The 144,179-nt window shown below is 37.1% G+C and overlaps 8 protein-coding genes and 1 long non-coding RNA gene across 15 annotated transcripts; 2 read left to right on the top strand and 7 right to left on the bottom strand.

Moving 5' to 3' along the window:
• The first annotated feature begins 2,397 nt into the window (after positions 1 to 2,397).
• Positions 2,398 to 5,890, top strand: LOC131320854 (uncharacterized). The gene is made up of 3 exons (XM_058351746.1): positions 2,398 to 2,714; positions 5,342 to 5,503; positions 5,579 to 5,890. The coding sequence occupies exons 1-3, from the start codon at positions 2,481 to 2,483 to the stop codon at positions 5,669 to 5,671; spliced, it is 489 nt and encodes a 162-aa protein (XP_058207729.1). The 5' UTR covers positions 2,398 to 2,480; the 3' UTR covers positions 5,672 to 5,890.
• A 4,471-nt stretch (positions 5,891 to 10,361) lies between these two features.
• On the top strand, positions 10,362 to 12,276 carry LOC131320852 (uncharacterized). 2 transcript variants are annotated; one of them, XM_058351745.1, is made up of 3 exons: positions 10,362 to 10,973; positions 11,078 to 11,143; positions 11,245 to 12,276. In XM_058351745.1, the coding sequence occupies exon 3, from the start codon at positions 11,245 to 11,247 to the stop codon at positions 11,818 to 11,820; it is 576 nt and encodes a 191-aa protein (XP_058207728.1). In that variant the 5' UTR covers positions 10,362 to 10,973; positions 11,078 to 11,143; the 3' UTR covers positions 11,821 to 12,276. The 2 variants fall into 2 exon arrangements, with proteins under 2 accessions (XP_058207728.1, XP_058207727.1); XM_058351744.1 differs by lacking the exon at positions 10,362 to 10,973 and having other exon boundaries at positions 10,997 to 11,143.
• Positions 12,277 to 19,927: 7,651 nt separating this feature from the next.
• On the bottom strand, positions 19,928 to 21,949 carry LOC131320849 (cytochrome P450 94C1-like). The gene has a single exon (XM_058351741.1). It carries the CDS (start codon positions 21,835 to 21,837, stop codon positions 20,281 to 20,283), a length of 1,557 nt encoding a protein of 518 aa, XP_058207724.1. The 5' UTR covers positions 21,838 to 21,949; the 3' UTR covers positions 19,928 to 20,280.
• Positions 21,950 to 38,557: 16,608 nt separating this feature from the next.
• On the bottom strand, positions 38,558 to 56,784 carry LOC131319175 (uncharacterized). Of its 6 annotated transcripts, none has more exons than XR_009197916.1 (4): positions 56,684 to 56,784; positions 45,720 to 46,033; positions 44,418 to 44,845; positions 38,558 to 38,933 (listed from the first exon to the last, which is right to left on the bottom strand). It is a non-coding gene; the product is annotated as an uncharacterized LOC131319175 (long non-coding RNA). The 6 variants fall into 6 exon arrangements; XR_009197919.1 differs by lacking the exon at positions 38,558 to 38,933 and adding an exon at positions 46,431 to 46,461 and having other exon boundaries at positions 44,245 to 44,845; positions 56,684 to 56,768; XR_009197915.1 differs by lacking the exon at positions 38,558 to 38,933 and having other exon boundaries at positions 44,245 to 44,845; positions 56,684 to 56,783.
• Positions 56,785 to 57,672: 888 nt separating this feature from the next.
• LOC131319174 (GDSL esterase/lipase At5g03610-like) lies at positions 57,673 to 66,226 on the bottom strand. The gene is made up of 5 exons (XM_058349325.1): positions 66,006 to 66,226; positions 65,456 to 65,686; positions 62,580 to 62,851; positions 58,369 to 58,681; positions 57,673 to 58,063 (listed from the first exon to the last, which is right to left on the bottom strand). Exons 1-5 carry the CDS (start codon positions 66,073 to 66,075, stop codon positions 57,852 to 57,854), a joined length of 1,098 nt encoding a protein of 365 aa, XP_058205308.1. The 5' UTR covers positions 66,076 to 66,226; the 3' UTR covers positions 57,673 to 57,851.
• Positions 66,227 to 73,732: 7,506 nt separating this feature from the next.
• Positions 73,733 to 75,090, bottom strand: LOC131319424 (GDSL esterase/lipase At5g03610-like). The gene is made up of 2 exons (XM_058349655.1): positions 74,754 to 75,090; positions 73,733 to 73,985 (listed from the first exon to the last, which is right to left on the bottom strand). Exons 1-2 carry the CDS (start codon positions 75,006 to 75,008, stop codon positions 73,758 to 73,760), a joined length of 483 nt encoding a protein of 160 aa, XP_058205638.1. The 5' UTR covers positions 75,009 to 75,090; the 3' UTR covers positions 73,733 to 73,757.
• Positions 75,091 to 80,814: 5,724 nt separating this feature from the next.
• LOC131319160 (GDSL esterase/lipase At5g03610-like) lies at positions 80,815 to 86,232 on the bottom strand. The gene is made up of 5 exons (XM_058349302.1): positions 86,128 to 86,232; positions 85,490 to 85,708; positions 84,555 to 84,826; positions 81,514 to 81,811; positions 80,815 to 81,150 (listed from the first exon to the last, which is right to left on the bottom strand). The coding sequence occupies exons 1-5, from the start codon at positions 86,186 to 86,188 to the stop codon at positions 80,939 to 80,941; spliced, it is 1,062 nt and encodes a 353-aa protein (XP_058205285.1). The 5' UTR covers positions 86,189 to 86,232; the 3' UTR covers positions 80,815 to 80,938.
• A 15,472-nt stretch (positions 86,233 to 101,704) lies between these two features.
• On the bottom strand, positions 101,705 to 107,759 carry LOC131319006 (GDSL esterase/lipase At5g03610-like). Its single transcript, XM_058349096.1, has 5 exons — positions 107,663 to 107,759; positions 107,124 to 107,345; positions 104,801 to 105,078; positions 102,946 to 103,243; positions 101,705 to 102,066 (listed from the first exon to the last, which is right to left on the bottom strand). Exons 1-5 carry the CDS (start codon positions 107,727 to 107,729, stop codon positions 101,846 to 101,848), a joined length of 1,086 nt encoding a protein of 361 aa, XP_058205079.1. The 5' UTR covers positions 107,730 to 107,759; the 3' UTR covers positions 101,705 to 101,845.
• A 5,154-nt stretch (positions 107,760 to 112,913) lies between these two features.
• LOC131319007 (GDSL esterase/lipase At5g03610-like) lies at positions 112,914 to 121,583 on the bottom strand. Its single transcript, XM_058349097.1, has 5 exons — positions 121,455 to 121,583; positions 120,878 to 121,102; positions 119,336 to 119,613; positions 114,301 to 114,598; positions 112,914 to 113,346 (listed from the first exon to the last, which is right to left on the bottom strand). Exons 1-5 carry the CDS (start codon positions 121,516 to 121,518, stop codon positions 113,132 to 113,134), a joined length of 1,080 nt encoding a protein of 359 aa, XP_058205080.1. The 5' UTR covers positions 121,519 to 121,583; the 3' UTR covers positions 112,914 to 113,131.
• Between the last annotated feature and the right edge of the window lie 22,596 nt (positions 121,584 to 144,179).

Here is a 144,179-nt window from a genome sequence, read left to right as displayed (position 1 = left end):
TCGCAGTAATTTTCTCCCGGGTGGTTCTGAAATCCGCCCTGGTGGTCGGCGGCGGGCAAAAACGCGAGTTTTATCGTTTTTAAGATTTTTTGTGTATTGGCTTGCTTGGAACTATAAAAACAAAGCTAAGGCAGCCTCCTATTGTAACTCCTATATACATACTTTCATCATAGTGAAACACCCCAAAATCCCGTGGAGTACGATCAAACAATCAGCTTACCACATAAATTTCTGTGTCTTACTCTTTTCTTGCTTTAGATTATTTTCTATTTTTGGTTTGTTCTTCGATTGTATGTGTTTGCTTATGGGTTTGGAAACAATTTTCATGGTCCTCTTGACTTCCATGTGTCCAACAGCCACCCCCAACCCCCGGCAGTTCCAGTCTCATTGGATGGTGCACTTCTAAACAGATAAGACCGGCAGAGCCGGCCTTGGGGTAAGCCCCACAAGACCTCGGGCTTGGACAACTCTCCACTATGGGCAACCAAAAAAAATGTAACCCCAACATCACCTTGATTTTATTTATTTTCCATTTTATGTTCTTTTATTTTCTACCGACTTAATAGTAAGTGAACAACCAAGCTTGGAATCGGCCTTAAGCAGTACTCCAAACATCGGAGCCGACACTAGATAAGAGGGAAATTATTTTAATTACGTTCATGCAGCAATCCACATTTTTCACAGGTCCCACCAACCCAAACCCAAACCCAAACTTGAAGTACTCTCACGGCATTCGGCCCATGAGTAGTAGTAGAGGAAAGTAGTAGTACGTGGCCGTTCGACTAAATAAGCTACTTGGTTTATTTTTTTATTCTCATTTAATTTTTTTTGTATTTGTTAATTTTTTATCAATTTTTTTTGGAGATTATTGCTTCTTCATAACAAGAGAAATCTAAAAAGTAACAAATTACGATCGAAATCCATTTTTTTTGAATAAAGACAAAAAAATTGACATATTGGCTTATTTTTGTCTTTATTCAAAAAAATTAGGTTTCGATCCTAATTTTTTACTTTTTAAATTCCTTTCGTCATGATGAAGCAATAATCCCCAAAAAATTGTTAAAAAACTAACAAATGCGAAAAAAATTTGAATAAAAACAAAAAAATGAACCACTTGACTTATTTAGCCCAACCGCAAATCATGATGCTTCTCTGCCTCTACGGCCTCTGAATCGCTGGACCGGCAGGACCGCTAGTTTGTCTCTCAGATTTCCTACCTTTTTGTTTTGCCCTTTTGCCTTTTCAATGGATTGAATTGAAGAAGAATATAGCCCACCATTTGCAGCGGCATGCAGTCTTACTATCGAATGTATACAGGCCCAAGTAATAGATAAAAACAGTAAGTCTCAAATGAAGGAGTCCTTATTTTAGTTAAAATGTGGACCTTTTCAATTCTCCCATTTTCCGATCGAATTTCGATGATCCGAGCCGCTTAATATGTTCAGAACGTGATTTTAAAGGTACCCGCGAGAAATCGGCAAAACAAATGACCGGGAAGGGTTTCATCCGAGCAGTTTTTGTTTGAACCGTTCGATAAAAAACAAACAAAAACTTCTCGGATGAAGTCCTTCCCGGTCATTTTTTTTGCTGATTTCAAGCGAGTACCCTTAAAATCACGTTCTGAACACATTGAGCGGCTCGGATCATCGAAATTCAATAGGAAAAGGGAGGTTCACATTTTATTAAAATAAAGTGGTTCTTACGGGAGACGGACAGTAAATAAAAAAATTTATATATATAATTATGTTTTACAAGAGGCGGCCGTAGAAATTTGTATATATAGTTGTATCTGTACTTCTTTGTTCCAATTTTGGAAATCTTACTTTTTAGAAAAAAACATAATAATAGATCCGTTCCTGTGCTTACATAATTTCGAGTGGGGAACGCGTTCGAGCGGGACACGTGTCCCACGTAGGTCCGTACCTGTGCTTACATAATTCAACACTCAAGAAAAAAAACTACTGAAGGACACACTCTATAATTATTGAACCCGAAAGATAAATAGTAGTTTCAAGTTATTATGTCGGGTTCGGGTTAACGTGCAGCACCGATCGAGAAACAAATTAGTCGTGCCATTTTTCAGGTTATGCAAGTTGAATCCGAACCCGATCTATTTAGTAATTGTGTTCTCAGGTCATGTCATGTACATGTTTCATGTTAAAAATAATTAATTCTAACCGGTCAATCACGTGTCGAGTTCGAATCGCGTTACTGTGTCGTGCCATAAAATTTCCACCCCTAGACATTACGATCGAGAACAGATGGTCTATTTTCCCGTAAAATCAATTTAGGGCGCGTGCACGCACGAAGCTGCCTCGGCGGAAAATGGAGAGACGTGTTGACGCATGGGCTCAAGCGTCCTCGGGAACATGTCTGGCATGACACGTGGCACTCCCCTGCATCCTCCCTCTTTTGACTGATGTCTCTACGTATGAATTTGATACGTTTGAATCACCACCACAAGAGCGGTGTAAGTAATAATGGTGTCCAGTATGACGTTGGCGTCGGAGGGAGTGTATTGTGGCTCGAGCTGGGAATGCGGTGGTGGTGACTCGGTGGTCGGGAGCGAGTTGGAAGCGGCCGAGGCTCTGGCTGGCCTGGCCCATTCCGGGTTGCCGACTCACCGAGTCAAGACCGAGTCGCCGCCTCCACACTCGGGAGGAACTAACCCTCAAGAAGACGCAGCACTACTTCGTCCTCCGTGTCCCTCCGAGGTTCGTTACGATTCCTTTCCTCTATTTAACCCCCTTTGAGCTAAATTTTTTACCAGGTTTTGGTTCGGTCTTTTGGTTGTTTTCTTTTAATTTTTACGTAATAGATTTGGGTCAAATTGTTACATCAAATCGTAAGAATTAAGAGAATAATACAACAAAAAGACCACGACAAAAAGTTGGCAAAAAGTTGGTCCAAAGGTGTCTAAGTAACTGTTGATACATTTTTTAGTAGCACGTATTGTGTATTTTCACTCTGTGTATGCAGATGTTTTTGAACTGCGGAAAAGAAAGATGTGTTTATTGATTTCCGTCTGTCTCTGCTTTTGGTTATGCAATGATAAGTGATTGAATTGGGGAGGTCGGTTGTTGACTTGTTGGTGGCCTTAAATCTAGGTGATCAACTTTTCTAGTATGAAATTTTTGAAGGTGTTTTCTATGGATAAATAAATACTGTAGTAGTAGTTATCTTGACTGTCTGGATAAATAAAAGTGTTTGAGTTAGTTAAATCTTGAGTGAGAAAGGATGACAAATAGAACTCTCTTATGTATCCGGCTATGTTTCTCACAGGACAACCGTGAGATCGATTTAGTAAGCATTGGGGGAAAACAATATTTATTGGTGGTTTATTGTCAATAATACATTAATTGTCGTCAAACTGCAAAAAGAATGACTTCCATTAGGGTGGCGGCTCCAGATTTAGTAGCTCTATTAACCGGAAATATGTACACAAAATTTCATACTATATTAGTTTGAATAGTCAGTTGAAAAAAATATGAAAACATATAGGATTTTACAGATGTCGTTGATGAGTCGTATTTTGAGACAAACAAGATTAAACTGGCACATATATTGGCTCAGGGCTCTCGTAGTAGAGTATTTAAAGATAAATTACCTTAACTCTGGTAGCTCTATTAATCAACAATATGTACACAAAATTTAATATATTAGTATGGGTTGAGGCATCCACTCAAACCAATTGGTAATGAGTGGAGAGGCCGCCCAAACTCATATACTAGTTTAGGAGGTTATAATAAACCAATGCGGGACAAGCTCAAACACTTCATCGCACGTGCGATTCCTGACCCACACAGGTAAAGTTGAACAATGGATCCATAACATAAGGATTACAACGAACAACAAAGGTGCATTGAAGGCACAAACAACGGGGCAATTAATCAAGAGAGTCTTGTCCAAAAGCCTCTAAAAGCCTAGCTCTGAGACCATGTTAAAACATCCAACTCAAAATCAATTGGCAATGAGTGGAGTGGTTACCTAAGTTCATATACTAATGAACCTATGTGGGACAAGCTCTAACAACATGAATAGTGAGAGTTAAATCCTCTAGATTATGAACACCTGATCGGAATACGAGAATTTCCACCTTGCTGAAGATCTAGTGGTGCTATCTGAAGACTCAAATGAATAGCCATCGCTGGTCAAAAAATATGGAAACATATAGGGTTTTCAATTATCCTTGACGAGTCATATTTTGAGTCAATCAAGATTAAACCAGCATATTAATTTGCTAATACCCTTTCTAGGGTAAGTGTGGTGATTAGGCTGGCATGGAACTTTTTGGAGACATGCTCTTCTTCTTCGTCCTAATTACTGAGATGATATGACATGTTTTTTACGTGACGTCATAGATCCCAAGGAAGATTATCGAATTCAACCGAGATTCGCTTAGAAGAATCTGAACTCTGAAGCGTTTCTGTCAACAAAAATTTCCGTATTACATCTTATGACATAGTTCAATTTCTTTTAAGAAGCTTGTACACGATTTCATACACTAACGAGCAAAACAAAATTTGGAACTAGTTAATGTTATGAAAACTAAGTTTAGTACATAGAGACCAGAGGTAGAGGCAGTAGACATGGAGTCGACAATAGTTAAGATAGAGCATAGAGTACGGTACTGATCCTAGACATGAAGTCGACTCTCGTTGAGATAGAACGTAGAGCGTGATACTGATCCTATATGTCCTTTTTTATCTTTCTTTTTGCCATCGTGAGTGTGGGCTTCGCTTGGACTTATGTGTTCTGTGATCAACTATGGGCTACCTAGGCCGATGGGTGTTCATGATATATTGGGCCGAGTGTTCAAATAATGCCTGAAACAAAATCAAAACTAGTAAAATCTGCAAAATAAATTTTGGGTGTAAAGTTACACATCCATCATCGGGTGTGCAGCCGGCACTACATCCATATCCATGCTTCTCATGCTTTGTTTGCTTTCAAGCATGATTGGGGAGAACCACCATCAATTTTCTTTTCGGTATAGGAGAAGAAATAGCTTCATCAAAGAAGGCATAAGTGCCGCATATATTAGAGCAGGAAAACTCACTAAAACAAAGCAAGCAAGTTAAAAGCTGATGTTGCTTAAAAACCAAAAATGGACTATTCCAGTCCCTACAAATGGAAGAATTGGGTGAGAAGGCTGTAGTTATTGAAACTGAAAGGATTTAACCTGAACACTGTGTTGATTTTTATTCGGCTGTAGTTATTGAGCTGAGGTTTTATGGGGAGCTCTGAAAGTGCTATGGTTCCTCTCTTTCTGCAAAGTAAGGAAGTTAATTGCACTATGATTTGCTGGTCTTGAATTTTTCCTTTTTGATTTGTGTATCAGGATCAAGCAGGAGTTGTTAAGCAGCAAGGTGCAGTTATATGCACCCTAAAGATGGAGGGGATGGACTTTGAGCAGGAAGCTGAATTTCATAAACCAAGTCATATCAGCAACTCAAGTTATGTATCTTGTAGTGGTAGCAAGTCAAGACCACAGTTAACTGAGGTACATAAGTTTCAATTTCCTTGTATTCTATTTTCTGTTATGCCCCCTGTAAGTAGTATATGTTATTCTTTTCAGGCTGAGAAGGAAGCGCGAAGATTACGCAGGGTTTTAGCCAATAGAGAGTCTGCTAGACAGACAATTCGCCGTAGGCAGGCGAGTTTTGTTTAGGCAACCCAATGCTTATGTGGTTCCTTAAACATCAGCCAGAAATTATTGGCTTAGATTTGTTAGGCTTTCCATTTGCTCTAGTTGAAGGATGTGTGTTTTTCCTCTCGTTTGCTTTGTTTTCTCATTACATGCAATCTGGGCTTGCATGTTTTTCTTTTTACCTTCTTTATTTATCACTAAACTTTTCTTATACCCATGTTTCAGTTTCAATTCAATTTTAATGATCTCGTTCTGTCTCGAGTCTACTACTAGCCCCTCCTTTGTCGAGCTCCATCACTTTTATATTCTTTGCACATATTTGTCACCATCATTTAGATAGTCTTTTCAAAATTAGCTCCCTGCTTGTGTGTGATTTGTAGGTTGTTGGAGTTTGTCCCACATCAATTAATTATCTCTTTCAAAACAAGTATATGAGCCTAGGCGGCCTCTCCACTCGTTGTCAATTGGTTTTGGGTTGGATGCTTTAACGTGGTATGAGAGTTAGGGTTTTTGGAGAATTTGTCCCCCATTGTTTGTGCCATAAGTGCACTGTTGTTTGTTGTGATCCAAGTGTCATGGATCGTTTGTTTACCGTTTCACTTGCGAGTCCAGGGTCGCACGTGTGGGAGATTGTTGGAGTTTGTTCCACATCGGGTAATTATCTCCTTCAAACTAGTATATGAGCCTGGGTGGCCTTTCCACTTATTGCCAATTGATTTTGGGTTGGATGATTTAAAATAGGTTATCACTTTCTCTTCATTGTTTCATTTTATTAGTTGGAGCAATGAAGCAATGACACCCCTAGCAATCGCCGTATCCATGTCGGACACTCCTGGAACACATGGGGACGTCACGTGAGTTGTCTATTAAATTTAAATATTTTTTTTGGTGGGACACGCCGGGCATGCACATGGGGTACAATAGGTTGATATTTATAAATTTGAAAAGCTTTTCCGGGGTAACATATGCCATGTTCGTTTTGGGACTTTAGACTCAAACTTTTCTTTCTGCACACGGTCTCCAATAAATTTATACTCTCATTACTCTATGTATGTCTCTCCACTCATTATCCCAAAAAACTACCTCAAAACCCAAAATGAACATGGTCATATATACTACTCTAAAAGTATTGGGCCAAAAGTGTGATGTAAAATATATGTATGTGTATAGGCATATACCATTGGCTGCTCATGCATTTAATAGGAGTCCTAACCTAAATATGCTCTTAATAGGAGTCCTGACCTAAATATTTTTGCTGTTACAATGTAGGTTTGCATAGCGATAAAAAATGTTTATTTAAAGAAATTGTCATTTGTATCTATGTCTACATCTTTTGTGAATTGTTGTGTCATTTATTCGTGTCTGTGCCCATCACCGTGTTAGTGTCCGTATCCGATCCATCCTATGTAGGTTGGAGGATGTGTGGGGGGGCTTCATTTACTGTAAGACAGCTGATGTAGAACTAGTAGTAGGACCCTAAGCATCCATAAGGCGAGGTGAAGTTAAAATCCGTCCCCGTTTAAGAGAAATAATTGTTCATTCATTTGTTGCATCTTCCCTAACACAATCTCAGAGGCCTCTAAATGGACTCTTTCATTTGATTGCAGATATATGAAGGTGAGAGGAAAGAATGATAGCATAATCATCGGCTCATAGTATAATGACCCGCGCTAGCTGACCTACTAACCCTTAGCCTAAGCACGTGGCTCAAAAGGTTAACTTCATGTTATATAGTAACTGGTCGGAATCACTTATATATCATTCAACATTTTCCAAATTTCCTGATGTGGGACTTTTGGTTTTGGGGTCTCACAATCTCCCCATCTTATGATGCAACATCCTCGTTGCATTGGCCCAACAACCTTCCCCTGGTGGCTATGGTGTGACACTTAGCTCTGTACAACACAATCAGTGTGCTCGTACCAGATTCTAGATGTGGCCCCCACCATGTAGACCAGAGCTGTGCTTTGATACCAACTATAACAATCTGTGCCATCTGACTTGCTAACCCTTAGCCTAAGCATGTGGCTCAAAAGGTTAATCTCAGGTTATATAGTAGCTGGTCGAAATCACTTATATATCATTCAACATTTCCCAATATGGGACTTTTGGTTTTGGGGTCTCACACATAGGTATGATGGATGAGCCATCTTGCGGGCCACCGTTGGTATACTCGCAAGAATAGGATCTGGGCAAACTCTCCAGGGGTTAGAAAAATTGATTTCATCGACTGTGGTTTGTTTTAGGCAAGGTTTTGAATACCATACCAACTAGAATACCCGTTTTCCTACCGGTATGGTACGTACCGGTAACAGTGAGATATCGAGTACCATTTCGGATTTATCGCTATTAGTGTTATTTTCCCACATAAAAGTATTTATCATATAATATATACATTTATTAAAAAAAAAAAAAAATACTCTGGTATTTGTTCGGTACCGATCGGTATTGTCCGGTACTTGAAGAAAAATAATAAATTTTAAAGTAGTTCGGTATCGTCCGGTATCACTGGTACCGTCTGGTATTGGCCTGTACCAACCGGTATTTGAGGCAGAACGGAATTAGAGGTATAGGGTACCGGATTTGGATAATACCGGTACGTACCGGCTGGTACGGTACGGGATTCATAACCTTGGTTTTAGGTTTTGTAGAACTCGGGCAAATCAAGGCAAATTGATATAGCTCATAGCTAGTGATTCACGAAGAAGCTGAAGTAGGTCGCCTGCACTAATGAACTAGGAAACACTCCTCCTTCCCTAGTGGGAACAATCTTATTATTTGAAATAGCATGTGTACCTTTTTCTCAATGCTGACTCGAGCTTCTTATAGTCAAGGTAATTGTGCTTTTTGGATGGCGTTTTTTTACTCGAAAGATCAACCTTTCCAATGACCATATAGAAGGATATCCAAAGTCATACAGTGATGGCCAACCCAAGATGATATGGCCCACCTCCATGGGAACGACATGGCACCAAATGTTACCCTTTGTTGAAGAGGAACTAGTCGTCTTCATTGACATCGATATATGATGTGACCCAGAGAAACTTTGTACGAAGTGGGATGGTGAATACAAATGAACTTTGTATGACGCAACATTAACATAGCAGCTGTACAGGTGATGAATTTGCAAAATTTGTCTTCGTCTTTGATATAAGAGTGGAAGATCTTGCTCCAGCCCCCATCATTTATGCAAGTTAGCATAAGCACGCATCTAAGCATGCACAATGTATGCAAGAACCGACGGTGGCACAAGGGAAGGGTTGTAAAAGGGTGAGAACGAATATGGGCATCCTCCTCGCACCTTATCTCCGGATCTAGGTTATCATCAAATTTTGGGTTGTAGACTTGTTTAGGTAAGTCAGTGGAGTGAGTTTTGGGAAAGCCTCATCCATGAGAAACTTTATACATTTACTGTTGGGATTTGGTCAGATTTGTAGGAAAGTCTTCGTAGTTACCCATTTTCCTTTCTCATCCATATGGTTTAGAGGCTAGTTACTGCTTTGCTTGGTCAAGTTGGATGCAGAAGGAAACTTTGTTCGGAAGGGTTTCACAGGCTCTGCAGTGGCTCTTCATTGAACTTGAGGTCTGGTGACCGATTCATAATCGGGATACTGTATGCTTTGTTAAGGTAGTATTTTGTGGAAAACTAGCTCGTGTTGGAGGGCATCATTACGTCCCCTTCAAAATCTCCTCAAGGTTATGCGCTCATCTTCCTTAATGTTACAGCACCTAAGTACTCTTCACTCTTCAGTGACAGTTTTCACCCCTTGTGTATGCATTGATCTAGAAGGATCACCTTGATAGGATGGGCGGAATATTTCTCTTTTAGAATTTCCTTCATCTCAACGTAGTCAGTGATGGCGGGTTGGTTTTGCCTCACCTGATATATTCATGTTGCAGAATGAGTTTTAAGTTGTCTGGCACAAATACATTAGGCGTGTCCGAAGCAGATTCCTGGAACAGATAAGAGTCATAAGTGTCTTTCTATTTACTTAAAGAAATGAACATGGAGAAAATAGGTCACCTGTGAAATCTTGGATTCATAAGATGTCATGGTGAGTACATTGGGAAAGTCTTGTCGAAAACCTACTTGGGCTTGGACTATTTTTGGAGAAGGAATTACTTGGGCTTGGTTGGATGGTAATTGTATGATTATTCTGTGGGGTAAGATGGTGGGAGGTATGCGAACTCAATTTCGTTCAGTCAGTAAGGCGTAGATCAGGTAAATTATACTTGGAACATGTTATTCTGTTGAGGGAGAAGTTAATCGAAACTTTCTTCTTTGGTTGCAGGAACCTCCTACTGGTGTGACAAATCCACTATGGAAACTTGATTCTGTGATTCGGAGTAAGATGCTTGTAAGAAGCTCTCACCAATTGTGATAGAACCTCACGCCCAGTAAGGAAGGAACTTTGAGACATTTGAATCTCAAAGTAACCTATGAAAAGCTACAAAGTAAGAGAGATCTATAGTACCCCAGATCATAGGGAACGATCCCCGCAAACTTTTTATGGTACATGATATTTACGTAGTATTCATAGATAGTTGCACACTAAAACGAAGTTGCAACTAAAAATCAATATCCAGTTTTTGTGCTTCTGTTAAGTTATACATTGGCACTTAACCCACGTTAAGTTATACATTGGCACTTAACCCATGAAACATTTCATCGGTTTTGTACCGCAGACTCTTCAATGTGTCATTGCTTCTCTGTCCCCCTTCCATTTCCATTACATGCAACTATGTCTTTCAATGGTTTCGGTATCACAGTCAAACTTTTTTCTGAAAGAATAAGAGACCCACAGCCGTGGATTAGACTTTTCCTTGATCTGTTACATTCCACAATCTACATTTTGCTCTGAGTCTCCGGCATACTTATGCGGATGTCTGTTTTCAAGTCCAACAGCAACTTACCTTTGCATTCTTGTATTACTAGTCTCTGAATTGAAATACAAGTATGGTTTTAAGGTATGAACAAAAAAGAAGTGTTCAAGAGTGTTGCTGATATGAAACAACATTTGCTTGTTCCCTTGAGCATCAAATAATTAGGTAACAAGAATGCTAGAAGTGTATGCAACTTGGAAGTGCGTAATTTGTTAAACTTGAAAGTACTAGCATCCTTTAATTTGGAGAAGTACAGTACATACTCTGATGTTCTTTTTTGTTTGCTAGTTATTCTATCATTTTTGACTTACAAATGGCACAGGCATTCTTTGCTTATGGTTGTTCAGCTTATTGCCTCTTACTTTGTTTTTAGGCTCTGTTTGTGGAGTTGACCAGAAAAGCTGCTAGTCTAGCAAGTGAGAATGAGAATCTGAAGAGGGTAATGATTTATTTTGGACAGTCTATGTCAATGCTAGTATGGCTTTTACTGAGCTCATACTTATAAATTTATTTCTAATAAGCACATACTTATGTTTATTCAAGGAGAAGGTGGCGGCTTTGGAAGAATATGATTCTTTGAAGAGAACAAATAAATGCTTAAAAGCACGGGTAAGACATGATTAGCATTGAAGAAATGTGTATTGCTTTTTGCTAATTCAAGAACTTTAAAGTTTTCAGATTTTCCACTTCCATTCTTTTGTACTTTGCAGATGGCGGAGACAGTTAAGGCAGGAGTAGAGGAAACTCGGGTTGATTCAAAGCCAGCCAATGTCAAGATACCTACTTCCTCATATGCCAATTGCCCATATCTCGTCTTCAGTCAACCCCCATTCTCACCATTTCCCTGGCCTCATATCATTCCATCTTCAAATCCAGTTCAATTGAACAGTCTCTCTCAAAATGCCATTTTTGTGCCATCGGAAGTCCCCATGCCATCCATAGCCAAACCTGACGTATGTCATGAACCAGAAAATCCGATGAAGGTTAACGGTCAAGGAACTCCCTTCTGTGTTGTGCCATACCCTTGGTTCTTCCCTATTCCTGATCATGGGGATGGACTCAACCTTCGGCCTTCCATTGACCTGAATAATGAACAAACTGGAAATTCCAACGATAACCTGTGTAGTGCTAGTCCATCTTCCAACATTATTGTACATGAAGAGAAGAATCCCGTACAAGCTAAACCAGAAGCTTCTAGTAAAAAGAATGATGGTGCTGCTGAAGCAGCAGAAGCCAGGAGGAAAAGGAAGGAACTCATAAAGCTAAAGCGTTTGCATTGCCTCTAGAACTTTCACAAGTTATTGAGCTTTTCAGGCCAGGATTTGGATGGTGAACTAGGTTCTTCCCGAGGTGTTGCCTGTGATTGGCATTTGCAAAGGCAGAGGACTGAGAACTCCATTGTTAAGTTCTTAACCATGGAGGGTTTGACAGAATGAGGGACCGGTTTTGTAATTAAGGTTTGTTTATCTACTGTAACGTTCTCTTGCTGTTCCACCCCTTTTCACTTTCTCGTAGGACGCTTTAGGTATAGCTGGTTAGTAGAAGTCTTGCTAGAGTGTATAATATTGCTTGCTTGGCAAAATCAGAGTTTTGAGAGTCATAGGAACTATACTTCGATTGTGAGTGTTCTTTTTTTCTCTGAGTTGTTCACAACTTTGTAACAAAGGGTGTCAGTATTTTTTTTTACCCAAGTATTGTGACATTTCAAGTTTTGTAATGCTTTGATTTTGGGGAAGGGTGGCAGAATTAGGAAAATCTGCTGAATTGTTATCAGAGTTGTCATCAATCATAGATGTAACTCATCAATCATAGATTTTGCTATGCGATTCTGATGATTTGAAGCTCAGGCTGATGCGAAGCAGATGATGTACCATATGGAAGGGCTCGTTTTACCACAGTCCAATGTCTCGACAGTTAGCTCTTGCTCTGTCGGTCGTTTAAACGACGTCAATGAAGGTGTGTAGTTGCACTATTCCGCTGGACCCTAGACACTAGTTCCGTAGACATGGATAAGAACACGTGATCATATCTCAAATTAATTGGAGGGGAAGTTCGTGACAGTGGAAAACATAAAGCTTGTTGCTTTTGTGGGGTTCACCTAAAAGTCTCTTTTCTTTTCTTTCCATTTCATGCTTTTGTTTGCATTCTTGTTGATTTGATTAATTTTGCAGCTCCAATATGGGTTCCACTGGTTTTGAACCCACTGTCTTTTGCAAGCTGAAGAGATACAGACAGATGCCTGGGATTTGTATTTTGAAGGTTTTCCTAATTCAGAATCTCAGATTAAACTTTTTGACTCAACAATCTCACCAAAGTCCTTAAAAACAAAAACACCTTAGGATTCATATATAACGCTTCCTGGGATTGGTCTACCACTCAACTCATTCAAAATAATCGAGCCTACGATCACGTAATTCAAGGGCAAGCTTTCTTTTTTTGTAGTAGGTCGCGCCACAGAATAGCTGCGAAAGCTTTCTCGACTCTCCTGTAGGATTAAACTGCTTGACCCATTCCCTCCTGGCGCGAGAGTGAAGCGGGAGGAGAACCGAATGCTCTCCTCTCTGCACGGAGGCAATCAGAATTACCAGCTTCGACTTGACTAAGAGTGGACGTCTGAATTATAGAATTGCCAGCTACCAATATAAGTCAGTTTATTTCACCAAATATGAGTATGGGGATTGGATTATATATTCGAGATGTTCACATATCTAGGGTTTATCTGGTATTTAATGTAATTTTTACGATTAGAATAAGATAGTCCTTCAATAAATAATCATAAAATATAGGTGATTCTACAAAGTGTGAGATATGTATAATCAAGATTATCTGATGAGACGGTTGAGAGTCGAATAACAGGGCCTATAGAGTGTAGATAATAGATAAACCCTCGTAGTGCATGGCTGACTGGCCCAACATTGTGTGTATTTTTGGAGCTAAAGCATATTAAAGAGATGCCGTTAAAAAAAAAAGCATGTTTGTTTGAAATTTGTTCAGATTAGGGCGGTAAACGAACCGAACAGCTCGTTAATGACTCAGCTTGACTCAATAAGGGCTCGGCTCGTTAAGACTCGAGCCGAGCTCGAGTTCGAATTTTGGACTCTTTTAGTAAACGAGCTGAGCTCAAGCTCGACAAAGCTTGGTTCGGCTTGTTTACGGCCCTAGTTTTGATACAACAGTTTGAAACGGGGCAAGATGCATTGCATGTTCTTTTTTGGATTTTCCCTTTGGTTTTTTTTAAAAAAAAAAAAAATAGTTTTAAGGGATGACATCGAGAAGACTTTTTCGCAAACAAACAACGCCCTTTGCCCCGGAAAGCTTAATCTATTTTTCTTTTCCAGTTTATATATAGATATATTCTTGTTGCTTTTGGCAAAGGAAAATAAAGGATTTGCAGCAATTGTTGAATGTAAGAATTGTATGGATGTTAATCGCTGGGGTTTGGCGGGTATGACAAAACAATTAAAGGATTTGTCCCTAAAAGTCGCAAGTTTGAATCCTACGAAACCCAAGCCACTGAAAGTTTCTCCGGCCGTTAACTTCAGTGTCATGAAATTAGTTGACGTGCTCGCAAGCTGGCTCACACATCCGGTTATGAGCTACTTTTTTTTTTGAACGGTTGTTGTATCGTTTCTTATACCTAACGCATTATATTATTCACAGATTACCTTTTCGGTTAATTAAGAAAGAAGGAAAAGAAGGTAACTTCATTGGTATTGGATCATACGGCTGGTATACCTCCCAATTAATGTCTTAATGTCATTATACCGGCTGTATGATCCAATACATATGGGTCGTCACCCATAGTAGGTAGGGGTGTGCACGGGTCGGACGGGTCGGGTTTGCCCCCCGAACCTGACCCGACCATGTCGGGTAACAATATTTTAGGCCCTGAAATGGACCCAAACAGGTGGTAAGAACCGTCTGTGAGCCCGATTCTTTACATCGTGTTGGGTCGAGTCGGGTTTATCCTTCGGGTTGGGTCGGGTCTGACTCCGCGGGTAAGGAATGCACCAACCCGAACCTCGAACCGAAAATTAATTTTTAACAGAAAGTGAACCCGCACCCGTCAAAACCACATGTTCGACCCCGCTCGAGATCCTTCGGGTTGGGTCGGGTTGCGGATTTTTTGCACACCCTTGATAGTAGGGACGAATCCAGAAGTATAGTCTAGTGGGGGTACCTTAATAATGATTAGAAAACCTATAGGTACCGACGGCCTCCCCACCGAAATCGTATCGACGGCCGCGCCGGGCCGTCTCATATACACGAAAATAAAGTGTTTAGATCAAACACTCTACACACATCGGATGCCGTTGATTCTTTCGTGGGTCCCTTGTTTTTTTTTTTTTTAGAATTTCTGGACGGCTCAGATCGGCCGTCTGGTGGATGGAGACGGCCCGGCGCGGCCGTCGGTACGATTTCAGTGGGAGGCCGTCGGTATTGATAGCAGAACATTAATGATAATGGCAAAAGTTTATTTTTTTTTTAGTCAATTATAGTAAGATGGTACAAAATTAAGATATGCATTACTAACTACAAAAATAACCCGTACTTTAAGTTAAATTAGGTTTAAAATGAGCACAAAATCTCAGATAAAAATTTTAAAGTATGTTTTAAATGAACATTGACAAGTTTTAGAATGATTGAACTAGTTTTGTTAATGACTTTATTGTGAAATATTTCTCCCAGACGGTTCAAAATAAAGAGTCAAAATAAAGAGAAATCAAGAAAGAATAACTCTAAATAAACAAACTGCTCATAACGCAACAAGTATAAACGCACCATATGATAAAATTCAAGTATAAAACTATTTCTATATGTGTTTTTTCGAGATATAGGCAAATGTGTATGTTTATATATTAGCAAAGTTTCATAATTATGCTAAATTTATAACAAAAACTAGCGGATGTCCATGCCTAAAGGCACGTCCAAACGAAATACAGTCCCAACTTAAATAAGTTGTCTGCTCTATCCATCCAATATAACATACTCACCCTCTGCCTCACTTTAAAAAGTTCATGCCAAGGTAGAGAGAAGAAATAAAAAAATGAAATAATTTACAGGTTAATTATCAACCCTCTTGAAATAATATCAACTTAAAATGGAAAAAACCAAAAGGTATTAAATTGAAAAGGAAAGTATATATGTTACCATAACTGCAGGTCAAAGTATAACTTAAGAAAACATTCTCTTAATCGGACGGCAAGGATCTTAGCTTGAAAGCGATCAATAGATATAGAGATACTCATGTTTGTATGAGTAAATCGACAAAAATCGCTCTATTTTATAATATAAATATTTTAATTTTGAAGTTAATACAAATGCTATGGGTCAGGGACAGAATCACGTGGGGCACACGGGAACACGTGTCTCCACTCAGATGCGTAGCTCCATTCTGTCCCTATATACCTGAGTGGAGACATCGAAGGTATATAGGGGGGAGGCAAGTTTGGTTATGAATAGGCCAACAGAGGACGCTTTAGGCCTTGTGGAGACATGAGGGGGCTCACGTGAACAAACTCAATTGTCAAGTTATTTTCTTGGACTTTTAATCAATCAATCAATATTACGCCATTTAATTAATTGAGACTTACCAACTAAATTAAAGTGGTTATTATACCAAGTTTAGGGTATTAATAAATCTTTGCAAAAATTAAGAAGAGAGGGTTTGTACTAATTGAGTGTATGGTACATGATACCAACGCAACGACGGGACAAGTAACACACCATAAGAAATGACAACTCGAAGTGTCTGTTCCAGAATCACGTAATGTTGGTTAGCGAAAACAATGGAATCTCCTCCAGATTCAGCAACTCCTAATTTCTCTGCTAAAAATATAACCGATTTTTAAAATTTCACGCATGCGATGCCTAAAAATAAGTTAAAAATGATTTCCCACATTTTAGTTCTTTTCAGCAGATGAATATTCCTTTCCAAACCACGAAAAAAACAATAAATATTAAGTAGAGAATGTATTGCATAGCTGTAACATATATACCTTATCCACTCATCAATCATATATTTGTAGGTCAGTTGATATGTTATGACATACCGCTTATAGCTCAAAATTCTCAAAGTTTGGAGCTTAGTCACATAATTGTTGAAAATATCATATGCTCATGTTTTCAATCACGGCTCTCGCGAATGTTACTAATTTGAGACGTGATTCAAAGACTCTTTTACGCTCACGCTCGCATAGGTGATATGTGACTTAGGTTTGGAGGGAGTGGGATAATAAGAAATAAAATGCTCTGTTATTATTTTAATTAGCAATATATATCGGACGAAAATTCCTTCAAATTGTAGTTCCTTTCATCTCTACGAAGGTAATGATCGTAAAGTTTCTTTCTCAAAAGTCTCATGTTTGAGCGTGTCTAGTTCTAAATAAATTTAGAAAAAGAAAAAGGAAACCGTATGTTTGGACAAATACTTGAAATGTTTCAAGCTATATATGGGCGTTGTTTGTGCTAAATTAGCCAAACCTTTGGCAAAATGATTGTGTGCGGGCGTGCCAGAAAAGAATAGAAATTATCCTTTTCAGATTAACTTAGAAATAGCTAACTTAATCAGACAATTGTGATTATCCGTTCGATTACCTTAACGAAGAAGATTTTTCTATAAGATATCAACCAAAATGAATTGACACTCTTCAAACAGAGAAATCAAAAAAGATAATTGAATATAAGCAAGCTTGAATTTAATCAAAAGCAAGCTTATATGCAATTACTTTTAAGATTTTAGCAAGAACAAAACAGAAATATAAACCCCCTTGAATCTAAACAAAAGCAAGGTTATACGTGATCACTCTTTAGCAAGAACAAGACAAAATTATGTAAGGTAGTAATTTGAATTTAATCAAAAGCAGGTTTACATTCAAATAAGTTTTCAAACTTGCAAAATATTAAACTACAATTACATTAACTACTTCGAACTAATTCCTAAGTTTTAAACTACTTTAGATCTCTAAACAACCATTTTTTTGTATGGGATGTCAGATAATGGTTTGTTGGGGCCCTTGGGGGTTCTTCTTCATTTTCCTCTTCTATTTATAGACAAAGGGTCTGTCTATAGTTCTCTTTCTCCACATTTCCCTTGAATGTCTAAGTCTTCATTCAAATTTGATTTGAAACCTCACAATTCCCTCCAAGAACGGTTGCAACTGCCTTCAAACTGTTGTTGACTTGGTCTCTTCAAAAAACTCTTCTACTTCCCACGTTTGTTGCTATAGATAGTGGCTGAACATGTTGATAATGGGCTCTTGTTTATGCGCAACGTGAATTAGTAATTCGAAATGGGTTACCTAGATGATTACAAATAAACATAACTGATTTTCCTTATAAAACGAGTCCCTAATGGCACCGTTCGATGGTTTAAGGAGTTAATCAACGGTTATACTTCATAATCTTCTTAATATTTGTCATTTCATAACCAAACTTGATCGTTTCCAATCTAAACGATACTGTATAGTATTAAAATAATATTATAATTAAACCTATCGATTCTTTGTATCTTAGGCTTAATCACAATGTGTTTCGATTGGTTCACACACTGTTTAATGCCACGTGCAATTTTCTCATTAGGTGGTGTATTTTTGGATGTAAATAGACATGTTTGCGATAGTTATGAATACAAATTTTAGATTCTAACTTCAGATTCTGCTGCAGATTTGAAGTTTTAAATTTTAGTAGAAGCAGATAAACATGTTTACCATAACTGTGAAATTATGGTTAAGCTATAGTAAAAGCTGGTATTAATATTTCTCTACTTGAAAAAGCTGGGAAATTAGCTTTTATAAAACTTAAAATTTAAAATCTTATCCGAAAAGCTCCAGAAGGTACCCAAATCAAGTTTTGGAATTTTTAAAATTTCATTTATTTTTAGTTTTTCAAAATCTGTTGAATTTGAGAATCCGTTAACTATAATTTTTGAGGAACACTCCAAACTGATTTTAAAAAGCTCGAATATCAAAATCTGCAAAAACAATTTTTCTTGAACACCCACACAATCAACAGGTATTTATGACAATTACTGGTTAAAGTTTTGCTCGACATGTGTCAGGATAAGTTAATAGTTATCATATCAAAGTGCGGGTTTGCGAGAATTTTTTCCTTCACATTTTGAGATTAAGCTTTTCAAAATCAATTTGTTGTGTTTGTCAAAAATTCTCTGGATAACGTATTCTCGGATTCTACATAATCTGAAAAGCTAAAAAGGGAATGAAATTCTCAAAATTCTTTTTTTTTGAACAGCAAAAAGAAAATGGGTTTGAGTAGCTTTTGAGATTCTGCAACACAAATTCTCAAAAATGAAATGAAATTCTTATAATCTCGCAACCACAACAAACAGGTTGCTGTGACAGTACTTGTAGAGACTCCTAGAACACCACGCGGCGGTGCCGTAGGAGCCCTAAATAATCACTTTTGTATGTCGGCCAGTTCGTTTTAAGAGCCAGGGTTAAAAACCGTAATCTTCGTGTTGGAGAAAATATTCAATCTGGTGGAATTCTTTAGGTTGAGAAATTTGTCAAATGAACAAACACATAAACCGCAAATAAGGATCAAGTAAAGAACAAAAGACTAAACACATAATACAAGATATTTTTTGTGTGGTTCTCTAGTTGTGTAGCTGAGTATATACATATGCACGACTCACACTTGCTAGTTCCGCTATGTATCAAAAGAAGAAAGTGCATGCACGTGTTGATTACTTCGGCTGTGTATATTATGTACTTATATCCTACGGTTTACGTAATCAATTATGCCACTATATAAGATGTAGCTGAGTATATATGTGCACGACTCACACTAGCTAGTTCTACTATGTATCAAACGAAGAAAGTGCAAGCACGTTCTGATTACTTCGGCGGTATATATTTTTGCATTTATATTGTACAGTTTACTTAACCAATAATGCCACTATATAAGTCGTACCCCGACACAATCAATAGGTAAGTAGAAATTCAAAATTGAATCAAACGTCACAAACCCAACACATTAATTAGGCTTTAAACCCTAAACAACTCTTCTATATATAGTCTCAGTCTCTCAGGAAAATGTCTTAGAAACACTTTCAGAATTTAGAATAAAATGCTGAGATTCATTTCAGAACAATATGTATGGTAAGAAAAGAAGAGAACTGTCCTAAAAGCAGCAAGCAAAAATCATAGACCATGTTCGTTTTAGGTTTTAAGGGAGGTTTTTATGAGTAATGAGTGAAGATAGATAGAAAAATAAAATTTATTGGAGATCGTGCTTATGAGTCCCCCAAACGAACAAAGTCAAGAATATGCCAGAAATTTGATATAAACAGGAAGAAATTGAAGCTATAGATTTGTATATCTTGTTCTTTAATTCCCAAGTTTTGAAAGACAAAACATAAAAGAGACATTGATGTACAATCATAATGACAGATGAATTCATTAATGTGACACACACACTACTCACACTAGTCTGCACACAGTAGCCCAAGAACAACAGCAGCTACCAAACAAATTTTGAACTAAGCACAATTTACATAAAAACCCTTACCAGAAAACCAACCAGACATGATGCCCATGTAGGACCCTCCAGGTCATATTGGTACACTTTAGTAGTACTTGCGAATCTTAGGTCATAAAGTAGTATCAACAGATTGTATGCAAGCATTCTGCACACTTCTCTGAAAAATAGAATTTATTCCTTAGGGTTAGTACTTAGTTGTTGTTAATGAGTTTATGTAGCTAGCCATGGTGGTTTATATATATGCACTAGGATGGGGCTCCTCTCCTTTGTCGGACCAGCACCGGGAGACCGCCGCCGACAGTGGCGGTGAGGCCGGGGGAGAACCGGAGACCGTGTGGGTGGTCCGGCGGCGAAGCGAGCCTGATCTCAAACCGGCGCAGCAACGAGAGCGCCACGGTCTTGAGCTCCACCAGAGCCATTTCTTTCCCCAAACACACCCTAAGCCCGGCTTGGAAAACCGGGTACTTGAAAGGATTCTCTTGAAAGAACACCCCATCTCGCAACCACCTCTCTGGCTTGAACTCCAAGCAATCTTGACCCCAAATCTCCTCCATTCTTCCCATGGCGTAAGGGTGGTAAGTAACCCTCGTTCCCTTCTTCACAAACGTCCCGTCGGGCAGGACGTCGTCGTCCAAGCAGAACTTTGAATCGAATTGGATGGGTGGGTATAGCCTCATGTTCTCGTAAACGGTTGCCTGCAGATAGTGGAGTTCCCTCATTTGTTCGAAACTCGCGAGCTCCTGGTTAGGCCCAATGACGCTGTCTGACTCGGCCAGGATGGAGTCAACCACGTCAGGGTGTCTGGCCAGGAGCCAGAACAGGCTAGTCAAGGCGGAGGCCACCGTGTCGCGCCCTGCCAACAAAAAACTAACCACGATATCTCTTAGATACGTCTCGTCGTTTATCGTTCCCATGAAGCGGGAGAGAAGATCTTTGTGGGCCGAAAAGCCCAGTTTTCGCCGTTGGGTTATCACCTCTTGAGCGAGGGTGTTGATCATTTTGATGGACTTTTTGAGGCGTCGCTCGGACCCTAAATTCAGTATTCTCTTGGCTTTCCATATCCAAGGGGAGGCGGTCATGGCTCTCTCCGCGGATAACTTGGAAGCCAGGTCAAAGGAAACCGCGAATTCGGACAAGGGCAGGGACACTTCCAGGCATTTTGGATCAAGCCCGAACGAGAATCTGCAAATACTATCGAACGAGAATCTCCGGAAAACGTCCTGTAAATCCAGAACCGCGGCGGAGTCTTCTCTATCCGCAATCGAGGACAGGAGAGGGATAAGCCGGTTCTTGATCTCCTGACTGACGACTTCGAACGCATACGACCGGATGGAGGCCCGGCCGAGCTCGAGGCTCGCCATTTTCCTCTGGAATTTCCAGTGCTCCCCGTCCACGTTGAAGATACCCTTCCCCAGGAGATCGCCCAGGATCGCAGAAAACGGTTTCCCTTTCGGGTAGTTCTCGAACCTGGTCTTGAGCATGTACTCGACGTTTTCCGGGTTCGCGGTGATCGTGTTTCCCAGCACATGGATGTGAATGGTTTTGGATGGGGATTTGGTGAGGACGTGAGTGTACCAGTCGCATAGATTGAAGAACTGGTCCGACCAAGTTGAGGTGATGTAAGTGTGGCAAATTTCGCAGTTGCACCAAAGCCTTGGTCTCAGTAAATAGAGTGAGAGTGAGAGGAGGAGAGAGAGGATTAATATGAGGAGAGAGATGAAGAAGATAAGGAAACAATCACTAAAGGATGTTTGAAGAGAGTACTCATGAACCCACCTGGAAATTGCTTCAGAGTACTCCATGGATGATAGCTAGAAATGATGAGAGATATAAAAAAAAAGATAATAAGAGGAGAGAGAGAGAGAGAGAGAGAGAGAGAGAGAGAGAGAGAGAGAGAGAGAGAGAGAGAGAGAGACCAATGAGAGGAAAAAGAAAGAAAGCTGCTGTTGGTGTTTTATATTGTCACAAAGTGATTACTCTAATATGTTTTCCACTTGCTAAACTAGCTAGGCCCTTATTATAATTATAGAAGAGCAATTATCGTACGTTTAATGGAATAGTTAATTAAAAACGACTTTTCTAGAATGACATGATTGCGTTATGTACAATCTTTTTTTAAATTTATTTGTCGCTCGAGCGAAGTTGTATATTCCGTAAACGTCAGCGTCGCGTATAATTTTTCGAGTTAATTATTCCGCCGAAGTTCAAGACTGATGTTTTGAATTACTGTAGGGATGGTGATAGAATAGGTCCCACCTATCTTCACTACTGCATCAGTTATTTTTTGGACTGATTACACAAGTAGATAATATATATATGTGCATATATGTGTATATGTATATAATGACAAAACACACACACACACATATATAGGAATATGTAATAAATTTGGAGACAGGAATAAAATATAGAGCATGGATAACGCGTGGGCAAAAGACCAAAGATTTTTTTTGAACCAACAGCATAATTTATATTAAGTCAAAAGGAATACAAGAGTGATAATTCTTTACAAGACGAGGAACTGCTGTTCCTCTTTGATCCTTATGCAATGCATATAACAAAAACTTGGGTGCGAAAGACCAAAGTTGAGTTATAGGTAGTAGAGCCATTTTTGTTTTCTTTATGTGTCACCTAATGGAGAATTGGACACATTCGATCGGCTCAATCCCACGTGCATTTATTCTTCAAACCCTGGCCACATTTTGGTGTTACAAAAATGGCGGTGCTGACTGATCAGCTTAGTGGCAATTTATTTCCCCATGGACCACTTGAGGATCATGTCACGTTCATTTTCTAGAGGGTTTTTGCGCAATAAATGTATATATAATAAAACACAAGGGTGTTTAGGAATATTTTTTATGAATATTCTTTTTCAACGGTTCAGATTTCTTCTTGATACAAATTTTATCTATTCATACAAATAAATCCAACAATTCAGATTTCTTCACCCTTCACATACAAACCAATGGTATCTTGGTACATAACTTACATTGCCTGGCCAAATTTTTTATGGCATGTTTCGGAAATAGTGTGCATTCAATGCTTGGATCCCAAAAAGTTTTATATATTAAAAAAATAGTTAAAAGAATAAGTATTTCAATTTTCAATCAATTTGAACCGGTGCGAAGATCTTATTTTCCTGATTATTTTATCCTAAAGAGTCATAATTAATTTTTTATTATAAGGCTTTTATTTTATCTTAATCTTATACCTATATTTAGTTCTACAGTTATTTTAGGGCTCTAACAGAAAGGTTTTAGAATAAAAAATTAATTACGACCCTTTGGGGTAAAATAATAAGTAAATTAGGATTTTCGCGCCGGTTCAAACGGATTGAAAATTAGAACACTTAATCTTTTAACTATTTTTAAGACTTTTATATATTAAAAAAATAGTTAAAAGATTAAGTGTTCCAATTTTCAATCCGTTTGAACCGGTGCAAAGATCTTATTTTTCTAATCATTTTATCCTAAAGGGTTGTAATTAATTTTTGATTATGAGGCTTTCATTTTAGTATCTAAATCTTTTAAATTTGTTTTGTTCTACAGTTATCTTTTGGTTCTAACATGAAAGCTTTATAGTCAAAAAATAATTACGACTCTTTAGAATAAAATGATGTGGAAAATAAGATCTTCTCACTTATTCAAAATAGATTGAAAATTGGAACACTTAATCTTTTAACTATATTTTTAATATATAAAACTCTCCTCAAAATGTTACGGCGCCGTTTCGATACAAAACTGACGAGATTATAGTATTAAAAAAATAGTTAAAAGATTAAGTGTTACAATTTTCAATTCGTTTGAACTAGTGCGAAAATCTTATTTTCCTAATTATTTTATCCTAAAGATTAACTGTTTCAATTTTCAATCCGTTTGAACCGGTGCGAGCATTTTATTTTCCTGATCATTTTATCATAAAGGTTCATTATTAATTTTTGATTATAAGGTTTTCATTTTATCTTAATCTTTTAACTATATTTGATTCTACAGTTATCTTAGGGCTCTAACAAAAAAGCTTTACAACCCTTTATGGTAAAATAATCAGTTAATTAAGATATTTGCATCAGTTCAAACGAATTAAAAATTGTAACATTTAGTCTTTTAACTATATTTTTAATATATAAAAGTCTCTTCGAACAGTCCAGATTAATTTCAGATCAATGACTAAGATCACTTCAATCCTACCTTTAACAAAGTACCCATACTTTCTTAGTTTATTACACAAACACTATTAGTCTTACTCAAACCCAGGTTGTATCAAAAAAAAAAAATTGAAGTCCAGGTTATTTAGCAGAGAGGCAAGAGGCGAACCCCCCAAGCCCAGGTTATCACTTCACCCCCCATCCCTACTGCAACCTCCTGATCGCGGCCCATTCACGTTCACCCACCACAGATTGTTGCTGATTCAAAGCCTAGATCTATCTCCACCCACCCCTATAAGTTGGGAGAGTGCCGTAAGCACGAGTAATTCTCTTTCGTGAATTGATTTAGTATTTGAACCACTAGCTAGCAAGTGCAGTAGGCACGAACAATTTCAACAAAAGTGTGCAGTGCCGTAGGCATGGGCAAGCATTAGTGTGTGTGCGTGACACACACACTTAGGATCCAATGAGGGATTTCGCACGGCCTTACCGTACGGGACTCCCCTCTCCCGATCGAATTGTGACGATCCGAGCCGCTCAATGTGTTCAGAACGTGATTTTAAAGGTACACACGAGAAATCAGCAAAAAAATTGATTGGAAAGGGTATCCGAGCAGTTTTTTACTGAACCGTTCAATAAAAAACTATTCAGATCAAGCCCTTCCCAATCATTTGTTTTGCTGATTTTTCGCTGGTACCCTTAAAATCACGTTCTGATCACTTTGAGCGGCTCGGATCGTCGTAATTCGATCAGGAAAGAGGAGTCCCGCACGGTAAGACCGTGTGGGATCCCTTAAGAGATCCGGACTGATAATATATATATTGGGGCGGTTCTGGGGACAACTAATTAGACGTCTAAAAAAATACCTCATAGTTCTCGATCAAATTTTAATGATCCGAGCCGCTCAATGTGATTAGAACGTGATTTTAAGGGTACTTGCGATAAATCAACAAAAAAAAAAGACCAGAAAGGGTTTGATCTGAGCAATTTTAAGCTTAGATTTAATGAACGGTTCATTTAAAAACTTCTCAAAACAAGTACTTTCCGGTCATATTTTTTGCTAATTTCTCGCAAGCACTCTTAAAATCACATTTTGCATATATTGAACGGTTCAAATCATAAAAATTTGACCGAAAACTATGAGATTGAGATTTGAGATATTTTTTTAGGTGTTTAATTGATTATCCGCAGAACCGCACTGTATATATATCGAGGCGGTTCTGGGATATTTATGAAACCATCTAAAAAAATATCCCAAATCTCAATCTCATAGTTCCTGATCAATTTTTTATGATCCGAACCGTTCAATGTGTGCATAATGTGATTTTAAGAGTGCTTGTTTGAGCAATTTTTATGTGAACCATTCAATAAAAGACTGTTCGGATGAAACTCTTCCCATATATATATATACTCCCTCCGTCCCACTTTGTTCCGCATGTTTCCTTTTTGGAACATTCCAAAAATTTGTCTATATCTCACAATCTATAATGTTTTTTATGATTTCTAAAATTTTGTTTAATAAAATAAATTGAGATCTATCAAACAAGATCCATATTGAATATATAAAATATTATAGATTATGAGATATAAACAATTTTTTAGAACGTCCAAAAAAGGAAACATGCGGAACAAAGTGGGACGGAGGGAGTATATATATAGGCGGTTCAAGGGACACTCCAAAAAACACCTAAAAAAATATCCCAAATCTCAATCTCATAGTTTCCGATCAAATTTTTATGATCCGAACCTCCAATGTGTGCAGAATGTGGTTTTAAATATATTTTCGAGAAATTAGCAAAAAATATGATCAAAAAGTTCTTATTTTGAACAATTTTTAATTGAACGGTTCATCAAATCTAAACTCTCTCTGCCCGAAAAATATTGTTTGATCCGCAAAACAAACACTTTAAAAAAATTCTTCATCATAAGAATTCGTTCGATTTTATGATAAATTAGATCTAATTGATATTTAGTAGGGGCAAAAAGTGTGTTTTTTTTCCCCCCCGAAAAGTATGCATTATTTTTAACTTTTAGTTTTACGAACCGGAACAATTTTTTGGCACGGAAGCAATACTTTTTTTTTTCTTCTGACAATAAAGTAAAAATGCATCTAGGGTTAGATACATTTGTGGTTCAGTGGTCCTGAGCTACTCCCCACCGATTTAGGCGTGCTTTTAGAAGAATCAATGCACTTTGCTCATGTGATGGACGCATTCCAGCAAATTCATAGGAAAAAACTTCGGGTTGGTAAGGGGCATAACATCGTACTGCGCACTTTTAAGTCATCGGATCGTACATTCGACAGTTCAGATCTCATCTCGGCAATCAACAATCGAGAGCCGTTTATTACCGAGATAAGATCTCAAACCGTCGGATGCACGATCTGACTGCTCAAAGGTGCGCAGCACACCAGTGCATAACACCATAAAGATGAGAAATTGTTATGGTCGGTGATCAATGTGTTAAATATATGTTGCATCGAAATTTGTTAGTGGATCATCTTGTCAACCCGTGCAATCCCACTAACGGGGGTTGAAACTTCAAGCTAGGTCAGAACATGCATAATCCATTGGCAATAAGTGAAATAATACCATCTAAACTATAGTACTCCTTCCGTCCCTAAATAAGTATTCGGCGTGCAAAATTAGGTTTTACGAAACATCTTAATTTTTTTTCACAATCTAATAGAACTCATTGCTATCTATTGATTCGTGAAAAAAATTAATTTTTTTAATGAAACAAATGCTTCTTTTTTAAGGCCTAATTTTGCGCGCCAGACATTTATTTAGGGACGAAGGGAGTACTAAATAACTAAGCATGAGTAGCTAAGTGAGCGATGTGGGATGAAGTATAACACTTTTCCTCACGTGCAGTCCGGTGGCAAGTGGAGATACCTAGGGGCAGACCCAGGAATTATATATAGTGGGGCACATAATTATTCATAACTTTAAAAAATTTCACTGTTAACTACAATTATACACCATTCCAATTTTAAACTTATCCACACATATGTATTCTCTGGTAGATTTTTTCATTTGAGTAGTGAAGTGGCGAAATACGTTTTCTAAAATTTTATTTTCATGTTTTGTTCTTCTTAAGCACTCTGTTTTTCATACTTCCTAACTTAATAAAAGGACCCAGATTTCGTGTAAGTGCAATTCGTCCACAAGTACATCTCCCCTCGTCAATCCAAACTGTTCATATGATAGGGCTTGTCATATAAATTGTCCATGAAAAAATTTATATTGATTAAACTTTAAACTGAAACAACTCCATCAAAATACTTTTATTCATATATAAAAAATACACGGTCTAACCATTTTTCGCACAAATAAAATGTTGTTATCAGTGTCCGGTCAACTTGAATTTTTGTGTGGACAATTTATTTGACAATCTCTACGTTTTATACGTCTTGGATCATCGGAAAAAGATCTATAATTGTGCGAACTACATTTTGCACCCCTAAATCAAACACGAGAAAACCTTAGTCAAAAAAAATAGTATGAGAGGGTGTGGGGGCACGTGACCCCACGTGACCCTTAATAAGTCCGCCACTGGAGATACCGATTGAAGAGGTGAGGAACTTGACTCAAGTAGACATTCGATTGACTACTTAAGGGGGAGACCAGCTAAGATCTAACTTTGATACCATATTGGATTCTCTGGAGGGTTTCAATCTAAAATCGATTGACAATTATAAGGGACTTTGATTCCATTTGGGTATTTGGATGTTTTATGTTGATTTTTTGTGGGTTTTTTTTTTTGTGTTCAGTTGGCGTCTTGCCTTCTTTTAAGTTTCGGATGGTTTTTTGCCGATATGCCATTGATCCTTTTAATCTTTGTAATCCTTTATAAAGGTTAATAAATTATTTTTCCTAAGAAAAAGATAAAAGTGAGGTAGCCTCTAGATTGTACGTATTAAAGGAACTAAACTATACTCTTCGCAAGGATGATGAAACGAGGGCATGTGCATATATATTTAATAAATTAAAGGTGTTTTCAACTTTAACACCATCATGTTTTGCTAAGTTTTTTTTATTTTTTATTTTTTTCAAGCAGTATACATTAGAGGGGTCAGAGAAAAGTTAGTAAATTAGTCCACAGAGAGTCCAAATTGAATGTTGTCCATAGTTCTGAAGCCCATTGGCCATGTTTTACTAAGTTCAGAGATCCATATTCGTATATTTAAACAGAAAATTTTGTTTTTTAGGAAGGTTAATTCATGATGAATATCAAGGTCAGCAATAACTCTCGAAAATGATAGCTAGCCTTCTTACCTTAATTTTCTTTGGAAGCACCTTCCTTAATTACCCACCTAACTCCTTTTTTTAGGGTGTAATCCGTTTTTAGAAATCAGGATTTTTTTTTTTTTTGGGTATGTAACAATGTGATACTCTAGTCTCTTAACAGCATGTTCGGGATGGATAATTTGCATACCGATCCCTGCTAAATATATCAACAGACTGGTACTAATTTGGGACATTTGGGGGGGGGGGGGGGCGGGGGGCGGTTTGGTCCAGGGTCTTAAATCACAGTTACGGAAAACGTAATTGTATTGGCGATATATACGATCGTATATCAAATTCTATGGGCTAATATGTGAGTAGATCTTAAGATATAGTTTAAACAAATAAAATGCCAAAGATATATAACTAGACCATGACATTGAAGGTCCAAAATCTCGTTACGTAAAAGCTGACACGATACATAATGGCCTTTATTTAAAACCCTTATATGGTTCAAGATTTTGATTATATGCTATAGAAAAGAGTCCGTATTTTGATTCCTTCTATTATGGAGTAGGGGCTTGTTGTGCTCCTGAGTCCTTAAACGTTACTCCCTCCGTCCCTTTATTATAGTCTAGTATTCCATTTTGGGCTGTCCCTTAATAAGTGTCCATTTGGTAAAGTTAGTGGGTAAAAGTTGGTATATTGTCTATTTTGTCCCTAAAAGTATATTCTATTTTAAAAAGTTAGTGAGTAAAAAGTGTAATGATGATGGGTAAGTAGGGAAAGTGGAGGAAAAAGTTGATGTGAAAGGTATAATGATGATGTTTTTTTAATAAGTTGGAGTTACGAAGTAGGACATTTAAAAAGGGACGGAGGGAGTATTTAAATCATTCACTTTTTAGATATTGATGCGTATAACACCTACACAAATGATCAAGTTAATACTAGGACATTAATAATCCAACTATGGAACGAAACTATCTTGACAGTGTATTTATAATATCGTACTTGTCGTTAAAAAATAATCGTGCTCTGTCGTTCATATATTGAAGACAAATGTGATTCTTCGCTACCAATCTAGTTTAGCAATGTACGTCTGATTTCTTTCATGGGTCACGTTTTCAAATGTTGGGCCAAAATTTCAATGCAACGGTTATTTGTAACGCCCTCTCATATGACGTGGACCTTATGGATGTATGAATTCTACCCCATAGAAAAGAGCGCTACAAATAACCGTCGCATTGAAACTTTGGACGAGTTTGACTATTTCCATCCATTATAATCATCATGGTAACGTAGATCCCATGACAATCTAGGTTGCAAGGTGTCAATTGATTATTTTCACCGACCAAAATAAAAAAAAAAGAAATTATGCAGACATGGTACAGATCCAAAAATTGATCCAGAAACATGTGGAACCTGTAGATTTTGGTACGCCACACCCTAGATAACCTAGTTCGTACACCTGTGTTCCAGGTAAATCTATGGACCATTTTTGGGTCTTGATGTTTAAAAAAAATGCTCTTTACCTATTTTTGAATTAAGAATTTATGTAGGTTATCGACAAATTTCTGGATCTCTAACTTCGATGTTTAAAAATTGTTCTTAAATATTTCTAAATTTAGAATCAAGATACTCCAGGTGGCTCTTTCACAGTAATTGACGAAGAATATTGCGAGTCACACCCAAGTGAATCCAGCTAACTCTGAGCCCGTTCAGTTGCACGGAAAGGATGAAAAATGATGACAAAATCAATTTTCTTGTAACTTTTTGCGTGTTCAATCTATAACCAGGAAAGTTGTAGGACACATAGCTTCAATTTTTTTTACTGGGAAACACTTTCTTGTAAAACAAGTCTTGCCAAAAGGAAGAAATTCTTGTTTCCTGCAAGATTTCGGTTCCGTTCAGTTGTCGGGAATGCTGTGTGGAAAATTGGTTTCCAGAAGAAGTGACATAAAGGAAAAATTATTTTCTTTTTGTGTGTTTTCTTGACAAGAAATAAACAATAATTCTTTCCTTTTGGTAAAATCTATTTTGCAGAAAATTAAGTTTTCTCAATGAAAAAGTTGAAGTTGTAAGTGCTAGAACTTTTTTAGTAAGTGAACACGCAAAAAGTTGCATGAAAGTTGATTTTTATATTCTTTCTGCGCAGCTGAACGGGCGGGCCTTCTTGTTAGAGAACACATAGATGAAAATAAATTTCATTTTCTTTTACGTCATCTTACTTCACTTTTCTTGAGAATCAATTTTTCACACAATATTCCCGAGAGCTGAATAGGGCCTGAGAGCGGGGGTGCCAAATTGTTGGGTCTCAGATATTGGTGTTAAAAAATTACTCTTACCATTTTTTGAATTCTTTATGTTGCAATTGACATATTTAGGTAACTCTTTCACTGTCATTAATGTAGAAGATTTTTTTTCCTTTTTATCTCCTAAATTATGTACATTTTTTCTACTTAGTCCATAAACTACTAAGAGCATCCGCAATGGTAATAATCAAAACCAATAATCAAAATGTGCCACGTCAGCATTTTATTATCCATTTAGTTCATAATCAAACTTAACAACCTCTACATCCATATTGGTTATTTTTGCATCTCTAATCAAAAAACCCCCCACAATGCAAAATGCACATTTGTCTAATCACAAACGAATTTCAATTATGCACCTGACCACACCAAATTATTCGTCTTGATGAGACGATTCCAATGTGGAGTGTTTTTGAGTTTTTGAGTTTTGAGTTTGGTTATTGATAAAAGTTGTTAAGTTTGGTTATAGAATTAGTGAAATTTGATTATTTACTAAAAGACTTGTAACTTTGTTTATTACAATGTGGGGTATTTTTTTGAACATTGTTGTTAAGTTTGATTATCCAAACTCATTTGCTTATTACAACGTGGATGCTCTAATTTGATGATTTTTTTATCTCCTCAACTATCATATTGTTACCTACTCACTTCAATAGATAACGAAAATTAAGAATTTGGACGGAAAATACCATGTAAAGCCCTATTTGAGACTTTGTAGAGCAGATATTTTATTATGAGAGCCCTATAGAGATAAAAATTAGCTATGACTTTTTAGAATAAAATAATCAGAAAAATAAAATATTCGCACCAATTCAAATGAATTAAAAATTGGATTCGTTTTTGAACGGATAAATGATAAAATGACTCGTTCTTGTTGTTGGCTTCTTGCCTTCATTCTGGTTCTTGGGTAATGTTTGTTGGTGTGCCCGTAATCCATTGAATCTATATAATCTTTTTCAAAGATTTATAAAAAAAAAAATTTCTGTTATAAAACACGAGTTTCAAGGACATCTCTGTTGAGATTTTTTAGCTCTATAGTACTTGGTGTTGAAAAACCTCTCTTACCTATTTTTGAATTTAAAAAAAAAAATAAAGACATATAGAATTGGCTCTTTTGAAGTCATTGATGTGGATGATCGTGAGCCACCCAAAATATACTTAGTTTTTAGATTTGTAAACAAACAATATAATTTAATAAATGAGAGGATCATTAACGTGATTGTATGAATGATCCCCTTGGACCTTTTTTAATTGTTTAATTGCTCACATGCACAGTTATATATATAAAATCTGAATCTTGAATTTGCAATAGTGGAACATATTAGTTAGTTAGTTTGAGACAATTAGAGGGTGTACATTGGTTCCCCTTAATGTTGGTGTATAGATTTATTTACATAGAAAATTAATATCAGCATACATATGGGGAGAGAGGGAAAGAGAAGTAATAATTAAATACTCCATGTTAATAATTAAATACTCCATGTGGCCCGATCTTCTTCATAATCATATATTCATGTAGAGCTCACCACAAAGTTAATGTGTGATGACGAAAGGTGTTGTGACACCAAGTCGTAATACCCAAGATTTTTGAATAATTACTCGGAAGGGGTGTGGGCTCCATCTTGGGTCCATAATATAATTTGGATGATTCATTTTGTCTGGCTTGCAAGTATGTAATTTTTGCTAAAAGGCTCACTAATCGAATAGACATATGATTAACACTTTTTGTTATAGTTTATTATCAACACGATAATAGCCATTGATTTTTTTTCTTCAAAACAAACGTATTTCATTTGTGCAGTTACCGTTATGGCGTTATCCGAACAACCTAAATTTCCGCTTACATGAAAAAATAAACAAGCTGAAGAAAATGAATATCTAGAATAACATTTTTTTTGGCCTGCGATGAGAAAGATCACAACATGCCTCCTCGGGGAGATTCTTCTTTCTTTTCTTTTTTTTGGTTAATTTCCACTTGTAAAATGCTAGTCAAAACGGTGGCTTGTCACTTGCACAATATTTGAACATATTTCGTTGTCATTGGATCCCAGAGTACCATTGTGATATTGCCATGTATGTGGTACTGACTAAATACAATATCGTCACCACATAATGTGAGTCATTCTTTATCTCTCAACCACTCAACAAAAGCGAATTCGTAAACAGTAGGGAGAACCACATAGGCAATACCACGTGATGCTCCGAAAACGTTGAAAAATTACTCTCAAGTTACTGAGGGTGCCAACCAACTAAGTGAGGAATAAGACTTACCATGAACTGATGATGGCGTACGTATTGTAAAGCGAGGACATTAGAAGGGCTTTTGAGTCTTTTCCAGTCGTCTGTAATTAGTTGGTTGTAACCGAGATTAGTTTGTTAATTAGTTAGGAGTTAGTTTCAGTTTTGCTGAGCTGGCCTTGGCGCTCAGCTGTGTGTCAGTAAAAGTGGGTTTTCCCTCCACATTTTGTAATCAGAGAACAGAATCCAAGAATCAAGAGATGGATAGTGGATACATTTTCTCTCCCTAAACTCTCCTCTCATCTACCATCTAGGTGGTAGTCACCACCTCTCTTCAACACCTGTGCCGGTTTGAGCCTCAGGAGGCACATTTGTACTGATACTCGGTGGTGTCATTAATAGGCTTTTTTTCGAACCCGTATGTGGACTGAAGAGGGGGATTTCTCGCCGCTGTGCACCAGGTGGTGCCGTGGTGACGGCCCGTTCTCCCAGACTATAGCTATGGCTCGAACCGGACATTCTATTGGCGGGTAGGGAGCCCTTATGGTCACGCCCAATGGGAAGTTACTACGCTGGTTGCCCCCTCCCGCCCTTTTTGATGATAAAAAAAAAAACTCGATCTCCTCTCATCTCCTTCTCTAGTTTGGTTTCTAGTTTCTTATATATATATATATATGGAGTTATTAAAAAAAAAGGATTAAGTTGTTGGGTATTATTAAAATGAAAAGCAAATTTTGACAAAATCCACTAATTAACTATTGATTGATTCCTTTGCCCAGAAAGTGGAGTAATATCTAGTTCAATATGTACATATGACTATTTCAAAATGATCAAAGTGGAAACAAGGGAATACATAAGATAGTGGAGATAGATGATCAATCAGGAGAAGTGGTACCAACTATGCATTTGTTTGTTTTGCGGATACAAGCCAACCCCACACACTTAAAACAATTAATAATGAAGTAAAACACACAGAGAAGAGAAAACAAAATATTATACGGCCTACCGGCCATTGAGTCAGAGCCGGCCCTTGACTTTTAAGGGGCTTAAAACAAAAATAAAAAATGAGACTTTTTTGTTAGACTATTATACTAATAGGTAAAACATTAGGAGGGTGTTTGAAATTTAAAATTTTTTGAAGGCCTAGAGCGGCCGTAACACAAATTTTACCTCAAGGCCATCTCTGAAACTAGTCATAGTCTGCAAAGCGACAAACCAAATTGAATTAGTCGACTTCACAAATGCCATTAATTTCCACGTTTGTCAATTGAAAATTAAATGAAAGACAACTCTGAGGTACCGGTTCCTGTTTACTATATTGGATTATGTTCTAGATGAAGCTTTTGACCATAGATCTCTATATGGTCCGTATATTAAATTTTATCGATCACATGGCATTAACGTTGCAACCTATTCATTACAATTAGTTTCAGGAGAGAGAGAGAGAGAGAGATCAGTGGACCAAAATAGGTACGACACAATATTGGAACTCTTGCTTTTGGTATGTGGAGGAGTTAGAGACGGCAATATCAGTGGAGCAAAATGTGGACGACACAGCTCCGCCACTAGCTGCGTGGCTTCTATATTGTGTGGTGAAGAAAGACTCTGAAGCACTTAATGAATCTGACTTGCATATCTAAGTCGTTAATAAGAACATGAGTCGACGTTACATATGCTAGTTGTATCGAATCATCTTGTTCCTCCCTCCTCTTGTCGAATATCTCGTTCTACCTCTATGTTGTGATGACATCCCTTTCATATGGATTCAACCCCGATTCTCCCTTGTACCACAATATATATGATGTTAATACAATTTCTTCCTTAATTTGAGGCTTAGATAAACAATTTGATTAATAATAACAACCTAGTGTTTAGTGTTTAATCATTACCATCCCATCTTGTTTATATTGTTCTCAAAATACAGTATAACAATTTTCTCCAAACCTATTGTAAAGGAAACTTTACATTTTTCAGCAAGCATGCATCTAGTTATCTTGTATAACTAACTTATTAATTTAGTTTAAGTCAGCAAAGAGATAAATAACTTTAGATAGATAGATAGATAGATATCATTTTCTACCCCAAATCATATCAATAAATCTGCAAGTGAAGTTTGTGTTCGTGTACATATCCTCCCACATGACCCGGGGATGCTGCTGAGCCAGCTCCCTGCCGAGCGGGATATAAAGCGGCCTATCTGGCTGTTCATCACCTCGGCACGGACAGCTCGAGTCGAATCTGAGCGCATACAAATTGCATGCAAATCTGAATCGTTCATCGTTTGGTTAAAATCCAAACTGTCGATTGCAGAGACGATCGACCGCTCTGCAGGGTGCCGCCAAGCAGCATCCCCATCCCCATTCCCACGTATAGGTATAGATATTTAAAAGCCTATTATTTCACGAGTCATGACAGCAATTTAATTTGTCACGAGGGAGACAGGGTAGCTGGCAAGAGGTGGAAGTGGGGTTTGTCCCTTTAGATGGATTCCACACACATGTTGAAGCCTAACCTTCTCGTGTTTGTCATTTTCAAGCCCATATAATAAATAAAAATATATATCATATATTCATTTCTGGATCGAAGATGATATATATTGATGGGTGGATGGGGTTTCATTTTGTGGTTTTGCTGCATTTGGTATATTTTTTCTGCTTCTATTTTGGTCACAAATGATGAGATGAGAGCATCTTATCACAAGAGGATGTTTTTCTGGCGGTGCATTCTGGGATAAGAAAATCTTTGAGAACATGTGTTAGCGCTATGTTTGGATTCCTAGTATTATATTACAATAAATAAAAAGAAGTTTACCAAAAAAATAATAATAAAAAAAAAGACGATTGATAGGACAAGAATCTAGTACGACGCAGGAGCACATCCAATCCAGTCCCTCATGGTCCAGTCCAGTTATGTGTTATTTATGGGCTTTTTCTGGGTCCTTAACAATGATCGAAAGTTTTGGAACTGTTCATTTTTTAGAGCTCGCCGAGAATAATAATCACATCAAAAATCATGTTGATCCGATACCATTTGGTATGATTTTGAAATGTATTGAGCTTCGTATAATTGTGTTATATGGATTGTATTCCAGTGGGCACACTTGTTTTTTTTACAAACTTAATGCATTTCGAAATCATATCAAATGGTATCGGATCAACGTGGTTAATGTTCTTGATAAGCTAAAAGGTGAACGGCTCTGATTACTATTGTGGGCCTGAGAAGGGCCTACAAATGCCCCAAAACTGGACCAGACCACAAGGGACTGGACGGGATATGCTCCCGAACAAGACTAACACAACCGAATTATTTTTTTATTCCTGGTAATGCAAAGTGTTTCGGGCCGCCTTGCGTGTACGTCGAACTAATTTCTTACATACAACCTCTTCTGCCATCTTTTCACGCTCTTGCTCGTGGGAGTGAGGTGTCGCTTACATCTCCCGAATATTATTTTTTATAGTCAATAGAGCTAGTAGTGGGATCCAATATTGTAATGTTGGATACGGATCCGTCAAATTGGAGATTTCGTCATTAGAAATGACATTGATGCATAAATGAAGTTTTGAAATTACGTCGTCCCATACTAAAGTTGTACTACCATAAAATTTTATGGAGAAGATTACATTAATAATTGTCCATCGACACTTACATATATAATGTAATTCATTACAAATTAATCATCTAACTTACGCGAATCTCAATTATATTTTTTTTTGATTCAGTCAAAAACAGACCATTAATAACGTCGTGACTAAAAAATTCACAAGAGATATTCTATCCATAGCCTTATGTGAGCCCGCAATCAACTAGATGGTGCGTGAGTTGGGTTGGATATCCGAAATTATTTAAATAAAAAAAACAGGTGTATATAATTGTGATAAGTACAGACTTGTGTACGACTTGTGGCTCGAAAGTTTATAGTAATATATAGTTCCAAGCTTGACGCACGCAATGACATAGAAGCTATGAAACTTTATTAACGTGTTTTCCATTATTGGTTCTGAACAACACATGGGAAAGAAAATCAACTTGGACTTCGAACTGTCGGATCGTGCATTTGACGGCTCGGATTTCATCTCGACAACCAAAGATTGAGTGCCGTTCATTACCGAGATGAGATTCGAGCCGTCGAATGCACGATCTGATGACTCTGAGATGCGCAGCACGGTGCTACGCTGATCACTGCACAGCACCATCTCCAATTCAATGGACAATCATGCACAACGTTACATAAGCTTTTGTTTTTTTCTATGGAAAATAAAGATGCCTACTTTTCTCATCTTTGCTCGTTTGATCATTCTACCATATTTCTGAATTTTTTTAAAAGAACAATCTAAACATTTTTTTCCAAAACACATTCCCATTTTAATTCTCTTAAGAAAGAAAAAAATTCTAGAAAATTATTTTTCGGTATATTACTGTAAACGACCTAAACAAGTACTGCTATTTTTTTAAGTACTTATTTTCCGCTTTATAAGGTAGGTTATTCTCTCACAATACATCACTTTTTATTTTATTTTAGTCAGTCGAACAAACCCTGATTCACCAGCTGAACTAAACAAAATTGATATATTTTTTGTGGTTTTTATGGAAAAGAAACGAAAAAGTAAGTGAAAAAAATAAAAATTTATTCTCTGGTTGGTCCTGTAACTTAATTTCTGGTTTCTTGTGTTAATTAAATAAACGCCTAGAGTCTACAAAAAATTAGGTGAGACATTAGATTAGAGGCCATGCTTGTTTTGTTTTAGGAATAAATGTTTACTTAATTAGCAGCAAAGTAGCATCATGTCTATACTAATTTACTCCTTGCAGCGCCTATACACGACAAATTTTGTGGCTTAATATTCAACAAAACACGATTACCAAAAACTAAACACACTTTTAAAAACCCTCCCAAATAAACACGCTTTTAATAAACCCCAAATCCTTACAGAGAGTCAGAGAAATTCGGAAGCAAGAATATTTAGGTAGCATGTCAATTTCTTATTTAAAATTGCGAAACTATTTTTTTTTTAATGTTTTGGTTGTATCTTAATTAAAAACATACATCCAGCCATGTTGGAACTTGGAACTGCCGGCCAACATAATAATATAGTACTAATTTTAAAGGAGAAAGAGCATATGACAAGGTAGGGCTGCTGTGTCGACTGAATGGGCATCGTTTCGCGTGTAAAAACGTGATTGAATCAGTCATTTTGCAAAGCTCTGACACATAGGGTAACTCAAACAATCTAGTTTATCGGATATCAGTAACTCAGTGATAGAACGATTGTGGTTGTGGTTGTGGTTGTGGTCGGATATCAGTAACTCAGTGATAAAGTAGCTGTGTGATTTCAGCATAATAAAATGCACTTTTCGAGTGTAAAATGCCAGTAGTCCATACCCTTGGAGGAGGGTGTAGAAAGTTTACATAAAATGCACTTTTTATGTGCTAAAATAATACTTTAAATACTCCACGAGTGGAGAAGTTTGTACTTCTCATAAAGTTGGAATCAATATGTAAGGCTGACATAGAGTTTTTAAACTAACGGGGAGAGAGAGAGAGAGAGAGAGAGAGAGAGAGAGAGAGAGAGAGAGAGAACAAAAACGTGCAGGAAGACAAGCTATACCACAACTCAAAATCAACACGACTTTCTCGAAATTGAATGTTTCCCACTATTTGAATAGGACAAAAAAAGAAGAAAAAAAAGGATCACTGAGGTGATAGTTCAAGTGGTTGGAGGAGCTAACATAACGTTGCTCCTCTCCCACCGGTCTTGAGTTAGATACTTGGAATCATATGGTTGAGACTTGAGAGAGGGAGCTCCGATTTAACTTGCACTTCAGTGGAGGTCTGGTGATAAAGCCCACGACGTGGTGAAAGATAAATATTTCCTCGTTGATCGGTTTAGCAATGGCTTAAGTCCGAACATTGTAAGTCAAGTGGATTAGCCAGTTGATCGGGAGATCGATATACTGGTTAAATACAGCCCGCTCTTTCACTAAGGGAAAAAAATAGTTAGTGAAAAAAATAGGAAAAAAGCAAATCAATCACATTAGAGGAGCAACAGATTTTCCCGTTCGACTCTCTACTCTTTGAGTCTTGAGTGTGCCATGTGATAACGAAAACAAATTTAATCCAATTCTCTCTCTCTCCTCCTCATAGATATGTTGTTTTATCCAGAAAATCTATTTCAACGTTCAAACCGCCATGAATGGTTTCAATGTTACAAACACAATTACAGTATTAATGCCACAAAAACATTTATTAGTGCTGCATTATTTACCCTTGCAAGGGTATGCTCCCACTTTAAAGTGGATACCAACATGTTGAGTGAGTCACATGACACAACTAGCACAGGGTTGGTTCAGTCCGCAGTGAATTTGATCCCCGCACAATTGATTAGGTTCGATGCTTGGATCAAGCCACAAGAAAGTCATTTCTCATGAATTTTCTAATTTCGGTATAGATGGTCTGTCTTTGACCGGACCAATCAATTGAGGTGCGCGTAAAAGTCAAATGACACAACTATCATGGGTAGGGAAGAGGAAACAGAATGTCCATGTTGTGATGACATGGCAACAAGTGAGTCTTCTGCAAGTGGAGTACATCATGAAAAGTTTTGTTTCCCCAAACAGAGCGACACAATAAAAGCCAATTGGAGAATCTCATGGAGGAGATTAAAAATGAAAATTCTGAAATCTATAATACTGTAACTTTAGTATTATCTTCTGCAGTGAGCTTTTTTCAATAATAGAGTGGATAGGCAATCGTCATCTTCAAGAAAATTGGTGGATGCAACTTTCAGACTTAGCATAGCTTCTGACATGCAGAATCTGCTCCAATGGAGCTGTTGAGGGGTTTGCTAAACCTCTTTAAAGCTAGTTTAGCTACCAACTGCATTGCAGTGTGTTTGTTAAGAGTGATTTAATGAGAGAGAGAGAGAGAGAGAGAGAGAGAGAGAGAGAGGAGCTGAAGTAGCTTCCCTGAATCCCTTTCACTTGCTTTGTACTCACTAAAACATATCAGCAGATACTCAGTAAACATAACTAACTAGGCCCACTTTTTACACAGCGTTTTATCAACTCTAGTACAGATGCTCTTAAAGTATAAAATTAAAAATTAGGGTTTTGTTCCCTGTTAGATCTCTCCTATCGATCTCTTAAAGTAAAGTATTTGTTCCCTCCTAGATCTCAGATCCATCCCCCTATGTGCTATCAACTTGGGGCCCCTCTTAGGTCTTAGATTCAATCCTCTCTATGTATCCCTTTGGGGTTAGTCCATACGTGGCTTTTCTCTGATTTTTAAATGTGCTCTCTGCTAGTGGAAGGTTGTTCCCAAGGACTCGTCAAGGTGCACGTAAGTTAACTCGGAATACCTGAGTTATCAGAAAATTCAGAGAAGAAGCACCAAACGAAGTATGCATGACTAATATGTGACAGTAGCATATCCATAAAACAAACGTGTAAAACCAAAAAGCAAAGTTTGTGATAACTGGCAGTTGGGACCCTATATACATCAAGAACTGACTTAAAAGTGGGTCACATTATCTACCAGTTTCAAAACAAACGTGCAAAAAACAGCACAGTTTGTGATTCAGACAGCCATACATGTTGGCCACTTTTGATGGTTTGTACTTTGTGAATGGCATGGTATCCTGTGTTTTTTCTTTTTCTTTTTATCAAAAAAGAAAAAATACAATTTATAAATATCATGTGATAATTCATTATAGTGGACATTCAGTTTTGTGAAAAATTCTAACAACCCATAATTACACACCGAATAATAGTCAAGCATTGTAAGAAAGTTCAAAAAGTAAGTCCAATGGGAGGATGGATAGTCATTTTCCATCCCCAAATGCAAAAACCTAGTCTCCAATGAGGGGATGGAAAAGAAGATGCAAAATGACTTTGATGGATCCATCCATCCCTAGATGCAAAGGTGCATAATTGACAGCTCACCAAATCAACTAATTTACCAGAAAATGGATGGCCAAAAAAGCTTGAACATGCCGGCAACAAACCTCGTCGGAGAGTTGACGGAAAGAGGGGGTTTTACGTTTGGGGGTAAGACCTCACCAAGAGAGGAGAGAGGGAATTTCACGATAAAGCTGGTTGGTTTGAGAGAGAGAGAGAGAGAGAGAGAGAGAGAGAGAGTAAAGTTCGGAATTGCCATTGTAAAAAAACAAATATTACCGTTGAAAAATTATCCAGTGTGGACAATGCCGGTGAGAGATAGTTACTCCATATTTTCCATCTCTTTGGTTCTATTATTGAACTCACAATAGGAGAAGGGTGAGTCCTATTTTCTATCCAACTAACTTTTAACCACTTTATCATACTAAAATTCTCCTCATTTTCCATCCCACCATTGGACTTGCTCTAGCACACAAACAAATATATGCATCTAATAACCCAACAAACACAACCACCACAAATATGAAAGGAGAAATCAAATCTTAACCTTAGTATATGAGATGCAAGTGCTCTAATGAGTAGGGTAAGACCCCCAAATTCCCAATATTTTGACCACGTGGTTTCAGTACAATTTCTGTAGGTGGATATGCCTTGTCTGCCATGTAAATCACAAAAGCAATTTGGGAGTTCAATGGTACTCCTATCTTTTAACCACAATGCCCCAGAGCTATACGATGCAATATGGACCAAGTCTTGATGAGATCAACCTCAACTACTGACAGGGACTCATCTATCTTTAGGTCTAATCAAAAGTAAATAGATGTCCACTGCCACCTTATTGAGTACAACACCAAGCAATGTAGCCTCTTCGCCGGAGGTTACCGATCGGTGTCAAGTGTGATGGACACCAACAGTCTACATTAGATCCTCTCCGGTCGCATTTCTGCCACTCCAATTATAAGTGTCGTATATTTCTCTCAACTTTTTTCATTTAAACACTCAAAAGACACTCTAGAACACTCTAGGGTACTCTATGGATACTTGTCTTAGCAGCACTGATATGAACACGAGACACGGATACCACACGACACGGACATGCAGATACGTTATTTCCCTAAACTTTAGGTCACTGACGACGTTGAGTATAGGTTCAATAATATATGTCTAAATATATTGTTATATATATATGTGTATATATATCTCACCAAAGGTATACGTCCCAAGTTATATAAAAGATAAGATATGATAAGTTATGAAGAATCTAGTTGACATGGAACTCAAGAAATCCTTCAAAAACAGGATATGGACACAGTTAGGAATCCTCAAGAAGTCCTTAACAAATTTCAATTGAACTTAATATGATAAATTTTAAGAATTACTACTTTTCCAACTTTGCATATTATATGATATGTGAAATTCCAACATCTTTGAACTGAGCCGTTCACATGCTAGTAGGGCTGTAAATGAACTCAGTAGTTTTGTGAATTGTTGGAGGCTCGACTCGGTAAAATTTTATTTGCAGCTCTAGACCTTTATGCCAGCATAAATTTATGATATTATTGGCTCGTTAAGGCTCGTGAACAAGCTCGAGTTCGACTCAGACCTACGCAAGCTCAACTCAAGCTCAGCTCATCAAATTTTCATTGAGTTTGGCTCGAGTTCAAATTCGCTAAAAAACTTAACGAACAAATCTAAACATTCTAATATTCGGACACGGTTAGGAATATTCAAGTCCATAACAAATTTCAATTGAATTTAATATGATAAATTTTAAGAATTACATACTTTTCCAACTTTGCATATCACAGTGACATGTGAAATTTCAATATCTTTGATAGTCACATGTTAGCAAGTGTCCAAGAAGTGTCTAATACAAGCAAAAGAAGCGTCGGACATGTTACAGAAAGAGTGGTTGACACCTGTACGAATTAAGATTTTTATTTTGTAATTATGGACACGAAAAAGAGAGTATCAGACACATGTCCAAGGAGTGTTGGTGTGTGACACGTGTCGGACACAGACCCACCACGAGTACCTACGACACATCGATGAAGGATGGTTTATTGAGTACAAAGACAAGTGTGAGCGATGAAACGTTTCTTGTTGAAATACTTAATGGAATAACACACCGATAAATGTGAAAATAGGATATATGGTATTTTAATTGTAATTAGAAGCTTGTTATTTATTTGGTTTGTATTATACAATAACTTACAGACACATGTTTTCCTAAGTGTATCCCAATGTGTCGTGTCATCTAACTTTTGGAGATTGACGTGTCGAAGTGTCGGTGTCATGTCACGTGGCCGTGCTACAAAGATACCATGTAATAGGAATAAATAATTAGTCATTTGTTTATTTACACTACATGCTTTGTCTTTTTCTTCGACAACAGTGGAGAGAGGCTTAATCATTCCACTTGTGTGTTGATTTCTCACGTGGGAACCATCACACTTAGTGTGGCAAAGATTAAGACATTATTTATCTGTAATTTATCTTTGTTTAGGTGGATCAATCACAAAGAGAGCTCCTAACAAAGAGTAGACTATTCAGGTATATACTCATGAATACATCATGCCTTATACTCTACTGACTTAGTGGCTTAAACAAATGCACACTAAACTGAGACATTGAACTCAGCCAAACTCAACCCTTAAACAATCCAGCAAAGCTATTATGGAATCATTTAATAAAAGGCTATCAGAAGGTATCTTCCGAAGGGTGGTTCATTGGTCCCTTTTCTGATGCTAAATTGCAGGATATAATAGTTTGTATATATAGCTATACATGGTTATATAACTTTCACAATTTAGTAATCCAAAAAAAAGGGACGTGTGCAACGGCACCCTAATGGTTTATTTTCTTATGCATTCCATTTGCAGATTCCTCCTGAAAGATACTGCTTCATTGGGTTTTGTAAATCATTTTATACTGCTACAACTCTACTAATCCGAAACACATTACGCTAGACAAGTAATTTCTGGTTTTCACTCGCCCAACCCTAAATTTAGAGGCCTTAAGGATCGTTGAAGATATCCGACAGTTACCCTGCAAGGATGAGTTGAAAGTAGCCATGCCTGGCCCGTTACGAAGCATAGGGTTTGCAGTTTTGCAAACACATACTCTTTTGGTTTTATGATGGATGAGTAAAAGCAAGTTTTCTTTCTTTTCTTTTCTTTTTTTCCCACTAGGTGCATGACTGTTTGTCGGACCGAGCCCCAGCACATGAAACCCAATAACCAAGCAAATAGGTGCCTCCAAAGTCCAAAGTCCGAGAACCAAGAGGCTACTTGGGTGTCATGTTAGCCAAACAGGGAATGATTTCTTACTTTAGTAAACCTACATTTATTTCCTCTACTAATAGTAAAAATTAAAAATGCAAGTAATAACCAGGAGTTACAGGTTGGAAGCTATCCCGTTGCATGATTATCAAAAGTAAAAGTACCAAGTTGGGTAAGAGATGTACATATATTTAAATAAAGCATATTTGAAAGTCCAAACATCCAAGAACTTGAACCAAGATGTTATATCCATATCTTGATGCTCCATGATAGGGGAATTAAATTAACCTGGATTTGGGGACCGGTACCATTCTGTATGTGAGCTATTCATGGATGCTTCAGTCACAGGCAAAAGAATTACATCTTGTGAATGGGATAGATGCTACTCTACCAGCTATTAAAAACAAAGTAGTAGCGCGCGAAACCCAGTAGGACCTACAAAGTTACCATGCACAGGAAAAACTCACCTTTCCAGCACTAAATTCATATTACGTGCATACGCCTTTTTATAGCCACGATACATACATACATACTTATGTATCTCTCCGTATGTGTGTGTGTGTGATTTCCAGTGAAGTAGTTAGCTTCTCGTTCTCAACTATTCTTGGAACCATGCTGTTTGGATCACTCATGATATCAGTATTGGTTTCCTAATGAAGGGCCATTGGATGCTGGATTTTGTGGTAGCAATAGTCATATCAAGATAACTGTCAAATCTGGCAAAGTAATCTAGACTTTGATGGGTTTATTTCTTCAGCTAATAAAAAACAAAACTAGCACGATAATAAAAAATAAAAAATAAATAAAAACTAGCTATTATAGGCTTTTGCACAACAAATATACTCCCCCATTAGAAGAAACCAATAATTCATGAAGAAAATATCTTCTAGAAGATGAGCTAAAACTTTAAAAGACACCACCCAGAAGCATCATGCAGGGATATTTTGATCTCGTGTCATATTAATTGGTATAAAATAGGAATAGAACAATAATAATGCTTTAAGGGAAGGGATTAAAACTTCGTAAAGCAGGGTCTGAAACCAGACAATTCTAGGCCGGAAGGGTTGGATTATAATTGAAACAGCAGCCATAAAAACAAAGGCATTGTATTAAGAAATAAACGCTACGTGCATGGTTATTTGCACGTGATGATAATATTGTAATTCTATGTCTATATAGATGGTCCCGAATAGGTCCAGCCTATTATTGAGCTTGCACTCTGTTTTAGGGAGTTTTTCTTACCAAAAACACTAACCGTCACTAAAGTACTTGTTTCACGGATTAAGTCCCTATCATCATCTATCTTAAATTAATTAAAGAGGTATGGAATCAAAGGTAAACTACAAGCACTAAGTTTATAGAACTTCACTAGCCTTTCATAAGTTTACGACTTTATGTTAAATCAAGATATTATAAATACCATATTCAATTACCACGAAGCAATAATTTTTTGACTTGTGATGCCAAGCATAGTAGTTTATCTAGACATCACTTTCCAACGAACCAACTATTGAGGATTCTGTCATTACCCTACAATGCAAATGCCACCTCAGGGGAAAAACAAGTGAAGAAAGAAACAAGAGAATGAACCTTTACAGGCGCAATCCTTAAGCCATGGTCCAGGGTTCCTCTCCTTCAAACAGTCAGTTGATGTCTATATTTGTTCCCCCTGGAAAATTTAGCATGGTAATGAGAAGTAAGCAGGAACAACTTGGGTCAAGTATTTAATAAAGCATATTCCAAAGTCCAAGAACTTGAACCAAGAGGCTATCCAACAGTTTGATGCTCTATTGATAGAGCACGTAACGAAACCTGGATCATAGAATTACATCTTGTGAATGGGATCGATGCTACTCTACAAGATATTAAAGAGCAACGTAGTAGCACGGCCACCGCGGTAGGACCTACAAGTTACCCATGGACAGAAAAAAGTCACCGTTACAGCAAAATAATGCATATTATGTATGTGTGTACGCACTTTTATGGCCATGAATATGATAGATCAGTATGTAAGGAAAATATTTATATAATCTCAAGTGACGTAGTTAGCTTTTTGTCCTCAACCATTCTTGGAACCATTCTTTTTGGATCATTTGTGAAATCAATATCTGTTTCCAAGTGAAGGACCACTGGATGCTAGATTTTATCGTACCAATACAGTCATATCAAGGTAAGAGTCAAATCTTGCAAAAATATAATCTAGACTTCAATGTGTTTATCCATCTTCAGCTAATAAAAAACAAAATAGCTATTATTGGCTTTTGCAGAGCAAATATACTCCCAATCAGAAGAAACCAATACCTGATAAAGACAATATCTTCTAGAAGATGAGCTAAAAGTCACAACCCAGAAGCATCATTAGAGACATTTGGATCCCTGGTGATAAAACTTTGCATAAAATAGGATTAAAACAATAATTCTGCATTAAGGGAAGGGATTAAAACTAAGTAAAGGAGGGCCCGAACTGGACAATTCTACGCAGGTGACATTGGATTACGATTGAAACCTAAGAAGCACGGAGACAGATAATGATATGGGACGCAGACACATGACATGGATACGCGAACATGTGATTTTTCCAAAAACTAGGACAAGCAGGAATACATTAAGTACATAAATGAATATATATTCATATGTATATGCGTAGAAAATTCATGTGCTATTTTAAGTATTACTTTTTCCAAATTAACGATACCAAATCCAATGAAAAAATGAGAATGGCAGATTGTGTTTTCATCCGTAAGTTATTTAATATTACTTTTTAATTTGGTTCAGATTTCAAACATCACATTTTTATCCAGTTTCAAGTTTAAAAATTATATTACGACCCAAAATATGTTTGATACTTGTCTGATACATCTCAGACTAGTAAAACTATAAAATAATCGGACACATATGTTCATTTGTTCGGACATGGTTGTCAAAATTGTACAATTCACGATACGATTCCCAATTCGGTTCATGATTCACGCAAAAACGATACAAATCTATAGGTGAATCAAGGTTTATATAGAATCGGTGGTGAATCGTACGATTCACGATTCGATCCGCGATTCGATTCACGATTCATGCAAAAACGATACGAATCTATAGGTGAATCATGGTTTATCATAAATGCTGCTTTTGACTAATATGAAACCACATTTACAAAATTTGTTAATATTGGTATGTATTTTGATTCAGAGCATGTTAACCCATTTTTCCTCATTCTTATTAAAGATTAAATACTCACTCTAAAGTTCTTTACGACTAAGATGCCTTACACTGATGAGTTATGTATTTTATTTTGGTAAGTTTTCATATTCTGTTATGATATGAGTCAATAGATGTGCTCAACGTCTTTGAAATGTTACAATTTTAAATTGCTAGATGGTAATTATAAAAGTAACTTTGAATATTGTTGAGGATGATATCTATATGGATGCATTGTCTCACAAAACAATCTTTTTTAAATCATGTACAAGGCTAAGAGCCTCGAATCGACCAACATATGCTGTCATACAAGCTAGTTAAGTTTTGTACCTAGCAAGCTACAAACTTTTGTCGCGTTGAGGCCAAGCTTTCATTTTTATAATGAATGTTTAACATCTATATGCACATATCTATTTTACTATACTATTTATTTTCCTATTATGTAGAAGTGTCGTTCCTATTAGACCATGTGATCATCCATTAGTTATAGGGAAAAAACTTTAATATAAATTTAAACTTAGATTTTTGAATATTCCAATGTATGTTTATTATGTAGGTGCGTAGATACAATTTCCAATGTATTTTCAAAAATTGAACTGAATCGTTATGATTCACGATTCGATTCGATTCACAATTCAGTAAAGGGTCAATTCGATTCTCGATTCGATTCACGATTTGACAACCTCGGTTCGGAATGTGTCTGAGATTGTCTGTATCTGACACGTCTGCGTTACAGATACAAAAGGCCCAGCGCAGTGTCGCGCTTCTTACATTGAAACAGCAGCGGTAATAGCAAAGGCATATAAGATAAATGGAATGAATAGAATATATTATGCATGGTCATTTGCACGTGATGATACTGTTTTAATTCTCTATCAATACAGATGGTCCCAGATAGGTCCAGTCCATTATCGAGCTTGCAATCTATTTTAAGAAGTTTTCCCCTCCAAAAAACTTATCCATCTAAAGTATACTTGTTTTACCGATCGAGTCTCCATCATTATCTATTTTAAACTAATTCTAGAGGCATGGATTCAAAGGTACACAATAATCAGTAAACTCAGAACTTCACTAGTCAAGGAAAGAAACAACTTGTTATAGTGCTCTATCATAGGTTTATGACTTTATGTCCTATCAAGATATTGAAAATGCCATATTCAATTACCCCAAAGCACTAATTTTTTGACTTTTGATACCAAGCATCATAATTTATCTTGACATCACTTTCTAGAGAGCCAAACTATTGAGTACCCTGTCATTACCATACACTGCAAGTTATCAAACCTCAGGATAAAAAAGTGAAGAAAGAAACAAGAGAATGAACCTTTACTGAGCACAATCCTTAAGCCTTAAGTCCAGGGCTCCTACCTTTCTAACATTCAGGTTTATACTGTTAACCATTTGAACTTGTTATATCATTTATTCAACGGACAAATATTTGTCTGTTGTAGGTTTTCTGTATCAAATCTAACTAAACCACAAATTACCTTGTAAAGAAATTTAGCTAAACAAAAAAATCGATGGCGATTGCTCATTAGGAATCAGTTGACCAGACCCCTTAATACCTGGTTGAGCCCACAAATTGATTAGCAAAAAGGTCAGGTACCAAGTGCCAACCAGCGAATAGAATGAAAAAAACACCATTAGGAAGAGAGGATGCCGTAGTGCGCCAATCACTCTACACCATGTAGTGCGCCTCTGTGGGGTCTATTGGAAGTTTGGAACCCAACGGACATGATCCCGAATCAGGTCAAATCCATCAAGGTGCACTACATGGTGCAATGCACCAGCCGCACTACAAGACCCCTTGGTCTGCTCAGATTATGCATGCAGAAGGAACCTACACACCTATACTTGAGGTTTTGTGGAGGATGATAATTACTTGTAGGCTCAGCTCCACACTACCATGGCAGGTTGGTCTAAAAATTGACTCTATTGCAGCCAAATTTACGTTCTTGACCTTCTAGTCTAAGAATACAAATCAAGCCTAAGCCTTCGTAAGCTGAAACACAAATCTCAGCAAGCAATTGTTTAGACGGAAGCCCTTACTCATCTACGTAGTACACATCTTGCAAGTCTTCTAAAGGATAAGAGTATGCATCATGTAGCCTGTTGAACGAATTTCTCAATACGTTCTTGACCTTCTAGTCTAAGAATACAAATCAAGCCTAAGCCTTCGTAAGCTGAAACACAAATCTCAGCAAGCAATTGTTTAGACGGAAGCCCTTATTCATCTACGTAGTACACGTCTTGCAAGTCTTCTAAAGGATAAGAGTATGCATCATGTAGCCTGTTGAACGAATTTCTCAATGTTTATTCTTCTCCCATTGGAGGTCAATTTATAATACAAGCTACCTATCAATCAACTAAGGAAACAAAATCTTGAAATAAGGAAATACACATAATCAAATATACAGATTCCTAAACTAGCTACCTAATTCCTTCCTAATTTAAATATATACAGCCAACACTCCCCCTCAAGCTGGAGAGTATATATCATGTACGCCCAGCTTGCAACATATAGAATCAATGGTAGCTTTGGGAAGAGCTTTGGTGAAAATATCTGCGAGTTGAGACCCCGAAGGAACGAAAGGAGTAGTAATCTCCTTAGACTCCACTTTTGATCAAATGAAGTGACAGTAAACCTCGATGTGTTTAGTTCGCTCATGAAATACTGGGTTGTTAGCTATATGAATAGCAGTCTGATTATCACAATAGAGAGGAGTAGGATCATGTATTGGAATCCCGAATTCATGTATAAGAGTGCATAGCCAAGTGAGTTCACATGTTATTTGCGCCATAGCTTGATACTCAGCCTCAACACTAGAACGAGCAACAACTGACTGCTTTTTACTTTTCCAAGTAACGAGGTTACCACCAATAAAAGTACAAAAGCTGGTGGTGGATCAATGGTCTGCAAGAGATCCTGCCCAAATGATTGATAAAGAAGATGACCAAATGATTGATATATCCCTCGATGCGAAGATGACCAAATGATTGATAAAGAAGTCCACGTCCTGGAGCATTTTTAAGATACTTCAGGATAATGGCTGCCTCTATATGAGGAACACCAATCAACTCACCATCGTCAGGAAGTAACTTTAAATTAGTATCCATAGGAGTGGCGATAGGTTTGGAACCAAGATAACCTTTATCTCTCAAAAGATCAAGAGTGTACTTCCTTTGAGACAAACTGATGTCTACTTTGGATCAAGCAACCTCAATACCAAGAAAGTACTGAAGCTTGCCCAGATCTTTAGTAAGAAAACTAGAGCAGAAGTGATGAATCAAGCTTTGAATTCCAATACAATCACTGCCAGTGATGACAATATCATCCACATAAACAACCAGATTCACAATCCCACGATCGGTCCTTTTAAAGAACACAGAGTGATCAGCCTTACTTCGAATCATACCATGAGCAACAACAGAATTGCTGAACTTATCAAACCAAGCATGGGGAGACTGTTTGAGGCCATAAATAGTTTTACGAAGTTGACAGACACTCTCCCCCTTGGACTCAAACCTGGGCAGTTGAGCCATATAAACAGTCTCAGACAAATCCCCATGCAAAAACGCATTCTTGACATCCAGATGATGAAGCGGCCAATCACGATTAGCAGTGAGAGATATAATAACACGAATAGTGGCCGCAGGAGAGAATGTCTCGATATAATCAATGCCATAGGTCTGAGTAAAACCTTTGGCCACGACGCGAGCTTTAAGACGATCAACGGTGCCATCGGGATTATATTTGACAGTAAAAACCCATCGGCAACCAACAATATGAGCCCCAAAAGGCTAGGAAACCAAATCCCAAGTAAGATTCAAATCCAGAGCACGCATCTCTTCTTGCATTGCCGAATGCCAACTAGGATGAGAAAAAGCTTCCTGATACGACTTAGGAATACTAACAGAAGAAAGTGATACAGAAAAAGCTTGAAACGAGGAGGATAAACGATTATACGAAACAAAGTAAGAAATAGGATGAGATGTACAAGTACGCGTACCCTTTCGCACTGCAATGGATAGGTCAAGAGAAGAAATTGAAGGTGGATCTGTAGATGGTGGAGGAGGCAGTGGGGGAGAATGAGGAGAAACCACTGGAGCAGTAGCTGGAGGGTGACGAACAAAATGCTTACGTAGTGTAGGAATATAACACCTGTACCCATTTTGTGTTCGTGAGTAACCAAGAAAGATACATTTATGAGAGCGAGGATCAAGTTTGGAACGATTAAGGTGCAAGTTGTGAACAAAGGCAACACAGCCAAAAAATTTGGGGGAAGAGGAAGGGGATTCTTATCAGAAAACATGACTTGAAAAGGTGATTTGCCTCGTAAAACACGAGCCGTCATTCTATTTAAAAGGTACCCAACAATAAGAACTGCATCTCCCCAAAATATTTTGGTACATGCATGTGGATCATGAGAGCACGAGTAATGGCCAGGACAAGACCATTTTTTCATTCAGCAATACCATTTTGTTGTGGGGTACTTACACAAGTTGTTTGATAAATAATGCCTTTAGAGTCTAGAAATTGCTAAAAAGGTTTAGCCAGATACTCTTGAGCATTATCGGTACGAAAAACCTTTAAGTTGGCATTAAACTGATTTAGGACTTCAGCATAAAAAGATTGAAACACAGTAAAGATTTGCGATCAACCTGGAAGTACATAAATCCAAGTTAAACAAGAAAAATCATAAATAAAGGTAACAAAATACCGAGAGCCACATAAACCAGTGATCCAAGAGGGTCCCCAAATATCAGAGTGAACAAGAGCAAACGAGTGCAAACTAGGTGAATCAGTGAGATGAGAAAAAGTAACTCTCCGATGTTTACTAAGTTCACAACTTTCGCAATTAAAAGTAGAAAAATCAGGTAAAGATGGAATTAAAGATCTAAGGTTTAACAGATGACGGGTGCCCTAGACGACAATGCCACTGATATGGTGTTGTGGTAGAATGAAGAGCAGATGGATCCGAGGAACCAGACGACTGGAAGTAGTCAAGGCCATTCTTCTCATATCCCCCACCAATCATCCTCTGTGTCTTAAGATCCTGAAATTCATAGTGAGAGGAATAGAAGGTTACTGAACATTGGAAAAAGGAGGAGGGGGAGGGGGGGGGGGGGGGGGGGGGGGGGGGGGGGGGGGTGAGTTTTTGAATGGATAGCAAGTTAAAAGGAAAGTCGGGTAAATATAAAACAGAAGTAAAAGTGAGACCAGAAGTACGATATGTGCCAATGCCATGCACTTGAGTTATTGTTCCATTAGCAATAGTAACATAGGAAGGAGCAGAAGGAGAAATAACATCAGATAAGAGGGACAAATTACCAGTCATATGGTCAGTGGCTCCAGAATCGAGAACCCAAGGTTCATGGGAGGAGGAATGAAGACATGTGTTACCTGAATAGACAACATTGGCAGTAGAGGAAGAAGATGCATGTGCTCGTTGGATCATAGAAATGATAGAATCATACTCAGATTTAGAAATAGTGATCTGATCTGATGGAACAGACTCAGATGGCTCCCCCTCAACCATAGCTTGATTAGCCCACGCAGGTTTGCCATGAAGTTTCCAACAAAAGTCAAAGTATGATTAGTGCGATTACAGTTAGTGCATTTCTTAGTACCACGACCACCGCGACGGCCACCACGGTCAGAAGAACCAGTATGACCGCGGTTATAACTCCCAATGTTTCCAGAGGATGGGATAGATCGAGAACTAGGAGCAGCAAGAGCAGAGCGAGGAGTACTCTCTGGAGCAGAATGATGAGTGGTTGCCCTATGAACACGAGCAAAGGCTTCACCAATAGAAGGAATATCCTCGCCAGATAATATATTGGAGCTAACTGGAGCAAGATCTGATTTGAGACCAGAGAGAAACATAGCAACCTAAAACTCATTCCTGTATTTTTGCTGAGTCGCCAGATCTATGGTTAAGGGTTGATAGATGTTTAACTCATCCCACATACCTTTCAATTTTGAAAAATATTCCTCCACCGGGCCTTCTCCTTGTTGAAGGGAGAAAATGTTTTGATAAATTTGATCAATACGAGATAGATTCTGATCGGAGGAATATAATATGCGAAGAGTATCCCAAATGGCTTTGGAAGTCTCTAAGCAAGCCACATTATTAAAAATATCTGGTTCCAGGCCATTCCATAATAGTCATAATATGGGCATCGTGTGTGCCCCAAGTGGGATCAGAAGATGGTGGATCTGTAATAAAAGAGGTCTCCTCACTCGCGCGGAGAGAAACAGATACAGCCCGAGACCATGGGAGATAGTTGGATCCATTTAGTTTAATAGTAGTGAGATTCCGATTATAAAAATTATGTCGAATAGCATCTGATGATCCTCCTGATTTATCCTTGTTTTCCTTGTTTTTATCACCCATGATGTAAAAAGGAAGACAACCAAAGATAAATAGGATTAGAGATACCTCAAAGGTGTAGAATCAGAGAGATGGGGTTCCGAACAACCTCAAATATTCTGACCCAGTAAGTTCCGAGTCAACTCAGTAGGTTTCAAGTCAAACGGAGAAGACCCAGTAGGTTTCAGATGTAAGTAGAGAGCAATAGCTGCAAACGAATCACAGATCTGCATCAAAAACTGGTCGCTGGAGTTGCTATAGTCCTGTAAGTGTCCGGCATAGGAGGAAGAAGCTCCGACAAGGGTCGTCGGAGGTAGACGAGGCTCTGGCGAGGTCGCAGAATGTTGTCGGAGATGGAGAGATACAGTAAGAACGAGAGAGACAGTGAGTGAGAGAGTCGTGAGACGAGAGATACCCCAACAGTGGCTAGGGTTCTGTTTAGGGTGGGAACAAAAGCAGATTCAGAGAAACGAAAGAAAGGTACGAGGGTTTTCTGCTTTCTGATATGAGAGAGACGAGAAAAAGAAAAAAAATATTAGGGTTTCTTAACCCGCTCTAATACCATGTTGAACGAATTTCTCAATGTTTATTCTTCTCCCATTGGAGGTCAATTTATAATACAAGCTACCTATCAATCAACTAAGGAAACAAAATCTTGAAATAAGGAAATAAACATAATCAAATATACAGATTCCTAAACTAGCTACCTAAATTATTTTCCTTCCTAATTTAAATATATACAGCCAACATAGCCCTTATGTATCTCGATGATGTGAATTGTGCGTCATTTGGATTCCTTTGAACTTTTATAGAGCTAGGCTTGATGAGTTATGTTCAATTATGTTCTGAGCTACTACAGCAAGAAATCAATGCTAAAAATTGCCCCCTTACAGTCAGTTGCAAACAATGGAACTTATTTTCTTGAATGAACTTTTTGTAGTAGGCTGAACTGTATGGTTCGGACCATGTTTCCCCTTAGGACGGCCCGGGGCTGAACCGGAGGGATCCGAGCCATAGCACAGAGACCCTCCATGTCCACCAGAGCAAGTTGAAGTTCAAAGCACTCAAGCTTGGCTAGGGCCGAGCTCAGACAAAGGGGTTTCGATTATGGATCCCGCTCCGTCGGCTCGGTGCCTCGGCTGAAGGACGAATTTCTAAGTTCGGCCGATGCCGAGGCCCGGACAAGAGATCTCACTCCGTCCCTCCCCTACAGAGGCACCTCGGTTGTTGCCGACTTTCAAGGCTTGGCCATGTTCAGTGTCGCGTTTCCCCACGCGTAGGAAATGGTTACACCAAAAGATAACGATGGGAGCACATGGTGCCAGCTCATCCCAAAACGGTTACAAAACTCTAATCCTGATGTCAGAGTGACGTCGACCGACGCGTGTAAGGCGCATGTGTGTACTTGGAGAGCAAGCAAGGAGAACTCTATAAATACCCCTTAATGGCAGCACCAAAGAGGAACATGCTTCTCCCCCCAAAAAAAACCCTAGTACTTTCCTTCTTGCTCTGCACATTTTTTCATCCACACACTGGAGGCCATTCCGGAGCTCCTCCGGCGTGGTCACTAGTCGTGCTGTCTTGTGCAAGCTAAGTGGAAGCTAAGAACCACTCTCACACTCGAACCATAGTTCCAGAGGAAGTGAGTCAGATTCATTGGAGCCCCACACTTTCACTACCAATGTAACCAATCTATGTTGAGAAATCGGCCAAACAACACCCACACAATGTGTGAAGAATAATACTCCTTTCGTCCCTTTTTAAGTCTCCAGCTTCATAATTCCAACTTATTAAGAAGACATCGTCATCATTACACATTTCGCATCAACTTTTACCTCCACTTTCCAAATTTATCCGCCACTTTTACCTATTAAGTTTTCAAGAGGACAAAATGATAATTGTACAAATTTTTACCCATTAAAATTTTAAAATAGATATGTATTTAGGCACATCCCAAAATGGAATACTTGATTCTTATTTGGGGACGGAGGGAGCAAGTAAAGTACACAAGAAGAAAAGGACACAAAGATTTTAACATGGTTCCTCAACTGTGTACTTGAGTACATCCACGTCTCGCACTAGTTTTAACTACGTACAGAACGAGGAGAGTACAAGGGTTACATCCAGACCGTTGATTGGGGAGGTCGAACCCTGTATAGTCAGCTAGCAAATTAAACCGAGTCAAACTTCACAGACTCAACTACCTATGACCTAAACAATGGAGCCACACAATCTCATCGGAACCTCGTTAAATCCATAGCTAGTATGGATTAAAAGCTCTAATTTGTAACTTCGGATATGCAAAAGTAAAATCTTGCAAACCCAAGAAGTATATGAACATCCCTAACTCGTCAAAAAGCCAACCCCTTTTTTTTGAATGGCAAAAAAAGTTTTTTTTTATTATTAATCTTTAAAATTGTTACAAAGACTAACAGGAACAAGGAGAACGGCATCATAATCCTAAACTAAGGTACGAGCAATCCTGTGCCAAATCCGAGACCCAAACCCTTGATTGGCAAGAAACCAACCAAGGAAATCTAATGGGACAAGCCCACACCTAAAGGGCCAAAGCCCAAAAAACCTAATGGGACAAGCCCAACCCAAAAGAAAACCTAACCCTAACCAAACTACTGCCGCCCCAGCAAGTATCTGACATTCTTGAACTTGGATATTAAGTGGGAGGGACTATAATGTTGATCGAGGCATACACGATACATACATCTATCGTGTGTGCAAACACGAGATATTATACCATACTTCCACCCCATCTGCGAAACAAACACAAATGCATTCATTATGCAATGGAATATGATTGGGTTTCACTGCAATGGAATATGATTGGGTACAAGTGAATGCGGCATTCAGAAGAACAAGAACTTCTGTGCATTTGCGTACGATTGGTGGTATTAAGGGATGTGAAGATTGCGAAAGCTACACAGTGATGTTGAACAATGAAGCACGTACAAACAGATTTCGAATAAACGGTACCTTAATCATCTTCCTGTTCAAAGGCTGGAGAAACAGCGGAGAGAGGGGAGGGCCGGAGGGGAAACAGTGCCTTTATTTTATACTCCTATTCTTGGTTGTTTTTGTTTTTATACTCCTATATACTGTATTGTATTAGCCGGTGTCGAGACCTAGGATGACAATTCCGCCAGAACGTTGGTTAACCGAACCGTACCGAATCGGTGGGTAGGAGTTATAACCGTAGTTTTGGTTTTGGTTAGTGATTTTAAAACAACCGGCCGATTGAGTTCCGATTCCGCGGATCAAAAAAAAAAAAAAAGTTCCGATTCCGATTTTATATGATAATTTAATTGAATCGAAAACCGAATTGAACCGTGTCCTAACCGGAAAATAATTTCATAAATGCCCTTGAATATATCTATGCACTAAAATACACAGTATTGGGTTTCGAAAATCACTCTTCTCGTCTTCCGCCTCACTCTCACTCTCCCTCTCCCTCCCACCTCACTTTCTAAAATCATTATTTTATTGATTTGACAATAAATATTTATGCCTTGTTTGGATTGGTCAAGCTCCCATTCAATGGGCTTTATTGTCCAGTTCGGGCTAGTCGGTCATTTTTCGAAAGAATGTCGGTTTCGTTCAGTAATCGGATTCGTTCATATTGTAGATCTCGTCGAGACGCGTAACCGTGATAAAATTCTGTCCATCAGATATCGTTCAATACACGATCGGAACACATTTATTTTGGACAAATGGATGAGAGGGGTTCCAATCCAGTGTGGGTATGTATTTTCTCCTGAAATAAATGTGTTCCGATCGTGTATTCAATGACATCCGATGGACATGATTTCTAACATGTTCATGTTTGTCAGAAAATGGCTGACCGATCCGAATCGGACAGTAAAGCCCACTGGACGGGAGATTAGTGTCTTAGAATGCACGCACGGTGTATTAATTTGTTGTCCTTTTGGATGTTTTTCATATGCTTAGAACTAAAGCAAATAAGCTTTACGAGGAACCATTTTTCATATGCTTCATCGTCGCACGTACGTAGTACAAGTAAAAAAAAAAAAAACTTCAAAAGAAGCTTGTTACAAAATCAATAACAAATGAAAGAGGGAAAGAGGTGAAAGAGAGAAAGAGGAGGAGACTACTAAAACTCAATATAACTTATTGCCAAGCCCGGTCATTTAATTTGTTCAAGAGTGGATTTCAAAGACATGTACACCGCGCGCCATCCGGCTTGGGTCGGGTGCACCATGTCCCAGAAGAATGCACCCTCTGGGTTCTTACATACAGTGTACATCTTAGCTCCTTTCTCATCCACGCTCCCACAGTTGTATTTGCTACTCATACCCATACAACATGGCTTCAACGGCGTCTCAAACTTCACACTTCCTGTAATTTAGGAACAAGTTATTGTCAGTTTTGGTGTAAATCATCAAGGATCGAGCTTCTTTTCAGTCGATGAAATGGTGTATATATATACACCATGTAGTCCGAATTGTTTTGGATTGTAACATAGTATATATATTAGCAGAGAATCGGCTTCGATTTTTGCCTAGGACGTTATATAGATCATTCGTACTGGGAAAAGAGGAAATACTTTTAAGTGAGCTTTCGAGAGCCCTGTCTGGATCTAAGCGATTTTTTATGTGTGTCATCTCCCGTGACAAGTAGTAGATGAAAGAGTGATCAATTACCTAAGTACTCTCCTTTGGTTTTGAGCACTTGAGAGAACGAGCCATAAAGATCAAGGATGACAAATGCCTTCGGGTCCAGCTTGCTCTCATTGTTGAGTTTTGCCACTGCTTGCTGCAGTAACAAGTTGTGGAGATCCACGGCGGTGTTTTCAGTCGCGTTGCATTGCTGGAAGGAGTTGAGGACGGTGCTCCGGGGGAGGCATCCCAAGGGCTGCAGAGCCGTCACGGCCACCTTTCTCACTCCCATGTCGTGAATTCGTTTCAAGTTCGTGGCAATTTGGTTGACTACACGAGCGATGAAGGCCGGGAAATCCTGGAGAGAGGTTCGAACATTGCCAGCCGACCATATTAGTTCTACCTCAAACTATTCCCGAAAATTTGGAACCTCGAAAGAAACAGAATAAATTTTATCGATTGATAGGAATGCAGTTTCTGTAGAGAAAAAAAAAAGAAGTTGATTTATTATTACAGATCCAGAGCATGTTTTTATATTAGAAGGCACAAGCAAATGTGTTCTTTAGTTATTTTGGCCAAATACTAACTACCAAATGAAAACTGTGCTGTAGACTGTACATCATTAAATTACTAAGGTTGCGTTTTGTAAACTTATAAGTTTGGAACTTTGGTATTTTTTACTTTTCGAAACTTTAAACGAATAAGACAGTTGTTTGATACTTTTTTTGGTTGTCTTTAGTGAACATTTTTTGCTTTGTTTTCGGTCACAATTTTGTACTTTTTAGACTCTTATCGTTGAGGCGGATTATTAATCCAAAAAATATCACTCGAATCTAACAAAAATTCACAAAAGACGAAAAAAAAAAAACATAAAATAAAATACTGCTACTAACTAAGTTTACAAGAATGGAACCTAACACAGAAATTAGAAACTAGGATATGAAAATGGAAAACAGGGAAGTAAACCACTTAACACAAAAGCCCATCTTGATAACAAGGAAATGGGTTCTCCTTGAGCCCACTGGATTTCCGGCCCAATATTTCTGAGAGTACCGGCAAGGCCCACTACAAGAACCGGACTGAGTGTGGGCCTAAACATTAGAATTTGAAATAATACATACTGGGTCTTGCTAACCACCATTTACCCTGCCGTGGATAATATGCATGTAATGTCAAACAAGTTAGAATCTCAACACTCATTTCACAGATATTAATATAATGCTACAGATATCAGTACATTTTTTTTGGATATCGATACAATTTTGACACATTATTCACCATCCTCAAGAATGTGGTTATCCTATCTCGAAAAATGCTTTTAAATTGTGCGAATCTACCCTGATATGTGCCCATGCGTGTCCTCACTGTATTATCCCGGCATCTCCCACCATAAAAAAAAAAATACTCCAGTAAGATTTAATGGTTACGCAACGTGACTGTCTTACACGTAGTTCAACATGTCCCTAGAGCGTAATATATCTTCAACTTGTCCGACAAAAATACGCGTCCTCCTCTAAATATGTTTGGTGCTTCATAAAATATCTCTATCGTTTTACCTTCTTTTTTTTTTTTTTTTTTAATGTTACATGGTGTCTTGCATTTCCGTGGTTCAAAAAATACTGGGCCGGTGAAATCCAAGAAAAGACATGCACAAAAAAACAAAAGAAGAAATCAAAGAAAAGACAGGAGCCTAGAATTCTTGGATGAGAAATGGTTACACCTAACCCACATCTTCGGATTCCATTTTCAGAAATGCTATGATACATGCAAAAGCAAATATGAAAGTATCTATGAAAAAAGAATGAACGGCTCAGATTTATACACACAAATTACTACAGGCCCGTCGGGTTATAAAGATAATTAGAATCACTAATTTTTTTAAAATATTTTGCTTATGGTTTTTTTTTTTTTCACTCGTTAATTATAATCTTCACTATTTTATGGGACTTGGGGATAGGGCTTACGAGAATCGAATCCTACTCATGTGCATGAGAATATGCAAGGGAGGTCAACTGCACTCCACTCAACTTGCATTTTACTTATGTTCTGCTTGTAAAATAAGCTCAAATGGATATTTGTAAAAGAATTTTTGAAACATCTAATTTTGCTTTACAATTTAGCTTGAATTTTGAGATAAAATTGGATGTTTGGTAAACGTTCTTTTACAATACCCGGTTGTGTTGATTTGTATGAGTACCCTAATATATTTTGAAAAGTAAAGAAATCAATGCCGCCCACCAACCAAGCATACTGACGGCCACGTGGGGCCCAATCCGGACCCTGTACAGATGATCTAAGCCGTTTAATAATTTTAAGATAAAAAACAGAGTGGGACCGCAAGAAATCAACTCCATCTGATGTGTAAGTGCTCGATCAAATCTTTTCATTTTTGAAAAATTGGAAAAATTTGGGAAGATTGGATAAAAAATGGAAAGATTAGATCAAGCATTTACACATATCGGATGAAGCTGATTTCTCGTGAATCCACTCAATTTTTAATTTTAAAATTGCTTGAATCATCTGTGCAAAGCTCAGAGTGGACCGCGCATGACCAACAGTAAGCCTGATCAGTGGCTGGCATCGATTTCTGTAGCAGCGTTGAATATATTTTCAACAAAATAAAACAGCTCCAATTCTGACGCTCGGGTGCAGAGTCTACAGAACCCAGTCTTCCCAAGGTCCAAACGCCACACAAATTAAGCTCTGCCCTGAAACTTTGTACGACCAGAGACGTTGTCACCAACATTATTACAAGAGCAGTGCTACGTATCCAGCCAAATTATCCTGAAAATGCCGCCAAAAGATAGCTCAATGATTCAGATTCACATCACGGAAAATCTTAGCCATCGATTTTTCTTTTTGGGGTGTTTTCGAGGTAATTGGTCGGGGTATTTTCTGTTCCAAAAATTTTCTTAAAAAATAAGTAGCTTATTTCACATTTTCAAACTAAAAAATAAGGTAAATAAAAATAAATTTTCAAATTTTTTTGCACCATATTAAAGATCTCAATGAGATTTATCGAACAAGATCCATAATGATAGAAAAATTATCTGCGTAAACACATAATTTTTGAGCTTGAAATTGCTTTCTTAAAAAATAAGTATTTATTTATCATTCTGGAACGGGTTAGAATGATCACCGGTGCTACCTCACCGCTCTGCTTCACTACTCCCCCGCAATCTTATTGTCCGTCTCAGTAATCAATGGTCCAGATTTAAAACAAACTCTTCCAAAAACTCTTCCCTGAAACTCTTCCTATAAGAGTTTTTTAAAATTCGAATCATGCAAAATACCTTTTGACAATGAAATTAAGAGCGGTGAAGAAGCATTGAAAAAGAGCGGTGATAGTAGACTTTCTTTAGAATGATTTCTGAGTATTACCCTTGTCCCTTTCCTGGGATTCCAAGCATCTTGTACTGCTTTGTTTGTAGAACAGGGCGTCAGGTAGTAGTGGGTCAGTGATGACTGACATGTACTACCAAGGAGAACATGACGCCTGATGGCCCACCCAATGGGATCCAGCCCAGTGAGAATGGACACAAACAAACAAAAAAACTCCCTCCTACCGTAGTTGCTAATCATACTACTGAACTGTATCAATTTTGGACGACAAAAAGGACCAATTTCGTGGTAATATCTGTCAATTAGCTCAACACTTTGACCTAACCCACATAAATATCGGCTTCTTATGAGTTCTGGCTTTTTTTTTTCTTTTCTATATCCTTTTTTTTTTCGATCTCGAGAGATGTCTGGATCAGCTCACACGTATCTCAACTAATTCTCTCTCCAAACCGGTCAAAGACAGACAATCCAAGCAGGGATTAAGATATTCACAAGAGATTACTTATTTTCTTGAGATCTGACCCTAATAATTGAACTGTAATCCATTGTGCGGAGAGCAAACTCACCCATCAACAGTTAATGAAGACGTGCACGTTAATTTCTAAATTCTAGACTTCACTTTTTAGTTAGCCCATTGTGATCCCGCTAGAAAACCACGTGGACGATCCAACCCGTTGATATTCAAGACATTGTCAAGCTAATCATTTCTGCAGAGAACGATGTTGATTGGACAATAAAAGTCACGAAACAACGCATATTAATTCCGAAACAATAGACGCTCAAGATATAAACAGTCTAAAACAATGTGTTTGATTATCATGCAACTACCGATACCAGGAATTTTTTTTTTTGCAGTTTCATATGCTTCACGATTGCTTCAATGAATCGCGATTTGTTTAGCGAATTGAATTTACCTGGGCAGTGCCGCCTTTGCTGAGGAAAGCACCGTAGTCGTTACCAGCGATGCTAAGGAGAGCCAAGGAGGATTGAAGGTCCCCTTTGTTGTACACGGAGTCGTTGATGAGGTTTTGGAAGAAATCAATTTGGGTAGTCATGTTTGGGTCCAAAACCAGGGTCTTGAAAACCCCTGTCCCTCCGTACGCAAAGTTTATCCCATACCTCAGCCGATCTGGTGCATATTTTCTCCATCTGTATGGTATTGGAGACTTCAACCCCAGATATTTAGCTGTTTATGTGTAAAAGCAGTACAAAGAATTAGAAACACCCAGAAAACAATGACAGTTCAAAAAGGCAGCGTATACTCGTACTAGGCTTGCTCTGAGGGGGAGGTGGACCCGCCTAGAGTTTGTTGACCCCGATATGAGTCATTCATTTTACAAGTTTAGTTGAAATAAGTCTTATCGGACATCGATAATTTATATGTTTGGTCACATTTTTCTTGAAGAAATTGAACTCTTAAGAATATATATTACGTTCATATAACTATCTACATCTAATCAACTTGACTAACCAATTAACACGATTAACTCAACAAAATATGAGTCCGGTCATGAAAGTTGGACCCTAGATAAGCCATAAAGGGTCCCATTTTTCTTGAACTCTCGTACGTTATGGAGGCACATCAAGATTGCAGTAATTAGAGCATTTCCTAAGCTCTTCCAATTTTTTTTTTTTTATAACCGGATGTCCGAGCCAGTTTGCTCGCACCTCGACTAAGCTCTTTCAGTTATTGCTTAAATAACGTGATTTATGCCATTTCAATATATTACTATATTAATAATTAGTGGTGGGCAATATATGGGGAGTTGATGAATAAACAGAACGGATTTTGTGGAATCATGGCAGTGGGCGAAAGAGATTTCGACAATGAAATGTGATGAAAAATAGATAACTTAACTTTTACTTGGCCAATGACTTTTACACATAGCAAAAGATTTGAAGAAAAAAAAGCGTACCAGCGAAAGGAGTTTATTGGACGGTCAACGAAGTACAAAAACATCACATTAATTAATCAATACTCCGTACCTCCTATTATTTTATTTCTTTTCATAAATAATATTCTTAATTCTTATTCCTCGTCCAAACGAGCCCTTAAGTGCTACAGAATCGCAGTACACCTCGGTTGGGTCATTCAAGATCTGTCGTTTATATTTTACTTGTTCAAAATATCTAATTAGTCAGAGATCAACAATCATATATACTCGAGCATAGGTTGTCTTCTTGTTCATTCTCATAGTCATTCTGACCATTCATTTTTCAAAAGTAGAAGAGACCTATCGAGGTTAAATACAACGAAAATTGCTATTCGTACTTCAATGATAGCGCTCTATTTTGTTCATAAAGTTACTAGTAATTTTACGTTAAAAATAGAGCGCCATCAATAAAAAGTAGAGCGCGAAAATCAATTTTCAAATACAGCACTGTTGTTCATTAATACTAGGGTATCTCCGATCCAATTTCATTATGGCCTTGTCGGGTCCAATTTCAGCTTTTGTGGGAGCATCATGGGCCCACTTCGATGACTGAAACCATTTATCTTGCAAAGCTCCTCGTGTTAGTCTTCCGAATAAAACATTAGCATTGATTGTATATAGACACACACATAAATTTGTACCCAAAAAAATGGAACGACAAAAATAATTTGAAACTAGAAGGACATTGATATTCCTGCTTTCTTTTTTACTGATAGCGCTTCATTTTGTTCATTATGAAGTTACTAATAACTTCAGCGCCATCAGTAAAAAAGGGAGCGCGAATATCAATTTCAAACTTAAATTGCCCAGTTTTTTTTTCATACAAATTTGGTTTGGTTATCTGCCTAATATTTATACTCAATTAAACTAACTTTTGTACGCACGTAGTAAACCAATTGAACCAGCTCTGCAAAATAAATGGTTTCGATCGATATTGCGGGCCTATCCTGAGTCCACAAATTAAGACCAAAACTGGATCGGATTGAGCCCATAATAAAACAGTTCTAATAAAACTGGATACGGGACATCGTTCCCATTAATACACGACAGGATCCCCTCCTGGCCGTTTTTCAACGACGTCCGTTTCAAACATTAAATTTTCTGAACTGGAGTTTGAGTAAAATAGAAAAAGAACCGAGTCAACTGACCATGAACAGAGAGACAGAAAGAGAGAGAAAAGAAGATGGTAGAGAACGAAAGGAGGACGCAATAATGGAGATTTTACAGGCCCCAGTTAAAGACGAAACCATACAACTCATACACCATGATAGGAACGGGAAAGTGAGAGAGAGGCCCACCACCCACTATACGCTTAACAGAACATCATCAGTTTCAGTAAAGCATAAAACCAATCTTTTACATTAGATAGACAAAAGCAAAAGATAAAGCACAATAACATGATGATGATCAATTTATAAAGTACTCATGCAATTAATATTAGTAATGTAACAATACTCATTGCACTATCTTCTTGTGTTTTTGTCGGCTGTCTAGTATGGTCTAGGTTTTTCTAGCGAGAGCCGGTTTGGTTGGTAACGTTTGAACCTGTCTGTTAAATACACGAGAGTACATGGTGCATACTGTTTAGCTATCGAAATGGTATTTTGTAATTGTCTTGGGATATTTCATGCGAAATAAACGAGCTCAGATGCACAATTTAGGATAAATCTGAATTGCAAATATGCTTGTTATGTGAATGTCTAACCACATATTGCCGGACACCGATTCCGTACCTTATTTCGAATGTCTGGTACGGGTGATACAAGTCATTTACTTCAATTAAAAGGATCCATGTAATATAGCTCGCGTGTATATACAGTACTATACACATAGACAAGGAGATGAGGAGTGGGTACCGAGATAATCGGTGAGGACACGACCGTCGGAGAAACGACCGGCGGGTTTGCCGGGGAATGTGATGCCATAGGGAACCTTCCACGAGTTAGCCACTGATTTTCGGTTGTTGCCTGTGTCAGCATACGAGTCCCCGAACACGAAAAGCGTCGTCGGGCGAAACCCGTATAGACCGCGGTGGCCGCCGTGGCTGTGGTGGTGGTGAGAAGCAGAACCTTGCACGCCCCGAATTTCTGCACAAGCGTACGTACATACTGGTAAAAAAATGACTGTAAAACACTAATCCGATTTCAGGCCCTGTTTTATCACAATTTTAGCAGATTCTGTGTTTTTCTCTAAGAAAGCACGAGAAACCCAGTGTTCATTGACGGTTTCGGAACAAGAATCTACAACAATATGAACTTCTTCTTCTTTTTTTCGAGAAAGTGCGTGATAATTAAAAAAAAATAAAAAGGCAGGAGTATTTTGTTTAAGAAGTGATTTATACTCTCATGAAATAACTGCAATAAAACAGGGGAAGCAAAACGTGAACAAGTAAGCGTGTGCGTATACCTGAGAGAAGAGGAAAGAGGAAGAAACACGAGGAGATCGAAAAGATGAAGAGGAGATTTTGCTTCTCCATCAGAGATAGAGAGAGGAAAAGGAAAGTGGGATGAGAGAGAGAGAGAGAGAGTGGAGGCCGGAGGGGAATTGTTGAGAATCTGAGGGATTTTTATACGGGATTTGGTGCACGCCTTCTTTCGGTTATTATTCAATATTAATACTCTCATATTGAGATGTCGCATTGCCATGTACTCTATACAAATATTATAGGATCGCTATTATACAACGTGGGATATTTTTTCTCGGTTACCTAACAAAAGTGAATGATAGTATCGTACTTCTGCAAAATTTTATCTCAACGCAAATGGTTAGGGGTACTACGTAGACAATGCCACATGATACTCTGGTCTCTGAGAGCGGTGAATAATTAAATGGAACAATTATTAATTGCTCTTGGAGTAAGGTCACGTGGAACTCTAAGGGTGTGTTTGTGATAATAGTGGATAGAAATTTTAGATTTTAGTTTCAGATTTTGCTGCAGATTATGAATTTTAAATTTTAGTAGTACTTGTGAAACTTGTTTGTTGGAGCTGTGAAATTATGAGAATTTCATTCTTTTTTTGAAAATTAGTGTTGTTGCATTCCAAAATCTATCCAAATCCAGCTTTGAAATTTTGAAAATTTCTTTCATTTTTTCAAAATATGTAGATTCTAAAAATTCGTTTTGTAGATTTTTGACAAACATTCTAGATTGATTTAATTAGAATATAAAAATTAATCAAAATAATTTTTTGCAAATACCCACTATATGTGTTGGGATTGATAAATATTTGAGATCCATGACCTTCGTGTTGGTATTTGAGGAGACAAATTGACATGTGACATATTGTGACGATTGAAGCATTGCTCTAATAGTACTTAATAACCTCTTGTGGTAAATGAGAGTATTTTTTAGCATTTCATCCGTGAGGACGTTACATGTTCAGCCACATGTCGGATGTGATACACCCATAACGGGCAACTTGTTTTGTTTTTTTTGAAAAGGTCAACAAATTTAACAACCAAGAATCCCTAACTGAATCAAAATAGAAACTAAATAAGTCGGAATACAACCTGAGAAAATACAAGTCACAAATATGCTCCTGTGTGATTCTTATGAAATGTAAAATGAGATTTGCAATGATCAATGTCGTTGATTTTATTGATCTGCCGTAAATGCAAAATTTATTATGGAAGAAGTCAGATTAGTTGGATATATTGATTAAAGTTTATTCCAATTGTAGAGTAATAGATGGATAAGCTCAGATCGTTCATTAACGCTTTGAAGGAAAATAATTTAGTTGGATATTGATTAAAGTTTATTCCAATCGTAGAGTAATAAGTAGATGAATAAGCTTAGATCGTTCATTAACTCTTTGAAGGAAAATAATTTATGTTCCAAGAATATATATATATACACCACGGTTCAATAAAAAACTGCTCGGATCAAGCCCTTCCCGATTATTTTTTTTGCTGATTTTTCGCGGGTACCCTTAAAATCACGTTCTGATCACTTTGAGCGGCTCGGATCGTCTCAATTGGATCGGAAAATGGGAGTCCCGCACGGTAAGCCCGCCCTTAAGGGAACCGAACTATATATAGATAATAAAACTTCAGGTAAGGGTGCCCTTACCTTGTTAAGGTAAAGACCTCTCATTTGCCGATCGAATTTCGATGATCCAAGTCACTCAATGTCTCCAGAACGTGATTTTAAAGAAATTAGCAAGAAATCGGCATAAACATGACCGGGAAGAACTTCATCTGAGCAGTTTCTGTTAGTTTTTTATCGAACAGTTCAAATAAAAACAGCTCGAATGAAGCTTTTTCCGGTCTTTTTTTTTTGCTGATTTCTCACGAGCACTCTTAAAATCACGTTTTGAACACATTGAACGGTTCGGATTATTGAAATTCGATCAAAAAATGAGAGAAAAGGAGAGGTCCGCAACTTAATAAGGTAAGGGCGCCCTATACATATAGGGGAATGCTATGTACAAAGAAAACTTACCCCGAAAGTACCCCGAAAACAGTAATTAATGGTTGAGAATCACTTCGATGATTGGGTCACACATATCAAAGTGAATCTCAACCATTGATTGTTGTTTTCGGGGTATTTTCGGGATAATTTTCTTTGTCCCTAGCATTTCTGATATATATATAGTCTCTCATTTTCACTTTTCAGAGTAATTTTTTCCTTAATTCCAACGGACCCAAAAGGATAATATAATTATTTAAAAGAATAAACATAAAAAAATAAATACATACATACCCCTCCCTCTCTTTTATTTTGGGAATGCACGGATTGTTTAATAACCTAAATTCAGTACTTAAAATTTAATCAATTAAGTAATAAGTGATTCAGTATGTTTGATAACCATATTTTACATTACTTAACAAATTAAGTGTCACTTAAAATGTAGACTAAAAAGTTAAAAAAAAGAAGAAGTAGCTTTGAGCTACTTAATTCTAGCTGAATTCTATGTATTTGCATTCAACTACTATACCACCACCACAATCACTCCCACTACCACCACCACTCCCGCCATCACCTTCACCACTCCACCACCACCACTCTAGCCCACCACGCCACTACCACTACCACGCAGTCCACGCCGTTGCACAACCATCACTCAACTACTATCATTCACTGCCACCATTATACCACCATCACTCCATCGATCACCACTACTCCATCACTACATTACCACCACAATGCTACCATTGCACAACCATCACTCCACCGCCACCACCCCCATTACATCGCCACCACTCCACCACCACCATTCCCACCCTCATCACTCCCCCACCACCATTCCCACTCCATCCTTGCCCTCACCACTCCACCACCACCACCCCTCACTCCATCACCACAAACCCACCGCCACAATCACCACTCCACTATTACCATAAGTACATTGTGGCTATTAGTAAATTGAGAGAATCAAAACTCAAATTAATTCATAATTTTCTTAATTCAGTGCTTAATATGTTTATCAAACAACTTTTCAGCTTAAAAAATTCAAAATTCAACTTTCAGTATCAGTACTTAATTTTTCAGCTTTCAATTTTCAGTTTTATCAAACAACCCCTTAGTTTGTTACCACAAAAAAGAAGAAGGTTTAGTCGTCTCCCATTAAATGCATTCATTTACTTGATATCATCTCAAGGCAACGTAATAGCAACTTTTTTATAACCATTTACAAACACACAAACAAATACACACGCTTACTCCCAAGACATGCGCCCAAATGTCTTATTAGTGGTTGTAGATTTTTATAACTTTACAAAAAATTCTACGATCAGATTTTGAGATTTAGCTTTTAAAAGGCAGTGCGAATATTTATAAAAAATTATTGTATATTCTTCTAAAAAAGAGATTCTTAGAAGCTGAAAAATAATTTAACATCTGATTCTAGAGAAGTTAGGTTTCATATGTTTTTTTTGAACATAGATTTTTTGATTCCAAGCATCTTAAAAAAACTTGATTTTTCAACTTTTTACAAAAAACAGTAGCACCCTTTTCTGCACGAATTAATTACGTCATGATCCTAGTTATCAGTACTACGCAAGTTTTTAACCCCGTTGCTTAACTGGGTTATATTTTCATCCTTTTCCAGGTGATTTACGAGATTTGGTAGAGGAGAAATATATGACTTTCAAAAAATATTGGGGTAATTCAAATCGGAGATCACCCACCCAATCAAATAAAACTAATTCAGTTTCAATAACTATATATAAGTTCCAAGACCTCATGTTGTTGGTCGTCACCCCCAGGGGCCAAGACAGCACAGGCCCAGAGGGTCACGTGCCCATTTGGAATTTTATCCCCTATACTTTTTTTGTTCTTTTTGTTTGGGCCCGGCTATTTGCAATTGTGAATTTGTTATATGTAGTCAGTTTATAAGAAGGAATCCAAAAATTTCTTTTTATGAATCGGCTACATGTAACAAATTCGCAGTATACTTTTTTTGTTCTTTTTGTTTGGGCCCGGCTATTTGCAATTGTGAATTTGTTATATGTAGTCAGTTTATAAGAAGGAATCCAAAAATTTCTTTTTATGAATCGGCTACATGTAACAAATTCGCAGTTGTATTTAACAATACCCTTTTGTTTTTGGGTACAACCTACTAAATCACAGGCCCATAGGGCTTATCGTAGCGTGTTTTCAATCAAATCAATGAACCTCGTAAAGAATTAAATGGTTGTTTCAGGGAGATAAATAACAAATTGCTATTTTGTTTGATATGTTTGGTCCATCCAACTTATTTTCTAACTTTTCAAAACAAAAGTCGAACAATCAATTGCCGAACCGCAAGAATGATCATTGATTTATAAAAAGGTGCCACTCTAAATGAAATTCCTGACTCCTCGTATCCCCATTCCCAAAACACCACCATCCTTACCGAGTACGACTGCTTATACAAAAGCTTTCAGGGCTTCTCCCGCAATGCGGCTGGAGGTCCTAATCTGCAACTAAATCCGAAAAAGTGTTCATAGAGGAAATTAGTCCTCATGTGTGGATCGATTGATGACGATGGTAGTGTGTTTAGGAGGGAAACAACACACGTACAGGTTAATTCTTTCAAAGCTATGAGGTAGTCCTACGATTGGTCGCCCGCCGATGTTTTATCTTTACCGAGAGATGAGAAATTTAGGATGAACAATGCTTATACACCATGTGAGGTGTCACCATTGCATTGGTAAAATATGCTCATCTATATGACAAACAGGGCAAATCCTACCAATACAATGGGTACCCTAAATGTGATTTTCAATCACGATCACCAAAGCATCAGTGATTTAGGATGTGTTTGGTTTGCGTATTATTTTCCCATACAAGTGTAATGCACCATTTTAAAAAAAAAATTATTTTTTCATTTTAATTATTGGTATTGTTGTGGGCAATTCTTTGTCTTTTAGTTTTGAACAAACCATATCAGACCAAGGGAATCGACCAAAAAAGCAAGTGTGGGCAGCGGAACTAGAAAATGAAGCTTGTTTCCAAAAATATATTTAAAATTCAAGGTAGCAACTACTAGCCTTCAAGCGGATCAAAAAAAAAAAAACTACTAGCCTCCAAACTAGGGTTGCCAACGGATCGATTTTGGGTGGATTGATTCAGTTCCCAATTCGATCCGTTCGTGGCAGATTGCTATTTTCTCCATCCGCCACTTGTCCGTGAGTGCATGTCTGCTTTCTCTTTTTTCGCCGCTAAGGCATGAGCGAAAAATCAAAAGCTTAAGCGGTTGCGCGTGGGTGCCAGGACTTGTTGACGTTCAACATGTGTAGGTCAGAATGTCTCTTCTAACGAAATGATTGCGTGTGGCCCAAATGATAAAGCTGCAAAGAGGTAGTTTAATTACCTCATGATGTAATTAGCGGCTATTTGATTCAATTAAACATATTCAACGTCATCTTTAAGCCTTCGAATTGCAGCGTTATAGCAGATCTATGCGTCCAAACACCAATTCTAATATTCCTATGTGGGAGGAGATGACAAATTCAGTGTACGGTGTACCTCAACATTAGTTCTTACATGAGATAAGAAATATATATAGGATCCCAGTTAAGTTAACATCCTCCATCCATACAACCCAAGAGAATATAAGAGAACAATACAGGGGTATATAATCAAGAAGCCAACCTGCCGCCCAAGCCTTATTCAAAAAGTATTGAGAACTGCCAAACAAACTTGAACGAAAAAACATTTTTCCAAGGAGATAAAACTACTAGCAACGAGGGAACGTAATTAACTTGTTTCGAATTTGGCTTTCAAAGCAGAGAACACGGCAGGCCATCCGGCTTGCGTTTGATGCACCGTGTCCCAGAAGATTTTTTCTTTAGGGTTGTCACATAGTGTACGTGTACATCTTCTCTCCTTTCGCGTTTACGTTGGAACAGGAATAACCAGGTTTTGCGACGCAACATTGCTTTAATATTGGTTTCTCAAAGTTCACAGTAGCTCCTGCAGAGAAGTAATAGTTTGCTAAAGATGATAACGAAGGAAGGAAGGAAGAAAGAAAGAAGAAAACAGAATAAAACTACCTTTGCGATTGAGGACCGTAGTGAACGAGCCATAAATATCAAGGAGTGATGAAAAGGAACTAAATTAAAATTACCCGTGCGATTGAGGACTGAAGTGAACGCGTCGAAGAGATCGGCAAATGTGGCCTATTTAGTCGGCTAATGTATGGTTTTAGCGACTAAAAATTTTAGTCGTGGTTTCTATTTTAGTCGGTAAAGTTAATTTTTGCCGACTAAATATTTAGTCGGCAATAGTAATTGCATTATGGTGTCAAATGTAATTACGAAAAAATTAGGGGGTGTCACCAAAGTGGAAAATTTACATTTCCATTTTTGAAGTCTATTTGCCTTAGTCAATTCTTATGCTACAACATGGCACCTCCGGGTTTCAAACCAGAGACCTCCGGCCTTCAATTCATGCACAACTATCCACTCCACCATAGCTGTACTTCTGTCTACTTTTGGTAATAAAAATACTTATAGTATTTGGTTTTGTCTATTTTACCTTTAATTTTTAAATTTACTTTCTTTTTTTCTTTGATAAGCTTTTAAATTTACTTTTTTTTTATCTTCTTTAAATTTACTATCTTAAAAAAAAAAAAAAAACTCCTTACAGTAGTTCTTAATATTTTTTTAGGACTTACACACACTAAAAGAGAAATATTTCAATCACATGTTCACAGACATAACTTATTTCTCCAATGCGCAAATTAGAACATTATTTGATCGAGTTGCAAATTTTTTAGGTTTTTTTTTCCCGGTTAGAACCATCTTATCTTTGTTTTTATTAATATGATTTAAAAGATCATTCTTTACCGAGATTATAGTTGATTGTTTTTTATTAGACAATTGATTGCACAAAATACTATTTATTCTAATGAGTTCATGTCTCAATAAAGGGTTTTTTTTTTTATAAAGGGGTTTTTCTAAATCTGATCGAGCTGTAAATTTACGAGAACGAATTATTCACCAAGTGTAGCAAAATGAACAGTCTCGATCGTAATAATTTTCTCTTTGATCGTGTGGCTTCTGTAACATTATTTAGATAGACACTTGATCGGACACCAAAATTCTTTTAATTTAAGAATTTGCGTGCCGATAAACGGCTTTCCTTACCCGATCGAGCCAAAAATTTACGAAAATCTTATGATTAAGAAGGAAAAAAAATTGAACTGTTTCGATCGGGAAGGTTTCATCATGTGATCAATATCGTCGGAACAAATATTTCCTTTCCTAAAATTTTGTTTAAAAGAAAGGAAAAATTGATATTCGCCAACCAAATGTAAATTTTGTCGGCAAATATGTACTATTCTCTGCTAAATTATTTTGTCAGGAAATGTTTTCCATTTATTAATTTGTTAAATTTGGAAAAAAATTGATATTCGCCGACTAAATATAATTTTAGTCGGCAAATATTACTATTCCCTACTAAATAATTTAGTCGGGAAATGTTTTTCATTTATTCATTTTTAAATTAGGTGTAAAATTGATATTCACCGACCAAATTTATTTATTAGTCGGCAAACATTATTATTTTCCGACCAAATTTTGTTTTAGTCGGCAAACATTATTATTTCGCGACTAAATAATTTTAATCGGCAATTGTTCAATAATTGGCTACTAAAATAATTTTAGTCAGGAATTTTAGTCGGAAATTGTGTAATTTCTTGTAGTACTATGAATGCCCCCGAGTCCTTGCTCTCATTGTTGAGCTTTGCCACTGTTGGCCGCAACAACATGTTGTGGAATTTCGCGGCGGGTGTTTGAAGTTTCGTTGCACTGTTGGAAATTATTCAGGATGGTGACTCCGGGGAGGCATCCGAGGGGCTGCAGCGCCCCTACGGCTACTTTTCCCACTCCCATGTCGTGAATTCTTTTTAAGTTCACGGCAATTTGTTTGACTACACTGGCGATGAAGGCTGGCAAACCCTAGAGGGAAAAACCAGAGTAGTTCACTACAAGAGTACAAGCAGGAAAATTTAACGAGGACAATCAAAAATTAAAAATCACGAAGGAGGCAGATGAAAATTTCTACATTAAAGTCAAAACTCGCGTTTTCTCATACTTTTACGAGAAGTAAAAACACAGACATCAGTTTCGAAGAAAAATTATTAGAATTGCATACGAAAAAGAAAAAATGTCCATGCAATGATTTTTGTTCAATCAGTAAAACAATTCTCATTATTATAAAGATAAAATGAATTAGTCAGTACAAAAAGAAAAATAAAAGTAATGACATATTGTAGCTTTGAAGAGAAAGCAAGATTTTTTTACTGCTGCAAGAGGCATAAACAGAAATCATTACAAAAAGAAAAGAACCAGCTGGATCAGGGTCCTACTCTCGTGTCAATTGAAGATTGTTGGCACAGGGTGACAGAGCCGGCTCAGGGGTAAGCCTAACAAGCCCTCAGACCTTGACCCGGATCAAATTCGAGATCCAAAAGAGGAGAGATTCAGATTGAACACCACGCCACGGTATCCAACATTTTGATGTCAAGCTAACTGCGCTGTCAACAATTTCATATTGTAGAAAGAAGTTGCAAGGTTGAAGTGGACATATATGTCGCTATCGGTAGCCCTTTACGACGTATGTTTCTTTATATATCATTAATACTATTCTATGGTGCTACAAATTCCAGTGTGTAAGCTCCAGTACTGTTATATTGTTTGTACGAATATATGCATATGTAAATTTACCTTGGCAGATCCACCTTTGGCGTAGTAAGTACTGTAGTCATTCCCGGCGACGCTAACATAGCGCAAGGAGGATTGAAGGCCCGATTTCGCATAGACCGATTGATTGACGAGGTTTTGCAAGAAATCAATCTGGGTAGTCTTGTTTGGTGCCGAAACCAAAGTATCGAAAACACCGGTGCCTCCGAATGCAAAATTCAAGCCGTAGCTCGCATGTTTTGGTGCATGTTTCCTCATGACGAACGGTACCGGAGACATCAATCCCAAATACTCGGCTGCATATGCACGTGATATAAAAATATGTAGAAAATTTGAAAAAAAATCCACAGCTAAAGGTAAAGTTGTGTGATTAGAAGAAAATAAATAAAATGTAAGAGTATAAGAATAGTTTTATGGTGACTACTGTTAAAAAAAAAGTCGATTTTTTGGGATTTGTCTTAGATATTTTTAAAAATATTTGGGTAAAAATCATAATGTTTTACTTTTTCGATTCCTCTCATCGAAACAAATTAAGAATTCACAAAAGTTTATCGCAAAACGAACAAACGTGCTTAAAATTTGAATGGAGCAAAAAGAAAAAAGTCCGAAAAAGTCCAAAAATCTCTTGTTGTATGAACTTTTCTTGTTATTGTCACGATCAAATCTTCCAATATTTAATTACTTTGACCTGTGATAAAAAAAAATAAAAAAATTACTTCGACTTTTCACTGTAATTTATTTGACCCTTTTGCATGTTAACCGCAACTTTTTACCTATATATACACTACATACACTCATTCACAGTGACACACACATTGGTTATATATGTACATACAAATTGAGAGAGAGAGAGAGAGAGGATCGGTGAGGATAAGACCGTCAGAGAACCGGCCGTCGGGTTTGCCGGGAAAGGTGATGCCATAGGGAACCTTCCAACACATAGCTGATTTGACGCTATTGCTAGTATCAACACATGAGTCCCCGAATACAAAAAGCTTTTATGGGGTGAAAATCGCATATACTCGGTAACCCGGATGCTTGTGGAGGTGATCATAAGAACCTCGTGTGCCTTGAATTTCCATACATTTAGATGTACAAAGCTGGTTAGCAACATGAATATGTTTATTTACTAAAAATTAAGGGCAAGGGGGGTAATTGAGGCCACGTTCTAGCGTATTTCATTGTCTCGAGTAATGCTACGATGACAACATTTGATGACCATGTTAGGATTCATCATTCTGGTGGTGGGAAGAAACATGACAAGTGGAGCCTATTCCTCTAACTAAAAACAACTCAACTCGCATGCATGATATTTAAAATATGGTCACGAAATGTGAAGAGAGGGTGGTAGAAAGAAGCAAAATACGTTATGTTCATTCCTGTTAAAGCATCAAATTCCAAATCAATTGGCTAAGAGTGGAGAGGCTGCCCAGACTCATATACTAGTTTTGGAGGAGATAATTAATCAATGTGGGATAAATCCCAACATTCCCCCGCACATGCGATCCCTAACTCGCACGTGGAGGGGTAATAACGGTGCATTTATGGCACAAACAAGGGGGAAGAAATTATCCGAAACTCTAGCTTTTGATACCATGTTAAAGCATCAAACTCCAAACCAATTGGCTAAGAGTGAAGAGGCCGCCCAGGCTCATATACTAGTTTTGGAGAAGATAATTAACCAATGTGAGACAAATCCCAACAATTCCGGCGGTGGGAAGAAAAATGACAAGAGGGGTTGCAGCGGTTGCTTTATCCTCTTCTTTAGATAAGATCTTAGGCATCGGTTATATATGGTGATGAGGAAGTTATAATAAATAGAATCATGATTATAGAAGCTGAAGATGACGAAAGGACCAATGTTCAGGCTACTCAAAAGGATGATTGATTCTTATGTGTTTCTTAGGCTGTTGAAAAATAAAGGGCAAATTTTTGTAGTCGTCCCTCTAGTTTTACGGTTGTCTCAATTTCGTTCCTCTAGTTTCAATTGTCTCAATTTCATACCTGTAGTTTGTTTTACGTTCCAAATTGGTAAAATCGTTAACACCGTTAATAAAACTAATGGAAAAATATGATTAAAAAATTAAATGCTCCAATTTTCAATCCGGTTGAACCAGTGCGAAGATTTTATTTTTTTTAATCATTTTATCCTAGATGGTCATAATGAATTTTTGGCTCTAAGGCCTTTCAACGAGACCCGAAGACTCCTTATTTAGTTTTAGGGCTCTCTTAGGGTGCTCATTGAAAGCCTTAGAGCCAAAAATCCATTATGATCATTTAAGATAAAATGATCAGAAAAATAAGATCTTCGCACTGGTTCAAACAGATTAAAAATTGGAACACTTAATTTTTTAATATATAAACGGTGTAAAAAAGTGTTTCAATTTTCAATCCGTTTTAACTTTTAAGTACACCAAATAAGAGACATATATTGGGCCAGAAGTTATTGCTAGAGAGAGAGAGAGAGAGAGAGAGAGAGAGAGGATGCTCTACTTTTTGGCCAAGAAAGCCGTATCGAACTTGTAAATGGTTTGTAAAGTCAATATAAGAATTTTAAAAGCATATTTGGCAGAGAAAATGCTACAAAATGTGCAAAAGTAAATTTTTTTGTCAATTTAAACAAAGTAACTAACAATTTTACTTTAGTCCATAGTAGAATGGGTGCAAGTGTTTACAAATATAGTTGAGGGGGTGTCTCTGCAATTCACTCAAAGTATAAGGAGTTTAAGTGAAAATTTCCCATTATTTTTGATAAACAACAAAGGACATGAAGAGGAATTTCACACACTTTTAATTTATCGAATAACAAAATGAATTCCCAAGGAGGGTCACATCCTTATTTTTATTGATAGAGAAATTCTTAGTATTTAGGTAGGAATCAAACTAGGTAATAAATATTTAAATGAAAACTAATGTATAATTAGATCTTGCCAAATCTAGAGAGGGAACAAATCATGCCAAAAAACAGATGGCATGAAAGAAAAGAAAATTCTAAACTATCAAATGTGTTCCTGTAAAGAAACAATACCATAGTTAACGAAAAATCTCATCGATGGTTCTTCTTTCATTTGTGTGCTTGTCAAAACTTTCAGTAAAATCAGTGGCAATCTGTTTTATATCACCTTGAAAATGCGTTTTCTGAGGGTATAGTAATTGGAATCGTCACCTGCATATTTTCAAGATCACATTCGATTATCATAGATATCTTCCCCGTGCATCACACTAGTACAAAATTAAAATGCATGTGCGGTATAAGCAGACTCGGGGGAGTTGTTGCACCAAGCGTGTTGTCCTCCGTGTTGTGCTGCAGGGGAGGATATATACAAGCTGTTAGGCCATGAGGGCCCTGTTTGGTGCTGCCCCTTTATTCCCGTTTCAGATTTTTGGGACAATAAACCAGCTCACCTAGAACAGGTTCCTTCTAATTAATGCTAGAACAGGTTACTTCTAATTGGTGAATTGGTAAATGGGTAGGAAAACAAGCAGCTCACCTAGAACAGGTTCCTTCTAATGCTTTCTCAATGAACTGATTTCGTGGATAGAACAATTAGTTGTAGTGCTCTTGGATTGAAATCAAGAACTTGTACCATTCTTCTTCATCTTCATTTTTATTTTTTTTATTTTTGATCCGCTTGTACCATTCTTCTTCCATACAAAATTGTTCAAAGCAGTGGTTGGTTTGTTTGTAGTTTGTACAGATTTGGTTACTTACGGATTTGTTTCCTACGACTTTGATTGAGTGAGATTTGATCTGGGTTCTTCCAGATTTTGGCTAAAGGATCGATTTTTGGGGTCTGAGGAATAGTTTGTGCTGGTCTGGGGGTTTATTGATTTTAATTAGGGAGAGATTTTAGTGTTTATTGTCCCAAAAATTTGAAATGGGAACAAAGGGGCAGCACCAAACAAGGCCCTCATGGGCTAACAGCTTGTATCCTCCCCAGCCCCAAAACGATGTCATCTCCAAAACGACGTCATTTTGGGGCACAACACCAAGGACAACACGCTTGGACACCTCCCCCGAATCCAGTATAAACGCGGGTGTATCAGGATTTGTCGATATCCAACGATTGCAAGCGTGAATGCCTCGATCTGACTTCATTTGTAATGCGATTACGTGTGACCCAAAAGGTGAGGCCACAATGTTTGTTCGTGTTTTTGCCACAACGAAGTGGACTCAGAATTTTTCAACTGTGTGAGAAAAAGTAGCAAGAAATGTCTGGCCGGTAATACTTTTTGTGATGGGTTCCATGCGGACCCTCTTTTGTAGAGTCTATCCGCTCCAGGCTCTTTTTAAATATGCATACAATTTTGTCCTTATCTTGAACTTTTGGAAATGTGACTTTTTGGGGTGTGAACCTCACTGGGCCACTGCCTTCCCCTTTAAATAAGGATTAGTGTTTGTCCGTGCTTACGGTACTACGCAACCCGGTTGCAACTGTCCGTCAAACATGGGTAGAGACACTATTATATCACAAAGAAACAGAAATGTAAAGAAATATTTTGAAATGGCGACGGGGACGAAAGTCCAATTCTTGGCGGGGGGAGTGACGTCGTTGGAGAGAGAGAGAGAGAGATGAAAAAATGGTGCAATGGGTTTTCAAATATATAAATGTTTTGGAATGTGCAAATTGGTGGCTGCTACGGCAAAAGTGATTTGATGGCAGTTTTGTAATATACGTAAAAAAACATGGGCACTTTAATTTCTTGGAGAGAATGCATTGCTAGCCCTTGAATTAAATGAATCTCAACTCTTGGATCAACTTGTATTTGTGTTTGTGTAGTCCTCACACCTTTGTGTTTTACTTAGGTAGATGAAAAACCACTTTAATTGGGCCACACTTGGTTTTCCACTGCCTTCAGAAAAATAAAAGGGAAAAGGACGGTCCATGACGTGTTTTGATAATTAATACCCGTCAGGAACAAGTTAAGAACATTTGTTAATGCTGAAAATGTCCTTGGCAGGTATTAATTATCAAAACACGTCATTGGCTGTCATTTTCCCAAAATAAAATAACCTCCTGGCCCGTCAAATTTAATTAAAACGGGCTAATTACTAATGAAGATTATTCGGTACATTTTGATTCACTTGGATTTTAATTAGTTGGGCCTTGCTTCAAATCATACAATTAATGCGATCCATTAATTTTTAGCCCAAGAAGTTTGTAAATATCAGCCCAATTTAATTGATATATAATCAAATATCCCTTCAGCGCTGACCCAAGATTTAATATTAAAACGGGTTTAAACAAAGGGTTACATTGTAAATTTAAAGAGTTACATTTGAGGCATGAATCACATTTATACATAAGCTTAACTGCTTAAGAGAGAGAGGGTCTTGAATTATTTTTGTGCTATCAAAAGCGATCCATCACGTGTTTTTCTTTAATCTTTGTAATTTCTTTTAAACGATTAATGAAATAATTATTTTCGCCTTTCAAAAAAAACACAAAGGTTTTAAATGAAAGTTGTGACATAAGTGAAGAAAGAGGCAAACAGCTAGTGCATCCTAACTAAGTTAGCATCCTCGATCCATATATACAACCCAAAACAATATAAGAGCATCTCTAGTCTTGGCCCATTTTAAGACTCAAATTTAATAATGGGACAAAAATCACAAAAATTTCTCTCTACTAAAAATTACGGGCCGGTCTCCCTTTTTTGGTGGACTTCCCATGCACTCCAGCCCAATTTTAAAAAGAACCAACAAGGACGGCCCGTTGTAGAGGTAACTAGACTTAGATGTAAATTAAAACATGATTAATACTTAATGGAAATTTTACACAACTCCTTAAGACCGGCCGGTAAATCTCTCCTCAAATCCTTGACTCAAACCCTTCCCTATTTTGGGTTTTACCTATTTTTTTGCCCAAATTTGAGACAACTTTTGCCTTGACCAATTTCTCTAACGGCTAGTTAGATAGAGAGAAAGAGGGAGATGTGTAAAATTTGGGTTTGATGGTTGGAGATGTGTCTACCCAAAATGAATTTTTACCCAAAATTTGACTCAAATTTGAGAAAAAATATGGGTGAAGGCTAGAGATGCGTATGCTCTAAGAGAACAAAACAGGGGTTATCACGAAGCCAACCCCATTGCCCAAGCCTTATTCAAAAAGTGCTAAGAATTGCTAAACGATGAAAACATTTTTTTCCAAACTCAATAATGAAGGAGATCATAAACCTACCAGCGGCGATCGAGGGAACGTAACTAATTAACTTGTTTCGAATTCGGATTTCAAATCAGAGAACACAGCGCGCCATCCGGATTGTGATGGATGAAACGTGTCCCAGAAGAATGTAGCTTTAGGGTTGTCACATAAGGTATACATCTTCCCTCCGTCTGCGTCTACGCTCCCGCAAGAATAAAGAGTTTGGGTAGGCGTACAACATGGCGTCAGTAGGTTCCGAAACTTCGCATTGGATTCTGCAGTGGAAAGAAGTTCAGATATCAATTAGTGACAAATCTTTAATTAACGACTAAACAATCGAGTTCAGATTTTTGGACATGTCACTGTTCTTGTTGATGGTCGCGCTACGATCGTCTTCTAGATCCATGTGAATGGATCAAATCTCCTTTTTACATTACTCTCTTGAACTGAAGTGACAAGTTTGATTTAAATTGACAGATATCTTTTAAAAAAGTTGAATCTGTAAAGTGCCTTGATTGTGATCTTTAATAGGTTGAATTCTCCAAATTAAACAAATAAAATTGTGACCGAGAAGTAATACTTTACTAGAGAAGAAAGCTAAGGAAGAATGAGATCAGAGAACAGATCAGTAAAACCACCTTTGTGATTGAGGACGTTATTGAACGAGCCATAAAGATCAAGGACGATGAATGCCCCCGAGTCGTTGCTCTCACTGTTGAGTTCTGCCACGGCTTGCCGAAGCAAAGTATTGTGGAGCTTCACGAAGTCATTGTAGGTTCCATTGCAATGTCGGAAAGAATTCTGGGCGGTGAGGCCGGGAAGGCATCCGAGGGGCTGCAGCGCCCCGATGGCCACTTTTCCCACTCCCATGTTGCGAATTCTTTTCAAGTTTACGGCAATTTGCTTGACCACACGGGCGATGAAGGTTGGCAAACCCTAGAAAGAGAAATGGAGTTGTTCAATACATTAATGACCTGCTAATTAATCAACAATTTCATATCCATAATGTACGCAGACGCTTCACTTGTACATGAAATTATACAAAAGTGGAGTGCGAAAATCAATTTCCAATTTAATATCCCTATACATAATTAGTTTTTTTTTTTTTGCTCGGCAAATGAAACTTTTTATAGAAACTCGAAAGGGTACATCGAGGTTAGAACAAGACAAACGAAAACAGTGACTAGCCCATCCAACAAAAAGTTAGACAGCCACTACACCTCAACAAAAACTACAATTTGAGCTTACGAATACCGTCAAGAAACAATTTAAACTCCTCCACCAAATAAATTTTGATTCCGAACTTGGTCTTCATCCACAATGCGACTCTAGTTTTCACCAATTCTCCTACTACCTCAACACTCAAATTTGCATTGTTAAAGACGAGGTCATTCCGGGCTAGCCACAAAGACCACAAAGTGGCATAGAAAGACACTTCCCATATATTTTTCTCCAAATTCCTAAACCCGCTGTCAAACCACCATATAGCTAAATTTGCCAACGAATCAGGACAAACCCACGGAACATGCCACCAATCCAGAATTAGAGACCAAATATTCCAAGAGAATATACAGTGCAAGAAAAGATGATCAGGAGTTTCGAGATGCAAGGAACACAAAGGATAGGAAACTGTTTGGCCCTCTTGAATGATATTCCTATTGAAGAGCACTGATCGTGTTGGGGACCTATTTTTCCACAGTGAGCCCAAGAGTTGGTTCCGAGAATGACCAATCTCTTCCCATTGGTGGTAAACTGACTTGGAAGAAAAACGTTTATCGGTAGTCCAATTCCATTGAAGCACATCCCTCTTGGTCTTATCAAGTGTTACCAAAGCCAGTCTTAGATGTAATTCCTCAGATAGGTTAGTCTCCCACACATTCAACCACCTTTTTCTAAATTGTAGCTTCCATTGCATATTCCCTGACCTTTCCTTCACTGAGCTCACCGTGTCCTCTCTTTGGTTAGAGATTAGGAATAGTCTAGGGAAAGCTTCTTTGAGTGTCCTGTCCCCTAGCCAAATGTGGTTCCAAAAGGAAGTGTCTTGCCCAGAATGGACTTGAACCCGAAATCCCTCAGTAAGGACCGAACCAATACTAGAAGATGGGTCTGTCAAAGAACAAATATCTCTCCAAATGTTGGAGATACGGCCCGATCTCGGTAAAGAAGGTAACCACGTTCTTTTGTCCAGATTATACTTCCCTCTAATAACTTTGACCCAAAGAGAGTCTTTGTCCTCGTTAAATCGCCACCACCATCTGGACAGCAAGGCAAGGTTTTGTTGAATCACCCTCTTAACTCCCAAACCACCAAATTCCTTTTTCTTTGCTACCGTTTCCCATTTCAGCAAATGAACCTTCCTCTTCTCCAATGTATCCCCCCAGAAAAATTGTTTTTGGAGCTTCTCTATAGCCTTTGCCACAGCCACGGGTATCTTGAACATTGACATGAAATAGGTTGGCAGGTTAGTGAAAGATGAGTTAATAAGGGTGAGTCTCCCACCCGTAGAATTGATTTTCCTTCTCCATATAGTTAACCTCTGCTCCATTTTATCTAAAACTGGTTTCCAAGTTTTGATCCTTCTCGGATTAGCTCCCAAGGGAAGCCCAAGATACTTAATTGGCAGCACTTCAACCTTACACCCCATAACATGAGCAAGGGATAACACATCCGTCTGTGGAATATTAACTCCACATAATTAACGAATTCTTGAAATAATTGATTTTCAGTCCTAACATGAGTTGAAAATATCTAAGGATCCTTTTAATATTGGCCATTTCCTCTCTATCATTGTTGCAAAAAAGGATAGTATCATCAGCAAATTGGAGGTGGGAAACTAAAACCCCATTGGTCCCAATCCTGACTCCTTTAATTATATTTCGCTCCTTAGCTCTAACCAGCAAAATATTAAGAGCTTCCACCACAATGTTGAAAAGAAAAGGGGACAATGGGTCCCCTTGCCTAAGACCTTTTTGCGTTTTAAACTCTTTAGATGCAGAGCCATTGATCAATACAGACATAGACACCGAGAAGCAACACTCCTTGATCCATTTACACCACTTCTCCCCGAACCCCAATTTTAAGAGCAGATCAAGCAAAAATTCCCAGTTAACACAATCATATGCTCTTTCAAAATCGATTTTCAAAAGTAGACCACCGTGGCTTCCATTCTTCCAACTATGGATAGCCTCATTCGCTATCAAGACCCCATCCAAAATTTGTTTCCCTCCAATAAAAGCAGCTTGAGACTCACCAATAATTGAAGGTAAATGGGATTAGTTGACTGGCGAAATATTTCATTGGACTAATTTGTTTTAATAAGTCTCCTGTTGTGAACACCCTTTTATACAGTACGAGATTTTCCTTTCATTTTTCTTGGTAAAAGATAAGTTCTTATGGGGACAGCTATATAGAATAATATACATAGTGAAATGCATGTGAATAGAATTGCAATCAACTACTAAAACTACATATATGCTTATATAGAGCTACTATATAATCACAAAAATATCGATCACAGTGCTCTCTTCATCTAGCCTAGCAGTTCTGTAAACGCACAAGATATTTTTCCGTGAATTGACCCAGAATGGTGAAAGTACATACACGATGAAAGAAATCCGGTGATGCATAGTATGTTTAATTAATCTAGTGTCGCATCATAAGTATGCATACGTAAATTTACCTCGTTAGAGCCACCTTCGGCGAGGTAAGTGACGTAGTCATTCCCGGCATTGCTAACCAGACTCAAGGAGGATTCAAGGTCCATTTTTGTGTACACGGATTTCTTGACAAGGTTTTGTAAGAAATCAATCTGGGTAGTCATGTTCGGTTCCGAAACCAAAGTATCGAAAACACCGGTCCCTCCGAATGCAAAATTCATCCCATAGCTCGCCAGTTTTGGTGCATTTTTCCTCAGCACGTACGGTATTGGAGACTTCAATCCTAAATACTTGGCTTCACATGCGCCATATAGAAACAGAAAATTAATAAATCCACAGATAAAAGAAAGTTGCGTGGATTAGAATCTAAAAGAAGACAAAATTATGTCTGGATGCGTCTATTGTGGGCTCCACCGTGTGTTCATTATGATAATTTGAACCGTCAATCTTGTAGAACTCGCCAAATTACTAGAGTTTTCATGCAAAAAAATCAGCTTTATCGAAAATTTTTAGGTATATTAGAAATTAAATTTTAGATTATAAAACGGACGGCCATGCTCATTTTAACTTAAAAAATATTGACAGAATCTAGGCCGTCCATTTTATAATAAAAAATTCAATGATATACTTATGAATGTCCGATAAGACTATTTTTTTGCATAAATATACTATTTTTCAAGCTCTACATGATGAATGACTCAAATTATTTCAATAAACACACGGCAGGCTGCACAATTGGTGGTTGCGGTTTGGGTTTCTGCCTCATATTAACTCACTCTCTTTTATCGTGGACCACAGTCTTGTACAGATTTGACCTGGGAAGAGGTTATGTTTGTTTTTTATGGCATGGGCCGACACATGTATATACAGAGAGAGAGAGAGAGAGAGAGAGAGAGAGAGAGAGAGAGAGAGAGAGAGAGAGAGAGAGAGAGAGAGAGATATGGGCAAGAGGGTGTACCAAGAAAATCAGTGAGGACACGACCGTCAGAGTAACGTCCGTCAGGTTTGCCTGGAGAGGTGATGCCGTAGGGAACCTCCCAAGAGCGAGCTGTTGATTTGTCGCCGTTGCCAGTATCGACATACGAGTCCCCAAATACGAAAAGCTTTTCTGGGTGAAATCCGTTTATACCATGATGCCTGAGGTGATCAGAAGAACCAGCTTGCACGCCTGGAATTCCTATACAATACATATTCAAAGCATGTTAGCAACAATGAATTTCGCTTTTTGGACGCTTTTTTTTATATTTATATATTACATTCAACCCTTCGTTAGATTCTCGTCCCTGCCCCAAATTGATACACTATTTGTTAAGTTTTCTAGAATAAAATCATAAAAAAAACAAGTCATGTTTTGTTGGAGTTTTGCAATATATCGAAGTGTTTTTTCAAATGAACATTATTCTATAATTAAATACGAAAAGCTCGTTAGATTCATGTTTTCTGTAATTTATAGTATTTCGGTTGTTCTTTCGAATGAATAAACATGTTGAGAGAAATTTCTAAAATTTTGTTTCCGCTAAACAGAATATTACTCTAATTGTGAAAATTGTGAGTGTGTTTTCTCAAAACAGTATTCCGAATGCTTTCTATCAATACCTGAGAGAAGACGGAGGAGGAAGCAGGAGGAGAAGAAGAGGATGACATTTTTTTTCTCCATGAGAGAGAGAGAGAGAGAGAGAGAGAGAGAGAGAGAGAGAGAGAGAGAGATGATGGAGGACTAAAGACAACGTGACTACTTTATATATATGAGAGTCCAAAAAAACATTATGTGCATGCGAAAGTCCAAAAGAATACTTGCCCAAAAAGAAGTCCAAAAGAAAATAATTGAGGGCAGCGATGAGGACAACATAACAACTACTCCAAAGTTGGACGGATTTTAAAGATTTCCTTGATGGAGTTAAAAAGGTGAAATTGTGATATGTGTTTGAAGTGTGTCAGGTGATCCGTTCAACTCGCTATTGAATGCTTATTTTTAGTGTTTCTCCCTTTCTTCTTCTTTGTCTGATCTCGTAAGCGTCATGTGCTTTCGATGTTCCCCCTCGATGTAACCTTTCAAGATTTTTAAAATTTCTTTTGCCGAGAAAAAAAAAAATCAACTACTCCATATTTTGTACTCTATTAAAATCGCACTATCCAATTTACCGTGTACAATCTTTTATCTACACTCCTATTAACTAATTCAATCTGAAATCTCTTTTTTGGATTTATTTATTTTTAGCTAAGGGAAATGATAATGCTAAAACTATTTTTGTTAATGCCAAACTCTAGTGTACAAAAGGCTTGTACTATTTGCAATGTACAAAATTTTTATGCACCGAAGTTTTGTCACCAACAAAAATGATTTTGACATTATTATTTCCAAAAAAAAAATTGACAGAAGATAAATTTCACACTTTAAAATTTGATTACGTAACAAACACTCAAAGTTTAGTCTATTCTAGACTCAAAAGTACTAGTATGATAGAAGCAGCAAATGTTTTTGGTGAAGCCCCTATTGGACCAGAGTTGACAGAATTTCAGATTCCAGAACTACCCTTAGGTGGCGTTCCAATTTTGCCCCTTAAAAATAATAGACTTACTGAAATAAAAAATATGCAATATGGATCTTGATCGATTAGATCTATCAAACCTTGCAAGAAAACTTGAAAAATTATTTTCATAAACCTATTATTTTTAAGCTTTAAAATATGTCTTTATTTTTTAAGTACTTAGTTGAAAAAATGGAACGGCTCTTCACAATGACAAATCTATTTCATTTTAACTAAAAAGAAAGGACAAAAAGGTAAACTCCGCGCATCTCGAATTTGACTGCGCAACCACCACAATAGTTCAAGTTTTTAATGGTAGTAATAAGACGCAATCGTTTTCGGTGAAGTGATGTTCAAATAATAAAGTCAATTAGATAAATAAATCGTGGAACATGAGAGAGAGAGGGAGATTGATCTTGAATTATGGTTGTTTCCATCTTTCCCTTCACACCAGGTTTTAAATAAAGATCGTTACATATCGTATCTGCAAATCTCTGATGCCGTTATTTTCTTACATATCGGCCCATATGTTCCTAAATAGGTCAATCGATATATACCCGTATCACCAATACCATTGCATTTCCCGATATCATGATTTAAAACTCTACTTCACACCCAATACTTTTCAATATTAGATTAATTTCTTAGAGGGTTTCAACCTAAAATCAATTGACTATAGGTTGAGTAGCTTCTAGATTATATTAATTTAACCAATCTTGGATAGATTAGATGAGCGATGTGAGATATAGTCTAATACTCACCTTTACGTGCAGTCATAATATACATGGAGGTATTAACTGATGAGGTGAGGTGATTGACCCTTACGTTCAGCCGAATGCACGTGGAAGTATGATTTGATCGATGAGGTGAGACGATTGACTCGAGCATCAGACACTTGACCACGTACGTGTGGTGAAGTCACCAAAGACCTAGCTTTGATATCATGTAAGATTTCTTAGAGAGTTCCAACTTAAAGTCAATTGGCTGCAGGTGAACTAGCATCTAGATTAATTATATTAATCAAAATTGAGTGACTTAGATGAGCGACGTGAGATATAATTTTTATGTATTGTGCAATGTGTGGGAGTAAGAGAGAAGAAGACAAAGCAGAGGGGAGTGAGAGATCGGAGCCTTGTAAGGAGGTTTCCCCACTCTGGGTTTGTATGATAGCTAGGGATGCAACATTATCGGTTTGAGAAATTACTAGATTTGGCAGCATTAAAGGAATATTACTTCAACTTCATAAGTAAGCTCAAGCAGATACGTACGGATACTTGATAGGGTACAAGGAAAAGAGAAAAGCCTACCACCATGATATTGATACATATGATAGGAGAAAAAAAAAAGACTTCCAATAAAGCATTGGAAGAGGGATGGAAAAGATATAGAAAAGAGATAAGCCAGATAAACAGGTGGCTTAATTTTTTCATTTTTTCTTCTCTCCCTCTGTTTCGATTTGTTAGTCTCCTTCGGAGATCCCAACTTTTTTAGGGAGTGTAATTATTACATGCATATGTTTTTAACTTTTCAATTTTGCCCCTCATTGTTGGACTAGCATTTGCAATTTAAATGGAAACCGGTTGTTTCCTTAAAAGAAGAAATAACAAATCCCGAGATTTTTTATTTTTTTAGGCAGGCAAAGTTGGTGGACATTTCCAAATTCCTCCCCCTACACACACACTTACTTTTGTCCTTTTTGAAGAAGGGTAAAAAGGGAAAGTTGGACCCTTTTTGCGTTGACTTATCGAATTGAACATTAATTTTGGAACATCCAAAAAAGAAAATGCAGACTATCAAATAGAAACGAATGGAGTATTATAAGCAAGAAGGGCTATTATATATTCATCTAGAAAGTGATTACAAAGCCTTGAAAAGAAAGTTGTGACAGAAGTAAAGAAAGAGAACATCCTAACTAAGGTGGCATCGTCGATCCACACATACAACCCCAGAGAATATAAGAGAACAATACAGGGCTTATCACAAAGCCAAACCCATTGCTCAAGCCTTATTCAAAAAGTACTAAGAATTGCCAAACAATGAACACATTTTTATTCCAAACACAATAAACCAGACAAACCTACAAGCAGCAAGCTGGAAACGTAATTAACTAACTTGTTTCGAATTCGGACTTCAAACCAGAGAACACAACGCACCATCCGACTTGTGTTGGATGATACATGTCCCAAAAGAATCTAGCTTTACGGTTGCGACAAACAGTATACATCTTTTCTCCTTTTCCGTCTACGCTCCCACGGAATAACCAGTTTGGGTAGGCATACAGCATGGCGTCAATAGGTTCCGAAACTTCACGGTAGCGTCTGCAGTGGAACAAGTTCATATACGTACATATCAATTAGCGACAAATCATTAATCAATCACTTGGCCGGGTTTCTTTCCAATCTGTTAAAAAGGAATAAACGGTCGAGTTCAGATTTTTGGACATGTCACTATGCTAGCTGATGGTCGGCTACGATCGTCTTCTGGATCCATGTGAATGGATCAAATTTCGTTTTTACATTTCTCTCCTGAACTGAATCGACAAGTTTGACTTAAATTGACAGGCATCTTTTAAAAAGTTGAATATGTAAAGTGCCATGATTGTGATCTTTAATAGGTTGATCTCCCAAATTAGAACAGATAAAATTGTGACAGAGAAGTAATACTTTGCCACAAAAGAAAGCTAATGAGGAAGAATGAGAAGAAAACAGAACAGTAAAACCACCTTTGTGATCGAGGACCCTAGTGAACGAGCCATAAAGATCAGGGACAATGAATGCCCCCGAGTCGTTGCTCTCACTGTTGAGTTCTGCCGCAGCTTGCCGAAGCAAAGTATTGTGGAGGTTCACGAAGTCATTGGTGGTTCCATTTCAATGTTGGAAAGAATTCTGGACGGTGATGTCGGGGAGGCATCCGATGGGCTCCAGCGCCCCCACGGCCACTTTTCTAACTCCCATGTCGTGAATTCTTTTCAGGTTTACGGCAATTTACTTGACCACACGGGCGATGAAGGCAGGCAATTCCTAGAAAGAGAAACGGAGCAGTTCCCTACCTTAATGACCAAATTAATAGCATATATAAAGCATAACAATGCTCAGCATTTTGATGTCAACCGAACTGGTATCAACAATTTCATATCCATACTGTAAAAAGAAGTTGTTGATCGTCCCCCCTTTGATGCTTTGAATGTACGTTAAACTGCAGAAAATCGCCTCAAAACAGTGGGGTATTGATACCCAAAAATAGGGTATCGATACTCCATCCTTTTCTGGATTTCCAGCTAGTCAGGTATTGATACCTGATTTTAGGGTATCAATACCCCGTGTTGTTCTGGACAGCTTCGATGCTATTTTGTGTTCTTCAATCGTTTCAACCTTCAATTGCATCTAAACCCTTTCGGATACCTTATAGTCCATCTTTTGCATATCTAATTGACGTCCTATGATCAATTGATGTTATTCGTGATCCTTAGGCCTTCCGTTAGTAGGAAATAATAAAGGTTTAATTGATTAAAACTTTGTTATTTCACATATTATTGATTGGTCGAATGTTTATGAATGTTTGTGATATGGTTGGCATGTCGTAACATATTCTATGTTTGATTGTGGTCTTGGGAAGGTCATAACTTGTATATCGAGTAAGAAAATAGTTGTTTGTGTCGGAAGTTGATCATTTAGGAAGTCTCGTAATGCAAGGGGTGGTAATACGAGACGACTTGAGAAGTTTCGTAACGCAAGGGGTGGTAATACGACGACTTAGACCGTCCCGTAATGCAAGATGTGGTAATACGGTGACCCGAGTTGTTATGGATCACCGTGACGCAATGGGTGGTAACACGATAATCCTCGTGGTGTCAGACGGTAACGCAAGGGGTGGAAATACCGATGGAGGTGATTGGCGATAGTGAGTCGTGTCGAGGTTACTTGGGTTGTTTAACATCGTGTGAATTTGGTGGTACATTGAGTTATAGGCATGCGTTAGGATGATCATATTGAACGTTGGAATGCTCTAGAATCTATTGTTATCTATCGATTGAGTCGTACTTCTTGTCTTCTTTTCACCTGCACATTTTCATTATGTTTACATATAGATCGGTAAAGATTTTCCTACTGAGCTAGTGTAGCTCAACTTAATATTTATTTTCAGGTTCAAACGCTGGATAGTAGATTGCATATGTTGAGTGCTTGAAGTGAACGACTTTTGGAAGCCAACCTCATGTAGTTACTTAATAATCTTTTGTAATGGATTTTATTTAGTAAAGATGAGTTTGTAACTATTTATTTTAGAAATTCCATTTTGACTAAATTGTTTGAAACTTAAGGGTTAGTTCGTACAAATACTTAAGTTCTATTTGGGCCAGAGTGCCTAAGCTGTATAACTTTAATCTTGGGGACTTATTTTTGTAATTTGAACAGGTGAAAACTTCTTTAGGGTATTATATTTATGATAAGCGAAACTCTTTATTGAAATGTATTATTTAAATTATGTTAAAAATCGAGGGCGTGACAAGCACCACCACTACTGTCGCTACACCACCACCACCGCTCCTACCACCACCTCCACCACTCCACCACTCCACCACCATCATCACAACCATCACTAGCACCGCTACTCCACCACCACCACCACCACCACCACCACTTCCACTTTACCACCTCCACCACTCCACAACCATCATCACCTCCACCTCCACCACTCCACCACCTCCACCACCACTTCCACCACCATCTCCACCACTCCACCATTACCATATGTATATTTTAACTGTTAGTAAATTAAGAGAGAATTGGAACAAAATTAATTCATCATTTTTTTAATTCAGTACTTAATATATTTTATCAAATAGCTTTTCAGCTTAAAAATTTCAGCATTTAGTTTCTAGTACTTAATTTTTCAGTTTTTAGTTTTATCAAACAGCCCCTAAATATAGTGATACCAACAAGGTTGACAATTTCAATCTAATTGGAAGCTTCTTCTATTTTTTTCATGTCCACAATTTTGTATTCTCTTGATGTTGTAATTTATTCGTTCTTTATTGTATTATTTTGCCATGTTATATAAAATTCATGCTTAATGTAAAAACGACTCTTTTGGCAGATCACACTACGGATGTCCTTCTACATTTTTACTTTCAGTACTTTCGTAGTTATGTCGTTAGTAAACACCTAATAAATGAGAGTAAATTCTGTTCGGATGAGGTTTGTGGGTCCCATCGTGCATTTGTTGCGATAATCTAAATCGTTCATTTTATAGAGCCCGCGAAGTAGTATATCAACACAAAAAAATCAGTTTAATCAGGTATCGATAGGTATGTCAAAGGTTGAATTATAGTTTACAAAATGGATGGACTAATTCTGTCAGTAGTTTTTAAAGTAAATTGTCCACAACAACCATCCATTTTGTAGATCAAAATTCAACTTTTGACAAACTGATCGATGTCCGAATAGGCTAATTTTTAGTGTTAGTATATTATTTTCCGACCTCTACAAGATAAACAGTTCAGAATACAACAATAAATGCACAATGAGACCCACAAATAAGTGGCAGAAATCTCATCCAGAAAGAATTTTTTCTCCTAATGAGAATGGAATCTATCTTCAATCTATTTTTGATGTTATTCAACTCCTTTTTTAGGGGAATACTTTTTTACGGAGGTGCCCGTGACTATGCTTTTACAGAGTTGAATCGCACACGTTGTCCAAACACTTTTGGATTATCTAGAAGAGAAAAAACTCTTCCAGGCCATTAACTGCCGATACGGACGTGTGTAACTTGCCGACTCCAAGAATGAATAATTTATTCACGACGCCTCCGTAAATAACTTATTCACGGCCTCTCCGTAAATAACTTATTCACGGCCCCTCCGTAATTAAGTTATTCTCCCATTTTTTGTTAGGAAAGCAGTACTTCAATTATGTCAATTTCTAACCCCACTTTATTCATCGTCTTTGCTCATACACGGTACTGCAACTTGTAACTAAGATCTACATACATGACAAAAACCAGTATTTATCCGAGATTCCCCTTCTATCCATTACTCATTTTAAAAATGTCTAGTGTATCAGATTCTCTATAGTCTATATTAAAATTATTCCATTATAAATATTATTTTGTAATTCTAAAAAAAAGCAGAAACCAAACCCACCAAAAGAAAGAGCATTGGAAACATTAATACCATGTTTGAATAGTGATTTGAAAAAAAATTTCTCAACTCAAAAAATATTCATTACTCCTATTTTTAATCATTATTCACATCTATCTCTAATCATTATTCTTATTTCTTTATCTCTCTCCGATCATTATTTCTACTTTCAATCATTACTCTCATTTCTCTCTCCACTCATAACCCTACAAAATTTTCTCAAAAACTCATCCAAACATAACATTAAAAAGGGAGAGAGAGCTTTGAAAATGCAGGAAAAACATTAAAAAAAGTGAATAGCAAGTGATCAGTGCCTCTTTACATTTAAAGAGTTGCTGTAGCATTTTTACAATTATTGAGGGCACCAAGCGAGGCTGGTGCAAGACAAGTTGCTGTAGCATTTTTACAATTATTGAGGGCACCAAGCGAGGCTGGTGCAAGACAAGTTTTTCCTCTCCACTTTAGCATGAAGGAGTCTTTGAAGAGCCTGATACAGATGCTCTTAAATCAGCAGTCTTGGCTCCTCCGTGTATTTTTGCAGTGATAACAGTAATTATATTTTTAATTATTCTACAATCACAAGTACTTGTACAAACACATTCAGATTAATATTGGGACTCACACACATTATACTTTCAGTGTGTATATGTAAAGTATTTGTGATTGCAGAATGATTGTTATATTTTATGTTTACACTAGAGTTTGCTCGTGTCTAAAGACACAACGCAATGCGTTTTAAAGACAACTAAAACGAAACTGATTTATACAGGAAGATTTTTTCTTAAATTAGGATCAAACAGATTTTTTTCTTAGCCTTTAATTTGTTTAGTTCACAAAAAAAAAAAAATACACATACCAAAAAAAATTGATCAACCGATAAACAAAAATATTTCTTACCCTTTTGTTTAGTTTATGATCTGCCTTGCACTTAATTTATACATGAAATTTTATTACTTTCTATCTTCCCATAACAAAAGAGATTTTGGATAGAAAAATTTAGAGAAGATTTCGCTTTGCTTCGGAGAGAGAGAGTACTAAGGTTTCAAAAATTATTTCCGTTTCTTATTTCAAAATCCGGCTCTTATTTTTGGCAATGAAATTTTATTACTTTCTATCTTTCTATAACAAAAGAGAGTTGGAATAGGAAAGGTACGAGAAGATTGAAAATATGATTTTCCAGCCCTAGGACTTTTCTCAGCCGTAGGATTTACAAAATCTATATTATTACAAAATCTGTTTAATTCCCAAAAGAGAGTTGGGTCCCAAGCATCTAAAGAACATCTTATCCACGGAAGCGGTTATCCACGGAAGCGGGGGGCGGGCTGCTGTGAGCTCACGGCAGCATGCATGCATCAGCGCGCATCCTCACAGTCCGTCTTATAATTCATGATCCGGATTTAAAATAGACTCTTCCAAGTTAGGGAAGAATTTAATTCTTTCCCGAAAGAGTTAGTTTTAAAATCCGAACTATTCAAAACACTTTTAGACGATGAGGATGCATGCTACCTAAGGGGCAGCAGCCGCTCGCTTCCCTTATCCACCAAGGCATGCATTAGGCAAGGAGTCCTATTCTCTTCTTCTTCTTTGGGGTAAGATTGAAAAGAATAGAAAAATAAGACTTTTGGGGCTTTTCCTAAAACTAAAAACGTTCCAGAATTTAGGGCTTTTCCTAAAACTAAAAATGGTAAAGAAAAACAAGATTTTCCAAAAAAGAATCAACGTAAAAGAAATTACGGTCTAAGAGTTTTATCAACTTAAAAGAAATAATATAGATTTTGTAATTTATCCTTGTAACGCCCCGATTTTCCGGAAGCAATATAAAATAAAATCTTAAGAAAATTTGCTAAATAAATATAATTTTTCAAAATAAAGTTTAGCTATTACAGTCACAAAATAAATTTACTGATTCAAAATACATTAACTTCAGAGTTGACTCTAGGTTTGATACAAATCTGAAGCATACTTGATCTTCGTTCCTGATATTCTTTCCGTGTCGAACTGCACCATCTTTGAATCCTCTCCATTGAATCCTGCACCCTCTGGCAATTGATCGCCGAAGCAAACGATTTGCCAGGATACAAACGTGTCCGTTAGTGATAAATCACCCAGTAGAATAATCCAACTCAATCACCTCTCCTACTATACAACTAACAGGTAATAAGATAATATTGAATCGAAGAAGTCAAACAGATATTTTTCACATAAGCCAGTTTATTACTATCTATTAACCTATCGTGTGATTTAAGATCTTATCTGCGAGATCTTTCCTCTCCAACCGCTAGCCATGTTCGGTCCCATGAGATCACTTTCCTTTGCTGTCGCAGATACACCTAAGTTATATACCGAGTGTGCACCTCAATAACTACAACAAATGGAAAGCTTTTATCATGCCTGAATCACAACAAGGGTTCGCTTATCTTATACACCACTTCACAAATTACTTCATAATTATCACTGGACTCCCGCCAGTCTATCAATTCGTCACTGGACTCCCGCCAGTTTCAATCTCATCAAAAATCTCATCACATCTCAAAATCACGCCTGCAGACAATCTAAAAATAAAACTTTTCAATTCATCAATTACCTAGCATCGTCTAGGTGAATTCTATTCGCATACCACCCTATGTCTCTAGAGTCCAATCTAACATTTAAATCAAAAGTTGGAATAATATACAAATAATCAAAGTGATAATTGAAATAAATAATAAGCAGGACAATCACGTAACTTTTATGAACGGGCCGATACATGACTTTAATGAACTAAGAGGCTAGTTATAATAGGTCATCATACATTTGGACCAAAATTAGTACACTAATAATTTAGGAGGATCAAAGTGTTATTTTATCAAAAAAAATTCAATACCCATCCGTGGGATTCACTGTTCACAGCCGAAGAAAAATTAAAACAAATAAGAACGGCCGGTCTCGGCCACTCGTTAGTCGAGATTGATCTCTTTCAAGCCGGATCAAAAAAAATAATAATAATAACAATAATAATACGCAATTTCTCAATATACTTAAGAGAAGGTAGGAGAGGGATTATAATACCTTTAATCTGGACAAAATGATTCGGTGGAGTCCGGTGGGTTTTTGTTTAGCAGCGAAAGATCGGTATTCTAGCAGCAACTTTGGACTGAAATAACTTGACCAAACCTCTACCATTTTGGACTATTCTTGTGTCTAACGCGAAGATCTTGAAACGCTCTACAACTTTTGTGAAGAAGTCGAAGCCCGAAAACCATTTGAACTAGGAGAAAAGTGGGGTTTTCATAAGTCCTGTTTGCTGTCTGGAAACAGAATCCGAAAATTTCACTGATCTTTGGACAGCGATAACTCTATCAATCCTTGACCATTTTGGGTGATTGTTGGGTTGAAATCGAAGCTCTCGACGCCCTCTACAATATTCGTGAAGAAACTTAGGCCTAAAAACGACAGCAACTAGGAAGAAATAGGCCGTGAACAGATGGACGTGATATGGACGAAATAGGCCCTCTTTTCTTGTTTCTGTTTATGTAGTGGACTAGAAGTGTTGTATTGTGAGAGAGAAGTGGATATTTGGAGATAAGTATGGAGGTGGTGGAATGCGAAAGGAGATAGAGATATAGTTTAAGGAGAGTTTGAAGAGGAGTAGAAGATTAATTTTAATAGAATTTTGGTTAGATAGGATAAGAGATAAATATGGATACTTGTATATCTAAAGTATAAATATATATCCTATATAAGTGTGAAAATAATATCAATTATACACATAATAATGTATAATTAATAATTCAATGTAATTAGTTATTGAATTAAGAATTTAACAATATAAATTTGTATAAAAAAAATAGAGCAAAAAAAAAAAAATTCGGGTCATTACAATCCTTCTCGTTTTGTAATTTATGAGAAAACAAGTTATGTTTAATAATATAGATTGTAATTTATCCTTGCCGTTTAAGAAAAGATTTATTTCGTTAATTATTCTTAGACCGTAATTTCTTTTAAGTTGATTCTTTCCCAAAACGAGAAGGATAAATTATATTTTCAATCTTCCCTAACCTTTCCTATCCTAATCTTAGACCTATTCTCTTCTTTTTCTTCTTTTGTTGATAACTCTTAGACCTATTGTAACAATCCAGATTTTTGACCCAATTTTTTTTTCTAAATATAATATTATTAGAATTATTTTCCTTAATGGAATTCTTTTTTTTTAAATAAAATTATGCATGCAATATATACATGCATTCTTTTTAAATTTTTTCTACACACACATGCGTGTATGCACACTCCTTCTCCTCCCTCACCTCAAACTTTTTTCGTCTCCTACTTAGTCTCTACTTCCTCCCTAACCCTAAAATCAAGCCCAATTCGTCCATTCTAAATCTCATAAACCCAACTCCATTAAATTTACTCTTATCCTCTTTCACCAAAATTCACCTATAAATATCCCACCCCATTGACCCACGAAAATACCACGATATTTCCCACACTCCACCGATCAGAAAAGAAGAGAAAAACAGAAGAAAACCAAATTCTAATCAATGGAGTTTTAGAGAGAGAAAGAAAGAGAGAGAAAAGTGGGTTTCATAGCTACGCCAAACCGAAACTCAATTCAACCATCACGATCACCTCCTACAACCCAGAGCATCCCCAAACAAGCCTCAATCCGATCCCAAAGTCTCCCGATCAAAGAACCCAAAGTCTTCTTCCCTAAAATTCAAGATTTGTTTTTAAATCAATTCGATCCGATTCAAGGTATTATAATTCATTCCAACCCCTTCTCCAAGTATATTAAGTGTTTATATGCTTAACCCTTTGTCCCGAACGAAAAAAATATAGTTCACTGCGCATTTTCTGCCGTATTCACCAATTTGATATTATTTTTGATCCCGGCACTTTATGTGTAATTATTTACAAAGAAGATGACCCTTATGATTTATTTTACAATCCTTTTGATATTAAAATTATGAAAAACTATTGATCTGATATTATGTTCTTACAGTGTGATATCATATTAGTATAAAATATAATAGTTATATCAGTTTAATTTATCTGGTAGATTGAGTTGATTTTAAATATTTCGAAACAACTTTGCGATCTTCCGAACATCATTTTTTACACCTGAAATATTTTTTTTATACTTTTCACACCTCAAAGATCATAATTTGTTAAGATTATATTTTTTTATTTAATTACATATTTATTAAATTATTTATTAGTTATCTTTCAAAGTTTTCAAACGAAAAATCTTTGCGATCTTCTAAACAACGTTTTAACACCCAACCTATTTTTTTCTAGACTCCTTGCATCTCAAAGATAATATCTTGTTAACTTCATTTTTTTTTTACTTAATTTACTATTTATTATTATTTTTACAGTGTTTCCAATTAAAATTTCCTTACGACCTTATAAACCTTATTATTAATACCCGAGTAATTTTATTTAGACTCACTACCTTCCAAAGATGAAACGTTATTAACCTTGACCTATTTTATTTATTAAATAATTTATTATCTATTTATTTTACTTTCGATAACTTTTATTAATATCTTTATTTAAAATAATCCGGCGACCCTCCGAACGCAACTTTTGACACTAAACTGATTGCATAGGACCTTTAGGACTCTTATTAAAGTCAATGTTAATTATTTTAATATTTTTACCTAATTAATGTATTTAATTAGTTTTTAATCAATCTAATTATTTAGAAATAATTAATGAGAGTCTAGAAAAATATTTTTTTTAAAATTTTTTTAAAAGAGTTCTTAGTTATTATCATCTTGTCCACACGAAATTAAGGACAACGGCTCATTCATAAAAAGTTGCGTGATTACATTGCTTACTGATTGTTTTGTTTATTATTTGATTAATTGTATATTGCACCACTGCTTGATTTGAATGCTAGATTGGACCATAGAGACATGGGGTGGTATGCGAATAGAATTCACCTAGACGATGCTAGGTAATGGATGAATTGGAATGTTTTATTTTTAGATTGCCTACAGGCGTAATTTTGAGATGTGATGAGATTTGTGATGAGATTGAAACTAACGGGAGTTCAGTGATGAATTGATAGACTGGCGGGAGTCCAGTGATGATTGTGAAGTGATTTGTGAAGTGGTATATAAGATAGGCGAACTCTAGTTGTGATTCATGCATGATAAGTTTTCTTCTTGTTGTAGTTATTGGGGTGCACACTCGGTATATAACTTAGGTGTATCTGCGACAGTAAAGGGAAGTGACCTCATGGGACCGAGCATGACTAGCGGTTGGGGGAGGAAAGATCTCGCGGAGAGATCTTAGATTTCACATTAGAATAATGAATAGTAATAAATTGGTGTTTTTAAATCATTATTCTGCTTTTCATATCTTTATTATCCTATTACTTGCTAGCTGTAGAGTAAGAGGGGTGGTTGGGTTGGATTATTCTACGCGGTGATTTATCACTCACGGATACGTGTGTATCCTGGCAAATCGTTTGCTTCGGCGAACAATTTGCCAGTAGGCGCAGAATTCAATGGAGAGAATTCAAAGATTTTGCAGTTCAACACGGAAAGAATATCAGGAACGAATATCGAGTATGCTTCGAATTTGTATCAAGCCTAGAGTCAGTTCTGAAGTTAATGTATTTTGAATCAGTAAATTTATCTTGTGACTGTAATAGCTAAACTTTATTTTGAAAAATTATATTTATTTAGCAAATTTTCTTAAAATTTTATTTTATATTGCTTTCGAAAAATCGGGGCGTTACACCTATTCTCTTCTTCTTCTTCTTTCCCGAAACGAGAAGAAAAATAAGACTTTTCCAAAACGAGAAGGATAAATTACAAAATCTATATTATTTCTTTTAATTTGATAAAATTCTTAGACCATAATTTCTTTTAAGTTGATTCTTTTTGGGAAAGTTTTGTTTTTCTTTCTCATTTTCTGTTTTAGGAAAAGTCCTAAATTCTCGGACTTTTTATTTTCTTAATTTATTTTTAGGGTTTCTTGGGTTTCGGCTTATATAAGGGTTCGTAACCTAGAGTTTATGTAGTTTTTTATTAATAATATTGCAGAAATTCTCTCTTTCTTTCTTGTGCGCAAGATTTGCTCGTTGCGACGAGTTATTTATCTCGTTTGGACTAGTACGCTAACTAGTCATTAGTGAATTCCGTTGCGTCAGTTACGGTTAATGTCTTTGTGGGCTTAAGTTAAATTCGTGGAGTGTTAAATTGCCCCTGCTTACCCTGGTTCACATAGCTCCGATAACCATGGGCCCAACCCCATTAAAATGAGACAATCCTTCTAATGACAGAATATTTTTAGAATCACTTTATATGCAGGCATCATTTCTGATTGTGTTTTTATTAATTTTTTAATTATATTTTTAAATATATAAACGGTGTAAAAATTAAGTGTTCTAATATTCAATCCGTTTGAACCAATGCGAAGATCTTATTTTTTTGATTATTTTATCTTAAATTGCCATAATGGATTTTGGCTCTAACGTCTTTTAATGAGTACCCTAATAGAGCCCTGAAACTAAATAAGGAGTCTTCGGGTGCTCGTTGAAAAGCCTTAGAGCCAAAAATTCATTACAACCATCTAGGATAAAATGATCGAAAAAATAAGATCTTCGTAGCGGTTCAACTGGATTGAAAATTGGAGCACTTAATTTTTTAATCATATTTTCCATTAGTTTCATTAACGGTGTTAACGATTTTATCAATTTGAAACGTAGAACAAACTACGGGAACGAAATTGAGACAATTGAAACTAGAGGAACGAAATTGAGATAGCCGTAAAATTAGAGGGACGACTACGAAAATTTACCTTTTTATTAAACTATGGAAGTCAAGATTATTGATCTTGGACTTCCACCGTAAAATAAATGAAGTGTCACCCCACAATAAAGATGAAGATGATTCGGAAAAAAATCCCGAATGACCCGTTCCCGATCTGGGCGGTATGTGCCTCATTGGTGTTTGGGCGTGGCCCTCGGGTGTTTTGGGCTTCGGCCTTGTAAGTGTTTTTTCTAACTTTTGATTGGATCCCCCCTCCCATCTATCTACAACTTGATGTACCCATTGTTAAATTTTCCCTAATAATATACTATTATCATTCCAAAAATAAAAATAAAAATCCAGAATGCATAACAAAATCCACAAAATGGATGTAATAAAACAATATCATAAATTAACATAACATTTTTTGAAATGGCATAATAAAAATAGAATCACTTTATTCCCAGTATTGTTCATTGTAAAATTCACCACAAAATGATACTCTTCCCATCCCACTTTAAATATCCCTTTCGGAAATCCGTGCATTTTCAAACTCCCAAAAAATATATTTCTAGATATATATTTTTAATTTGTTACACCTAATTAAAGTACGAGCACTTTAATTTGGTGTAGAAAATAAAATATATATATTTAAAAATAGTAATATTTTTTGGGATTTGAAACTGCGCGAATTTTCGTCAGAGACATTTAAAGTAGGACGAAGGGATCGAGTAACATTTACCATGAAAACACATAAGATATTGTTGCCGGTCACACAATAAGAGAAGGTACAATAGATCGAATCTCCCAGTAAACAAGCAGAGATATTAACACTGCTACAGGCCGTGCCCATTTCCGAAGCCTTTTAAGAAGGAAAATACAAGAATTGCTGAATTGCTTTTTTAATATGAACTTTTTTCAAACTTGGATTTCAAATAAAAGAACACAACGCGCCATCCGGCTTGTGTTGGATGCACATTATCCCAGAAGAATGTAGCGTTAGGATTGTTACATAAGGTATACATCTTCTCTCCTTTCGCATTTAAGCTCCCACAGCTATAACCACTGGCTGTGCCAAAACAACATGGCTTTAATATTGGGCTCTCAAACTTCACAGTAGTTTCTGCAGTGCGAAGAAGTTCGTATGATAGATTAGTGCCAATCAGTAAATTTTTTTTGAACAGAAAAAAATAATTTTATTAGTTCTTGGAAGCAAGTGACAAAGATTATTGGCAACCTATTTCACCAAAGAAAAGATTATTGGCAACCATTAATGACTCGGGTTTCTGGCAGCACCCCAATAGATCCGTTTAATTTTTGTAACCATTTTCAATGTTTATATATATATACACACACACACATACACATAGTCCTCCTGATCAAGTCCACACTTCTTACAATCAGGACCGTCCGCACCTCTCCTTTCCCAATCAAATTTTGATGATCCAAGCCGCTCAATGTATTCAAAATGTGATTTTAAGGGTATCCGCGAGAAATCGGCAAAAAAAAAAAAAACACCAAGTTGATGCATGCATGATTGTCGTCTAGCTTGTGCTATGTTAGTTTTTTTTTTTTTTTTTTTAACAGCATGTTGTGCTATATTAGTTTTATCTTGCTACTTGACAGATATCATGGCTCTGCTTTATTTTTCTAGTGAAAAATTAGATTTGTATGACTTAATTAAACAATGATAATGACTGAGCCCCAAATCCTATGGACTGGATGGTCATGTTTACCTACTTGGTGCCCGCTCGGCGCATCCGAATCGTCCATTGTATTTTTGGACGGTTTGGATTTGGAGAGAGAAAAAGTGTTGGGGTCGGAGGAGAGAGAGAATGTTTCAATCCGAGCTGTCCAAAAATACAATAGACGGCCCGGATGTGCCAAGTGAGTACTACATGGGATATATCCATCCGGCACCGAAAAATTTCTCTTGCATACTTTGGGGCTCTTCGGCGCCTATGTTGACGATTCAAACAGAACATACAAAAACGAAAATTACCTTTGTGATTGAGGATTGAACTGAACGCATCATAGAGGTCAAGTATTATGAATGCCCCTGGGTCCTTGCTCTCACTGTTGAGCTTCGCCACCGCTTGCTCCAGCAAAGTGTTGTGGAGTGTCGCGAGGGTGTTTGCAGTTTCATTGCACTGTTGGAAGGAATTCGCAACGGTGAATTCGGGGAGGCATCCGAAGGGCTCGATTGCTGTAACAGCCACTTTTCTCACTCCCATGTCGTGTATTCGTTTCAAGTTCACAGCAATTTGGTTGACTACACAAGTAATGAAGGATGGAAAACCCTACAGATATTAAGTAGTTTAGTACAACAGCATGCAGCCAAAGCATAGATTTTCAATAAAAATATGTTGGTTAATTGTACTGGTCTCTAAAAAATAAGTACATACATAAGAGAATAATTCTGATAAAAGTAATAGTATTACGAAAATTTTCAATTTTTCACATTTTCAGAACTAATATTACGAAAATTTAAAAGTAATAGCCCTTTATTGGTTACTTGATGAAAGAAGAAGTAATTAAACCATGGGATGGTGAACATGCCAAAGAGGAGAAATTTGTTTGGATCTCATGCTTTGGGACGCCCCTAGCCTACCGGCATGGTCCGTGCAAAACTTCAAGGATATTGACAATAAGTGGGGAGGCTTCATTCAAGCAGACGACAATACATTGAGACATGGGACATCGTATGAAAGAGGGAGAATTCTAATTGCCACTATAAGAAAAAACACCAATGGTGATATCTTTCGGGGACAAAATTCTATGCTTGTCGCTAAATGTAACCAACAATGACCAGGAAATCTAAATTTGTCCTAAATAAGTGCACTATCTCTCCTACTATTGCAGAATGATCTGTTATTATGAAAAATCCCAGGGTGTCAATGAAATTTCCCTTAGAAGGAGGTCTTTTTTTTTTTTTGATCCTTAGGGATTTTCTACCTTTTAGGAGGAGGTCATCCGGTGGCGGCCATGGAAGGATTTTCTACCTTTTTGGCGCCTGATCCCTTGCCTAGGGACGGTTGTCCTCCCAAATGCTATAATACTCTTCCGTCCCTAAATAAGTGTTCAGCCCGTAAATCTAAACTTTTAAAAAAATACATTTTTTTGTTTAAAAAATTAATTTTTTTTCACAAATCAATAAATGGCAATAAGTTCTATTAGATTGTTAAAAAAAAAAAAAAACAGATCTTTTAACGAAAAAAATGCATAAGGCTTAGGTTTGCACGCCGGACACTTATTTAGGGACGGAGGGAGTACTATTTTTTTGACCCCTTAAAATAATATCTTCCAGCGTTTAAAAGGGAAGAAAAAAAAAGAATTAATTGATGGCTCCTAGTAAACGCATTATTTGAATGTTTTGGTTGACTTTTCTTGAAATGTATAAGAGACTTTAACAGCTAATTATGGATATGGAATAAGATATCAAAATGCATGTGCATAGAAATACACAAATCAACTGGGAAAATAATAGTACATGCCTACAGAGTTGCTATATTATATCACCAAATTTTCTTAGTGCGTCTCTTCATCTTCCACATGTCTCTATACATGTTGGTAGACCTATCAATAAACCGGATGCATATATTCAAAGGCAGCCGTTAATTTTCCATTTCTTTGGGATTTGGATTAGACGGATATTCGGGCGTTGAAAAGTCTGACAACCTACCCATGTGGCATTGTGGATCTCGTTTAATTTGTTATGGTATATGCATGCTATTTTTTTTTTTTTTTTCGTGAATTCACGTGGAAGGTGGAATAACACATGAAGCAAATCAGGTGCTGCATAACATATGTATTTCCGACTGTTACATATGTATTGAGAGTTGATATGTAAATTTTACCAGTTCGGAGCCACCTTCGGCGATGTAAGTAGTATAGTCATTTCCGGAGACGGCAACAAGGCTCAAGGAGGATTCAAGTTCCGATTTCCGGTAAGCCGATTCCTTGAGGAGATTTTGGAAGAAATCAATCTGTGCAGTCATGTTTGGTTCCCCAACCGCAACCGTAGTATTAAAAACACCAGTCCCTCCAAACGCAAAATTCGTCCCGTACCTCGCAAGTTTTGCTTTATTTTTCCTCATTTCGTAAGGCACTGGAGACTTCAATCCCAAATACTTGGCTGCATATACATGTGTATACAACACAGAAGATTTAAAAAAATAAAATAAACAAAATGTATGAGTACGAGAATGAAAACCTGATAAAATTGTAGTATTAGAGTGTTTTGGCTAATTAAATAATTGAGCCTTTTTTTTTGTTTTTTATCCTTATTCAATCTTTTTCGCATTTATTAGTTTTGTGTTAACCTTTTGTGGATTATCGGTTCGTTTCGACAAGAGAAATCTAAAAAGTACGAAATTATGATCAAAATCTTTAAAAAGTACACTAAAGACAAAAATAATTCAAAACAGACAGACTTTTTGAATTATTTTTTCTTTATTAAAAGAAATTTGTTTGGTTCATAATTTTTTACTTTTTAAATTCTTCTTGCCGGTACAAATCATTAATCTGCAAAAAATTGACAAAAAATAATAAATAATAAATTGAATAAAATCATAGATTGTTAACCCAAGACACCCCTTAGTTATGAATCTTATGATCGTAGATTGTAAGTCAAAAGGTTATGCGATTTAGTTCACATCCATAACTATTAACTAGTAAGGTTCACATAATTCAAAGTTTTTTGTAATAACCGAACATCAATTGATATTTGGTTACGATCAATTGATATTCAATCAAATTGTTTTTTTGTGCTTTTTGCGAGGTGAGTGTATGTTTTTTTTTTCCAAAAATGGTAGGAGTTGTATTATATCAGAAAACAGCCGAATACATCGAAGTTGGATATCATCCCAAAGGGAGTAAATAACTGAACAAGAGGCCTAGCTAGCTACCCAAGATAACCCGCTAAAGCATCGCAATCAGGTTTTGCCAGCTAATCGGCCATGACCGACCTCCAAACAGAGAGAGCAATACAAACTTTCAATTACGGCAAAGACAACGAAAATAACAACAGAAATCATACACAGGGGAGGAAAAACTCCCATTAAAGGGAGAGAAACAAACAAATTAACAAAATCCAAAACAAACGAACCATAAAGAGACAAAGAAATAAAAAATAAAATCCGGCCGAGGAGACTGTCGCCGGAAGCCAATGCATCGGATCCGCCAACTAATTCATCGGATGAGCAAAGCCACGGAGGGTGGAGGAGAAGGAGAGGCACAAGTGGAGTACGACAAGGCTAGAGAGTAAAGAAGAAGGAGGCTAGAGGTAGGGGAAGTGGAGGTGAGGAGTAGCGGCCACCCCCACCCCCAACCCCTGAAGAAAACCCTTGAAGAAGAATAGTATAGAGAGAGGCTCTCAAGTTGAGAGAGAGAGAGATCGACTTGGATGTTAGGTGAATGTACGGTTCGAAGTAGGTTTGTGGATCATAGATAGGCCCACATAATGCAAGTCTCAAGCCGTATGGAGAATAGTGACGACCATTTCGTTGGATCCATTAATTCCCTGCCTCAAACGAATCGGGAATTCGGAGATTTTTCGGCCGCAATACGAATATTTTTTTATAAAAATTGGGGGATCGGGTAGGATTCGACAGTAAGTTTGTGTCACCCCTGATCCACCCCAAATTCCTCGATATATATTTTATTATTCTACACTTATAACGATTAGGGTTTACTGTTCAGTGATTCCCTCCCACTCCCACATCCTATTCACAATAGTCGAACTGCTCCCACCCCCGTCCGTGCCCGGTGCCACTGTAATCTCTCTCTCTCTCTCTCTATTCTTGTTCACACTCTCGATCTGTCCTCGTTCACTCTCTCGATCTGTCCTCGTTCTCTCTCTCTCAATCCATCTTTAATCTCTATGTCTCGTTCTTTCAATAATGACGATAAAATCTATTTTTTTCTTTTAATTCGGATATTGAATTCCCATGGGGATCTCCCTTATCCGTTTGGGGCAAGGATGGAGGACCAAAGAAAATACCCGTTGGAGATCGGGGACGGAGATTGTAATATCTGTCTCCGATCCGCCCCGTTGCCATCGCTTATGGAGAAGAGCACACACAAACACATACAGAGAGAGAGAGAGAGAGAGAGAGAGAGAGAGAGAGAGAGAGAGAGAGAGAGAGAGAGAGAGAGAGAGAGAGAGGTTAAAGGGTGTACCAAGAAATTCAGTGAGGACGCGACCGTCAGAGAAATGGCCGTATGGTTTGCCGGGAAAGGTGATGCCATAGGGAACCTGCCAATCGATAGCTGATTTTGGGAGGTTGCCAGTATCGGCATACGAGTCCCCGAAGACAAAAAGCTTTTTGGGGCGAAATCCGTATACACCACCACCCCCATGCCTATGGTGGCGAGAGTAAGAACCTTGCACTCCTTGGATATCTATGTGTTCATCACATAAACAAACTGGGTTAGCATTAATTAATCATCGATGGATGAAGGAAATTGGTAAAATTAAGTATACAAGTACAGCATTAACAAATGTTTTTACTTTATGGAGTACGTACTTGTTTACTTGAAACACAAAATTAAAGCTAGTTTAGTGGATGGTTTTCAAAATCTATTAATTACTGATGTACGTACATGTGTTTCGGAAACATATATTAACTTAGATTTTGAAAGAAATACTACAAGACATGCAGTTTGTGACTATTTTTGCTTTTAAAAAAGTACCCGATATTATCCTTGTTTATCAATACCTGAGAGAAGAGAGAGGAGGAAGAAGCAGCCGGAGAGTAAAAAGCATAAGAGATTTTGCTTCTCCATGAGAGAGAGAGAGAGAGAGAGAGAGAGATGATGATGGAGGACTAAAGGCAACGTGACTGCTTTATATAGATGTGTGCCTTCTATGAGAGTCCAAAAAATACATTTAAAAGTCCAAAAGAATATATTTGAGTGTAGCGATTGAGGACAACATAAGAATTAGAGCCTGTTTCAGAACACCTTCTTAAAAAATAAGTACTTATTTCATATTTTCAAACTCAAAAATAATGCAAATGAAAAATAATTTTTTAATTTTTTTTCACCGTATTAAAAATCTCAATGAGATCTTTCAAACAAAATCCATATTGCATATTTTTATATTTCAATAAACCTATCATATTTGAGCTTGAAATTGCCTTCTTAAAAAATAAGTACTTATTTAGCGTTGCGGAACGGGGCCTTACTACTCCATTCGTTCCTTAATAAGTGATAAGTTGAAAAAATTAGTGGGTAAAAGTTCATAAAATTTTCATTTTATCCTTTTGAGTAGATTCCTTTTTTAAAAGTTAATGAGAAAAAATGCGATGATAATGTCTCTATTAAGAATATTCGAAGTGTAATGATTATGTTTCTATAAAAAGTTGAATTTATGAAATTGAACACTTAAAAAGGACGGAGGAAGTACATATTTCTATTGAAATCGCATAATCCGATTTGTATATAGTTTTTTATCTACACTCTTATTAACTAATTCAATATGGAATATCTTATTGTGTACGGCTGGCTTGATTCCGAAAAGTAATTGTTCCCTTATATTGGATTTATTTATTTTAGCTAAACAGAAAGGACAAAGAGATAAATTTCACATTTTAAATTTGATTACGTAACGAATACTCAAAGTTAATCTATTTTAGACTTCTATCAGCATGATAAAAATATGTGATTTTAGCACTCCACTTTTAACCTGTGGTAATCCACTCTTTGTTTTACAATCTCAAATGATCAACACATAAAATGAAATTTCACTAGCTAAAACCAGAGTGCCAAAATTTATTTCCTAAAATAAAAGCAGCAAATCTATTTGGTGAAGCCCCTATCGGACCAAATTAAGTTGTCAAAATTTATGATTCTAAATGTACCCCAGTCCCTCACAATGGATCTACTTCATTTTAACCAAAAAGAAAGGACATAAAGGTAAACTCCATGCATCTCGAATTTGACTGCGCAACTACCGCACTGGTTCAAGTTTTTATGGTCGTAATAACACGCGATCACCACCGAGGTGGTAGCCCAGTTGGTGAGGGCCACTACTTCCCTTAACGCAGATGGAGGTTCGAGTTTCGACAGGTGCTCGAAATCCGTCTGCGGACGAAAGGAGGGGACTTTTCACCAGATGTGCACTAAAGTGGTGCCGTGGTAACGGTCCGTCCTCCCGGACGATAACTATGGCTCCAACCAGACATTCCATTGGCAGGGAGGGAGCCCTTATGGTCACGCCCAATAAGAGTTTTTATGTTGGTTGCCCCCTCCCACCATTTTGATTATAAAAAATAATGATAATAAATAACACGGAATCGTTTTCGGTGAAGTAATGTTTAAATAATAACGTCAATTAAATCGTGGAACATGAGAGGGACGGTGAAGTAATGTTTAAATAATAAATTCAATTGAATCGTGGAACATGAGAGAGAGAGAGAGAATTTTTGGCCTTGAATTACTGGTTTTGGAGACAAAAAGCTAGAGAAAAGTGTACGAGAGCCGGAGAGATGTCTTTGTTCTTGGGCTCTTCCTCCTCCTCCTTCTTCACAAAAACCGCGAAGGGAGGGGAAGAGATAGAGAATTGGTCTTCAACATAGTAGTATTATTTTTTCTGTAGAAAAAACCATGTAGAGAAGGTGTGTCTGTGAGAGAGAGGGAGACAGAAGAACGTACGTATGGTCTTCTTTTGATCGGCAAAGAGAATCTTATTAAAGAAAAATGCAAAAACATCGCACTGAATTTTCAATATACAAATACCAACAAGGTTGACAATTTCAACCTCGAGATTTGATCGTGTTGTACCTAGTTAAAATAAATTTATAAAAACTAGAAATTAACTACAACTTTGAAGAACCAAGTATTGATCCGTAGGGACGTATTAGCTAAATTATTCTAAATTCGATTGATTTCTAGATTAATTGGAAGGAAAAGGATTGATTGGTTTGAATTGATTTTGGAAAACTAATTGAATTAAAAAGCAATTAATTGAAAGATTTGAAAACTCAGAGGGAAAAAGTATTTAGGGTTTCGAATCCAACCGGACCTCGTAACAACGGTATGGGCAGGCTAGGTTTGTCATTCAAATCAGAAGGGATTATCGCTGGGGCTGCTTGCAAACCCTTTCAACAACCGTCCAAAGAATATATGTAGTTATTAATCCGCATGAATTTCTGTTCTGGGGGACACAAAGCTAGAGAAAAGTGTATGAAAGGGAGAGATCTAAGTCATTGGTCTTGTGCTTATATGCTTATACAAGAGCTTCCATACAAACTCTTGGATAAAACTCACCTTTGAAAACCGACTAATAAGAAGAGGGTGTCCAAAAGTACACGCAAGACCAAACCCACACTTAATCGATGTAGGACAATAAAATCATTTCCAAAACAAGATTTTTGGAAAACAAGTCAGAATTTAGAACCTCCAATTAGCTGACACCAAAGCAAACTAGAAAAAATTTACTGAATGAAATACTCCTATTACATAAGAACAGTGGGACTGATCAATGTGACATTGATTCAGCAAATGTAGCACTAAATAAACGGAAAAGAGACAAAAAAAAAAAAAAAAAAAAAATTAAGAAACCTGTAAAATTGATTCAGCACATGTAGCACTAAAATCTGACAAAATCTTCGATCTTCGAAATATAAAACCACGTAGGGAGGAGAGAGATAGAGAATTGGTCTTTTAAAAATATTAGTTTTTGGTAGGAAAAAACCGTGCAGAGAACGTATGGGTGTTTGACAGAGAGATACTCCATTCGTCCCAGTTTGTTTGTCCTCTTTTTGACTTTTTGAGAGCGTTTGACCTCTCAAAAAATTGTCTATAATTTTCAATTCGTAATGTTTTTAATATGCAATATGGATCTTGTTTGATAGATCTCAATTAGTTTTATTATACAAAATCTTCAAAAATCATAAAAAAATGTTATAAAATGTAAGATATAAGTATATTTTTGAAAGACACGAATTTCGACGATTGGACAAACAAATTGGGACGGAAGGAGTATTTAAATTTTGTCTTTTTTTTTTTTTCTGATCGGTAAAGAGAATTTTATTGAAGAATGCAAAGACATCACGTTACCAACAAGGTTGACAATTTCAATCTCATGATTCCCTGGAAGTTTTTTTTTTTTTTTTTCTATACAAGGTTGACAATTTCAATCTCATGATTCCCTGGAAGTTTTTTTTTTTTTTTCTATATGTCCACAATTTTGTCCCCCCCCCCCCCCCCCCACTAGTAGGCTCCAAGTATTTTTTTTTCTATATGTCCACAATTTCCTCCCCCCCCCACGAGTAGGCTCCACTTGGGCCGGAGGTGGCTCCATTTGTGTCATTCCATGGTCACGTTACCAACAAGGTTGACAATTTCAATCTCATGATTCCCTGGAAGTTTTTTTTGTTTTTTTTTCCTATATGTCCACGATTTTGTCCCCCCCCCCCCAACTAGTAGGCTCCACTTGGGCCGGAGGTGGCTCCATTTGTGTCATTCCATGGTCAACTGACCACCCAAAAAAAAAAAAATTTCGCTTAGAATACATGTAAATTTTTTGGACTAACCTTACTTTGAACACTCAATTCAATTGTCAATAAACACCCACCCCACAAATTAATCCACTTGAAATTAAAAGCAATTTGTGCAATCGAATGAAAGATCAATGGATGAATGATTGCTTAATTACTTTACATAGAGAGTGATGTATTTGATACCGTTGATAACGAGGATATCATGCAATGGTTTCAAAATATGAAAACTCGTTGAGGACAACTGTAATAGCTTATATACTTTGCTATTTTTGGGTCGCATTTTATATATTATGTATACAATTAACTTCACCTAAGGGCGTCTGCACTCAGCAAAGTGCGGACATCCCCTTTTCCGATAGGATTTCGATGATCTAAGCCGCTCAATGTGATCAAAATGTGATTTTAAGGGTCCCCGCGAGAAATCAATAAAAAAGAAGACCGAGAAAAGCTTCATCCGAGAAGTTTTTATTCAACAGTTAAAAAAAAACTGTTCGGATGGAGCCATTTCCGGTCATTTTTTTTGCTAATTTCTTGCATTGAGCAGTTCGGATCATTGAAATTCAATTGAAAAATGTGAAGTCTTTACTTAAGCTAAGTAAAGACTCCCTTATAAGAAGGAGACTGATTATGTATAACTTTTTGTTTATATATAGTTGTGATTTCTCAAGATAGTATAGTGTAATTTCTGATCACTCTTAGAAAAATTCCTAGAGCCGCCACTGACTTGGGCTATCAGTACTGAAGCTCATTTTGCTGGAGTTCTAGGCTTAAAATATTGGAATTCTGCCATTGTTGGTTTTTCTTTGTAAGCTCATTTTGATCGAAACTAATAATTTAATTTTTTTCTAAAAAGACAAGAATAATAAAAATGTGGTATAACAATATTTGTTGGTGTAAAAAACAGTGACTTATTCTATGACAGACAATTATTCCAATGATATATCGTCATTCCAATGGCATAAAACTGTTTTTGGCACATTAATCATGCCAAACTGGCATTAAAACTCATAATCATTAAGACTATTTGCATGCATCATTGCTCATATATTGTAATATTCACCACAAAATGTGGTATAACAATATTAATCACGTTCAAAACGCATATCAATATAAGATTCGGACACACAATATGAGGAGGCAGTGCCGGCTTGTCCATTAGAATTCCTTGTAAACTGAAACAGATAAAACCTACTACTCCCTCCGTCCATTTTTAAATGTCCTGCTTCGTAATTTCAATTTATTAAAAAGACATCATCATTATACCTTTCATATAAACTTTTTCCTCCACTTTCCCTACTTACCCATCATCATTACACTTTTACTCATTAACTTTTCAAAATGGAATCTACTATTAGGGACAAAATAGACAATACACTAACTTTTATCCACTAACTTTACAAAATGGACACTTATTAAGGGACAGCCCAAAATAGAATACTGGACTCTAAAAAAGGGACGGAGGGAGTAGTAAAAAGGATACTCGATCTATATCCTTTCATCAACCATATTTCATGTGCGTTGACGTCAAAAATAAAATCAAAATATGCTTCATTCCCGAAGCCTTAATCAACAAGTACAAGAATTGCCAAACAAACTTAAACACAAACATCTTTTAATCCACCCCCTGTGAAATTAATTAAGAAGATAAAACAACTAGCAATGATCATGAGGATGATAAATTAATTAACTTTTTTCGAACTTGGATTTCAAATAAAAGAACACGACTCGCCATCCGGCTTGCGTTGGATGGAAACTGTCCCAGAAGAATGTAGCGTTAGGATTGTCACATAAGGTATACATTTTCTCCCCTTTCGCATTTAAGCTCCCACAGTCATAACCAATGCTTGTGCCAAAACAACATGGCTTTAATATTGGGCTCTCGAACTTCACAGTAGCTTCTGCAGTGCAACAAGTTCATATTATCGATTAGTGGCATTAGATCAACCTCGTTTTCGACGTGCTTGATGATTTCAATGAGCTTAAAAATATGAACGGTTATAACGATTAATATGTGACCCGGAAGAAATTAAAAAATAGGCTAAATATTAGACCATTCAGTCCATTTTCATGGACCGTTTTGATAAAGTTACAGGGAAGCTAAATCCACCAACTAATCAATTTCAAAACGGAAAGGCTATAGGAGTACGTCCCTAAAACATTTCTCAAACAAAAAATTTATTTTGACCCTTCAACTTCCAATTATTTACAGACTGTTGTCAATCCAGTGGAATTCAGTAATGTCAAAAGTTTCCTTACGAGATCAAAGTACATTTCAAAGCCAAATAAAATGGCCATATTATAACTTTAAGGGCTGAAAAGGAAAATGTGAAAAGAGTTTTCATTGTCACGTGTCGTCTTTTGATATAAAAAATTGGACAACAATGAAAAACTAAAAACAAATCTCGTAGATTAAGTCTTAATTATTGATAACTGGGAGTTAGCTTTGTTGGCCAGAAATGCAATTGCATATCACAAAGAGATCAGGAGCTCGAGCCTCCTTACTTGCATGTGGGTGTTTTTACCGATGTATTTGTTGGGATTATTTCTCGCCCTAATGGGGGGCCAACTTTTAGGTCAGTTGGGTATACAGTGATTCTGGTCCTTTTGATGGGCTTATTAATTTTATTGGTTGAGTTGGGCTTGATTATTTCGTGAATTTTAAAAGTTACATCTATTAATAGGCTTTTTCTAACGCGATTCTTTTTTTTTTGGACGGCAAAAAAAATTATTAAGGTTTCTAACGTGATCTGTTAATTGGTTGAATTCTACAAATTAAACAAATACCGAGGCGCAGGAGTACGTAATAAATTTGCAAGTGTAAATTATCAACGAAGAAAACAAACTAAAATTACCTTTGTGATTGAGGACTGAATAAAACGCGTCGTAGAGGTCAAGTATTATGAATGCCCCCGAGTCCTTGCACTCACTGTTGAGCTCTGCCACTGCTTGCTGCAGCAACTTGTTGTGGAGTATCGCGAGGCTGTTGGAAGTTTCATTGCACGTTTGGAAAGAACTCACGAAGGTCACTTTGGGGAGGCATCCGAGGGGCTCAATCGCCGCAACAGCCACTTTTCTCACACCCAAGTCGTGGATTCGTTTCAAGTTCACGGCGGTTTGGTTGACTACGCGAGCGACGAAGGTTGGAGCACCCTAGAGAAACAAAGTAGTTTATTTCAAGCAGCCAAAGCAGAAGTGTACTAGTTCAAATCAAATTTTCAAAAATTGTATTGGTCTCTGAAAAATATTAAAATAAGTTCATAAGAGAATATTCTGCATTAAATGACAAATAATGGAGTGTTGTTATCAAAAATTGGAGTGCCAAAATTAATAACCTTTTCATTTTGGTATTTTTGTTTGTCTTTTCTGCATTTTTGTTAGTTTTACGACATATTTGTTGAAATAATTATTCGTGTCAAGAAGAAGAGTCTAAAAAGTAAAAAATTAAGACTAAAATAGAAAAAATAAATTTCACTTAAAGATGAAAAAAAAAACCCCCAAAAAGCTTAAAAGGCGTGAAGAACAACAAGTGGTCATTCGGTGAGACAGAGACCCCAAGAACAACATGTGGTTAATCAGAAAGGAAAACATACGGTTATCGATTGGTGGGGAATTGAGGAGTGAGGAGTTGTTCGATCATTAAGTGAAGGGCGGGTCTGACGCAACGGTAAAGTTGTTTTATTGTGATATGGAGGTCACGGGTTTGAGTTGCGAAAACAGTCTATTTGCTTGCAGAGGTAAGGCTATGTTCTGTCAGACTACTTTTCCACCATCTCTCTTAAAATCAATTGGTATTAGCAAAAGGCTTCAATTAAGTCTTTTATGACATTCGACATCGCACCCGCAAGTCTGTTTTTAGAGCGGTCGTAGAGAGTGGCATTATGTAACCAAATCTATGGAGACATTCCGAGCCCAACACGTATATCAACCATTTTCCAAACCCCATAATGACAGGAGCCTCGTGTGTTGAGTTTGCCCTTTAAATGTTGAGAGATTGTGTTTATGTTTAAATACAGGTGTGCTCGCAATGTAAAATATGCGGAAAGGGGAAAGGAGAGAGAACAGGAAGAGGAAGAGAGAATTGGGAATTCCTGTGGAGGTTTCCCCCCACCAGGCACGGGCACGGCACGGGCACGGGGCAGCACGGCACGTCACAGGCACGGTATTGGCCTGGCACGGCACGACACATCACGATTGTAGTGGGCCCGGGGCACGGCACGGGCACGGAAGTGGGCGGCACAGCACGAGCACGGCACGAAAGTTGGCCTGACACAGCACGGCATGACACAGTCGTAGACGGGCACGACACAGGCACGAGCACGAAAAGTGGACAGGCATGGCACGGCACGACGCGACACGGTTCTAGCAAGCCAAAGGCATGGGCACGACCCGGACACAAAAGGGCACGGCACAAGGCAAGGGAAAAAAAATTAAATAAGCCAAATGGCTTCTTTTTTAAAAAATTTTAAAAAAATTAAACGATTTGTATTCGGTAAAAAATATTTGTTTACTTTTTTTTAAAGGTAAACAACAAAGATATTTAATTTTTTAAAAAAGGAAATTTATTAAAAAATCATTTTTTTACTTTTAAAAAACTATCAAATTTTATTCAGTAAAAATATTTGTTTTGTTTTTGTTAGTAAAATTAAATAGGCTTTGGACCTTTGGTTTACAAATTTAACATTACAATACAAGATAACAAGTAAAATTAAAAAAACTTATCAAAATATTTATGGTGCAAGAGTAATTTAATATGAAAGGAAACGTGCAAAAGTCATATATTATTTACCCCAAATCTAACAAGAAATAAGAAAAAAAAGTGTCAAACAAAAAAGAAAAAAAATACATAGTAGAAATAAGGGGAAAAAATAAATAAATAAGAGTTAGCTAGACAGCCTGGACTAGGACTTCAACTCAAGTCCTTAGGTCCTTTTATACACAAACCAATATGCCATCAATTAACTTGTATTATGAATTTGAAAAATTAGTATATATTATGTAGCTCTATTATATAAAAACGAGGCCATCAAGCAGTAGCCACACAATCGCAACGCAATCACAACGATCGATACCATTCAATGCATTCATTTCGTGCGTTAGATTTTGAGAGCTCTTTCATCGGCAAGCTGATTCATTGTTTGATTGAATTGTATACAATGGTTGCATGTCTGATGCAAGATTAGTTATGCTTTAAGTCAACATACACATGTTAGGGCAGACTAAAATGACATGACTTAAAACGGCACGGCCCGGCCGGATCCGACACGACACGATTAAGTAAATGGGCCGGCACATCTTGACACGATTGAAAACTACACGGCACGACATGATTTAAGAATACGGGCCGGCACGACACGACACGATTTAAGAAAACGGACAGGCACGACATGACACGATTGAAAACGGCACGACACGACACGATTTCAGAAATGGGCCGGCACGACACGACACGACAGGATTGGCAAATGGCACGGCACGGCACGACACGATTTAAGTAAACAGGCCGGCACAGCACGACACGATTGACAAACGGCACGGCACGACACGATACGATTTAAGTAAATAAAGTAAACGGGCCGGCACGGCATGGCACGAAGCACGATTAGCACGAGTTAAACGGGCCGTGCCGGCACGGCCCATTTGACACCTGGGGGGGGGGGGGGGGCGCGGTGGTGGTGGTGTAGGGTGGGTTTGAGAGTGTGTGTTTGATTGTGTCATTTTTTACTACCAGAAGGAAGTGGATTATCTTCGGACCAAATTTTGGATTTGAGCGGACAGTCAAAATCTTGACCATTCAATGCTGCAATTAATATTTCAGATCTGCTAAGAGACTCTCCTGGCAAAGCGTTTGTAAGCAAACTTGAACCATTGATTTTTTCAATGTGAAGCTCAGATTAGGACTATTTCCTCCAATCCGAAACTTGGACGGGAGAAGAGAATCCGAAACCGAGCGAGAATAATACAATAGGTTCGTGTGTTTTGAGTGTGGAATTCTCTCTAGTCTCTGTAGTCCCGTCAAGGTGGAACCAAAATGGAAGCAAATATGAAAGAAATATGTGCCCAAGAAAACGTAGCACTTTTTGTGGATAAAAGCACGTAGCACTTTTTGTCTAAATCCGAATCCTTTGACTGATCAATTTAGTCCTAGTGTTGAGTAGCTGGAGCTGTTGCCAAGTCTTTTAGAGCATCTCCAAGAGTCCAACCCATCTCTAATAACTATAAAATGGAGAATGAATATGATATATTGGAGTGAGATTTTGTAATTTATTCTATTTTTTTGTATTTTATGAGAGAATTTAGGAAGAATCTATCGTACTTTTTAGATATTTGGATCTCCAAATTGTCTTTTGTGTTCCAAATATGGAGACTTTACTTCCATTTTGGAGACAAAATTTCTAAAAAGTACGATAGATTCCCTCATAAAGTGCAAAAAGTGATAATAAATTATAAAATCTCCCTTCAATATGTCACATTCATTCTCCATTTTGGAGTTTTAAAGATGGGTTGGAGATCTTCAACAGATCTCCAAAACCTAAAAATGGATAATATATGTGATACATTAATTGAGTAAAGATTTTGTAATTTATTTCATATTTTCTTCATTTTATTGTACTTTTTGGGAGAATTTTTATGAAGTGACCCATCGTTCTTTTAGAAAATTTGGTCTCTAAAATGAATGTGTGATGGAGACCCAAAGGATTATGGGTTTCTCCAAGATTTTTCCAGAAAATACATAATGTGAAAAAAAGATGGGATAGATTATAAAATATTCCCTCAGTATGTCACATTCATTATCCATTTTAAAGTTTTGGAGACGGATTGGAGATGCTCTAAGAAAAGGTGTGCTGCATTAGTTTACCAATTGGGGATGGTGCTGTGCAGTGGTGTGCACAGCACCGTGTTGTACACCTCCGAGCTGTCGGATCGTACATCAACAGCTCGGATCTCATCTCGATAATGAACAACTCTCAATCATTGATTACTGAGATGAGATTCAAGCTGTCAAATGTACGATCTATGACTCAGAGATGGAAGTCCACAATTGTCTACACAATTACACATGATTGAATGAGCTATGAGTGACTTATATGTTAGATTCACTTTTTCTCGTCATAAAAAGTAATAAAATTTATCAGCTCTCGCTTATTTTAAATAAAAAATAACTTTGTTGTGATCGAAAAAAGATACTCCATAATAGCGCTTTATTCGTTACAGCTTGTTGAAAGAAACGTCTTGATTAGAAAAGACAACTTTATTTCTTTTGAGATTAATTGAGAGTTGTGTTTATTTATTTTATGCTAAAAAAGGGTGAACCTGAATCTAAGCCACTTTGGCTGATTCCAACACGTGTTTATTTAAACATTAATTTGTTGATTGGCGAGTTGATGAAATGGACAACGAAAGGACTTTGAATTTATATTCATTTCTCATACATGAAGAAGCGTTATTAAGTGGTGCAGCCCATGTGATTGGGTTTGTTAGGATATTATTGTCTTTTGAAGGATTTTCAACCTTTTTGGCTCTTGGATGGCTGGATCCCTTGCCTGGGGACGGTTGCTCCCAAATATAATAGTTTTTCAGTGACATAAAATAATATCTTCCAATGTTTAAAAGGAAAGAAAAAAAAAAAGAATTAGTTGATGGCCCCAAGCTAGCGAAAGGTACATTAATATTGCTATGATTTGGTTGACTTCCCACTGGAACAGGTATATCACCAAATTTCTCGGTGGGTTTCTTCATTTCCTGTGTGTCTACTCATGTGGTAGGTCTTTCGTTGGACCGAATCGATAAATTCAAATACAGCCGTTAATTTCACATTTTCTTGGATTTAGATTAGACGGGTATATATTTGGATCAGGTGTACTGTTGATGTGTAATTATATATATTACCTGGGCAGAGCCACCTTCGGCGAGGTAAGTACTATAGTCGTTTCCAGAGACGGTAACAAGACTCAAGGAGGATTCAAGTTGTGATTTTCGGCAAGCCGATTCCTTGAGGAGTTCCTGGAAGAAATCAATCTGTGCAGTCATGTTTGGTTCCCCAGGCGCAACCGTAGTGTTAAAAACACCAGTCCCTCCATACGCAAAATTCATCCCATACCTCGCGAGTTTTGGTTTATTTTTCCTCATTGCGTAAGGTACTGGAGACTTCAATCCCAAATATTTGGCTGCATATACATGTGATATATATGAAACACAGAAAATTTTAAAAAAAAAAAAAAATTTTGATTAGCAACAAAATTTATTAGAATTCGACAAAGGGTATATCGAGGCTAAGAGAAAAGCTATATGCGATATACAAAAGAGGGTTACAAAATTATCTACCCATAAAAATATTGAAACCTTTTTTGGGTAATGTCGGGAATCTTATAGCATTGTTTTGGGGCAAAGTAAGACTTGTAAATTTCCTGAGATCTTTGGGGTAAAATTACAAAATACTCCACCAAACTACACTTGCTCCGGGGATATTTTGAAACTCAGTGGGGTCAGGTAACCCCACTCGCCCTATGCTAGGTTGACTCCACTTGCCCTATGATGGGTCCGCCCTTGCTTTAATAGGTTAATAATATAAAGAGACATTGAACCTTAACTGTTACTAGTACATACACCAGATGAGCTCCTCTCCACATCCCAATATCTATCCATATTTCTCTATACCACTCTTACTTTGTAGGCCCCATTCCCGCTCATAATCTTGATCCAAACCGTTTATCTTTTAAAACACAAACCAAAAAACATGTCTACAAATGCTCAGTTTGATCAAATATGGATAGTTATGTGAACACGTTGAAAATTATTACTCCTTTCGTCCCCCAAAAATTATCTGCTAGTCTACACCAACTCTACAAAGGGAGAACTTAAAAATAATTGCATTTTATCGGAAAAAAAAAATTGAAACTTTTTGTATAAAATAAAAGTACTCATTGATTTCCAGCCGCTATCGGCAAAAAAGTTCGTACGGGGTGAGCTGAGCTCTTGCGGGCTAGACTATTTTTGGAACGAAAGTGCTATGAACAACGAATGGCAAATATATTGTAAACTTTAACGTTACGATTTACAGAACAAAATGTAACTTGTTCATGATACTGGACCAAACTATTATTTTTTGAGACCTGCTCTTCTTGTGCGTATTGCGAGGTGAGCGGTTCAAAATATGTTTGTGGATCATAGATAGGCCCACATAATGGAACTGTGGAGGCGCGTACATATGGAGAATGGAGAAGGGCTCATCCCATACGCATACATTTTTTATTTTTTTTTGGGAGGGCAAGAGGAGAGTATTTTCACCTACCACATACATTCACTATGCACACAAACACTCGCACGCATATATATATATATATATATATATATATATATATATATATATAGAGAGAGAGAGAGAGAGAGAGAGAGAGAGAGAGAGAGAGAGAGAGAGAGAGAGAGGTGTACCAAGAAACTCAGTGAGGACACGACCGTCAGAGAAATGGCCGTCTGGTTTGCCGGGAAAGGTGATGCCATAGGGAACCTGCCAATCGGCAAATGATTTTGGGAGGTTGCCAGTATCAGCATACGAGTCCCCGAAGACGAAAAGCTTTTTGGGGTGAAATCCGTATACACCACCACCCCCATGCCTATGGTCATGCCCAAAGTAAGAACCTTGCACTCCTTGAATATCTATACATATTCATATCATATATACAAACCGTGTTAACAATTAGCATTATCAATAAGAGAATTGGTAAAGTAAAGAGTACGTACGCACAACAGTATCAACAAAAGGCCATGTTTAGTTACAGTTTTATTTAGTATATACCTGTTTACTATAGAAACACCAAAATCTAATTTATAGTTGATGGTTTTCAAAATCTGTATAATTTGATGTAGTTTATGGGAACGTAACTCAGGTTTTGAGAAAAGTCTATGGACTTATTTCCGCTGAAAGAAATACGAGATTAGAAAATTGTGACTACTTTTTGTCTTGAAAACAACACTTCAGATACTAGATATCCTGTTAATTTTTTGGTACCTGAGAGAAGAGGGAGGAGGAAGAAGAAGCAGGAGAATAAAAAGATAAGATTTTGCTCCTCCATGAGAGAGAGAGAGAGAGAGAGAGAGAGAGAGGAGCTAGTTGAGTGCTTAGTGCTTTATGCTTTATGCTTTTTTGGCAATGGATGTGAGTGATTTATATAAATGGATGCCTTCCATGAGAGTCCAAAAAAATACGTGGGACGAATTGCAATAGTGCCCCTGAAGTTTCTACTAATTGCAAGAGTCCTCTTTATATATATATATATATATATATACACAAATTATCAAGTGAGGGATCCCTCACTTTTTTAAAATGCGGGACTTTCATTTCCCGATCAAATTTTGAAAATCCGAACCGTTCAATGTGTGCAGAACGTGATTTTAAGGGTTCCCGCGAGAAATCAGCAAAAAAAATGACCGGAAAGGGCTTCATCCGAGCAGTTTTTTTTGAACCGTTCAATGAAAACTGCTCGGATGAAGCCCTTCCGGGTCATTTTTTTTGCTGATTTCTCGCGTGGACCCTTAAAATCACGTTCTGATCACTTTGAGCGGCTCGGATCATCGAAATTCAATCGGGAAGGAAAGTCCCGCATTTTAAAAAAATAAGGGATCCCTCACCGGAACCTGACTCTGTATATATATATATATATATATATATATATATCGGGGCGGTTCCGGGGACACCCAAAAAAACACCTAAAAAAACACCTCATAGTTCCCGATCAAATTTTGATGATCTGAGTCGCTCAATGTGATCAGAACGTGATTTTAAGGGTATCCATGAGAAATCAGCAAAAAAAATGACCGGGAAGGGCTTGATCCAAACAGTTTCGAACGGTTTTTTATTGAACGGTTCAAATAAAAACTGCTCAAATCAAACCTTTTCCGGTCATTTTTTTTGCTAATTTCTCGCGGGCACCCTTAAAATCACATTCTACACATATTGAACGGTTCGAATCATAAAAATTTGATCGGGAACTATGAGAATGAGATTATGGGTGTTTTTTTGGGTGTTTTTTTAGGGTGTTCCTTGACCGTTCCGTATGTATATATATATATATATATATAGACACACACACACACACACACACACACACACACACACACCCCACGGATCCAGTGAGGGATCCCTTACCAGTCTACCGTGCGGACCTCCCCTTTCCTGATCAAATTGTGACGATCCATGCCGCTCAATGTGTTCAGAACGTGATTTTAAGGGTCCTCGCGAGGAATCAGCAAAAAAAATGATCGGGAATGGCTTGATCCGAGCAGTTTTTTCTGAACCGTTCAATAAAAAATTGCTCGGATCAAGCCATTCCCGATCATTTTTTTTGTTGATTTCTCGCTGGGACCTTTAAAATCACGTTCTAATCACTTTGAGCGGCTCGGATCGTCCCAATTCGATCGGAAAATGGGAGTCCCGCACGGTAAGCCCGTGCGGGATCCCTTAAGGGAACCGGACTCTATGTATACACACACCACGGATCAAGTGAGTGATCCCTCACTTTGTTAAAATGCGAGACTTTCATTTTCGGATCAAATTTTGAAAATCCGAACCGTTCAATGTGTGCAGAACGTGATTTTGTTCAATGAAAACTGCTCGAATGAAGCCCTTCCTGGTCATCTTTTTTGTTAATTTCTCACGAGGACCTTTAAAATCACGTTCTGATCACTTTGAGCAGCTCGGATCATCGAAATTCAATCGGGAAGGGGAGTCCCGCATTTTAATAAAATACGGGATCCCTCACCGGAACCTGACTCTGTGTATGTGTGTGTATATATATATAGCTTCTAAATTTACACTTCATTTGTTTTTTGTTTTTTGTTTTTTGTTTTTTGTTTTTTTCCATTTGTTAATCCTAATCTACTCTATCCTAGGGGATTTGAGGAGGAAAATGTGTGCTTACGGAAATCAAACACTGTTCATGTGTATTGTAGTACAAACGAGACACCAACTGCACTTTACTACTCCACTTACACTTCATTTGTTATTTTACCTGAGTATTCACTTTTATGATCTCTCTATAGTTATCTAATCGTTATGAAAGGTAACAGAATCAAAAAACAAGAATGTCCTAATTAACGCCACGACTTCGCTTCTTCATCCTTTCGCTCTAATATTTTTATTTTTATTTTTATCGACAAAAGATGAAATTTTATTAAAAATGAGGAAAGGGGAAGGGCCTTATTATCTTCCTCCCTCTAGTCTCACATATTTCTTCCGACTCTTTAAATCTATACAACTACAACCGTATATGTTCAAAAGTTAGAATTTGAGGGTTAGCACAATGGGGACAACCTAAGTATGTGTTGTCTTCGTGAAGCAGGTATTGCCACACAAAAGTCTATTAAAAAAGTTCCAAATAGGAGTTGTGGGAACGATTGTTTACATTACATTAAAGAGATTAAATTGTGCACGGTGGAGCCGTGTACAAAAGTTGAGCGGCAAAGGCATGGATGCATGCCAACTCAGCACTTGGCTCATCCAGTGCATTCAATTTTTTTCTTTCCAATCACTTCCTCACACTTAATTTAGTTTAATTCTTTTGGACTATTTATACATATTAAAAATATTACTCCATCCGTCCTAATTTAATTGTCCTTTTTGAGAGTTTGTGTCACTTTTCAATTGATTATATTTTATAATTTATAATGTTTTATGTGATTTTAAAAATATTGTATTATAGAATTAATCGAGATCTATCAAATAAGATCCATATTCAATTTGAAATTCATTACGGATTTAAAGATATAACTTGTTTTTTAACCGGTTAGAATAGAATGAGGGACAATTAAATCCGGACGGAGGGAGTATTAAAAATTTAATTGTTTCGATTTTTAATCTTATTAAACCAGTGCGAAGATCGTAATTAAGTTGTTTCTAGAGCTCTCATAATTAAGTATTTGCTCTTTATTTGAAAACCTTATGAAGCAGAAACTTGATTATAAGAGCTCTAGAGACAAAATTTAATTATAACCCTTTAGAATAATATGATAAGAATAATAAGATCTTCACATCGGTTCAAACAGATTAAAAATTGAAGCACTTCAATTTTCAACTATATTTTTTAATATATAAACGGTTTAAAAAAATTAAGTGTTACAATTTTTAATCCGTTTGAACCTGTGCAAAGATTTTATTGTTTTGATTATTTTATTCTAGATGATCATAATTAAATTTTGTCTCTAGGGCTCTCATAATCAAGTTCTTGCTCCATATGGTACCAAATAAATAACAGATACTTAATTATAAGAGCCTTAAATACAAAATTTAATTATGACCATTTAGAATAAATGATCAAAACAATAAGATCTTTGCACGAATTCAAACGGATTAAAAATTGTACAACTTAATTTTTTTAGACCGTTTATATATTAAAAAATATGGTTGAAAATTGAAGTGCTCTAATTTTTAATCCGTTTAAACTGATGTGAAGATCTTATTATTCTTATCATATTATTTTAAAGAGTCATAATTAAATTTTGTCTCTAGGGCTCTTATAATCAAGTTTCTGCTTTATAGGGTTTCAAATAAAAAGTAAATACTTAACTATGAGAGCTCTAGAGACAACTTAATTACGATCTTCGCACTGATTTAATAAGATTGAAAATCGAAACAATTAAATTTTTAATAAAATTTTTAATATATAAATAGTCTAAAAGAATTAAACTAACTTGAGTGTGAGGAAGTGATTGGAAAGAAAAGAATTGAACGGACTGGATGAGTCAAGTGGTGAGGTGGCATTCATCCATGCCTTTGCCGCTCAACTCTCCTACACGGCCCCGCCGTGTACAAGTTAATCTCTACATTAAACATGTTGGGGGTTAATTAGTAACATTACATTAAACATGTTGGGGGTTAATTAGTAGCAATTTGACAAAATAATAGTACTCCATCTAGTAATATAGCAATCCTCGGGAATATTTTATATTTTGGGCCTGGGCCCGGCCTTCTACGCACCTGCTCTGTCCGCCGATGCCCATGTGAAAATGAGAGCATTGGATTATCAATTCCAATATCCCTCCGGAGTCCTACGAATTTTCCACCCTCAACCTAACTGAGAAGTTTTTGGATGCCGGGTGGGTACCAAAGCGATCTGAGCCGTTCAAATGTATTTTGAATGATTCGGATTTTGGAGAAAGAGTGGTGGGATAAGGTGAGAGAGAAAGAAAGAATAAATCTGGGTCATCCAAAACACGTTTGGATAGTTGGGATTGCCGACGGGTACCGTCACGTGGTATCCACTCGGCACCCGAAAAATTCTCCATCCTACGGGCCGGTTGATCAGTTTCTAAGTTTTATGTTATATTATTTTGACCTCATTATGTTTTTTTCCACTAATTTTTATTGAATAATGTACAGAGTACGTACTTTGCAAAGAATTTTAACTAAGTCCAAATTTACCATAAATGATATGTGTGTGCAAATAATTTTGGTGCATTATTATTGGCACACTAGTGATTAATGTAATTCAGTAATTGTGCATTGAATCGATTTATTATAGATATAAGCATTGATCATGACCACATTTAGTTGTATTTTATTTAGTATTTCCTTTCGTTGTTGGTAGTGATTTGACAGTACAACTTATATTAATTTGACCAAAGCATATTTTGGATGCATTTTCTTTTTTGAAATAATTTGTATTATGAGTATTTACAATCTTATCTTTTCAAGTAAGAAAAATTATACAAATGAAAGTAAATTAAAACAGAAAAAGGCAAATAAAGACTATATAGTTATAAAACAGAGGAGATAAAACAGACTATAGTTATAAGACCCTTAATGGGCGTCTGGGCTTCGGCCCCTAGGTGGGCTTCTGTAACGCCCCCAATTTTAGGAATGTTAAAGGGACAATTTTATTAAAACTTCAAAATAGAGTCTGGCTCTTTATTACATCATAACTCTCCCAAGAGTACTTTATTAAACCAAAGGAGGGTAGACTAGGGTTCCTATCTACTGCTCCGCCTCTTCTTCCATTCTGGCCAGCTCCTCGGCTCCGAAAGCTTCCAAGGTATACTGTTCATCTTGTTCATCTATGAGGTCTGACACATTATACCGGCGTCGCCACCAATATAATATGTCAGGGTCACCAAAGGTAACACCGTGAGCTTACAAAAGCTCAATAGAGTAACCCTACCCACTAACTCATAACTTACAAACAGTAAATCATATACGACGAATAGTAACAATCACACATCCACATTCACTATTCAAGTATCGTTGGTATCCATGTTTTTCTGTGTTTCTCCTACGCAACTCATCGTAGACCGTGTCTCCATTTTCACTTTTCATAACCAAATCAACATTTTCAAAATCCGTTTTTAACACACCCAACCTCGGTTCCGCCGTTCCGGGTTCCCGAGTATCCTCACAATGGTTCCGCCGCACCGGGTTCCCATTGGCACACATTTGCATTGGCTCCTCTCCGCAGATAACCAAGCCACACACTCAACCTCGGTTCCGCCGTTCCGGTCTCCCGAGTATCCTCACAATGGTTCCGCCACACCGGGTTTCCATTGGCACACAAAACACACACCACACAATGGGCTACCATGTCCGGCCACATTGCGGTTTTCAAAACATTTTACCCTTTCAAAACACGCATTTTCGTTGACCACACCCTAGGTGTCATGTTTCTAACTTTCTCGATTTTCGTGTCACGTTTTCATGCATAGACTCCGCGGTAGAACTTTTCACAAAAATAAGCATAAATCATTCATTGAAACTACACTAGCAAGGTCATTCAACTCAATATTACTAAGCATGCTCGAAAAGATCAAAATATGAATACTTCAAATCAAACGTTAAAATCTTATCTTTCGAAAATCGTTCTATCTTACTTTTTGAGAAGTTCTAAACAACATATGTTTATTCGGAGTTACCAATCGATTGTTCTAACGTGCTTATACCTCCATTAGTGAAAATAAGTTCGTCAACTATCATGTATTTCAAACGATATAAACGAAAGATAACCTTATCTATTCTAAAGAAAACGATCAAGGAAGTTGTACTTTGAACTTACGGACATTCTACTTTTCAATATATGATTCTATACTATACGTAGAGTTGGTAGACTAGGGATTCTACCTTGATCCGAAACTAGTCGAGGCCGAACAAGCTAGTTGGAGTTTTTTTTTTTTTACGAGCGGTGAAACTCGCAAATCTGGACCAAATTTTGGATGGCAGTAACTCGGTCAATATTTGGCCGAATATGATCATTCTTGGGTCGAAATTGAAGCTCTCGAAGTGCTCTACAACTTTCGTGAAGGAAGTTGATCCTAGAAACTACTTTAGGTAGGAGAAAAATGGTGATAAAGGAAGAGACAGTGTGCTGTCAGAAAATGGAAATCCGAGATTTTTACTGAACTTCGAATGCCAATATCTTTGTCATTTCTTCACCGATTGGGGTGGTTCTTGGGTCTAACTTGAAGGTCTCGAAGTGCTCTACAACTTTCCCGAAGGGAGTTGGTTCTAAAAACTACTCTAAGCAGGAGAAAAATGGAGATTTGTGAAGGGCAGTGGGCTGACTGAAAATGAAATTGGTTTCTAGAGAGAAGTGAGAGCAAAGGAGTGAAGGTGTGAGTTGAATGGAAGGCATGGGGTGCTATTTATAGCCAAACCTTGGCTATTACCCAATGAATAAAATTCTCCCTAGCGATTATTGTCCAATGGACAAAGAAATATTGGTAATAATTTGATGTGACTAGTCATGGGAATCTATTGTCTAAGGGATAATATTTTCCCTAACATTTATCGTCCAATGGACAAAAAATTATGGTAATGATTTTGAAATGACTAGTCATGGGAATCTATTGTCCAAGGGATAATATTTTCCCTAACATTTGTGGACCAATGGACAAAGAATAATGGTAATGATTTTGAAATGACTAGTCATGAGAATCTATTGTCCAAGGGATAATATTTTTCATAACATTTTTGGACCAATGGACAAAGAATAATGGTAATGATTTTGAAATGACTAGTCATGAAAATCTATTGTCCAAGGGATAATATTTTTCCTAACATTTATGGACCAATGGACAAAGAATAATGGTAATGATTTTGAAATGACTAGTCATGGAAATCTATTGTCCAAGGGATAATATTTTTCCTAACATTTATGGACCAATGGACAAAGAATAATGGTAATGATTTTGAAATGACTAGTCATGGAAATCTATTGTCCAATGGATAATATTTTTCCTAACATTTATGGACCAAAGGGTAAAGGAATATGGGTTATAATTAGGGTTTGAAATGACTAAACATAGTTAGGTCCAAATAGGCTTTTAAGGCTAGGGAGAGGTAATGATGAGGTAAGCTTCCAAAGGTAATTCTATGGACCAACGGATAATAACTACCCTCCAAATTATTAACCAAAGGGGTAAACGATGATGGTGACGTCAAGATTATTTTAGATAGGACAACACATAGATTTGGGAAAGCATATTGTCCTATAAATTGGGGAAAGTACACTGGCACATGGGTTGGAATAAGTACAGTAAGACATATACTTCTAATTACCTCATGAACTAATGGGTAATAGTTTTTCTACTTTCTATTACCCAATGGATAAACAATCATGTCATACTATTCATGACATGACAAGTCAAAGGTATTGTGATGTCATGGTTTTAACTAATGGTCACGCAATAAAGAACAACCAAAAGAATAAGAGATACTCTCTCTTATCAAGCAAAGCTATAATTTTATTAATCAACTAAATTTTAATGTCACCCTACAAGTTATTTTATACCAGAAAACTAAGACCGAAAAGAAATCAACAAACGGGAAGCTAAATCTCGGTTAATCGCTGATTGACTCAATAATTACCAAAATCAAGATTTGAGCTATTCCCAAATTTGATTACCATAGAATAAAAGAAACTTACCAAAACAGACTCAATCAGAATCTCTACAAGAATTTATAGCCAAAATAATAAAACTAAATATTTTATTTCTTAAATGATATAATATTTCCATTCTGCATCATTCTTCCCGGCTTGAAGAAACTCGTTCTCAAGTTTATATAGTTGGATTCGCTGTAACGTGTGTGCATCAATCTTGTACCTCAAATTAATTTTTCAAACCCCAAACTGTAAAAATGAGTTTGAAAAAATAAAAGCAATATTGTGTGTACTTGCTCTAAATACGCAATCCAAATATTCTGCTTCACAGCAGCTTTAAGTATTCCCAAAATGATCCACGAATTGATTACAATGATCAGCTTCAATCCCCTCCGATGTCTGAATAGTACGCATGAAATTCATATCCAAGCTTTCAATTACGATGTACTTCGCGCCATCCCAATCAAAAGGCTTTGGTGTAAAAAAAATATTGCTCATAGTAGGACTTGCGTCAAGATACGTGGACATGGTTTTAATGACATTATCATTGATCTCACAATTAATCCCATCAACGTTTTACATACCCACAACTCCAATTGGCCGCTCATTCATCACAAGTTCATTTTTTGCAGCACTGTCCATATCAATTCCAATGTTTTGTCCTTCAACCACTTCCATCTTGCCTCCCTCATTAAAATCATGATCTTCTTTTGCAGTGACTACATAGTCATACTCCTCTGGATAGTCATCACATGTGGGAGGTGAATACCAATCAACTTGTGATTGCAAAAAGGAAGTTGCAGTGTTCAAAAATATTTCGTCAAATTCCTCCTCTAGTATTTTTGCCTCTACAATATTTTTTCTATCCTCACGAACACCTTTTTTAACTTCCGTTCTAAAAAATATTTCCTTTGATGAATGACTTTTGCTAGTCGACATTGAAAATAATTTTCTGGAAAAATTGGATGATAGATAGGAATCTTTATAGTGGCAAATAGATTGAAACCCCAACTAACCTTTATGAGAATGTTGAACCACAGATTTTCTTTGACTCAAGACCGAGGCATAATTAATGGGTAAAAAGAAAGAACGCATCTGGCTCTTTAATTTTTCCCACAAACAAATCTTCTCTTTTCCTTATCGCTCACGAGTTTGTTTAAGTTGTTGTCACCATGCAATGGCATGCCCTTGAAACTTTGTTGCGACCAAAGAAACTCGTTTGTCCAAAGGTACCTCTTTGAACTGCAAAATTTCCTCCACAACCGCAGGTCAATCCAGAAACTCATCGGGCTGCAAGCAAACCCTTGAATTCTGGTATGTCCAGCTTGAAGCCCCACTCCCAACGCCTGAATGTGTCTGAAACCATAGCATGCTCTTTCCTTTGTGGCCTAAGCACGACAAACGGGTTGTCGCCATCTTCATACTTGACATCGTCACCGCTCTCCGCATTCACTCGACGTGAATGGGGATTCTAGTGTTGAGGTGCTCTTCTAGCAATAGTCAAAGCGACAAATTGCTCTGTCAAGGCATTGAACCTATCGTCTATGAGTTGTGCTAAGCGGGCCTCTAGTTGAGCTTCAAGCGCGGCATAATCGCGCTCATATGCATCGTCAGCAGTGCCATATCGACCCCTAGCACCTCGACCTCCTCCTTTTGGCGGCATTGGTGATGGATCTGGAAGCAAGCCTACGCTCTGATACCAACTGATGTAGCGTAAAAGCAAAGGATAACTCACGTAATAAAGAACAACCAAAAGAACAAGAGATACTCTCTCTTCTTAAGCAAAGCTAGAATTTTATTAAACAACTAAATATTTATGTTACCCTACAACTTATTTTATACTAGAAAACTAAGACCGAAAAAGAATCAGCAAAACAGGAAGCTGAATCTCGGTAAACTGCTAATTGACTCAATAATTACCAAAATCAAAAAATTTGAGCTATTCCCAAATTTGATTACCAGAGAATAAAAGAAATTTACCAAAACAGACTCAATCAGAATCTCCTACAAGAATTTATAGCCAAAATAATAAAACTAAATATTCTATTTCTTAAATGATATAATATTTTCATTCTGTATCACCTTATTATTGACACATAAGCATTGGCCAAATTTAGTTTTACTTTATTTTATTAATGGCAATGATTTTTGACAGCACACTTTACATTTGACCAAAAACATATTTTGGATGCATATTATCTTTTAATGACGAAGAGTAAAAGCGAAGGATAACTCACGCAATAAAGAACAACCAAAAGAACAAGAGATACTCTCTCTTCTCAAGCGAAGTTAGAATTTTATTAATCAACTAAATTTTAATGTCACCCTACAACTTATTTTATACTAGAAAACTAAGACCGAAAAGAAATCAGCGAAACAAAAAGCTGAATCTCAGTGAATCGCTTATTGACTCAATAATTACCAAAATCAAAAGATTTGAGCTATTCCCAAATTTGATTACCAGAGAATAAAGAAACTTACCAAAACAGACTCAATCAGAATCTCCTATAAGAATTTATAGCCAATATAATAAAACTAAATATTATATTTCTTAAATGATATAATATTTCCATTCTGCATTATTCTCAGCTTGAAGAAACTCGTCCTTAAGTTTATAAAGTTGGATTCGCCGTAACATGTCGGCATCAATCTTGTACCTCAAATTAATTTTTCGAACCCCAAACTCTAAAATGAGTCTGAAAAAATAAAAGTAATATTGTGTGTCACAACTTGCTCTAAGTACGCAATCCAAATATTCTTCTTTACAGCAGCTTTAATATATTCCCAATAAGGATCCATGTGGGCTCTCTGACCGGCGCGCCCGAAGAGTCACCACCCGGATACCGATGGGTTTGATTCGAAAAAGAAGGCTTTTGGCCTAGCGAAAATGTTGAGACTTTGGGTTCAGATGCCACGTTACGAATGAGGAATGTTTTGTTGAAAATGCACCCCATTCGCCCAATAAGAACCGGTCTTTTTACTTAACATTTTCAAGGGGGAAAACTTTAAAAATCATTTGAAAGATTAAACTCTGAATAAACAAGTAGGGGAAAGAGACATAGGATTGAATATATCACATTGGCGTGCGTGTGGTGCTTGCTGTACAATGGATGATATACAAAAATGAAATGATAAATTAACAACGAACTGCCTTGATCACAAATACCACCGCACGGTATACTACCACACTGTCAGTCCACTATTATTACTCAGAATCTTGCACGATATACCAACTACATCGTACGATATTCCTCAAAACATCGTACGGTAGATTTATCCCAGAATGGCTTTGTATTCTCAGGATAGAACAAACCATTGATCCAGACATTTTTCTGACGGTCTTTATTTAAAACAGTTTGCAAGTTTCTTTTTGATGCACTTAATCATTGAGAATGATCATAAAAACCCTTTTTAATAAGCAAAAGGCATGATTTTTAGACAAAGATACATTTTAGAATACACCAGTCACGGTCTCCGAGCAACATTAGTGTGACCAACAGTGGGTGAATGTGGTCAAGACAGATAAAAACAGACGGATGATGAATACAATAACATCGTACGGTGGATCCCACTATATCATGCGGTGTATCATTACACTGCATGGTGTAGTGTTTCTAGAACGATAATTAGTTTTGTTTTGTTTCTAAAAATAGTTTTTGAGTTTTGTTTTGTTTTTGAAAATAGTTTTTAAGTCAGCACTTAACAAAAACAAGTCAAATGTGACTGCAGAAAGTCCCATCAAGGCCATGGCTGAGCTTGGCCCAAGGAAATTTGCCTTTATACCTTCAATTTGGGCTTCGATGAGGACAGATGAGTGTGGATGAATGTGGATGAGTATAGGTTTAAAGCTTTTTGAGTGGGGGGTTCCAAAGCTAATAGCGTTCTAAGCTTTGAAAGTGAGGAAGAATGGAATTTTTGTAGAGAGAGAAAGAATGTCAAAAGAATGTCAGAGTAACTTTCTCTAGACTTGAAGGAGTAGTGGGTGTAAGGGCATCAAGGTTCAAGGGCTCTTTTCATCTAAGATGAGGGGTGTATTTATACACAAAAACCAAGGAATATCAACGTAAATGGGGGAGGTGGCTTCTAGACCGACTAAAAGTTTATTCCCTGCCAAGCTGTTTTTCAGTTGTGGCTCCAATGAGCGTGGCCAACAACTTTCTGAACCAGTCAGTACTTCTCCAGAAACATCTTGCGGTACACCCCATAACCACGTGTGATGTAATAAAATTTATTACACCACGCGGTGTAGTGGTGTCTCGTATGGTGTTCTAGGTCCAATTCTGGGCTCCAGCTAGCTTTTGGGCTTCTTCGACTTTTTGGGCTTTGGAAGTTCACATTCAAGCTCTCGAATGTATCGTTTCTTTTATTTCATCATCGGGGCATTTAAAGAACTTTCAAGGTCCTGATTGGGGTGTCTACAATCCATGAATTGATTACAATGATCAACTTCAACCCCCTCCGATGTCTAAATAGTACGCATGAAATTCATATCAAGCTTTCAATTACGATGTACTTCACGCCATCCCAATCAAAAGGCTTTGGTGTAGAAAAAATATTGCTCATAATAGGACTTGTGTCAAGATAAATGGACATGGTTTTAATGACATTATCATTGATCTCACAATTAATCCCATCAAAGCTTTTCATGCCCACAACTCCAATTGGCCGCTCATTCATCACAAGTTCATTTTTTGCAGCACTGTCCATATCAATTCCAATGTTTTGTCCTTCAGCCACTTCAATCTTGCCTCCCTCATTAAAATCATGATCTTCTTTTGCAGTGACTACGTAGTCATACTCCTTTAGGTAGTCATCATATGTGAGAGGTGAATACCAATCAACTTGTGATTGCAAAATGGAAGTTTCAGTGTTCAAAAATATTTCATCAAATTCTTCCTCTAGGATTTTTGCCTCCACAATATTTTTCCTATCCTCACAAACATCTTTTCCAACTTCCATTCTAAAAAATATTTCCTTTGATGAATGATTTTTGCTGATCGACATCAAAAATAATTTTCTAAAAAAATTGGATGACAAATAGAAATCTTTATAGTGGCAAAATAGATTGAAACCAAACTGACCTTTATGAGAATGTTGAACCACAGATTTTCTTTGACTCAAGACCGAGGCATAATTAATGGGTAAAAAGAAAGAACACATATGGCTCTTTAATTTTTCCTATGAATGAATCTTCTCTTTTCCTTGTCGCTCATGGATTTGTTTAAGTTGTTGCCACCATGCAACGGCACGCCCTCGAAACTTTGTTGCGACCAAAGAAACTCGTTTGTCCAAAGGTACCTCTTTGAACTCCAAAATTTCCTCCACAACCGCAACCCAATCTAGAAACTCATCGGGCTGCGAGCAACCCTTGAATTTTGGTATGTCCAGCTTGAAGCCTGACTCCCAACGCCTAAATGTGTCTGAAACCACAACAATCTCTTGCCTTTGTGGCCTAAGCACAACAAACGGGTTGTCACTATCTTTATACTCGACATTGTCACCGCTCTCCATATTCACTCAACGTGAATGGGGATTCTAGTGTTGAGGTGCTCCTCTAGCAATAGTCAAAGCGACAAGTTGCTCTATCAAGGCATTGAACCTATTGTCAATGAGTTGTGCTAAGCGGGCCTCTAGTTGAGCTTCAAGCATGGCATAATCGCGCTCATACGCATCGTTGGCAGTGCCATGTCGACCACCAGCAACTCGACCTCGTCCTTTTGGTGGCGTTGGTGATGGATCAGGAAGCGAGCCTACGCTCTGATACCAACTGACACATCGTAAAAGCGAAGGATAACTCACACAATAAAGAACAACCAAAAGAATAAGAGATACTCTCTCTTCTCAAGCAAAGCTAGAATTTTATTAATCAACTAAATTTTAGTGTCACCCTCCAACTTATTTTATACTAAAAAACTAAGACCGAAAAGGAATCAGCAAAATAGGAAACTGAATCTCGGTGAATCGCTAATTGACTCAATAATTACCAAAATCAAAAGAAACTTATCAAAACAGACTCAATCAGAATCTCCTACAAGAATTTATAGCCAAAATAATAAAACTAAATATTCTATTTCTTAAATGATACTCCCTCCGTTCCAAAATGAGTGACCTTTTTGGAAAAGCGTGTCATTTTCAATTACTTATATATTTCAATGTAAGTGTTAAAAAATATGCAATATGGATTTTGTTTGATAGATTTTAATTAGTTCTATTAAACAAAAATTTTCAAAATCACATAAAACTTCATAAATTGAAAGATATAAGCATTTTAAAATGGCACGGAATTCCAAAAAAGCCACTCATTTTAGAACGGAGGGAATATAATATTTCCATTCTGCATTACCTTATTATTGACACACAAGCATTGATCAAATTTAGTTTTAAATATTTTAATTTGTTTTATTAGTGGCAGTGATTTTTGACAGCACACCTTACATTTGACCAAAAGCATATTTTGGATGCATATTATGTTTTTATCTTTTTTGGATGCATATGCCCATTCAACACCTCCGTAGGAAACGAAAGTTTGCTGGCTGGCATGAGGGGTTTGGTTATTCTCTTGAGGGTCTGTCCATTCTCTTTCTTGCTGGATGGCATCTTGCCAACTAGCTAGCTAGTCTCTTCTTGGGTGTGGACTGACATATGATTGTCAAGAGTTTCGGTGCCAATATAGTTGAGATGCTTTCTTTTCTTTTCGTGTGATGTCGTCTTCCTCCTCTCCGGTTGATCTTTGTACTTGTTTCAAAGGTTAATGAAATCGTCTTTTTTTGCTGTTTTAAAAAAAAAAAAAAAAAAGAAGTTCGCCAGGAGCCAACCAAAACATAAACAGAAGCTTAAGACGACAAAGCTAACACATGGCACACCAACAAGCCAAACTTCCTAAACAAACTAGGAAAGGCCTAAAACAGCGGTAATTATTCAATAGTCTTTGAGCACAACAACGTGGTGTTATAGATCATTTTAACACCACACATTATGTATGATCCATACATTTAGTCATGTACCAATATTACTATCAATGAATATGCATGTGTGCACATGGTTTTGGTGAAAATACTTGTGATTGTGCATGTACGTATGTAAGCATTGACCAAATTAGTTATCTTACGTTTAGTTTCTTATATATTATATGTAGTTATATTTGACGACACGAGGTATCATTTGACAACACAACGGTATCGTTTGACTACGCAAAGGTATCATTCACCCACTCTATTATTGACAGTGATTTAACTTGCTTTTCTTCTTTCAAATTTCTAAAAGGAGGTAAACTTATTTATGGTTTCGCGCAATCTCAGCTGTCTTCAAATGTGTTTTGGACGATTCGGATTCAAAACAATAAACACTTTTGAATAGTTGAGATTGAGCACCGTAAAACTTATTCACGGCTCCACCGTGAATAAGTTTTTCTCTTCTAAAAGTACTCTAATTTACTAGAATATAGGTAAGGAAATGATACTGGCACTCCAAAAATTGATGCAGACACTCCAAAATCAGTCATTTTCTTTTGTTTTTGGAGTGCCTGCATCTATTTTTGGAGTGCCAATATCATTTCCCTATAGGTATCAATTTTGTCTTTCTAATAATTTTCGACACACTATTTTCTCTTTCTTCAAAATGAAATAAGCAACTCAGGTGTCTAAATAGATTAAGTTAAAAAAAAAATTTCTAACTCAGATGTCTGAATTAGTTTATACGCACTCATGAGAACCACTTAATCCCACTGCCACTAGTGGGGGCCCAATTAATCGATTTTGGGAGGTTAACCGTTTGTTTAGGGCGCAATTTGAGAGAGTCATTATTTTAATAGGGAGCAGGGCCTCATTTTGATTTTTTTTTCTTTTTCAATATTCATTTTTTTGATGAATTTTCTTTTCCGTTGAAGTTTTGAACACGAGAAAGTATTTTGGGCTTCCAAACTTTAATTGGGCCCAAAGTGCGCTGGGTTACATTAGCTACTACTTAGGGGCCCAAAATTTGGACAGCTTTATAGGGGGGCCCAATACGGTGGCCTGCTAGTAGGCCTTACCCCATGGCGGGCCCTGGATACCTCCTCTTCTCAATGCCACAAGTTTTGTCCACAAAAGAGAACCAATCAGAGACAATCTAAAAGTTTTGGATTACAATTTTTTTGTTTTGCCTTTATTCAAATTTTTTTCGAGTTTACTAATTTTGGCACCAAATTTTTATGTATTATTGATTCGTCTCGACGAGAGTAATTAATCAAAAAAATAAAAATTATGACTTTTACACTAGTATTTTGGAAAATATCCAAAAAAAAATGTCCAAAAAATCTATTTTTGGGTTTTCTCTTGGATACTATTCAAAAAAATTGGGTAAAAGTCAATTTTTTACTTTCCGATTCTTCTTGTTGCGACGAACCAATGATACATAAATTTTTGGCGCTAAACTAACAAATGCGGAGAAAAAATTGGATAAAGACAAGAAAAAAGTAATAGTCTACAACTTATAGATTAGTGGAAATGCGGCCTCGGCAAATTGCTAGCAACATGAAAGGGTGATTTGGATTAGTTCTTTCATGGACACTCGACCTCCGGTGCGCTTATATCCAGTCGGAAGCGCTTCGCTCGGACTAGAAGTTTGCTCGGACATCACTATGCCAAGAAAATTTCCTCGTTGGATCGGGAAAAAAAAAATTCCCTCGTATGCGCCGAGTGATTTCCTGTTCAGATTGCTATTGCTAGCGGAGAATATGATGAATAGACAAATTCCATTTGTCTAATACACTTCAAGAGGTAAAATTGATTCGATCATATTTGTAGCCCAATGTGTTTTACTAGACGAGTCCTAAAACTTGAACAGTACGTACTTCAAATCATATTTTTAGGCTCGGGATAGTGTCAATTTTAATAGCATAGCAAGGCTGCTGCACGCCCAGCTCCCGCGCGTCCTCGAAACCGCCTCCGTAATTGAATGCCATATTGTAACGGGCACCTTCAATATAATTAACATAACATGGCATCTTTCAGGGTTGCAAAGTAAAAGAGTAACTTACTTTTTCATGTACCTCAATTATGTAACAAATTAATTAAACGAGTACTGATCGATACTTTTTAAGAATAAATAGTAGTAACAACAAAGAAATTAATTACTACTAATTCCTTGCAATTACTCATGTAACCATCCATCGTGGTGCAAGGAATCCATGCAAAGGAATGTACACTGAACAAAACCACGAGTGATCGATATTCAACCGGTATGTACATGGTCGAGTGGCGCTCCTTTGGATCGTGTGGTCTCGGGTGCGACCCCTAAGGACAGGAGGTTATAGTCCTTGTAGTAATTATCTAATAAATACTAACATTCTATTGTTCCGGGAAAAAAACTGGTACATATATGGTGGGGCCACACATACGATAATCTGGAGGACATTAATTAATTTTTTTGTGTATTTTTGTATGCACGGATTTGGGCCTAGCTCTAGCATTGCCGCAACCAAACCAAACTAAACCGAGCGAGACTCATCACCAAGATCAAAAGGTGGATCTCCACCTAGATATTCACGGAAGGAGTAATCTTGATAACCAAGCCGGGGAAAACATCGTCGGGATCATGGATATGCGGGTTCTCCTCAACAATATACGGATCGCCGCACTTCTCGCTTATAGTCTGGAGAGTCTCTCCCTCCCTCACCACGTAAATCTCATCGCACGGCCTTTTCATCGTGCCCTTCCTCACCATCTGGACCATGTAGTACTCGTCATCTTCAGTGGACTCGCAGCAGCTCAAAACCAGCATCAGTGCCAGCAACAAGGCACAGTACCACGAGACCGTCTCCGCCAATTGCGTCGACGAATGAACCCTCACCATGGCAATTAGAACCCAAAAAAAAAAGAAAAGAAAAGATTTGAAAGTTTGTTTTGAGATGTGCTTCGATTTGGGGTTTCTTCCCAGGATTGTGTAATGGGTATTTCTATGTAGAGGATTGGTTTGAGTGTGGGAAGTGATATGTTTGTTGGATTTGGTTTGCTTTTTGGGTTGTGGCGGGAGTTGAAACGGTTCCTTCAGTGTGGTAGGTAACTGCCCTGTTGAGAAGAAATTGAAAGAAATAAGAAGGGGGCCGGGGAGGATAGAGTTGGTTTAACTGCTTTTATGTAGTAGTAAATGGGTTTAGTATTGAGGTCTTGCCACTTGCCCAAGCAAAAGGTTTTCTGGGGTTTTAGTAAAGCCTATGAATTCCTTGTGGGGTTAATTTTGAACAATGGAGAAAGCTACGGGTGTGTTCTAGTACTCCTTCCGTCCCTAAATAAGTGTTCGACACGCAAAATTAGACCTTATAAAATATAGATGTTTTTTATTAAAAAATTTAATTTTTTTTCACAATCTAATAGAACTCATTGCTATCTATTGATTTGAGAAAAAAATTGGGAGAAATTTTCATAAGTCCACTATACCACTTTCCAAAACCCATAAGTCCACTTCTAAATTCTATAACCTCCTAAGTCCACTAACCTATTAGTAAAGATACAATAACCTCGGTTAGTCTAATATACCCCTGCTTTTCAAAAATATTTTACCCCATTTTTTTAGCCATTTCAAAAAATTTCTATCCGAAAATTTCAGTCCCCATTATAAAACCCTTCCCCCCCTCCCCCCCATTTCCAAAACAAACCAATCTGAGAGGAAAAAAATGGAGATGGTTTGCTCCTCTGTTCCATCGTTTGTTGTCGTCGGCGTTCTTTGTCGTCGTCTTCAGACGATCTTCGTCGTCCACCAACAGTTGATCTCGTTCACCAATAGTCGCCGTTGTTGCCCTTCGTTTCGGTCGGACGCCGTCGCACTCGTCGCAGTTGTTCGGCTTTGTTTCTCCATCGTCGTCAAATTCTCGTCGTAGTTGTTCACCTTTGTTTCACATCCTCGTCGCCGTCGATCAATCTCCGATTTCGTTCGATTCATCTCCGTCATTCTGCATCCTTGTCGCCGTCAAAACCCTTCGGTTCATCCCCATTGCCGTCAATCTCCTCCGTTTGATTCGATCCATTATATATGTTTCTTAGAAAACTAAAAGTGAACGCTGGGTATATATGGTTATATATATTTGATAGGTTGGTGTATGGTATGGTTGAATTAAGTTAGGAATTCGATTGATAGTATATATGGTTATATCAATGTTGATTGACAGTATATATCAATGTTGGTTAAACTGTGTGTGAATAGATGGTTCTACGTGGTATGTTTTTTAATATGGTTATATGATAGATACAGGTTATATAACCTTATATATTTATTCAGAAAATTCCAAATATATCAGAAGAAGGTCAGAGAGGCCGCTGCGCGGACCAAATCAATAAGTGATTGATGAAAAACAGAATTATAACCTTATATTTTTATTCAATAATAAAAAAATCAAATAATCGAAATACATGGTCATATATCAAAATCTGTACAACGTTACAAAGATATATGTAACTCTTAAAAAGGAGAATATATAACGTTATATATGTACAATAACGTTATATATAGTGTATCAGAAAATGAGAATCTTCGACTGTTATATAACGTTATATAAGTACAACAACGTTACATACGAAACTATATTGTTACTTGAAGCAAGTCATTGAGGCCGCTGCGCGGACCAATTCAATAAAGTAAAAATATAATGTTATATAGGAGTTTTTGTGCAGCGAAACTCAAAAAAAATTATAGAACATATACCATTTTATGATAATATATGTACGTTCAGATGTAAACGTGGAAGGTTATATGTTCTTGTATTATAATAAAAAAAGATTTCAAAAACTCATATAACGTTAAATGCGAGCCGATGAATGAGTATATAACGTAAAATGTAAGTATCGCACGTTAAATGAGAACTGATGAACGAGTATATAACGTTATATGTGTACAATTACGTTATATACAGTGTATCAGAAAAGGAGAATCTTCTGTCGCTTTATTCCAACGTAACTGCTGGGATTTCAAACGTAGAACGGATAATGGGCTAAAAATATGGGATTTGAATGGAATGGGTAATCTTCTCTCTCTCTCTCTCTCTCTCTCTCTCTCGTTTGGATTTTGTCTCCCTTCTGGATATGGGAACAACGTGAATATGAGAGATTTTATAGGAGTGAGATATGGGAGATTTTATAGGAGTGAGATATATCAGATTAATAGTTTTTAAAAGGTAAGGGTATTTTGGTCCTGAACTAATTCCTTTTTTAATTGAATTGGACTTAAGGCCTCACCAAAACCTAATTAGTGGACTAGAGGGGTTATGAAATTTAGAAGTGGATTTAGTGGGTTACAAATATGCTATAGTAGACTTCCCAACAATTTTTTAAAAAAGAATTGATTTTTTTAAAGAAACAAATGCATCTTTTTAAAGGCCTAGATTTGCGCATCGGACACTTATTTAGAGACGGAGGGAGTAACTAAAATAAGTATGTCGTTTAAAAAAAATTAAAATAAGTATTTATTTTTTGAATTACATGTGATGTATTATGAAAAAATGGCATGTCTAAACGAGAACATTTGTAAAACAGGGCCTGCGTATAGCATAGAAATCAGTCGAGGTGCTTGCAGATGACTTGAAAATCCAATTATCCAAGCACATCTGCAACAAATAAGAACGGTACGTAGTAGTAATAGAATTCGTTACTGGGTGAGGAGGTCTTTAATTTCTTTGTCATCAAATGAAGTAGTTGAGCTCTTGACGCCAACTTTCCAAGATAACACGCCATATGAATTAAGTTGGTATATGGTAGAAGAAATCCCCATACCTCGACCATCATCCGCCATGAGAAGATGACCACCCAAGTTGCAATTCTTGGCGCTTCTTCAAAAGTGAACTTTATTTATTTAATTTTTTTTAGGGTTCGAAGGTCAAGTTCAGGCTAATTTGTGTACACCTCGACTAATCTCCTCTTCGATCCAATTCGATCAAAGACAAGACTATCCACACCAAAAGTAGGAGGATTCACAAGAATTCTTTTCTTGCGGCCCCAAAAAAAAAAAAAAAAGAAGGAAGAATAGGGGTTCGTACCAATTTGTCAATTACGCCACTCAACAGTGTTTGTTAGATTTTGTTTGGCAGGACCAAGACAAGAGGGGGAAAAGGGGGAAGCAAGGTAAGAACAAAAGCACCTGGGCCATCCCATGATATTAGAACTTATTAGAAGTGGCGGAGGAAGAACAGGACGAGCGGGGGCACGCGCCCCCACTCAATTTCTTTTTTTCTTTTTTTAAATTTAAGATTTTAAAATGTATATTTTGTATTTTCTCTAGTTAATTGTATTTTCTCTAGTCAAATATCATTTCATTCTCAATTTCTTTACCACATATTTGAACATTGTCATTATACTGGCGAAATGAGATGTTTAATGTGAAAAATAGCCGCCACTTACTATTTGAAACTCTCTAATGCATAATGTCCAAAATTCAAAAATGCCTAAACCATGGGTTATATGTTTTATACTTCAGCAATTATTAACAATGGGAGCAATAATGCTAAATATTGTGTAGTGAATTGCTCTTAGACTTGATCCGCTGAGACAATTCAAGTAATTCGATTGTTTTTAAATTCTATGTAATTTACTATATTAAAAAATTATGTTAGGTTTTTCAATTCTTAGCACAAATGTTTTAACGTTGCTTAAAACGAAATTTTATGGTTGAAATGTGTTTAAAAGGTGCCCCCACTTACATAGTTTTCTGGCTACGCCACTGATTAGAACCACAGTGACAAGGAATTATCAACTTTTTCTTCTCTTTTTCAAACGTAGCATTAGTATCTTAGGTTGGGTTTCCCTATAAAGTTCGTTTATAGTTTAAAGATTTTAGACAAGTTATTTTCGCTCGAAGGATTTTTGGTTGTTCTATTTGAGGAGAATAACAGTATTTTAAAATTCGTATTTTTATGAGCTTTTAGCCCGTTTAGTCTTTTTAGAAAATAAGAGAAACTCATGCTTAGTCGGCGTCAGATTATCGATCAATATTTCTTGTCCATAAGAATCGACTCATAAACCAATCTCCAAAGGATGACTTAGCTCACAGTTACAAGTAATTGACTGGAGTGAACATTTCTTGAAGTTTAAAATTACGTATCAGTAGAAGGTATATATGCTTGTAAAGAACAGTATATTGGGTTACTAGCCAACATTTCAGGATATAAGCAACTTACAACCAGACGTTTTCAAGCTTGTGCGTGTTTTATCATAACCTTGAAGATGATGGGGTTTATAGTCACATAATCCTTTAAAATGTCATGCGCTTCAGGGACGGGCTTATTGTGGGGTCACGTGCCCCCATTCAACTTAAGTTTTTTTTTTTTAATACTGCAAAAAAGAAAAAGCACATCTAAAGTCTAAGTGTAAAATTAACAAAGCACATAAATCAGTCTCAAACAAAAAGACACTGGAAAGTTCAGATCTGTAGACCAAATTAAAGGAGAAGACTGCCACTCGCCGCGCCTCATTCACCGTCATGATGAGTGATCAATGGTTGAAAGATAGCTTGGTGGTATAGGTAGAGAGATATGTTTATAATGGAATTTCTAATGAAATAATCATGCAACACTTTCAAGATATGAAAACTCAACGGGAACAGGTTTGAGAATGTACATGGAAGTACTTAGTGAGAAAATATTTGTTTTTGTGCTTATGTTTAGGAACTTTTGAAAGCATATGCATTGTAGTACTTATTTTATTTGATTGAAGTTGAGGTTTATATGTGCTTGATGATAAACTTTAGTTTATGGTTGGTAAAATTGGCGCCCCCATTAGAGAAAATTTCTGGATCCATCTCTGCTGTGTCCCACTCTCATCAATCCTCACCCTCAAAATTTTTAGTAGGTTGGATATTTTCACCCTCGCGCTCCCGCACTTGCTCACATACACAAATTGTGCCTTGGTTGA

The sequence above is a fragment of the Rhododendron vialii genome, chromosome 3a, assembly GCF_030253575.1.
Source record: "Rhododendron vialii isolate Sample 1 chromosome 3a, ASM3025357v1".
In the NCBI taxonomy this organism is placed as follows: domain Eukaryota; kingdom Viridiplantae; phylum Streptophyta; class Magnoliopsida; order Ericales; family Ericaceae; genus Rhododendron; species Rhododendron vialii.
This window is presented reverse-complemented; position numbering and strand designations above follow the sequence as displayed.

Coding starts and splice junctions, on each gene's coding strand:
- LOC131319160 (XM_058349302.1), bottom strand. CDS start 86,188: ATGGAGAAAAAAAATGTCATCCTCTTCTTCTCCTCCTGCTTCCTCCTC. Junction 85,709..86,127: donor CCTCCTCCGTCTTCTCTCAG/GTATTGATAGAA, acceptor TGTATTGTATAG/GAATTCCAGGCGTGCAAGCT. Junction 81,151..81,513: donor TAACGTCCTCAATCACAAAG/GTGGTTTTACTG, acceptor TTTCCACTGCAG/AATCCAATGCGAAGTTTCGG.
- LOC131320852 (XM_058351744.1), top strand. CDS start 11,012: ATGGCTTTTACTGAGCTCATACTTATAAATTTATTTCTAATAAGCACA. Junction 11,144..11,244: donor ATAAATGCTTAAAAGCACGG/GTAAGACATGAT, acceptor TGTACTTTGCAG/ATGGCGGAGACAGTTAAGGC.
- LOC131319424 (XM_058349655.1), bottom strand. CDS start 75,008: ATGTCTCCGGTACCGTTCGTCATGAGGAAACATGCACCAAAACATGCG. Junction 73,986..74,753: donor CCAAAGGTGGATCTGCCAAG/GTAAATTTACAT, acceptor TTTTCCCTCTAG/GGTTTGCCAGCCTTCATCGC.
- LOC131320854 (XM_058351746.1), top strand. CDS start 2,481: ATGGTGTCCAGTATGACGTTGGCGTCGGAGGGAGTGTATTGTGGCTCG. Junction 2,715..5,341: donor GTCCTCCGTGTCCCTCCGAG/GTTCGTTACGAT, acceptor TTTGTGTATCAG/GATCAAGCAGGAGTTGTTAA. Junction 5,504..5,578: donor CAAGACCACAGTTAACTGAG/GTACATAAGTTT, acceptor TATTCTTTTCAG/GCTGAGAAGGAAGCGCGAAG.
- LOC131319007 (XM_058349097.1), bottom strand. CDS start 121,518: ATGGAGGAGCAAAATCTTATCTTTTTATTCTCCTGCTTCTTCTTCCTC. Junction 121,103..121,454: donor CCTCCTCCCTCTTCTCTCAG/GTACCAAAAAAT, acceptor GAATATGTATAG/ATATTCAAGGAGTGCAAGGT. Junction 119,614..120,877: donor TGTCCTCACTGAGTTTCTTG/GTACACCTCTCT, acceptor ATGTATATGCAG/CCAAATATTTGGGATTGAAG.
- LOC131319174 (XM_058349325.1), bottom strand. CDS start 66,075: ATGGAGAAGCAAAATCTCCTCTTCATCTTTTCGATCTCCTCGTGTTTC. Junction 65,687..66,005: donor CCTCTTTCCTCTTCTCTCAG/GTATACGCACAC, acceptor ACGCTTGTGCAG/AAATTCGGGGCGTGCAAGGT. Junction 58,064..58,368: donor AACCAAAGGAGAGTACTTAG/GTAATTGATCAC, acceptor CCTAAATTACAG/GAAGTGTGAAGTTTGAGACG.
- LOC131319006 (XM_058349096.1), bottom strand. CDS start 107,729: ATGGAGAAGCAAAATCTCTTATGCTTTTTACTCTCCGGCTGCTTCTTC. Junction 105,079..107,123: donor CGTCCTCACTGAATTTCTTG/GTACACCCTTTA, acceptor ATGTATATGCAG/CCAAGTATTTGGGATTGAAG. Junction 102,067..102,945: donor TTCAATCCTCAATCACAAAG/GTAATTTTCGTT, acceptor TTCGCACTGCAG/AAACTACTGTGAAGTTTGAG.
- LOC131320849 (XM_058351741.1), bottom strand. CDS start 21,837: ATGGAGTACTCTGAAGCAATTTCCAGGTGGGTTCATGAGTACTCTCTT.